Here is a 140,468-nt window from a genome sequence, read left to right as displayed (position 1 = left end):
AGGCAGTGTTTTGACAGGATGAGGCAATGTACAGTGTGTTTGAGAAAGTGTTAGTGTATTATTAATGAATATTGTAATATGATGAAAGTGTTTAATATCAGTATATAATGTTATTTTGTAATAAATTGAGACCGAGAACTTATTCACAGTTCTTACAGTCATGCCTATCTCATCAATAAACATTAGAGAGAGAACTGCCTTTCCTCGACCCTGCTATGAGGGGTGTGATCAGTAAAACAAATCACCTGAGAGACAATTGATGCCCAGTGATGCAGCTATACCCTGCCATTACTTGTTTTCATTGTATGTTGTTTTTCATTTATTTTCTTAGTCATTCTTCATTCATTGCTCATTATCTTAACTCATTTCTCCCAGTCATTACTTTTTTTTTTTTTTTTGCTGTTTCCTGTTTTTTGTTTAATTTCTTCTTCATTCATTATTGATTTTTCATTATCTTTTTAACTCTTAATCTTGATAATTACTTTTAGCCTCTCTCTTCATTCATCACTTGTCATTGCTATATCTACCCATCACCTTTACCTTCCTCTCCATCACTCTTGTCATCACTATTTGTATTTACCCGTCATCTTCTCCATCACTTGTCATCACTATTTGTACGAGAGTCATCAGTTGTGCCCTTAATGATACTGAAATTCATCACTGACCTGTGGGCTTTTTTATTTGGGATTGCGTGAAGACCAGCCATCCTTGGTGCTCACTGGGATGGGCTGTGTTAGGTTAGGTTAAGTTAGTTGAGGTGTGGTTAGGTTTTGTTTTGTTTGATTTGGTTAGATATGATTTCGGTGAGTTTATTTAGGTTTGTTCAGTTTATTTAAGTTAGGTTAGATTTCATTAATTTCTCTAAAGTTAGGTTTGGTAGGTTAGATTTCATTAATTTCTCTAAAGTTAGGTTTGGTTATTTTTGATTAAGAGACTAGATTACATTCTTACATTTGGTCCAGTTCAATAAGTCAGGTTAGATTAGATAAGATTTGATTGAGTAACTTAGCCTAACCTAACCAAACAGAACTGACACATTGCTACACCAATCTAATCTTACATAATTTAACCTGACTCAGCCCAGCACACACCAGTTACCAATCTAACTTTATATAACCTAACCTAGACTTACTATTTTACCATAACCTGACCCAGCCAAGCACACCCCAGAAGAGAAATACTAGGATGGCTAATATCCTCGTGACTCAATATCTTATACACGTACGTTAAAAATGAAAATACTGCAATAAATCATTTCCATGGTTACAAAGAATAGAAGGTTCATTTCATCATTGTTAAGCTACAGAACTACATATTTAAGAGATTCTGGTATAAAAAACATTATTTTAAATTCTGTGGATGATTATAAAAAAAAAAGATTAGCTTGCAGTGAAGGGTAACTTAGCTAAACCAACACTACAAATATAAAAGGTGGTTAATTTTCATGCGAATCTTTATTTCTTTACTCTTTTCCTTCCTTTTCTCTCCTATCGCTCTCATTATCCATCACCTGTCCGGCAATAACGACATAGTGAATCAGGTGAGATGATCCCATGTAATGATAATGTACAGCAGTGTTTTCATGTGTTGGTATTGTATATCTTGCTTGGAGTTTTGTGAATAGATGTTTTTATCTTTTATATCAATATACACTGGTCTCTTATATTCTGTGGTGATTTATTGGTCGTTAAAGTGCTAAAGCGTCTGGGTTTTAAGGGAATACGATGGGAGGAGAGACAGGACGAAAATATGGAAGGACTGAAGGAAAACATGAAACACAAGCAAAATAAATGTATAGATTTTGAGGGGACAGGATGTGAGGAAAGAAGGAAAAAGTGAAAGAAGAATGAAAGAAGAGAAGACAGAAGCAAGATAAATCTGTGATTTTTGTAAGATGAAAAAAAAAAAAAAAACGAGCAAACAGGTAGAAGAAAGAAAAAAAAAGTAATAAAATTGAAGAGAATAAATGTATGAATGTAAGATGAATATTCTGGAAGGATAGAAAACTGGAAGGAGGAAGAAAGAACTGGAAAAAAGAAGAAGGAATAAAAAAAAAGAAATTGAATACTAGATGAAGTAAACATTGTAGCCGCACCGGCTGGGCATCAATTGGCTCTCAGGTGATCTGTTTTACTGATCACACCCATCATCGTAGGGTCGAGGAAAGGCAGTTCTCCCTGACACGTTTATTGATGAGTTAGGCATGACCGTAAGAACTGCGAACAAGTTCTCGGTCTCAATTTCTTACAAAATAATATTATACACGGATATTAAACACTTTCAACATATTACAATATTCATTAACAATACATGCAATTAACTTGGCACTATGACAATCAGTTTTAACTACAAAATTAAAGTATTTACCTCGGTCACCATCCTGCCCGTCTTTGTCTGAGCGCGACTTGGCCATGAGTGATGCCCGCAGGCGACCAGCAGGTTAACCCCACACTACCAACAAGTGAGCATCGGCTTCGGTGCTTAATATAGCATTGAATACTGATAATTACACGTATTACACATTTTCATGCAAATAGAAAACTATTGAACATTTCACTTATAAATGCTGAGGAATAATGACGTGAGGTACATACACTTTACATACAGTAACATGGCTCCCCTAAATTGTGTAACAATTTACCTTAAATTAACATTAGTATGTACCTTAAAACTAGGATTAGCACATAATATGTTTTGTTACAGTGGCTCCTTGGTGGGGATGCTCCAGTCTATTATTATGCATTACCTTCTAACAGCAACACTAGACTATGTATTGGCCTCTCTATGATGGTCCTGTTTGCCTTTATGTGTCTTCCCTTTACTTTAATAGTGCCATCACCCTTTCCTCTGAAGCTGTTCAGAAGCTTGAGGCATACAGCAACTGCCCTCTTTGCTTTAAACCAATCAGAAAAATACTCAAGTCTTTCTAGTATATCTGTGGGCTGTTGTGTACCTACAGCATGGCATACAACTTTCTTCACTTCAGGATCATTTTCATTTATGACCTTGTACTGGGAATGGCTATCCATTTTGCTATGTTGCCAAAGGAATTCTGGGCCATTCCACCAGATCTTGCTATTACACAATTCATCTGCTGTCATGCCTCTAGATGCATGATCTGCTGGGTTATACTGTCTCTACAAATTTCCACTGATCTGGTGAAGTGTGATCTCTTATTGTTTCTACTCTATTTGCAACATATACATGGAATCTCTTTGCTTCATTTGCTATGTAACCAAGGACTACTTTGCTGTCTGTCCAAAATACTTCTTCCACATTATTATACTCAAGTTCTCCCTTCAAGAGTTTATGGATTCTAACTGACACCACTGCTGCTGCTAGTTCTAGTCTGGGAATTGTCATGGTTTTTAGAGGTGTGACACGTGACTTTGCCATTACTAATGCACAATGAATTTGGCCAGTCTTGCTAATTAATTTAATATATGAGCACTGGCCATATCCCTCTTGACAGGCATCTGAAAAGTGAGGGTGTTCAACCTTTTCTACTTCCCCAAAGTCATCAGGTTTGTAGCATCTAGGTACCTTTAACTGATCTAGTTTGTGCAGCTCATCCTTCCATTTTATCCATTTAGGTTTGACATAATCTGGCACCTCATCATCCCAATCAACTGCATCCTTACATAATTCTTGTAAAATTTGCTTTCCAGTCAGTATGAGAGGTGACACTAGACCTAATGGATCATATATAGAGCTCACTGTTGACAGAATGCCTCTCCTGGTGATTGGCTTGTCTTTCAGCTTTATTCTAAATTGAAATGTGTCAGATTCTATGCACCACTCAACTCCCAAAGTTCTTTCTATAGGCAGTGTGTCTTCATTCTTACTAAAATCCAAACTTTTAATTCCATCTGCTCTCTCATGAGAAGAAATTGCAGCTAATACATCTTTGTTGTTTGACAAGAACTTATGAAGGTTAAAACCTGCCTTGTAACATAATTCTTTGCTTTGCTGAATAAAAGTGACAGCTTCATCCATTGTAGCTACTGACTTCAAACCATCATCAACATAAAAGTTGTTTCTTACAAACTTGGCTGCATCAGATCCACACCCGTAGTCATCTGCAGCTTTCTTAAGAGCAAAGTTGGCTACACTTGGAGATGAAGTAACTCCAAACAGGTGAGCTGTCATCCTGTATTCAGCTATCTCATTATTAAGGTCACCATTTTCCCACCAAAGGAATCTTAACATGTTTCTGTGTTCTGGGTTGACCTTCACTTGATGGTACATTGCTTCTATATCACACACAAGTGCAATCCTTTCTTGCCTAAACCTACACAACACTCCAATAAGTTTGTTGGTAAGGTCTGGGCCTTGTAACAGGTGACTGTTTAATGACTGGTTCCTGTAGTTTGCACTACAGTCAAAGACAACTCTCAACTTCTTTGGCTTTCTCGGATGATAGACTCCATGATGTGGAATGTACCAGACCTTACCATCATTCCTAACTAAATCCTTTGTCGGTACAACCTCTGCATAACCTTTTGTAATCATATCATCCATGAACACTGTAATCACCTTCGTGTTGATTATCCTTCTCAAGTTTAGCTCTTAACTTCTTGAGTCTCTGCTCTATGAAGATAAAAGGTTTATGAGTAAGATGAAAGAAGGAGTACATCAGCTGAAGGATGGCCATTATGAGTTGCCCCTTCTTCTTAAAGATGATAACGTCAAGCTTCCAAACAACAAACTATTAGGTACATACGCTTTACATACAGTAACAAACATACTGCATTTATTCCTGAACTAATGATAATCTTTAGCTGGCCATTTATTTATTTCCCTTAATTTGTTTTTGACCTTGATCTCTCTGCAGAGAGAGAGAGAGAGAGAGAGAGAAAGAGAGAGAGAGAGAGAGAGAGAGAGGGAGCCTGTATACAGAGGAGCTAGCAGCCAGGATGAGCCAGGATGAGAAGAATGAATGTAGGGATAAGTGTGGGGAATGATAAAGTATGTGTGCTCCTTTATGCAGATGATGTAGTTGTTAAGAGTGAATCAGCAGATGAGCTTCAAAGTTTGTTGGATGTGGTGGATGGCTATGGTAAAGACTTTGGAGTAAGGTTTAGCAGTGGGAAAAGCAAAGTAATGATTGTGAATAGGTCAGAGGATGAAAGTAATTTGGTATGGAGACTTGGAGAGAATGAGTTGAGACAGGTGCAAGAATACAAGTACTTAGGGATGTGGATGACTCCTAGTGGGTGTGCAAAGGCAAAGAATGAAAAGATAAGTATAGTAAACCAGTGGGTAGGTCGATTGGAAAGCGTGGCAAGGATGAGAGCAAGTATGATGTGTTGAGAGAAGTGTGGAAGAGTGTGACTGTGCCATGTATAATGTATGGTATGGATGTGATTGCATGGAATGAAAGTGAAATTGGTAAATTGGAAGTGGGCCAGAATAGAGTAGCAAGGATGGCACTGAGTGCACTGAGGTGCACAGCAGTTGAAGCCTTGAGAGGTGACATGGGATGGAGCACCTTTAGAGAAAGACTCACAAAAGCCACACTTAGGTACAAGATTAGGCTTGAGAGAATGGATGATGCAAGAGTAGCAAGGAAGGTGTACCTGTGGAATGAAAGTGGAAGCAAATGGAGGAGGAGATGCATAAAAATGACAGACAGGAATGGATTGCAAGTTGTGTGGGCGATAAGAATGGTTGGGGGGAATCAAAATGAGCGTGAATGGGTGGTAACAAGAGGAGGCAGAGTGGGAGCCGAATGGGATGTGAGAAAATGGAAGAATGAGATAGACAAAGAAGTGAAATGTGTGGGACTGAATGAATGGAAGAATGAGATGGAAAGAAAGAAGACCCTGGAATGGTACAAGGGGAAAGAGGCCCCGAGGTATGAAAGGTGGTATGATGGAAGCCTTGGCGGTGATCTTCTCTTCCGAGCGAGGGCACAATGTATGGATGTGAATGCAAGGAGTTACAGGTGGTCTGAGTCCCGCAGCAAAGTGTGCCAGATGTGTGACATGGGAGAGGATGAGACGGTGGAACATGTGGTGCTGGAGTGTGTGAAGTATGCCAGAGACAGGAATGAGATGATGCAAGTGATACTGACTGAGTTAGGACATGACAGGAATGAAAGAGTGAAGACAGGAAAGTAATGGATGGTGTTGTTGCTGGGATTGTGTAGAGAAGCGAATGAAAGGATGATTGAGGTGGTGAAAGAGTTTCTGGAGAGAATGTGGCGTGCCAGATGTATGAACAATTAGGATAGAGGATGCTGTTCGTTTATCTTTTTTTTTTTTTTTTTTTTTCCTTCTACAGGAGTTGCCGATCCAAAGGCCTGGCTCAAGAGTTATCCTGTGCCACATGTACCATCAAGATCAAGATCAAGATATGTACTCTGAAGATCAAGATCAACTGACAAGCTCGACACGCAAGAATCGCGAGATCTACCAAAAATAAAAAATAAATTAAATTAAATTAAAGGACATCAGGAACAGCGATACCAAGGTGAGGTCACCGTGACGGCCAAACAAGAGCAAGAATAAAGTGAGTGGTGAACCTGTAACAGCACAACTTGACAGGACAAACCAGTGAGGTTTTTTTTTCCCTGGAGGTAAGAGGCACGTAAGTCACACATTGACAGTGAACACAGGCTGTGCAAGACATGTCAGTCATACGCTGTTAGTGAACTCAGGCACTACAAGACATGTCAGTTACTTCTTGTTAGTAGACAAAGGTATAGAGAGTTATCTTATTGACTACAAATTACAGGATATAGCATAATTAGGTAATTTTTATAATACGTCCGGGTTTTAGATTACAAAATATTAGGTTTACCTTACGGATGGGGGGTCCAGTTAGGAGGCTACAAAAAGTTAGGTTAGTTTAACTTATGAAGAGGTCCAGTGGGTTAGGGGGAGTATTGGTGGAAACGGCAAATTTACCTAGGTCTGCCCTCACTATTCTTACCCCCATCCCCCAAGTCCTTCAAACTTTTGGAGTGAGGGAAACCAAATTGGTAAATTTTTACTTCATACCCACCCTTCCTTATGCTGATTTTACTTTTTATTTGGTTGGGGCTCATTTCCGTCAGAAATGCATAATTTTCCTGTTCCCTACCTGCCCCTCGACCTACAGGCTAGGATGATTGGGAAACGAAGGATTTCTGGCTGGAGAATGAGGCCGAAATAGAATGAATCAGAAAAACAATCCAGAAAAAAGGAAAATTGTAAAAAAAAAAAAATGTTAAACTTGACCCAGCATTTTTTTTTTTTTTTTTTTCATCTTATGTAGGAGGGACACTGGCCAAGGACAACATAAATCCAATTAAAAAAGACCTAATGAGATGCCAGTCCCTGAATAGGGTCCAAAGAGGTAGTCTAAAATTGAAGGATAAGTGTCTTGAAACCTCCCTCTTGAAGGAGCTCAAGTCATAGAAAGTGGAAATACAAAAGTAGGCAGGGCATTCCAGAGTTTACCAGAGAAAGGGATGAATGATTGAGAATACTGGTTAACTCTTGCATTAGATAGGTGGACAGAATAGGGGTGAGAGAAAGAAGAAAGTATTGTGCAGCAAGGCTATGGGAGGAGGGGAGACATGCATTTAGTAGGATCAGAAGAGCAGTTAGCATGAAAATAATGGTAGAAGATAGCAAGAGATGCAACATTGTGGCGATGAGAAAGTGGCTGAAGACAGCCAGTTAGAGGAGAGGAGTTGATGAGACGAAAAGCTTTTGATTCCACCCTGTCTAGAAGTGCAGTATGAGTGGAACTCCACCAAACATGTGAAGCATACTCCAGACATGGATGGATAAGGCCCCTATACAGAGTATGCAGCTGGGGGGCGTGAGAAAAACTGGCAGAGACGTCTCAGAATGTCTAACTTCACAGAAGCTGTTTTAGCTAGAGATGAGATGTGAAGTTTCCAATTTAAATTATAAGTAAAGGACAGACTGAGAATTTCAGTGTAGAAGAGGGGAACAGTTGAATGTCACTGAAGAAGAGGGTATAGTTGTCTGGAAGGTTGTGTTGAATTGATGGAGGAACTGAGTTTTTGAGGCATTGAACAGTACCAAGTTTACTCTGCCTCAATCAGAAATTTTAGAGAGATCAGAAGTCAGGTGTTCTGTGGCTTACCTGCATAAACTGTTTCCTTCCTGAAGGATTGGATGTCTACGAAAAGATGTGGAAAATTGCAGGGTGGTATCATCATTGTAGGAGTGGATAGGACAAGAAGTTTGGTTTGGAAGATCATTGATGAATAATAGGAAGAGAGTGATGACAGGATATAACCCTGAGGAACACCACTGTTAATAAATTTAGGAGAAGAACAGTGACTGTCTACCACAGCAGCAACAGAACGGTCAGAAAGGAAACTTGAGATGAAGTTACAGAGGGAAGGATAGAAACTGTAGGAGGGTAGTTTGAAAGTCAAAGCTATGTGCCAGACTCTATCAAAAGCTTTTGATATGTCTAAGGCAACAGCAAGTTTCACCAAAATCTCTAAAAGAGGATGACCAAGACTCAGTAAGGAAAACCGAAAGATCACTAGAAGAGTGGCCTTGTCGGAACCCGTACTGACGATCAGATAGAAGGTTGTGAAGTGATAGACGTTTAAGAATCTTCCTGTTGAGGATAGCCTCAAAAACTTTAGATAGACAGGAAATTAAAGCAATAGGACAGTAGTTTGAGGGACAAGAACTGTCACCCTTTTTTTTAGGAATAGGCTGAATGTAGGTAAACTTCCAGTAAGAAGGAATGGTAGATGTTGACAGAGTTGAAAGAGTTTGACTAGGCAGTGTGCAAGCACGGAGGTGCAGTTTCGGAGAACAATAGGAGGGACCCCATCAGATCCATAAGCCTTCCAAGGGTTCAGGCCAGCGAGGGCCTGGAAAATAAAATTGCAAAGAATTTTAATAGTTACCATGAAGTAGTCAGAGGATGGAGGAGAGGGAGGAACAAGTCCTGAATCATCCAAGGTAGAGTTTTTAGCAAAGGTTTGAGCGAAGAGTTCAGCTTTAGAGATAGATGTGATAGCAGTGGTGCCATCTGGTTGAAATAAAGGAGGGAAAGAAGCAAAGTTATTGGAGATGTTTTTGGTTAGGTGCCAGAAGTCACGACGGGAGTTGTTAGATCTTGAAAGATTTTGACACTTTCTATTAATGAAGGAGTTTTTATCTGGTTGGAGAACAGACTTGGCATGGGTCTGAGCAGAAATATAAAGTGCATAAGATTCTGGTGATGGAAGGCTTAAGTACCTTTTGGGGGCCACCTCTCTATCATGCATAGCTGTGTTAAACCAAGGTTTGGAAGGTTTAGGCTGAGAAAAAGAGTGAAGAATGTACACCTCCATGCCAGACACTATCACCTCAGTTATGTGTTTGGCACACAGAGATGGGTCTCTGACACAGAAGCAGTAGTCATTCCAAGGAAAATCAGCAAAATACCTCCTCAGGTCCCCTGAACTAGCAGAGGCAAAACACCAGAGGCACCTCCACTTAAGGAGATCCTGAGGAGGGATTGGAGCAATAGGACAATATACAGATATGAGATTGTGATTGGAGGAGCCCAATGGAGAAGAGAGGGTAGCAGCATAAGCTTTCCTTCTTGCTGGAAGTTTGCCTACATTCAACCTGTTCCCAAAAAGGGTGACTGTTCTAATCCCACAAACTACCGTCCTATTGCTTTAATTTCCTGCCTATCTAAAGTTTTTGAATCTATCCTCAACAGGAAGATTCTTAAACATCTATCACTTCACAACCTTCTATCTGATCGCCAGTATGGGTTCCGTCAAGGCCGCTCTACTGATGATCTTCTGGCTTTCCTTACTGAGTCTTGGTCATCCTCTTTTAGAGATTTTGGTGAAACTTTTGCTGTTGCCTTGGACATATCAAAAGCTTTTGATAGAGTCTGACACAAAGCTTTGATTTCCAAACTACCCTCCTATGGTTTCTATCCTTCTCTCTGTAACTTCATCTCAAGTTTCCTTTCTGACCGTTCTATTGCTACTGTGGTAGACGGTCACTGTTCTTCTCCTAAATCTATTAACAGTGGTGTTCCTCAGGGTTCTGTCCTGTCACCCACTCTCTTCTTATTATTCATTAATGATCTTCTAAACCAAACTTCTTGTCCTATCCACTCCTACGCTGATGATACCACCCTGCAGTTTTCCACGTCTTTTCATAGACGTCCAACCCTTCAGGAGGTAAACATATCACACAGGGAAGCCACAGAATGCTTGACTTCTGATCTTTCTAAAATTTCTGATTGGGGCAGAGCAAACTTGGTATTGTTCAATGCCTCAAAAACTCAATTCCTCCATCTATCAACTCGACACAACCTTCCAGACAACTATCCCCTCTTCTTCAATGACACTCAACTGTCCCCCTCTTCTACACTGAACATCTTTGGTCTGTCCTTTACTTATAATCAGAACTGGAAACTTCACATCTCATCTCTAGCTAAAACAGCTTCTATGAAGTTAGGCATTCTGAGACGTATCTGCCAGTTTTTCTCACCCCTCCCCAGCTGCTAACTTTGTACAAGGGCCTTATCCGTCCATGTATGGAGTATGCTTCACATGTCTGGGGGGGTTCCACTCATACTGCTCTTCTAGACAGGGTGGAATGAAAAGCTTTTTGTCTCATCAACTCCTCTCCTCTAACTGACTGTCTTCAGCCTCTCTCTCACCGCCGCAATGTTGCATATCTAGCTGTCTTCTACCGCTATTTTCATGCTAACTGCTCTTCAGATCTTGCTAACTGCATGCCTCTCCTCCTTCCGCGGCCTTGCTGCACAAGACTTTCTTCTTTCTCTCACCCCTTTTCTGTCCACCTCTCTAACACAAGAGTTAACCAGTATTCTCAATCATTCATCCCTTTCTCTGGTATGCTCTGGAACTCCCTGCCTGCTTCTGTATTTCCACCTTCCTACAACTTGAATTCCTTCAAGAGAGAGGTTTCAAGACGCTTATTCATCAACTTTTGACCACTGCTTTGACCCTTTTATGGGACTGGCATTTCAGTGGACATATTTTTTTTATTTTTTTTATTGGATTTTTGTTGCCCTTGGCCAGTGTCCTTCCTACATCAAAAAATAAAAAAATAAGTATGATTAGAGGTTAAGAAAAGGTCAAGAATGTTGGGCATATCTCCAAGATGGTCAGGAATATGAGTAGGGTGTTGCACCAATTGCCCTAGCTGAAGGCTAGTTCACCAGGATGGTCAGTGAAGGGAGAGGAAAGCCAAAGCTGTTGGTGAACACTGAAGTTTCAAAGAATGAAGATCTCTGCCAAAGGGAAGAGAGTCAGAATTTGCTCCACTTTGGAAGTTAAGTAGTCAAAGAATTTCTTATAGTCAGAGGAGTTAGGTGAGAGGTGAGATAAATTTAGTTTGAGAGTGACTCTATAGTTGTAGCCAGATGGAAAACTTGAAAGATTCAAGAGCGTAGGCATGAGAGAAGGTTAAGTTTGTTGCGCACATAAATGCAACATCCAGCTTTGGATTGAAAATGAGGATAGAGAAAATAGGAGGGAACAGAAAAGGGCCTCAGACACCTGAGTTTCAGTGAGGAAAAGAAGATGAGGTTTAGTAGAGGAGAGGTGGTGTTCTACAGATTGAGAATTAGATCTAAGACTATGAATATTGCAGAAGTTGATGAATAAAAAGTTTAGGGGGGGTGTCAAGACACTTAGGGTTGATACCAGAAGAGCAGTCCGACCTGGGGACATTTCTGGTCTCCTCCCCAGGTGGGAACCCTGAGGCTGGTGTAGGAGTTGCCGTGATAATTCTGAATTTTGAGTGAAAGATGTGTGTAATTAGATGCTTGTGGTTTTGTGTGAAGGAAGAGGGTTGTCTTTAGAGGGCAGGCTGTTACTGCCCCCTTGTGTTGTGAGACACAAAAAGGAAACATTCATTGAGGCCACAGGTGGTTTTAATTAATGATAAGTTCATAGCACCCCCTGATCCAGTGCTTTAGAACTCACTGAGAGTAAGTATTGTTTTGGCAGTTTAGGTTAGGTTGAAGATCAGTAGGTGGCAGCAGCATTGACTGAAGAGATGTGAGCTGAGCAGGTTCACTATCACAGCTCATCCATATGGGCCAAAGAATAATAGAAAAATTCCTAGCTTGAAAACTTTTAGCTTGCAATGGAAAGACTATAGAAGAAATATGTCTTACAAAAGTCACAATTATTAAAAAAAAAAAGGTCAAAGAAAAAGGCAAGTCATTGCTCTCAATAAACTCCAATAATAATGCCAGAATAGACCAAATTTGGACGTTCATGAAAAGTTTAAAGATGGGACGCTATATTTTGAAAACTGAAAGTTTCTAGCTTAACCAAACTTTACCTAACCTAACCAGGGGCTTCAGCCCTCTGGACTCCCCCTATTAAGGACACTAAGCTAACCTAACATACCTTAACCAAGGGATGCTTTGCTCTTCCTGGACCCCTCAAAGATGTTTACTGGAATGATAGCATAATCTAATTCTACTCTAGGAAAGTCTTAACAGCTGGACTGTAATGAATTATCAAAATGAAAATGATACCTAATAATAGTAATGATAAGAAACTGATGAGATACTTTTCATAATTATAGTATAGTACATGTTCTTTTTCACTGCAAGGGTTATGTTGGATGGTATATTTAATGTTGGCTACAAGCCAGGAACAATCCCTAATTACTCACATGCGTTTCAGTAAGTGTTGTTATGAAAATGCTTTAATGAATGAGAATCTGGAACTGTTCAATTAATTCTATAAATTCATCTTTATATTTGCTCTTCTCCCCAAAACCAGTATTCTCAGATTGATACCTTCAGAAAAGGCAGCAGAGAAGAAATTATTCATGTTGAAATAAATCTTTTGAAGGAAAAATTGAAGGATATGAATTAAGTTTGCACAGCCTGCTTTAATGGTTATTGAATTTGATGATTTGCTGATGATTTGCTGCATGAGTGAGTATACTTACATGTAAAAATAAATATTAAACAGCCTGATATTGCTTCTTGTTTATTATGACTACTTTGTGCAGCTAATAGAGGCAAAAGGTTTCAAATTGTGGTTGTGAGGGGAGGGGATACCTTCGTATATCACACTGGTGCCTTGTTGACAAAAAAAAAAAAAAAAATATCATTTGGGTAGATTTCTAGTGGATATCTAAGTATACAGTTTGTCTGGAAAAGTCCAAGAGATCTTGAATTTCTGTCTCCTCAGTTTCCAAGAACATGAAATTTTACTTTGTAGTTTTAGTATTTTGTTAAGTTATTTCTTACAAATAAGTGGCACATTGCAAGTAACTATGTATTGTTTGTGTTTTCAGATGTTTGAGGCAGTGAAGAATATACTGAGTGATTTAGGAGTTGACAGTAGTGGGTTTCTTCTTGTGTCTGGAACAGCCATAACCTCACCTAGCCCTTTGGTGACCCATCTTATGACCACAAGTCTTGCCTGTAACCAGAGAGTGTGTCTTGTCCTTCTGCATAATACTTTTGGGCACTACAGCAATATTGGTAGTAAATTGGGTTTTAATTTGAAGCAGCATCAAGAACAAGGTAATTTAAAAGTTATTGAAGGATTGAAGCTTTTTTGTGAGGTTTTTACAACAGGTGCTTCTGATATTGACAGTCATCCCTTTAGTTTTATTCAAAGGACTCATGAAAACCAGTTATGTAATCTGTACAATCTCATAAAGAAAAATGTATTGCCATGGAAAGAAGCAGGTGAAAAGGTTCAAATTATTGTGGAGAATGTTACCTCTTTTCTAAGTCTGGGAGTCAAAACTGATGAGATTGTTGTTTTTTGTCATTACTGTAGGAGCCTTGTAAAAAATTCCTCAAGCACAGCCTTGGGTTCCTTGGTGATGGTTACAACAGCTGATAAGGATGATGATGCAGCCACTCAGGTGACAGATTCCCTTATGCATACGGCTTCAGCTCATATTTCTCTCAGGGGACTACAGACTGGTTTAGCAAGGGAGGTTCATGGAGACTTGAGACTTAAATATTTTGACACCAGGACCCCCACCCAGTGTTTGCCCATGACCTTACATATGCAGTACAAAATGGAGGAGAAAAATATGAAGTTATTTGCCCCTGGAATGTCTGCAAATGTCTTATGAAATCGTCTGTGTGGAAATATACAGGAAAACCATTCTGAGACGGATCCTGAGCTCAACAGTAGTAGGGATACCGTTATGAAGTTCAGTCAGAATGTAATTTTTACATAAATATGACATACAAAATGTGTGATCTGATTTTATTAAAAAATCCTGTCTATTAAACTTCATTGTATACTATATACATTTTTATTTATTTATTTATTTATTTATTTATTTATTTATTTATTTTCTGCATAAACCTGTTATTTTATGCATGTGAAGTTGTAAAGCATACAGCTACAGAAGAAAGTGTTAAGGAATAGTACAAAGCTCTCAAGGCCAATCTTTTTTAATCATTGATTTAGTATGTTGTTGGACAAAGGGTGTGCCAAAGTACTAAGTTAGTGAGAATTAAGAAATTGAAGCCACAGTGAGGTGAAGTTCCATTTACATATTTATAACAAAAAGATAAATCATTGATAAATGTTACCCAGAGCTTGAAACTTGTCATCATTTTCATTGATCTGCAATTGGAACATAGTCAGAAAGGAATCAGAAAGGTCTTCAAAGGCTATTATTTCTTTAGAAATGCATGAAAAATATCCTCTTTCCATCCTTCATGCTGTTCTAAGGCACAAGTCATGGGAGAGACCACAGTCATTGTGCGGTGTGCATGCCTAAGGCCATCTTTGATAGGTGGCCAATCAGCATTGTCTGCCACCCTCCCACTTCCCTCAAACTCAGGAGTGTTTTAATGAAAGGAATCTAAAGCAGTTACAAGGCAAGAATTGGCCTGGACTCCAAGTTAAGCCTGTCATACACTCTCTCAGCACAGAACTGCCAAATTCATTTTGTTATACATTTTTTTCAAGGTCTGCTGCATCTACTATCCTCCAAAACCTTTGCTGCTCTACACTATTTCTATTCCCTGTTAGATTCTGCACTTTCAACCAAAATTTCATTATGAATATTTTCAGTACACCTATATCCCTCTGTAATTTCCCATATACACTTGAACAGCTCTTATCTTTGCAGACTGGGATAATGATGGCCATTGTCCTGTTTCCTGATACACTTCCTCCTTCACATTTTATTCCAACCATAATTCCATTTGCACCTGCTCCCTTACATTTTATTTATTTATTATTATTATTATTATTATTATTTATTTATTTTTTTTTTTTTTCTTTTTTTTTTTCCTGTTTATGTATCCTCCTCATTACTACTTGTCATTCAGAAGTTTTCTCACCTTCACTCTACATTCATTTTATATAATATATATATATATATATATATATATATATATATATATATATATATATATATATATATATATATATATATATATATATATATATATATATATATATATATATATATATATATATATATTTTTTTTTTTTTTTTTTTTTTTTTTTATTGATCCACCATCAATCCACAGCCTTTCCCTTTTAATCTCATTCCATGTTATGCTCATAGTTATATACTACATTCTTTCATCTATTTCCTTGATATACTTCTTGTTCTTGTCACTAAGTCAGTCTTCATCTACTGCCTTTTTTTTTATTCTTGTCATTGAATCCTCTTTCATTTCTTATTCTCTCTGGCATATTTTTCATTGTGCATTAGTCATTTCCCTTATTGCTCCTTAACTTTGTCCATCTGTCATGAATTCCATATACTCTTTCCCATTTTCATTACCTCTTGTCCAGTAATATTTTCTATTTTATTCTCAAAAAACTTCCTCAGCATTTATGTCTATTCATATTCTCCCATTCATCATGGAGCTCTATCACTTTGTATTCTTCTCACTCATTTATTCCTAAAACTTTCTACCTTAAGTATCCTTTTTCATTTATTCCCCTTGTATAACTTGCATATATTTTTCTGTAGTTTTAATTAGTAGTGTATAACAGTGCAATCCCTCTAACATACCTTTTGCAGCTCTTGCACCCACCACATCTACCTTTAGATTTTGACCCACAGCCATGTAGTAAGTCAATCTTCTTTATATCCATTGTTATACTGGCTACTTTTGCTATAGGAATATAAAGAAATTAAAGTGTTTGTTTGTTTTATTCATCCTCCAAAAAATTAGGCATCAGACATTATCAATAAGCAAAAAATAAATAAATAAATAAGTAAATAAATAAATAAAAAGAATAATGTACTGGCCATAAACAAAGAAATGTCACTTCCTGAAGTGGTCCTCCATGTGCACCCTAAGAGTCTTGCTACATTGCACAGCACTTGATTAATGCCCATTACCACCACTCCTTATATAAATATTCTAGCACCAAATATATATATATATATATATATATATATATATATATATATATATATATATATATATATATATATATATATATATATATATATATGCAGACATGCAGTATCCAACAAAAATAGTTTCCTAGCTATTTTTCTGGCAGTTACTGAAAGAGATGAAATATAAATAATTTCATGCAGTTTTCAGGATTACAGTCCCACTAACATTCAGGAAAGCTTGCAGTGCAGTCTGACAAACCAACTGACTTTTCTGAAATAAAACCCACTCTCATCTTAAGAAAATGATTAGTTTCTTCATCAAGGCAAGATACAGTGCTGGTGTTCGTGGAATTTTGTGTTTCGTGCAATTAGCTATTTCTGTGATGTTATTGTGGTGCTCCACATGTACTTGAGTAGTCTCATGATCTTTCTTCAATCTTCAATAGTCCAAGCTTTGTATTTCCTGTGACATGTGAGGCACTTCATGCACACTGACAGGTTTCTTGGCAGCTCTTTATAATGGCATCTTGAAAATTCTTTTCAGATGTCATTGTATTGTTTGCTTAAAATGCATTTTGGGAAGAGGTCTGCATGCTTAATTATTATATCTTGAAGGTACATTTGTATCTAGCATAACACTTTTGTGAGTTATAAATGACCATGTTAAAGCCCTCCAGATCCCTCCTCCTTTTGGGAGAAATTTTGACTAGCTTCTTAAAAAATATGATTGATCAGCAGGGTTCTGCCTGTATGATTAAAAATAATTTTATTAAAATTTGCTTAAACTAGAATCAAAGCCTTGGGTATACCAAGGCTGCCTGGGGCTTATAATCCATTGCCATGAGTCCTTAACTGTCAGATGTACAATATAGAAATCTCAAGTAAAACTAGTGGTTGTAATGCACATGGTAAATTACTTGATTTAGCTAAAGCTGGATTTTTTTTTTTTTTTTTCAGGATACAATATATTTATTTTTGACATTGCTATTTTAAATCTTCCACAATCGGGCATCAGGTCCAAAACACTCTCCATATGGTTTATCACAGCTGATTCATGTTTCTCAGGATTCCAGATATCACAGTTCATCATCACACTAGTGTCACTTAACTAACTCTGTCACATGCATACCACATCACTTTTTTTTTTTTTTTTATTTAATTCCATTTTTCTCCCTTTCTCCATTCTTCTCTCTATTATTGCCTCAACATCTCTTCTTTCCTCCCCATGTCTCATCTCTGCCTATGGGTCATGCTATGCCACTTTGTTCACCAATTCAATCCTATATTACTTCTTATATTCACATAACAGATCCTCAAAAGCAATTTCTCTCATCAGCTTCCCTATGCTGCACTTTTTCTTATTCACTTCCTTCTTACTCTCCCTACATTCTACCTTTCCATGTCATGTGTTCATTGTACGCCTCTCCATCCTTTTTAACTGCCTTTCTCCTTCAATCACTGAATGAATTTAATGCCACATATTTCTTTTGCACTGACAACTAAATTGTCCTCCACTTATAAATAAATAAAAAAAAAAAAGAAAAAAAAAAAAAATATATATATATATATATATATATATATATATATATATATATATATATATATATATATATATATATATATATATATATATATACACAATTTTTTGCAATCTTAATTCTGATTTTACTATATGCCTCTTCATGCTGTCCTTTACTACATTTAGCAGTTTTTCCTATTTCTCTTGGTTCCTCATTCATGTCACATCCTGTGTAGTAGTAATCATGGATACCACTTGTTCTGCCAGATGTAATTTTCTTGTTTCTATCACTAAAAAATGTGGTTCAATTTTGCTTTTCTAAAATATGCACTCATTTATGTATGTTTCAGAAATATATATATATATATATATATATATATATATATATATATATATATATATATATATATATATATATATATATATATATATATATATATATATATATATATATTTTTTTTTTTTTATAACTCCTTTCTCCAAATTCATTCAAGCTATGCTCTGTTTTTATTCATACCAGAACTCAATATACAAATTACTCCTACACTTCATTCAGACTTAGTATTATTCATCAAGCTTCCTGAATACTCCACCAGCAAAAGTGTCTCTCCTTTGCAGTTTTTTTTTTTTTTTTTTTCAGACCCAAGGCACTATTGTCTTATTACTTCTCAGCATCACTCTCTTACCTCTCTACACATCTCACTCATGACAAAACTATATATTCTCTTATTCTCATCCTTTGAAACATTCATGAATCAACAATTTAAAATTACTAAACCCAAATAAAATTTATCTTGTATTGAGTAAAATGCATAAGCAAGAGTGAGTTGGAGTCACATGTTACAGAAAATTATATGAAACAGCTAGGATTGACCATTGGTGGGAGACCAGCTGATGCCTTGATGTGGAAATGGAAAACCCCAAGTTAAGTTACAGTGCAATAAAAGTGATAACTAATACCATACTAAATTATAGTACAATAATATTGATTGATTTTTTTTTTTTTTTTTTTTTTACATTTCCTAAACATATAAGATAACTTTGCAAACAAAGATTAAAACACAACTTCAGTTCAGTAAAGATAAGATGAGAGAGAGAGAGAGAGAAGGAATGCAATATACAGTACATGCAAACTCTTACATGGTTTCCTTGAAATTATTCTCTCTCTCTCTCTCTCTCTCTCTCTCTCTCTCTCTCTCTCTCTCTCTCTCTCTCTCTCTCTCTCTCTCTCTCTCTCTCTCTCTCATTATTTTTATACCTATGTTTATCTATTGCAGCATATTTTGTGGCATATATGGTCTGTATACACTACTGTACATATCCAAATAACAGAAAAGTTCAAATTAAATGAAGCTAATAAACAATAAGCAATGGTCTGTAATAAGTAAATGATAACATACATGCTGTATATACTTGAATATAGGTCAGTACTTTGAAACCAGTTTTGGACACAAGTGTATGAGATCAACTTCTACATCAAGATTACATTTTAGTGACTGAAATCTATGCTACTGTAACTACCACAATATTGTACACATACTATAACTACCCAGCATCAATATTGCACTGCAGGTTTTTGCCCATTACATTTTTGTCTTTGTTGGAGTCACATACTTTAAAACATTGAAATGAGCAATGTAAATACTGCAACTGATATAAAAAAGAAAAAAAATGTCAGTCTAACATAATATGCTACTGTCACCAACTCAATGTGTCTACACCTCAGATCAACAGACTGGTAGTATTTTGTTACAGTTATAATAATTTCAGGGAAATGCAATCACATACCCCTTCAGGAATAGTGATTATAGTGAAACTGAATACATAAAGTATCATTCATGTATCATTTTTGCTTACAAGTAGTGTTTACAGAATAGGTAATATGTTTTAAAAATCCACATCCCATCCCTGGTATGACACTGTGGATCAAAACCACTGCATGAAAAAAACCTATGTTAAGGTTTTGCAAAAGACTGACTATTACTTGAGTATATACTGTACATACATGTGTGTGTGTGTGTGTGTGTGTGTGTGTGTGTGTGAGAGAGAGAGAGAGAGAGAGAGAGAGAGAGAGAGAGAGAGAGAGAGAGAGAGAGAGAGAGAGAGAGAGAGAGAGAGAGAGAGAGAGACCCATGCTTATATACAAGGTGAAATATATATATGTTATGTTCTTGGGATGTCCACTCTGGCAAACAGTAGACTAATACAAACTTAATCTCTCATGAGATAAGCAGCTGTCATGAAGCAGTATGCTAAGAGACATGATGCTATGTAGAAATTCTATTTTTCATAGATGACTTTTGTGCTCTGGTTAATGATGTTCAGCAATTTTCAGACAACTGCTGAAACTACCCATTTCTTTATTATCATTATGTTTTAGTATATAATCCTCTTTCTGAATATAAGCAAGTGAATTTTGTAGCAATATCCTTATAATAAATTCCTCAATAAGAAGAAACAAGTCTCTTTTAGATAAAAGACATTCTTCTATTAAGTTTTATGTTTTGAAAAGCTGATGTCCCAGTCCTTATTTCATGTTTCTTGGGGTGCACTCAACATCTGCATGTATATCTCATTCTAAGCTAGATTACAGTTATGATTGCTTTGCACTCATTTATACAAGATCTAGTTTTTGGTGCCTTTATAACTCACTATTGAGATTCTGCAGAAAATAACATGCCTTGCAGTCTCAATTAAATTTTCTCCTTTTATTTGATATTTAGCCATGCTTTACCAGTTAATTTCTGCTAAGGTAGCATTTGCTCCATTTCTCAAGGATAAGTCTTTTTCACAACCAGTTCCAGTATTTCTTATTTACATTGTTTTTATTCCAGCTGGCATCTTTTTTCCAATGCATAACTTTTTATTCTGTTCCCTGACTTCTTTTTATTTTTTATTCTTCTGTCTTCTTTTAGTTGGCTGACATCCTCATTTCCATTCTACCATTGATTCTACTTTATTTTGGGGCTATTCCCTCTTCTTACTGATCTTATGTAAAAGTTATACAAATTAATTATATGGTTTCCATAACATAATGCAACACAGGCTTGCATCTAAGTATATATTACTCTTCATTCTGTTTGTGCACTAACATAAACCTTATGACTGGGCAACAATGATGTAAAAAGTCATTAATGAATCACCAGTTTTGTTAATTACCTATTCTTGGAGCATTTTAGTGGTTTCTCTTGCCCACTGTCTCTAATAAATGCTTCTTTATATATATTTTGCTGGTTTTTTACTAAACTAAAACTCAAAGCATACACAATAACTACTCTTATTTCTTCTCATGAAATGCACAGAAAATTAATTAACAGTAAAGCAAAAAAAAAAATTATATATATATATATATATATATATATATATATATATATATATATATATATATATATATATATATATATATATATATATATATATATATATATATATATATATATATAAGAAAATTTTGTATATGCCATCAAATTTTCTTGGCATACTACTTCATGATATATAAACTTAGCACTAAATAGCATCTCAGTATGTAAGATGGTCTTTTTAATCCTCCAAAGAGACAGTCAAGAAACTTGGATTATGTTTTCATATAAAGAAGTACAAAATGAATGTCTTCATATAAGCAAGTGTAAAATGTAACACAAAAATGTAAAATAATAAAGAAGCCAACAAAAAATATGTCAAAATATCACTTTTAGAGGCATTTGATTTTTTTCCCCCTTCAATTTATTGTTTTCTTGACATACACTTTGTATGCAAAGGAAAGAGCCACTTCAAAATTAAAACAATAGATTATTATACTATATTTACTTAATACAGATGTTTCATGTTCCTTTCAAGAACCAGATTTAGTTATTTAATAAAGAAACACATCACTTAAATGTAAAACTGATTTAAAGGAACATCTCTCGGAATGTATCTCATACTAAATTAACATCTTTGTGTGTGTGTGTGTGTGTGTGTGTGTGTGTGTGTGTGTGTGTGTGTGTGTGTGTGTGTGTGTGTGTGTGTGTGTGTGTGTGTGTGTGTGTGTGTGTGTGTGTGTGTGTGCGTGCGTGCGTGAAATTATTCTAGTTATTTATCAAATAGTAAAAACTGTAATCACAGCATACATTTTCTAATATGATGTTGACAGTTGTAGTCACAACACTTGAGAAATGGCACAACATTAAATGAAACTAATTTAGATTAAATTTCTTCTGAACATTATCACTCACCATCAGGCTAATAAGTTAACAGCTGAAAACTGGCCTCCTCAGTTGGTTACAGGGATAAGTCATAATGGCTTACGGCATCTTTTCTCTATTAGATACGGATCTTGAACCAAGCTCCTCTTGGCTATGAGCCAATTACATGAATCCATACACCACTACAACAGATCTGCAAGATGTGAAAGTGTGAAAAAAAATAGTAGAAAAAATCTAGTTACACACTTAACATAGCAGATGATTTAGTGCTTAACTTCCACACACTATGCATATCAAAAATTATATTGCAAACTCTATTCATTACATATAAATTAGCAAAACATTAATTTTAATATGACATATGACTAGTACAAAATTCCCTTAAAAACTCACCAGTTGAAAATAATCGTTCAGATCACCAAATATTTAGGATTATCATTTTGTAGTAAGCATGATCACCAAGGTTATCAATCCATCTAGTTATTTAATATATATATATATATATATATATATATATATATATATATATATATATATATATATATATATATATATATAATAACACTGGATACAATTCCTTACTACACCACTGAAAATTATCTAAATGTTTGCTTGGCTGATCCTAATAAGATATTCTCACAAGGTTGTTCCAGTTAAATTGCTAGTTGAGGTACCATTCTTCTTTGGTAAAAATTACACTTTCAAAATGAACTACATTATTATCCCTTTGCATCAGAACAAGTGTAATTTATATAACACTGAAATGCAATAATATCATGAAACACAGCAACTCCAATTACCATTTCATATAAAAATTAAGTGTAACAACAAGCTACACACTTTGGTCACTACAATTGACTAGCATACCAAGAAATATGACTGCTAGAATATCTAAAGTCTGATCAGGTTATCATCACTGTCATCTCTCCTGAAAATCCTAATAGATTTTGTTTCTCTTAACAAGGTAGAGTTTTCAAATTGGGATTGACGGGCATGACCATACCCACGAATTCCAAACAGTCTACGAGTGGCAGCCACAATATGATTCCCATGCCTTGATTTGATGAGGACTAAACCAGCCACAAGCACCAAACCACACACAACCAAAATATTTCCAATGACTGCAGTTACAGTGGAGTGGGTTGCAATAGTGTTGTCTTTAAGTGAATCTATGGAAGGACTATTCTGTCCTGCAGTACTATTTGATGAAGACGTGCTTGTAGCTGTGTCTTCTGTAGCATAGATACCTTCAATACAAGTTACATTTGTCTTCCAGTTAAAAACAGCTTGACAATCCAGAGATTCCATCAGATTATCAGGAACTGGGACACCAAAACCAGCACTCATGTCACATTCAAAGAGTACAATGGTGGTTTTATGCCCAGAAAGAGATCCAACACACCGACTACCACCAAAATACTTAAGCCTGAGTTGACCATAGTGCCACTCAAGTTCAGACTTGTTGCTCAAACCATAACTATCGCCATCAGAGGAGCAGCTACCTGAATTGTTGCATGCTGGCCCACAAACATTTACAGTGAAAGTTTTGCTTCTAAACTGCACATGATATCCTTCAGGGCGATACAAAGGTTTCAGATCAATGTTTGCTTTGGCTTGATCATATCTGATTTGACATTGTGGACCAGAATCTTCTTCCTTGAACAATATATCACATGCCACTGATGTGCGCCACTCAAACTGGTACTGACAGTCATGTGTCACCTCCTTGAACACTGGCTTTCCCTGTAACATGGTAAATCATCATTAATGTATGTACGTATGTATGTATATATGTATTCATACATACTAGCAATAACAATATTGATATTCTAAGTTAAATAATCAATATATCCAAATCTTTATTTTTATCTATCTTAGAAAACTTAGAAAAATCTTAGAAAAAACTTATCCTGTCTCTTCACGAATGAAAAATACTGTTTTAAGTAAAATAACTACATTTGATTTTGAAAGTTAAAAACTTCCACATGCTCATGTTCTAAAAACTCAAATTATTAATTATTGCTTGTTTGGAACTAAAAGTATTGGTGATAATGATGAATCAATAAAGCAGGAAAAATAATTATCAGACAACCAATGACCTGTTATTGTTATCATGATAATTTATCGTGATAATCCCCACCTATGATATATAATATTATATATATATATATATATATATATATATATATATATATATATATATATATATATATATATATATATATATATATATTAGTTGAACAAGGAGTCTTTAGTTGCATATATATATATATATATATATATATATATATATATATATATATATATATATATATATATATATATATATATATATATATATATATATATATATATATATATATATATATATATCCAGTGGAACCTCGTTTACCAAACACCTCCCTTTTTGAACAAATAAGTTTTCAAACAAAATCCTAAACTCACTATTGCTTCTGTTGTGGTACCATAATTCAGTTCTAAAACAAAGTTACTTGATTTCAAATATTAAGAGACAAAAGCAAAAGCTGCTGTTTATTACTAATTTATAGTTTCTATAAATATTTGCTTCGTTTTTTTATATTTGGAGGAAACACACAGAATATAAGACGGTAATTCAATCTTTGAAATAAGGTAAATGTGATCTCACTGAAAAGCCTCAATGTAAACAAATAGTTTTCAACACTTAGGAGTTATCCCAAGCCACCTGTGGCTCTCTCGATGACCCCAAACTCAATCACTACTACACAACTGCATTTTTCCAGTAGCTTTCCCAGCATCAGTGTTATGATCACCTTCATTTTGGCATTAAGTGGGTTGCTCCTTTCTGTGTCCTTATGTAAGGTTTCCCTCACAAAATCAGTGAGAAAGAATACCTGCATAGTCTGAACAATATCTTCTGATGAGTTCTGTTGAGTTTATTCAATACATCCTTTCTGGATAAATAATTTGTAAGCTGGAGATGTTATGAAGCAGCTGTCTTGGCTGTGGGAGTGTCTGTCATAAGCTGATAAGACAGGGTAAACTGGTGTCTAGGAACAGATTAATCCATTTTACATTGATTTCTATGGGGAAAATGGTTTCGGTTTTTTAACATTTTGGATTTTGAATGGCATTCAGGAACGAATTAAGTTCTAGAACCAAAGTTCCACTGTATATTATACTTTTTACAATTCATTATTCTTCTAATGCAACATAGAGCATTTCTGGATTTTTGTGGTAACTGTGCATGCATGAGATATCAGTGGTATAGTGTGCTTCACAAACACATGCACATGTGCGCACACACACACTCACACACACACACACACACACACACACACACACACACACACACACACACACACACACACACACACACACACACACACACACAAACGCAAAGAAAAAAAATCCTGCCTGAGAGAGAGAGAGAGAGAGAGAGAGAGAGAGAGAGAGAGAGAGAGAGAGAGAGAGAGAGAGAGAGAGAGAGAGAGAGAGAGAGAGAGAGAGAGAGAGAGAGAGAGAGAGAGAGAGAGAGAGAGAGAGAGAATGGGAATGATTGGCAAGAAGGGAGAGATTTGGGAAAGAAAGACTGTTTATCAGATATCTGCAATAAAAAAAAATATAAAAAAAAAAGGTGAAAAACAGAACACAGCCTTCAATGAGCTAGATGAAGTATATACATAATTGTAATGACTAGGAAACAATCTGCATTTTACGTAAAAATCCAATAAATTAAAATATTAATAATCTAGTAATGCTATGGAAATTATATAGGAAGAGGAAAATGGAGTTAGTAAAGTTGTATAAAAGAGGCTTAACATGTACATATAGTGTGGTCACAAAAGATTTGTACAGATGTATATGTGATGCTAAATGTGCAGAAAGTCATGTAAAAATAAAGGGAGTTTAATAAGAAAGGATGTTTGCTGAAAGCAATAAAAAAAAAATAAATAAATAAATAAAAGCAATTAATATAAACAGCAAGTTGTGTAAACTTGCAAAAAAAAAATTATATATATATATATATATATATATATATATATATATATATATATATATATATATATATATATATATATATATATATATATATATATATATATATATATATATAAACAGAAAGAAGTTAGGAGATAGAAAATAACATATGTGATCACAGAACAACAAAGGATAACAGATGAGAAATAAAGGAACAGGTTATAATGCAATATAAAGAGAACATACAAATAGATAAGAGGAACATAACAAGGGAAAGGAAAATGATACTATGAATAAGAAATTAAGAGATAAAAATGATACACAGGGCTATTGATATTTAAACATTACCTACTTTTCCTGAACAATGGCTTCTAAAGTAAAGGTCTATTTTATCTATTCATATAAATGCACTACAATAATTTGGCTGGGTGCCATATCAATTACAGTCAACCAATGCTCAAATTTCATGTTCAACATCCATACATCAAAGGAACACTAAATCTTTGAAAGTATTAATCATACTAACCTTGCCTGCACTTGGGTCACATATGAAGTGTATCATTGAAGAGAGATTGTAGTCTGGTTCAGTAGTACACTTGGCTCCATGTACGTACATAATATTGGCACCTTCATTGTCAGATACTGGTATTATATTGGGGTGGCCAAGGCTGAGAGGATTATTTCCTTGTAGACCTGGCTTGGAAAGGCACACAGCAGATCCTGGCCGACAGTTAAGACCAACAATGGGATTCAATGGTCTACATACATTAAGGTAAAATTTTTCCTTGGGATTTTCTGGGTTGACAGTCTCATAATTGTCAACTGACTTGATGAGTGGAGAGAGATCAATGCGGTGGGTCCAGGTATCCACAAAGCATGATATCCTCTTTTCACAAGCCAATTCAGTGTACCAAGTAATGAAGTATATACAGGAGTATTTATCATCAAAGACAAGCACAGGGCCTTCAGTCACATTTTCAGCACCACACACAAAAGTGATAATGGTGGAGCGATTTATAATACCATGGCATTGCTCTCCCCCCGTGTAGTGGAGAGAGAGGTGTCCAGGTAGGTAGTAAAGATTAGCATTTGCCTGACCAGCATTAACATCCTTGCTACAGATGCCAACACCTTCTCCTGGGCATTCTGGATTATTTAAAGCTCCACAGATATTCAGAGTCATGGTGACATTCTGGTTCTTGATTTCATAATCAGTTTCTCGTTTTAAAGAACTGAGATTAAAAACATAACCACTGGGGCTTGTGACAGCACAGTCTTTTCCAACCAGAGGCATAGTATTATTCTTCATGGACACTGGGCAAGCTGCTGCACTTTTGATCTCAAAATAATAAGTACAGTTTTCTTCACTAATCAACTGTGGGATAGGGTAGGTTTCATCTTTGTCACATTTTAATTCAATGAGAGTTTGGTAAGACCGTTCATGCCCCACACATTGGTCACCTCTTGCATATCTTATCATGAGTCTTCCATCTTCAAGATAGAGTCCACTTTGCACCTCTCCAATATTTACAGAATTGTTATGGTAAGTACGGTCTACAATACATGCCCCTGCTCTGTACGCACACCTGCTGCCTTTTTGATGCACCACAGACCTGCATACATTTAGTATAAACTTTTTATCATCTGCTGTATAGTATTCAAGGTTTGAGGAAGACGAAGACAATTCTTGAAGGTTGTACATCGTCCCATCTGCAGTGTATAATGTGCAGTCAACCACATGGAAAGAAGGACAGGCATACTTTGTTTTCCAGAAAAAGACATTTGAACATCCATTTTGTCTGAAATGCTTGGGACCATCTCTGCCACTTACTTCATGGTCACAGAGAAAAATTATCTGTGAGGATCTAGTGTTGTTAGCCTGGCAGCCACTTGTTCCATTTGTGTACTTTATAATTAAGGTTCCATCATTGAAGGTTACTTGAGATGTAGAAAGTCCTGCATTTATCTGTTGACCATTACTGATTTGGCATACTCCTGATGTACCATTCTGACCATCACAGGAGGACACTAGTGGACCACACAAATTGATAAAAAACTCATCCCCCTCACCAGTCACTCTGTAATCTTTGTGAATATTTCTTAATGGGTTGAGGTCATAAACATTACCATAAAGAGGATCTTCAACTCGGCAATCACTCCCTATGTTTAAGTGGCGTGGACATGCCACTGGGGTCAGCCAATCAAAAACATGCTCACAAGTTTCAGTTTCTTTCACTAGGACTGGACCATGTTCATCAGGGCTACAAATCAGGTTGATTCTGGTGGAATAGCTATGCTGGCCTCCCTTACAAGGTTCACCTCCTGTAAGAGAATGATAATATATAAATTAATACATTTAATAATTACATTTAATTAATTATAATTAATTATAACATAAATTAATACAATAAGTACATTAAAGCATATCACTGCCTATGCAACCTAGGTTTAAACAAACAGTTATATGGTAAACAGATACTTCCAATATAACTGTGTATGTGATTTAAAAAAAAATATTCTTATTTGTTTTAGCATCAGACATTGTAAATGATCTTGCTGTTTTAGTTTATTCATGTCCTAATTGAAAGCAGCAGCATCCCTGCTCTACTGGTGTCCTTTACTTTATTCATGATGATGCTAAAATTATTTACCACCTTCAAATGCTAACAGTGTCTATATCTTGGAAACCAAGGAATGTAAGTGACCTATACCAAACTTCAATGTGTCTGTCAGTGAAAGGCATTTCAACCATATGTGAAATTAAGCACATTTCACACTGGCCCAGTTAACTGGATTTGGCATCAGATGGCAAGATGATGTTCACATGCAGGTCTCTGAAACTAAGAATCCCAGAGGGCCATGCAGCATGAACTAAAAAGTTGCGTGATGTGATGTAAGCTATGATACTGTGTCCAACTCATCTAAAAAGAGACAATTTCATAAACCTCAAACCAATTTCTTGACACCATCATTTAAAAAAAAAAAAAAAAATCCTAAGAAAATTCTGCATCACATAAGCATAAATATACAAATAAACAAATACAGTTGAACCTCAGTTACCTAACGATTACATTTTCAAACAAATTTTTTTTTTTAACAAAATTCTGAACTCATTATTGCTTTGGTTGTGGTACCATAATTTGGTTCTAGAACAAAGTTACTTGATTTCAAATATTAAAAGACATAGCAAAAGCTGGTGTTTATTACTAATTTATCATTTCTAAAAATATCTACTTTGTTTTAATACATTTAAAGGAGAGACACAGAGTGTAATACATTAATTCAATCTGTGAAATATGGTAAATGTGATCCCGTTGAAAAGCCACGACATAAACAAACAGTTTTCGGCACTCAGGAGTAATCCTGAGCTGCCTGTGGCTCTCTCAATGATCCCCAATGCCATCACTATTGCACAACTGTATTTTTCTAGTAGCTTTTCCCAGCAACAAGATGTCTGTAATGATCGCCTTCACTTTGGCGGTGAGTGACTTGCTCCTCTCTGTGTCCCTCTGTAAATCTTCCCTCACAAGATCAGTCTAAAGAGTATCTTCTGATATCACTAAGTCCATTCAAGACATCCTTTCCAGATAAATAGTTTGAGCTGGAAATGATGTGAAGCAGCCATCTTGGCTGTGTGAGCCTGTTATAGGCCACTTAAACAGTGTACACTTGTGTCTGGAAATGGATTAATCCATTTTACATTGATTCCTATGGGGAAAATAGTTTCGGTTTCTGAACATTTCAGATTCTGAACAGCATTCAGGAAAGAATTAAGTTTGAGAAGTGAGTTTCCACTGCATATGAAAATGAGACATATAAAGTGGTGCATAAAACATTTTTCACATTTATTTCTCTTCAACTTCTTAGTGGACAGCTATTTATAATTGCAGTAGGGTACACAACAATGCATGGTCATTATGATGTACAACTGCAATAACACACTGAAACTTTAATAAATATTTAATTGGAATAACAAACCAAAAATGACAAACTCATCACTAGTACGAGCACTGAAATTTTAATGAAAATTTAATCAGAATAACAAACTAAAACTCACCAGCTGTACAAGCTGCTGCTCACCTATCCACCACCTGTCCCTTCCTCACCTTTTTTTCCTTTCCTCTCCCTTCTTTCATCTTGTTTCAAACCTCCCTCCCTATCACCTCCCCTCCCCTTATTTGTCAGAGAGACTAATTTGTCAGAGAGACTTATTTGTCAGATTTCTCTCTCTCTCTCTCTCTCTCTCTCTCTCTCTCTCTCTCTCTCTCTCTCTCTCTCTCTCTCTCTCTCTCTCTCTCATTCATTTTATGTAGTAATTTTCACTTCATCCTTCCTCACTCTCATATATGTAATTCCATTTTCATTCTCAATCAGTTTCACTCTATTTAGTAATCCTTAGGATTGTTCTTATTTTCTGAGAGAGAGAGAGAGAGAGAGAGAGAGAGAGAGAGAGAGAGAGAGAGAGAGAGAGAGAGAGAGAGAGAGAGAGAGAGAGAGAGAGAGAGAGAGAGAGAGAGAGAGAGAGAGAGAGAGAGAGAGAGAATTTTATTAGTAGTAATTAGTAATAATATTTGGGCTTAATGTACTATTGCTTCAACTACTGACCTATAGGCCTAGGCTTACAGGCCTAGGCATCTGTACTATGGCCACATTAGACACACAGTGATTATTATTATTTATTATGTTTTTCATTTATTTATTTATTTTACTTTATTTATTTATTTTTTTTTTATTTTTTTTTTTTCAAGAAAAAAGTGTGTAATGCGCCAGCAAATACGGTATTTTTTTCCCATAGGTTCTTCAGTCACCAGAATGCACATTTGCCATAACAAATGCTACACTGGAACAAATCATATTTGTTGTCATGTACCTTACTGTACTGTATATAACATCTTAAAGCATGGTTCCTGAATATATATATTTTTCTGATCCCGTTGGTATAGGATACATCTTGATGTGAAAATATCTAGTGGGTACAAAATGTGAAGGTGTCAATCTGCCACAGCATTACTTTGTTTACCTATAACCTCCACCCCTACAGTAATATACATAAATGCTAGTAGCAATTCCCATTTCTTGGTTAAATACGTGTAATAAGCTTGTTTCCATTACTTTAAAAGCACTACATTCTACCACTTAGTGATAGTCTTTATAACACAATTTTTTATCCACTACATGGATTGTGATGGTGGAAAACTGAAAGAAGAAATAAAGGCTGTATCCTGCAAAAAAAAAAAAAAAAAAAAGTTCCAGCTGTGCTTTCCTGCTATCCATCCTGAGGTGTTCAATTCAAATTTTCATATCACTAAAAGATAAAAACAGTTCAACACTGACTATAATATATATTATTGTGCAATAATAATACACCGCTAACCTCCTTACCATTATACATGATAGTGATGGAGTCTTCTTCAACGTTGATTGTTGGTTCAGAGTTCAGAAGGCCTAGATTATAAGCAGAATGTTCACTTATTCCAGCCATGCATGCCCCAATAAGGCCTGGAGGACATGTGAAATGTCTACCTGGATTCACTGGTCCGCATATGTTGAGGTAGTACAAAATCTCCTGTGAAAAGTTAAGTCATTGTCAGGATTATGACACTCCTCTACCTGCAAATTAATACATTGTCAGGTCAACAATACTAAAAAATATTTTGTGCTGGAAACAATTAGAAACACATTTTTTTTGGTTTATGGTTTGCCTATTGTTAGTTATGGTACAGTTAAAACCTGAAAGTAGTCAAAACAGGTTTAGACTAGTCAGAACCGAAGTACAATGTACTATGCATAACTAATTGCACCTAAGGAAGTTGGAAAAAACCTGCAATGTCAATAATAAAACAAAATAAATAAATAAAAAAAAAGGCTAATTTTAGATGAACTTTTCAGTCAAAACCAGCTACAGTAAAAGTTTTGTGTGACAACATATTTAATAAAAAGAAAAAAGAAAAAAAAAAAACTAAATTTTGCAAAAAATATACTGTACACTGACAGGATTCTATACTTTATCAAAACTAATAATTACTCCTTTACTATATATGCCAATAAGACAGAATAAATTTAACCTATTGGTTGAGTCACATTTCCAGCTTAGAAAAAATGGTCTAAAAATTACTCATGCTAAGCAAAAATGTTAAGCAGAAAAAACAGTAAATTGCATAATTTATTTTTGCATGGCATACTGTTGTGACTTTTTAAGAACATCAGAACATAAGAAATAAGGGAAGCTGTAAGAAGCGACCAGGCTTACACGTGGTAGTCCATGTATGAAATATACCTACCTATTTCCACCTATTATCCCCATCCATAAACCCATCTAATCTTCTCTTACAGCTCCCTAATCTTCTAGCAATAACAACAACTGAGTCCATTCCATTCATCTACTACTCTATTTGAGAACCAATTTCTTCCTATCTCCTTCCTAAACCTAAATTTTTCAAGCCTGATTTTGTTATTTCTTGTTCTATCCTGGTTGCTGATCCTAAGAATTTTGCTTACATCCCCCTTGTTATAACCCTTATACCACTTAAAGACTTCTATCAGGTCCCCTCTTAACCTACGTCTCTCTAAAGAATGTAAATCTGACAGCTTCAATCTCGCCTTGTAAGGAATACTCCTCATCCCCTGTATCCTTTTAGTCATTCTTCTCTGTACTGATTCTAATAGACCTATATCTTCCCTGTAATGTGGGGACCAGAACTGCACAGTGTAGTCTAGATGAGGTCTGACCAGTGCCAAGTATTTTGAATAATTTAACAACATATTTCTTGCAATGGCACATGTTGGTCACACAATGTTTTGTACAGTGACATCTAAAGAAACCTTGACCTGTTCCCACATTTGACAAAGCAGGAGCACCTCTTAGCAATAATTTTTTGCCTTCAGCAACATCAGTCAAGGTCAAGAATGACTGATTAAAGACATCAAACTCAGACTGACTACAATTTCATGAGAACACCATCTCTAGGTCATAATTTATACATTTCATCCTCACCTCTACTACTATTTCTTGTACTTTTTCTACACTATACCCAAATGTATTAATTATATGATTAAGATACTGCAAACCTTATCAGGTGGACAAGATAATCATAATTTATGACCAGCTATAGTGGGATGCAGATATGAAGATACTTTAGCTGGGGCAGGTACCCCAGCTACAATGCTACCCTACCAGGTAGCATTGTCGCTTCCACCCCAACCAAAGAACAGTGGCCTGAGTTCCACAAGGGTCCCTTGGTGACCTTGACCATGGAGACGGAATAGCACACTGTTGCCACATGTTGTGGATTCATTTCCATACATCAATTAGTGTTACTATCACAAAATTTGATACATTTACAATATTTTATAGCCTTGTTTTATCATATACAAATATCTGAAGACTATTAAAAATGCCAACTAGCCAACATATGACATACTGTAGACTTGTTTGGGGTTCAAGTGACATGCTGCTGCATAGGGAATTTCTACACTTGCCCCATCTAAAGTATCTTAATATTTGTATCTCACTATAGAAGTAATATATACATTAGTTTCATAAAGTGTGACACACACTAACTATTAGAGCACCTAGTTTTCACTGGTGTCTGACAGATAAATACTAGAACACCTAATTTTCTCAGACAAAACAGTTGCTGAAACCAGTTTTTACTGAAGTTTTTAGATAAAACTAGGTATAAAATTACTCCAGGCCTTTAGTTTGTATTTTATCCAGCCTCCTTTGGTTCAACTAGTTCTGCCTAAGTAATACTGCATAATTGTTAAGTACCATAAATGTGACTTCTGTTTATGACTAAATTAAGCCAATTCTGACTAATTTCAAGCTTTAACTGCAACATGTAAGTGGTTCTACATGTCCAAGTAAGGCAAATCAACATGCAAACAAGTAGAATTTTCAAGACTTTTTAATTGTACTTTTATATTTACCATCACACCAACACCATAATGTTTTCAGTACCACTTTAAGATGAGCAGGTCTAATTTCACAAACACTGTCTCTTCCAAGGTTGCCTTCTTCTAATCTAGAAAGCTGTATAAAACTTCTTTTTGTAAGTGATGGGTTTCCTGAGAGTCCACTCCAGGTCATAAAAATTATGTCCAATGAATGAGAGAGAGCCAAGAACTCAAGAACTAAGAAAACAGAGAGAGAGAGAGAGAGAGAGAGAGAGATAATTACCAAATTCATGAGCTACCTATTAGACAGGTTAAAAGTGCTTTTACTTGGCTTGCCCATGTCTTTCATTCCCACTTTGCTACAGCCTGTGGGACAACTTTTTCTGATAGTTCTGTCTCTTACTGTCTTTTTTATTTTATTATTTTTTTCTATTTGCACAAACAAAAAATTAAAAAATAAAATAAGATAAAATAAATAAAAAAAATAGTGGAAAAAATTAAATCTCTGGCAGACTGGTGCTGGAAATTAGGCAAGTAGGTCATGCCACTTTTTACATATTTACTTCCTACTACTATCAGCCCTAACATGTTCATTACAAAACCTTATTCCAAACATTTTTTTAAATCTTTTTACTCATTTAGAGATCTCAGTCAGGTTGTTCCACATAATGTCTTTCAAAGAGAATGCTGAGTGAGGAGCTACTCACACAGCTGTACCTGTATAATAATAGTTTATTTCTTGATGCCTTTATTTTCTGTCATTCTTCCTTCAATTGACTTTCTTGATGCCTTTATTTATATCATCCTTCAGTTGAATTTATTTATTTTTATATTTATTTTATTTTATTTTATTTGTATTTATTTATTTATTTATTTTTTTTTTTAATGTAGGAGGGGCATCAGCCAAGGACAACAAAAATCCAATAAAAAAAAAAAACAGTGATGCCAGTTCCCAAACAGGGTCTGAAGCCAAAAATGACCAAGACTCAGAAAGGAAACCCAGAAGACCACCAGTAGAGCAGCCTTGACAGAAACCTTATTGGCAGTCAAATGGAAGTTTGTGAAGTGATAGATGTTTAATAATCTTCCTGTTGAGGAAGGCTTCAAAAACTTTAGATAGGTAGGAAATTACAGCAATAGGATGGTAGCTTGAGGGATTAGAACAATCATCCTTTTTAGGAACAGGCTGAATGTAGGCAAACTTCCAGCAAGAAGGAAAGGTAGATGTTGACATAAAAGAGTTGAAAGAGTTTGACTTGGCTAGATGCAAGCACAGAGGCACAGTTTCGGAGAATAATAGGAGGGACCCTATCAGGTCCATAAGCCTTCCAAGAGTTTAGGCCAGCAAGGTCATGGAAAACATCATTGTGAAGAATTTTAGAAGGTATCATGAAGTAGTCACAGAATTTTTTTTTTTTTTTATGTAGGAAGGACACTGGCCAAGGGTAACAAAAAAAAAAAAAAAAAAAAAAAAAAAAAAAAAAAAAAACACTGAAATGCCAGTCCCATAAAAGGGTCAAAGCAGTAGTCAAAAATTGATGAATAAGTGTCTTGAAACCTCCCTCTTGAAGGAATTCAAGTCATAGGAAGGTGGAAATACAGAAGCAGGCAGGGAGTTCCAGAGTTTACCAGAGAAAGAGATGAATGATTGAGAATACTGGTTAGCTCTTGTGTTAGAGAGGTGGACAGAATAGGGGTGAGAGAAAGAAGAAAGTCTTGTGCAGCGAGGCCGCGGGAGGAGGGGAGGCATGCAGTTAGCAAGATCAGAAGAGCAGTGAGCATGAAAATAGTGGTAGAAGACAGCTAGAGATGCAACATTACGGCAGCGAGAGAGAGGCTGAAGACAGTCAGTTAGAGGAGAGGAGTTGATGAGACGAAAAGCTTTTGATTCCACCCTGTCTAGAAGAGCAGCATGAGTGGAACACCCCCAGACATGTGAAGCATACTCCATACATGGACAGATAAGGCCCTTGTACAGAGTTAGCAGCTGGGGGGGTGAGAAAAACTGGCAGAGACGTCTCAGAACGCCTAACTTCATAGAAGCTGTTTTAGCTAGAGATGAGATGTGAAGTTTCCAGTTCTGATTATAAGTAAAGGACAGACCAAGGATGTTCAGTGTAGAAGAGGGGGACAGTTGAGTGTCATTAAGGAAGAGGGGATAGTTGTCTGGAAGGTTGTGTCGAGTTGATAGATGGAGGAATTGAGTTTTTGAGACATTGAACAATACCAAGTTTGCTCTACCCCAATCAGAAATTTTAGAAAGATCAGAAGTCAAGCGTTCTGTGGCTTCCCTGTGTGAAATGTTTACCTCCTGAAGGGTTGGACATCTATGAAAAGACGTGGAAAAGTGTAGGGTGGTATCAGCGTAGGAGTGGATAGGACAAGAAGTTTGGTTTAGAAGATCATTAATGAATAATAAGAAGAGAGTGGGTAACAGGACAGAACCCTGAGGAATACCACTGTTAATAGATTTAGGAGAAGAACAGTGACCGTCTACCACAGCAGCAATAGAACGGTCAGAAAGGAAACTTGAGATGAAGTTACAGAGAAGGATAGAAACCGTAGGAGGGTAGTTTGGAAATCAAAGCTTTGTGCCAGACTCTATCAAAGGCTTTTGATATGTCCAAGGCAACAGCAAAAGTTTCACCAAAATCTCTAAAAGAGGATGACCAAGACTCAGTAAGGAAAGCCAGAAGATCACCAGTAGAGCGGCCTTGATGGAACCCATGCTGGCAATCAGATAGAAGGTTGTGAAGTGATAGACGTTTAAGAATCTTCCTGTTGAGGATAGATTCAAAAACTTTAGATAGGCAGGAAATTAAAGCAATAGGATGGTAGTTTGAGGGATTAGAACGGTCACCCTTTTTAGGAACAGGTTGAATGCAAGCAAACTTCCAGCAAGAAGGAAAAGTAGATGCTGACAGACAGAGCTGAAAGAGTTTGACTAGGCAAGGTGCAAGCACGGAGGCACAGTTTCGGAGAACAATAGGAGGGACCCCATCAGGTCCATAAGCCTTCCAAGGGTTTAGGCCAGTGAGGGCATGGAAAATATCATTGCGAAGAATTTTAATAGGTGACATGAAATAGTCAGAGGGTGGAGGAGAGGGAGGAACAAGCCCAGAATCATCCAAGGTAGAGTATTTAGCAAAGGTCTGAGCGAAGAGTTCAGCTTTAGAAATAGATGTGATAGCAGTAGTTCCATCTGGTTGAAATAGAGGAGAGAAAGAAGAAGAAGCAAAGTTATTGGAGATACTTTTGGCTAGATGCCAGAAGTCATGAGGGGAGTTAGATCTTGAAAGGTTTTGATACTTTCTGTTAATGAAGGAGTTTTTGGCTAGTTGGAGAAAAGACTTGGCATGGTTCCGGGCAGAAATATAAAGTGCATGAGATTCTGGTGATGGAAGGCTTAAGTACCTTTTGTGGGCCACCTCTCTATCATGTATAGCATGAGAACAAGCTGTGTTAAACCAAGGTTTAGAAGGTTTAGGACAAGAAAAAGAGTGAGGAATGTACGCCTCCATGCCAGACACTATCACCTCTGTTATGCACTCAGCACACAAAGACGTGTCTCTGACACAGAAGCAGTAGTCATTCCAAGGAAAATCAGCAAAATAACTCCTCAGGTCCCACCAACTAGCAGAGGCAAAACGCCAGAGGCACCTTCGCTTAGGGGGATCCTGAGGAGGGATTGGAGCGATAGGACAAGATAAAGATATGAGATTGTGATCGGAGGAACCCAACGGAGAAGAAAAGGTGACAGCATAAGCAGAAGGATTAGAGGTCAGGAAAAGGTCAAGAATGTTGGGCGTATCTCCAAGACGGTCAGGAATACGAGTAGGGTGTTGCACCAATTGCTCTAGGTCGTGGAGGATAGCAAAGTTGTAGGCTAGTTCACCAGGATGGTCAGTGAAGGGAGAGGAAAGCCAAAGCTGGTGGTGAACATTGAAGTCTCCATGAATTGAGATCTCTGCAAAAGGGAAGGGGGTCAGAATGTGATCCACTTTGGAAGTTAAGTAGTCAAAGAATTTCTTATAGTCAGAGGAGTTAAGTGAGAGGTATACAGCACAGATAAATTTAGTTTGAGAGTGACTCTGTAGTCGTAGCCAGATGGTGGAAAACTCGGAAGATTCAAGAGCGTGGGCATGAGAGCAGGTTAAGTCATTGTGCACATAAATGCAGCATCCAGCTTTGGATCGAAAATGAGGATAGAGAAAGTAGGAGGGAACAGAAAAGGGGCTACTGTCAATTACCTCAGACACCTGAGTTTCAGTGAGGAAAAGAAGATGAGGTTTAGAAGAGGAGAGGTGGTGTTCTACAGATTGAAAATTAGATCTTAGACAGCGAATGTTGCAGAAGTTAACGAAGAAAAAGTTGAGGAGGGTGTCAAGACACTTAGGGTCGTCGACAGAAAGGCAGTCCGACCTGGGGACATTTATGGTTCCCTCCCCAGATGGGGACTCCGAGGCTGGTGTAGGAGTCGCCATGATGATTTTAAATTTTTTTGAGTGAAGGGTGTGTGTGTTTTTAGGTGCTTGTAGTTTTGTGTGGAGGAAGAGAGTTGTCTTTAGAGGGCAGGCTGTGACTGCCCCCTTGTGTTGTGAGACACATGGGGAAACGTTCAGTGAGGTCACAGTTGGGTTTAATGGTAAGTTCACAGTACCCCCTGTACAGTGCATTAGACTTCACTGGGAGTAATTATCGTTTTGGCAGGTGTCTCCTGCCTCCTCCTGCATGGAGGAGAAGGAGGAACAATCCCTGAATCGTCCAAGATAGAGTTTTTAGCAAAGGTTTGAGTGAAGAGTTCAGCTTTAGGAATAGATATGATAGCAGTGATGCTATCTGAATGAAATAAAGGTGGGAAAGAAGGAGCAAAGTTATTGGAGATATTTTTGGCTAGATGCCAGAAGTCATGAAGGAAATTAGATCTAGAAAGATTTTGACACTTTCTATTAATGAAGGTGTCTTTTGGCTAGTTGGAGAACAGACTTGGCATGGCCCCAGGCAGAAATATAAAGTAGATGAGATTCTGGCTCAAGTATCTTTTGTGGGACACCTCTCTATCATGTACTCGTATAGCTCGAGAACAGGCTGTATTAAACCAAGATTTGGAAGGTTTAGGTTGAGAAAAAGTGAGGAATGTACACCTCCAGACACTATCACCTCTTTTATGCGCTCAGCACACAGAGATGGGTCTCTGACACAGAAGCAGTAGTCATTCCAAGGAAAATCAGCATAATACCTCCTCAGGTCCCCCCAACTAGCAGAGGCAAAATGCCGGAGGCACCTCCGCTTACGGGGTTCCTGAGGAGGGACTGGAGCGATAGGGCAAGGTACAGATATGAGATTGTGATCAGAGGAACCTAACGGAGAAGAGAGGGTAACAGAGTAAGCAGAAGGATCACAGGTTCGGAAAAGGTCAAGAATGTTGGGCATATCTCCAAGACAGTCAGGGATACGAGTAGGGTGTTGCACCAATTACTTTAGGTCGTGGAGGATAGCAAAGCTGAAGGCTAGTTCACCAGGATGGTCAGTGAAGGGAGAGAAAAACCAAAGCTGGTGGTGAACATTGAAGTCTCAAAGAATGGAGATCTCCACAAAAGGGAAGGAAGTCAGAATGTGCTCCACTTTGGAAGTTAAGTACTCAAAGAATTTCTTACAGTCTGAGGAATTAGGTGAGAGGTATACAGCACAGATAAATTTAGTTTGAGAGTGACTACGTAGTCGTAACCAGATGGTGGAAAACTCAGAAGATATAAGAGCGTGGGCACGAGAGCAGATTAACTCATTGTGCACATAAATGCAACATCCAGCTTTGGATTGAAAATTAGGATAAAGTAGGAGGGAACAGAAAAGGAGCTACTGTCATTTGCCTTAGACACAAAAAGGGGCTATTGTCATTTGCCTCAAACACCTGTGTTTCAGTGAAGAAAAGATGAGGTTTAGTAGAGGTGGGGTGGTGTTCTACAGATTGAAAATTAGATCTAAGACCGTGAATGTTGCAGAAGTTAATGAAGAAAAAATTGAGGGGGCATGTCAAGACATTTAGGGTTGATACCAGAAGAGCAGTTCGACTTGGGAAAATTTGTGGTCCCCTCCCCAGATGGGGACTCCAAGGCTGGTGTAGGAGTCGCTATGATAATTTTGAATTTTGAGTGACGAGTGTGTGTGTGTGTGTGTGTGTGTGTGTGTGTGTGTGTGTGTGTGTGTGTGTGTGTGTGTGTGTGTGTGTGTGTGTGTGTGTGTGTGTGTGTGTAATAATAATAATGATAATAATAATAAACGGTTTATTCTTTAGGCAGTCAACAAACTGAAAATGTACATTGGGGGTGGGGAAATACTTGACATTAATCCTAAAGGTAAGTCAAATCTAGAAGAGACTATTGATTGATGGCTCGCACCATGGTGGGAATCGCACTGAGTCTGTACCGGTCCGTACGTGGCGCCTTTAGGGGCGTTATCTTATTGTGGTGTCTGGTGGTACGGGTAGGGCGAGGCGCGTCAGGCGTGTGTGTGTGTGTGTGTAATTAGTTGCTTGTAGTTTTGTGTGAAGGAAGAGTGTTGATATATGGCCATTCTATAAGAGACTAAATCTGTATGAAGTACTCAAGATACAGCTAAATATAGTGGGTGGTGGAGATAATTCATGATTTATGAATGTCCAATTTATGAGTTTTCCAGATAGTAAATGAACCAAGTAATATCAGGATGTTTCCACCTGTATCACCTCAAACTAAGGCATAACCATAAGACACTCAGTACACTGATCTGGAAACTCTAAAAAATCTGAGCTTCAGACAAAAGGCATTATGTTGCAAATCAAACCTAGGTCTCTGAGCATGAAAGCCCATCAAGTTACTGATCAAGTAATAGGTACACCCACTCCTTGAACAGGCTTAAGCCTCCTCTCAGATCAGCTGTTTGGAATATGCCAAGTCTCTCCTCTCCCATTTAATCAGGCATTGGTAGCATAACTGGTTCAAGTGGTAACCACATAGTAGAGGGTACCACACCACTGCCTAACCACATTGCCTCAAACTAGGATGTTCCCATTTGTACTGGCTCAAACTAGGGTATAACCACAACACACTCAGTACACTGAAATACTGAGCAATTGATCTAGAAGTTCAAATAAACATGAGCTTCTGGGGAAGGATGCTTTATCATGGGACCAAATCCAGGACTTCAAGCACAGAAGCCCAACATATTACCGATTGGACAATGAGTGCATGCACTCCTTGAGTGGGACTGTGGAACTTCCATGTTTGGGTTAATACACAAAGAAAATACTTTTGTCCTTTGTCCTCATTTATTAATGAAAAATGTGGATTTAAAAACAAGAATCTCAAAATGATTCATCAAAAATATATTGAAAATACATGAAATGTAAAAAAGTCCTAAATCTATTACTAATGCAGCTAATCTTTCATCTTCCTTCCCCTCCCATCCTCAATTGCCCATTCAGCTGCTGCCTGCTCACCACCCACATGCTGCCAGTTCACAAGAGGCACTCAAAGCAGATAATCTTTCCAATAGCAGTTCCTCATAAAGCAGTTAAATTGTGTGTATATGGTAATGAATACTCACTGTACAACACATGTTTGGGAGTTTTGTTTTGGGGTCACGCATGGTTATGTTACAGTGACACGATCTGTCTTGCGCTGCATCGTAAATTCAAAGTCCATGCTGATGATGGTCAAATGGAGGGATACAATGTAATGTGTGTGTGTGTGTGTGTGTGTTGGTTTCTAATATGGAATGGCACATGCTCTCTTGTATCTCTTTCATTCAGCCAATGAGAGCTGTCCTTTTTATGATGTATTAGAACTTCATTAAATGTCATTTGCTTCCAGTCAATACATCAATTATTTTCAACAAATCACCATGTGTATATATAGCAACCACAGTAGTCAACCAGTAAACCACAAGAGTAACCAGTGTCACAAAGGCAGCCAAGTGCAGTGGACATAAATTTAAATACCAGGATTTTATTTTGCAGCTCCATAAGCAAAATAACATGGCCATACATTTCTTAAAGATCATACAGTATTTTGCTAAAATCAAATGAGTGCTGAACACCCAAGTGCAATGGAAGAGGTTGACCAACCACACCCCAGGCCTTCCACTTCCTATTAAAGTATATGGTAAGGTTAGGTTACATTACTGCCCTTAAGGAAGGGACCCCACCAGTTAGATTCAGTTAGCATTTTTAAGGAGGGGTCCAGGGAGGGGCAAAGCACCCATGGTTAGGTTAGGTTAGTGTCTTTATGTGTGGGTAAAACCCCCCATTTAAGTTAGGTTAGGTATTATTTTAGGAGACAACCATAATGCTCTACACATTTATGAGTATTGTTTTTTTTTCTTACCTTTATGGATAATGAGGAACTTACTTTATTGAGGTTTTCATTGTAGATTAATAGTTTCCATGATATAGGGAATTTTTGTTAGGTGATGTGCATAGGTTAGGTTAGGTTAGGTTAGGTTAGGTCAGGTTAGATTAGGACAGGTTAAGTTAGGTCAGGTCAGGTTTGATCAGGTCTGGTCAGGTTAGATCAGATCAGGTCAGGATTGGTTTCTTTTAAGCTATCATCTCCATTCAAGTATCCTAAAATTACCATTTTTGTGTTCCCCACCCATAAGCCCCACTTCCTGACAAGTCCCCAGGATCAGGTGAGGCAAAGCCTCCCAGTTACGTTAGGTTACATTAATGTCCTTAAGGGAGCTCCAGGATGGTAAAGCCCCCTGGTTAGGTTAGTATCCTTAAGAGAGATCCAGCAGGGCAATAGTGTCCATGGGGGGGGATGAAGCTCCCTAGTTACATTAGGTTAGGTTAACTTTTGTTAAGCTAGAAAGTTTCCCAGTTTTCAAAATATGGCATCTCACCTTTTGACTTTTCATGAATATCCAAATTTGGCATAATTTGGCTTCCCCACCCTAAAATCCCATTTTCCCACTAGGTCCTCAACCTTGTTGAGGGATAGAAAAGGAGGAAACAATAGGATGTATTATGTTAAACTGCAATTTTGCTATTTAGGGTTCCATAGCATGGGATAGGAGAATGAAGCCCCCTCAATTAGCAAGATTAATGGCTTCAAAAGGTTAGGATAGCATAGCAGAGGGTATGGCCTTGTTGAGTAATTTTTAGGAATTCTCCAATAAATTATGTGTGTCTCCTTAGACTTTTGTGTTTCCAAAATTTTACCTATTTTGATCTGCCCCACCCTAAAAAAAATAAATAAATAAATAAAAAAAAAATACCACCAAGTCCCCACGCTTGCTTGTCCTGGAACGGTAACAGAATACATAAGGAGCTTCATAAGATTTACTTTACCAAATTCATCTAATTCATAATCTGTATTGTATTGTAGCTATGTTATTTCCAAAATATGTTTTTTAACTAAAACCCACCTGGCCATCACTGGTTGACCGAAGCACCTCCCAGTTATCTTGCTGCCTGTGAAGAGGTCGCAGGTCATACACATTGCCAACATGGTCCTTTAGTACACAGCTTGGGTTAGCAGATGGAGGGCATACTGCAGATGTTTGTGCACCAAAGGATACAGTTGTGTCATTCTGTGACATATAGTTGACTTCAGTCTTGGCAGTACTAAGGTCACACATAAATATAACTTCCACATTCTTTCCCTGATCAGATGCTTGGTAGGTCAGAATAAGGGTCTCATGTTCTCCCCACATGACATTCATGTTTTGTGTGGTGGCCATGACTTCAGGACTTCTGCCCTCAGGGTGGTGACACACAGCTACATCTTTCCTATTGCAAGAGCCATTCATAACAGGACCACAGATGTTGATCTCATACTCTGCATTGGGTTGAACAGAGGATGCGGAGTAAAATTTTTCAGCACGCAAAGTCTGTAAGTGTAATTTGTGGTGAGAGGAGGGAAATTGTATGGAGCATTGTGTGTCAGTGACCACATCCAAGCGGCGGGGGCAAGCAGACCTCGTCATCCAAGCAATGAGGATCTGGCACCTGGTGAGGCTCATAAGTACAGGCCCAGTCTCTTCCTCAGGTGTCTGGGTACATATAAAGTTGATGAAGGTACGATATATATTTCCTCCTTCAGGGCATGAATCCCCACCACCCATCACATATTCCACCAATTGTCCATGAAGACTTAAGCCATCAGAGGTCACCCGCCCAGCGTTAGGCACAGTGACTTCCACGTTGTTTTCACTAGATACTTTAGCGATACATGCACCAGTATCATTACCGGAGCAGCCTCTCGGAACATTTCTGAGTGGATGGCACACACTTAGGTAAATCACCGTGTCATTGCCAGTAGCGTTAGTCATTTTCACCTGCCAGTGGTCCACGGCGGACAGACTGCTTAAGTCGTATTCCTGTTGTTCATACACCAATGTGCACGGTAAGCCATGGCTCAACGCGGTGAATATCACTACAGCAAGGAAAGAAGTGCCAAGCAACAACCTTAGCCGGGCCATATCTGCGGGAGTTTAAACAAGGAATGAGTCCGAGTGACGAGGCTGGCGGGATGAGGAAGAACTTGTCACATGACTATTAGTCAGCGCCCTTATCATTTTGTTAAAATTAATTGTGATTTCATACTAGATCATAAACCTTTAATAACAACTTATTTAATAAATATAGAAGATATACTTGTAGCGTCAATGCGAAATATTTCCCTCAAAACACTAAGTCTTATGCGTGTTTATTTTTGTGTTCATGTCAACGGGTTACCAGTTATTTAACTTTGGTAAATGAAAAGATTTTTTTTTACATGTATAATTAGATTACACATACAGTCTAACTGCAAAATTACAATAAAGAAAAACTTATTGTGTTTCCCCTTTCACAATCCATTATGGTCATTATCAGAAATACGTATAAAGTATAAAAGCAGACCATGTGTTCCAGTTATTAAACATTCAATAATATTTCATGAATTTTGTGAAAAATGTAAATTTTGTATTGTCGAAATGTTCAATGTTGCGTGGATTCAAAAGTTTGTATTAATATAATTAAAGAAAATTTGAAAATAAATAAATAGACAAAAAAAAAGAGCTTGTCTCAGTCGTACACACACACACACACACATACAGGAAATTAGAGACTATCATCCTTGCACATCAGTAGCAGTTTACCACATAATATGTACATCATTATGTACCCCGTTTTCTTCGAAGGTAATAATAGTGTTAGCCATATACCTCCATGGTCGCATAATTTTCTGTTTTATGTGTATGTATCTAAAAAGTAATTATCCCCTTCCCTTGTCTCTCGTGAGGTATTTAGTTGTTCAAGAGGATCTCTGTAGGGCGATAATATTTTTTATCACCCTCACCGCTGATGGCGAGACCTATCATTGCGTCCCTTGACCGCCCATATGTAGGGATGGTTACGCCACAGCCTTCACAAGTATAAAAGTTTCACGAAGCAAAACCGTCAGTGAGCTGTGAGGTCACTTTCCTATACTTTTCTGACCGCGATTTCATCTTTCCCTCTCCCTCACTAGCGGCGCACAACTCCGTATCTGCGTCAAGGCAACCACACTGCCGCCGGCAATGACGTGAATGAAATACTTGTAACGCTGGCGCCTTACTGTTTTGCTGAAAAAAGTATGTATATTTACACATGATGAACTGTATTTCCGAGGTCACAGCAGCCATCGCTACGCCCTTGAGTGAAGAGTGTGATTGGCTGAGGGAGTAGGTGCGTCCTCAATCTTGAATGCTGATTGGCTGATGGTTGCACGTGCAAATCTTGTTTCTTTATACTGTTTTATTCTGTTAGTGTTTTGTATTAAATACCAAATGTGCCTTGCAAGTATAAATAGATGCATAAATGTGTTGTTTGATATTTATAAAACAAAGACCAATGAAAATTGAAATGTCATACTACTATACCGTCTAGGAAAATTATATATACATATATATAAAAGAACAAGTTACCACAGTAACTAGATGCGTGGTTTATCAGGCCAGTTTTAACAGTCGGAGACAGTATGATGCACGTGATATGCTATAACAAGTATATTGGGAAGGTCGTTATCAATTATTCCTGAACTCGCATTCGTCAGCTGTTGGGGAATCTCGGTGTCCTCATCTAAACTTCTCTGCATCTTAGCATTTGTACATAGCATGTATGTTCACGGATAATTGTTCATAATATTAGTTGTTGATGCGAGTGCTGGGTGTGGATGTGGTGTAAGTGAATGGTACTGTTGCCTGGTGGGTGTAGTAGTGCACCAGACAAGACAAGGTCACAATTGGGCAGCCTGGCGGGTGCCTCCAAGTCTCACTCATTCCACACTGATAACGGACCCAGGTAACATCTCGGACATCGTCTTGTGGCATTATTCACCGTCACAGGTGTGGAATGTGTAATCGTAATCACTTCAGTCTGTAAGGCCTCTAGTCACAGAAAAGAGTAATTTGTACGAGTGATGCTTGATTAATCTATCAATTCATGTGAGCATCTCAGATGAGTTATCCAGATGAGTTGACCCACAGAGAGCTATAAGATAGATTTGACTGGTGTCGTGTGGTACAAATCCATTATTTTATTGAGATTGCTGCCTGGAGGATTAACATTTTGTTCAGCCTGATGAAACAATTTATGAATAATAATTACTCAATGTTAAGTATTGATTCATATGTTTGTCCAAGAAAATAAGTAATTCCATGTGCTGTGCCTCTTTCCATTGATGGCAGTTATCATACGAATTACACCATGATATAAATGGATTAACATGACCAGGTGGCCAATCACTAAGAGGTACAGCAATGTGGTTGTGCATGTGTAGTGTTCCCCTTGCATACTCCATATAAATATTGATAAATCTGAAAGCAAGATAAACCTATCCATGAGAGACCTTCATCAGGCCACACAGAGGACAGATGATGGTGAATCGGGCATCAGCTCCCAAGATCATTTTGTGGCTTAGTACTCCTGGTCATGACATAACCTGCTTCCTCCAATCAAGTCATTCTCCAGTGTTTCAGTTTCCTTAATACCATGAACACGTGATTTAATTTTCTTCAAGGTCAAGCTTCTTGGGAGAAAATGTGGGGCAATCCCTACCCACAGAAATATAGACATTGTACCTTATATAATTTGATTTTATCTATATCATCTTATCTATATGCCACTCAAATACCACTATTAGATCTCTGCTTAATCTTTGTCTCTCTAACAAATGTATCCCATATACAGTATCTTTTTTGCTATCCTCTAATAACTCTAACAGACCTCTATCACTTTTGCAATGGCACAGCATAGTCAAGATGAGGTTTGACTAATACTAAATATAACTTCAATATCACTTTGATACTTCTTTGCTGTGAGTAATTAAGTCCTTTTTAGGATTGTTAAACATAGGTGTTGACTTTATACATTTACTGATAAGTGCAAAATGAGAAAAGTCATGGTAGTGGGTGGTGTAGCATCCTGGTTGTAAGTCCTGGTCATTGCTGTGTGGCAGTCAGAGGTGTGGTAAGGTGAGTGTGTGTGAGGTCTGCTGCCAGCCCCACATTTTTTCCTGCTCCACAAAAGATGTCCAGCCATCTACAGGTTAATATCATGAGTGAATGCTAAGTTATATCCAATTCACTTGCCTCTTTTCCCTCCAAAGTCATTTGCCTGCATTGATTACATTAATATTATGACAATTGATTATATATATATATATATATATATATATATATATATATATATATATATATATATATATATATATATATATATATATATATATATATATATATATATATATATATATATATATACCAAGAAATGTTTTGTAAAAGTTATATATGTATATGGAGCAGTCAAGTAAAGTGACAAATATGTTGTATATAGTGGCTAACACTAATTGCAACTCTTAAATCCTTATTGTCCTTTGCTCTTATCATAGCCTCATTCTTTATTGTGTACCTGTTATATAAATTTTCTCTACTTATACTAAATACATTGGATTTGATAATATTCAATTGCATTTGTCATTGTTTGCCCATTCACTCATCTTAGCTAGTGTGGTTGCTCAGGAATCTGATCTGTCTTCATGTCAGGAAATTTTTGAATGTAGCTGTTAATTTTGTTGTCCAGCTAATCTGTTAATATATGTTGAAATTAATAGTGGTCCTAAAACTGATTGTCATGGCATTCCACTAATTATATGTTCCCACTTTGATTTAGACCCATTGGTTGTTACTCTGTTTGTCAGTTATATTCATATTTATAAGACACCTAACTGCTTATCAATGAGTAAGTAAAGAAACATGTTACACTGAAGAGTATATCTTGGAGAGTTGGCACACAGGCACTTGAAATTTCCACTTAATACAGGGATACTTAAAGTAACACCATCTACTGATTCAGAGGTCCTGTGCATAAATTTTTTCAGCATAGTGAAATGTTATACATTACTAACTAGCTATGCTTTGACTGTACCCAGAATCACTCTCCAGTAAACCTTATGTCTCATTTCATCATGCACAATAATCATCAAACATAGTATGCTTGAAGATAGTTTTCATACGCACACAACACAACACAACACATACCTGCCGCATGTGTCCTCCGACTGGCCTCAGCTATCACCTAGACACTCATGGAACACCCTAAATCAACAGTCATAAATGTTGCCTGACATGGCAGTAAGTGTGAGGTGCATCTTGAATGAAATATTATCCCATATAAATATGTATTATGTAGAGTAAGAAATAGTGTTACAGATATAATAATCTTTCACTTCAGATGTGTCACAATATACCTAGATGTAAAGATATACACAAATGTATTGCACCATCCTTTGATCACATTTCAGCAGACACTATCCACTGTCAACCCATAAATACAATGGATCTCCACCTTCATATTTTTACATTATGTCTCACTAGGGAATATTTATTTATCTGAAAATATTCCTAGCATTCAACAGCAGTACTTTCTATTGATTCCTCCCCCTTTCACACACTTCGTTATTCCCCACCTTTACCTTACCATCCTATATATATTTGTCTATCCCTACTTTTCAGATTATTTCTATCTGCCCTTTAATCTACCTACACACACCTAACATAAAAATCTGTATCCTTTCCTGCATCCATTTATCTCTCTTTCTTCATTTACTTCTTGTAAATATCAGATCCTTATCCATCTTTTCTGAGATTAATTAATGCATAAAATCTGAATATATTTTATATTTTCCTCAGAATTCACTTGAGAAAGTAGTAACAATGAGCGAGCAACGAGCAGCCAGGTGGTACTTCGGAGGTATGGCTTCCTGTGGGGCTGCATGCTTCACTCACCCTCTCGACCTCCTCAAGGTTTGTCTTCAATAGTGTGTGCATTCAGGAATGGATTTGGAACATTTGCTTAGTAATTTTACCATTCACAGCTAATCCGCAAGGTAGATTTGATGTAGAACCTCAGGGTCTAGTAATCAGGCCAGCTGAGGATCATTTATATTGTAGTTAGCTATTTCCTTAGTGGTATTCTTCACATTCCTTGTCTTAACTGCTCATAAGAGACAATTCTATTTTGCTGCTTTGTAGATGACACTACAACTTCATACATTTTAGCACATCATGGGGAAAAATGAAAGCAGTTGCTTGAAGAAGATGGAAGATTAATGTCTTGTTCAGTCTAACTACTTATGTATTCTTCTTTTAACCTCAAAATTTGAGTCTTTTTCTTGAGGCAAATTCTCCAGCCATATTAGAAAGAGAAATATACTGTCAGCTAGCATACTGCACAATGGTAGAGAATAAACCCATGGTAGTACTCCTCTTCTCATCACTGTGTGGAGAGTTACCTTTGCAGGGAGATTCATCTTTACTTGTAACCATATTGTCACTACTGATTTTCTTTTTTTCTTTCCTTATAAACAGCTGGCAATGCAGAGGCAGCTCAATATTTTGTCTGTTTATTTATTTACTTATTTATTTATTTATTTATTTATTTATTTATTTATTTATTTATTTATTTATTCTTTCTTTCTTTCTTTCTTTCTTTCTTTCTTTCTTTCTTTCTTTCTTTCTTTCTTTCTTTATATTTATTTTATTTGCTAATACTCCACATATAGCTGTGCATATGTTTTTTGGAGTTGTGCACCATTCACACAATCTGATCCCCAGTACTGAATCTTTGCTATCAGACCTTTTAACAGAATCACATTATTTCAGCATCTTGGTTTAACTTTCTTGAGTCCCTTAACAGATAAATGGGTTAGTAATCCTTTAAGAAGTTCAGATTATTTCAAGCACCATTATGACAAAGAAAGCTAAAAGTTAATTACAATGTTGGACTCACTCCATCTCAGGCACATTGTAACTGCTTGTGTATTTTTACAAAGGAGTAAGTGTCTCTCATTATCAGAATACAAGGACACAATGAGCTTTGTTCTACATTCTTCAACTGGTTTCATGCCTTGATAGACTTGTGTAACTTTTTTAATCAGTCCCTTAATTATGAATGAATCTTCTTAATTTGAAAGTGGCAAAGTTTTAAACTATTTTGTATGGAGTTTTAGTTTAGTTATAAGCCTGATTGCTGCCAGTCAGATGAAGGTGCACTGACTGCAAACCAGTGAGATAAAGGTTGTGCTGACTACTAAAACTAGGATAAAGGCTGTACTGACTGCTAACAACAGGATAAAGGTTGTACTAACTCTAACATAAAGGTTGCACTGACTGCTAACAACAGGATAAAGGTTGTACTAACTGCTAACAACAGGATAAAGGTTGTACTAACTCTAACATAAAGGTTGCACTGACTACTAACAACAGGATAAAGGTTGTACTGACTGCTAACAACAGAATAAAGGTTGTACTGTCTGCTAACAACAGGATAAAGGTTGTACTGACTGCTAACAACAGGATAAAGGTTGTACTGACTGCTAACATCAGGATAAAGGTTGTACTGACTCTAATATAAAGGTAAAGGTTGTACTGACTTTAACTTAAAGATAAAGGGTGCACTGGCAGCTGACATAAGTATAAGGGACCAGAAGGCATGACAGAGACATTCAGTATGTATACTGTTGTCCATATATGTATGCATATGTTTGTCAGTCTCTTCATGATCAAGAGCTATGGAACAGACTGAAGAAGGAGAAAATCTCAGAATATCACCCCCCCCAAAAAAAAAAAAAAAAAAAAAAAGAAAAAGAAAAAGAAAAATATTTGAAGATCAATTTAGTTCTTGAGGTTTCTTGATACTCCACTCTTAGAAGGTCTGTGAAGTAAAAAATAAGGAAGAAAACAGATTAAGTAAACCTATCCCTAGGTCTGCTAGTGAAAAGGATATATTAAAGATACTGATCAACTTTTGCTTTAGAAAAAGCTGACATAAAAATGATGAAAATGTAAGGGATAAAAATATGTGTATTGGGAACTCTGAAACAGGATTATTCCATTAGTAAGTTCAGATCAGTGACCATGAAAAGAGAAGTAGCATTATGACCAACTGCAAGAAAAAAAGATATATATCTTTTGTTGAAGAAGAGAGTGATGAGGTGAATGGCCATCAGCCCTGTCCTCTTCAGAAAAGCTACATGAACAGCGTTCCCTCACATGGGAGATATAATAATGCATACATGCATTTATATGGTACAAACCTGTCCTTTATAAGGAAAAGTGACTATAGAAAGGGGGAAAAAAATGGCGATAGGACAATGGGTAAAATTTACTGGAGATGTGGTGGTTACTTTGAGTAGGGCCACTCCAGCTAAATAAATTCATATTCTCTCAAAGTTTACTCCTAATCAGTTTCTCAGTGCTTGAAAATACAAGACAGATGGTGAACACCTGTAAACTATTTTGAGGTCTGGAGAATGAAATATTTGGAATGGGATTGACTTGTGTTGTGTCTGAAGAAAAGCTATGCAGTATTGAGGAAAATGCATCTACAGGGTGTAACATGAGTTTCTGCAGATATTGCTAGAGGTGAAAGTACAGGTTGTACTTTCATGTATAAAGTGTATTATTCATAGTAGCTAAGACTTGAAGTGTTTAAGAAAATGGGAAAGGTGTTATGGAGAGAGGCTGAAAAAGTTTAAGTTGTGAAAAACAAGCTTAGTGGTGAATCATTCAGAGTGGAATCCACATTGTAAATCTGGTGGAAGATTAGAAAATGTTTTTGGATCTTCCTGTTAAGAACAGATTCAAAAAGCTTTAAAAGGATAGCAAATCAAAGTTATATGATAGTAGCTTGAAGAACTATTTGAGTTCCCCTTTTTAGGGTACTTGTCAATGGCTGTATTGAAGCAGTGAACACAGGATCCTCTGTTCAAGTCCTACATTTATGCTTCATTTGTCATTGGGAAGTCTTAAATAACAGTTGTGTGAACCTTACGTCTTTCTTTGATTGAAACTTCAGGTAAATGGAGTACTGGAAATACCATGATCATTCACAACATACTAGATAAACATGTGTGCCCACACCAGCAGTGGGTGGAGCTGATCACCAGTATCCCACACAAGGAGCTTTAAGGTACACAAAGCTCTTAACATTAAAAAAATTAATAATAATGATAAATGTGTATATTTTTTCAAATTGCAGCTAGAGACAGACTTGGAAGTTCAAAGGCAGAGAACACCAGGCAGTATGTGAGCACGAAACCACAGTTCTTATGCAGAATAGGGTGGATTTTGCCAGAACTATAAGCCCTTCAAAGTTCAAGGCCAGAGAGGGCATAGAAAACACCATCAGGAAGAATTCTTTTAGCAAGTCCAATGAAGTCCATTAAGTCAGAGAGGTGGAGGTGAGTTTGGGAAATACCTAGAATTCCCAACATCCCAAATTAAAGGGAAGTTGCCACTCTTCACCAGATTATTTAATTAGAGGCATGTAGAGCTGGTCAACTAAACTTCTTTCTTTTTTATGTGATCCTTGTATCAGTGTAACTAAAGAAAATACTTACATCACTTGCTCATTAAAAGGCAGAGAGGCTGTGTAATACTTAAAAAAAAAAATAATAATAAAATAAATAATAATAATAATAATTAAGTAAATAAAAAAAAATAATGGTCTGCACAGAACAGCATTTCTGCCCTAGCATCTTTACCTTTTTCCAGCACTGGTAACCTTTATTCGTCACCCTTTTCACATACTTATACAATAATGCCTTTATTATGATTTTTTTTTTTTTTTTTTTTTTTTTTTTTTTTTTTTTTTTGAGGATAGTTGATTGTGCCTTACAGTCTTGTCCCCATGTGATTTTGACTAAACAGTATATTTATACTGTATTCACAAATACTGCATTGTACATTATCTACATCACTTTCCAAACATTTTTGAACCAAAGATATAACAAGATATTTGTATATATATATATATATATATATATATATATATATATATATATATATATATATATATATATATATATATATATATATATATATGGTATGTAATTAATTATATTAGTTTAGAACATCTTTAATAATTATTGGTAGAAATATAAAATTTCAAGAGATGGCTGGGTTTGGTGGTTTGTGAGTTGTCTACTTTGATAGTGTTAGACCACCTTCAGCCTTTCAAGATTGAGAGTGAAAAAAGTGCACAGATGTACAACTCCATGCCAGAAACTATCAGTTAAAGAGTTAGATTTATAGAAATAAAAAAAAAAATAATGTAGTAAAAATAAGAATGAGGTACCAAGTGCTCTAGGACACTGAAAATAGCAAAGCTGAAAGTTTGCTCATTAAGATGGATGTTAAAGTAGGATTACCTTTGAAGCAGAGATTTTTTGTAGAAGAAACATTAAATAAATAGAAATACCCAAACTTAAAGAAAGAAGAGAGATTGGGAAAATTAATAAATATTGTGGAAAGAACATAAAGATTACATATTATTATGAAGACAAAGAGGCTGGATGTATGATAGAACTTCAGAAAATTAGAGGAAGGGAGATGTTCAAATTACATGAAAAGAACTCCTTCCCACACAGACATACACTAGAAGTGATACAGACAAGGAGTATATATCAAAGAGAGAGAGAGAGAGAGAGAGAGAGAGAGAAAAGACAAATGTAGATATGGAGACAGGACCACATGCCCTGCATGCTGCATCTTAACAAATACACACACACACAGACTCTCTGTCTCTCTCTCTCTCTCTCTCTCTCTCTCTCTCTCTCTCTCTCTCTCTCTCTCTCTCTCTCTCTCTCTCTCTCTCTCTCTCTCTCTCTCTCTCTCTCTCTCTCTCTCTCTCTCTCTCTCTCTCTCTAAGAATATAAACTACTCAGGCAATAGAATGTGATGACCCTAATGGCCTAATGCCCACCACACTATATGTAGTTTCTGGTCAGTCAACTGAAAAGCAAGACAAGGCACAAAGCATAGAATATGTATCTCTGTATTACTTACGTGTCATAGGAGGTGACAAGAAGGAATTATATGTAAGGAATTGGGGTCCTCCTCTGCCTAATTGTTTTTTGTTTAGATATTCTGACAAGGTGGTTGAGGCTCACCAAAATAATTTTGGCATGATCAGTAACTTGTCAGATTTGCATGTTTATCTTGAGTGGCCATGTCAGTCTGGTGATGTCCTTTCGTGGTCATTTTATCCTACCTTCAGATCAATTTCTTAATGTTTTCATGATGCTCCATAGGAAAGCATAATTGTGGTGGAGGTGATGATGGAAATGGAAATGAAGGTGTTCCCAGTATAAGGGAAACAGAAACTTTAGAAATATATCTGAATAAAGAGAAAAGCATTGTAGTGTTAAGGACAGTCAAGGATGACCAAAAATCACTCAAGCTTTGGTGATCATGTCAGGCAACTATTTGGTGTAGTAATCTGACATTCGGTGCCGTTTGACATGCCTTTCCTGGCATGTGCAACTTGCCTTCATATCAATTTCATAGTGGTTTTGTGATGCTCCAAAAGGGGCATGACATATGTAAATAGTTACAGAAGAAGCATAGCCATTCATGGCTTGCAACATTTTCTAAACAGGGCAGTTAGGTACCAAATAGAACAAATACTGTGTAAGTGAACTCCTTCAAAAGCAACATGAACTTACATCATTATCATCACCTTGAATGTGGAAGTATCTATATAAGATCTGTATTATCTTAGGTCAAGGGGCAAAAAACATCTTACTTTTTGGGGGGTTCTAATTTTGTCCTTCAAAGTGTGCCTCATATGTTTCCACACACTTAACCTATAGCTCCTTTTGTTGCTGGAAACATTTTTTGAAGTGGGATCTTCAACATAGAGAATAGCTAGGTACTGCAAGGAGTCATGTCTTGAGAGTAGGGAGCTTGAAAACTTGAAAATTTGGTACTTGGCCAAAGATGTTGTGTCAGATGAGAAGAATGTACCAAGACCAGGCCTGTATGAATTGGTCATGACAATGCCCTGGTCAATTTGAAGTGGGATCTTCAACATAGAGTCAATTTGAAATGGGATCTTCAACATAGAGAATAGCTAGGTACTGCAAGGAGTCATGTCATGAAGTGGGATCTTCAACATAAGAGTCAATTTGAAGCGGGATCTTCAACATAGAGAATAGCTAGGTACTGCAAGGAGTCATGTCTTGAGAGTAGGGAGCTTGAAAAACTTGAAAATTTGGTACTTGGCCAAAGATGTTGTGTCAGATGAGAAGAATGTACCAAGACCAGGCCTTTAGGAATTGGTAATGACAATGCCCTGGTCAATTCTTCACATTGAATCCAGAATTTCTTTGCCAAACAACAATTTTCTTTGGTTTGCCAACCTCCCTACTCTGCAGATATGACTCCTTGTGATAAATGCCTCTTCCCAAAACTCAAGATGCCACTGAAAGAGTCCTGATTGAGAGTTAAGAAGTTACCATGCAGAACACAATGGTACTCCTGGTATCCATTCCAGAATTGGACTTCATAAAATTTTTCAAGTAATGTAAGAATCAGTGGGATGAGAGCGTGAAGTCATAAGGGACACACTTTGAAAGTCATTAGAGCCACAAACCCCAGAAAGTAAGCCAGTCTTTGTCCCTTGCCACTACACTAGAACTTTTGCTGCTTTCAGCACACGTATCTCTCAAATAAGAAAATTCCAGTACGTATTCAAAGTGTACCACCATTAAGTTGATGCTTCAATCTGTAGTAGTTACTGGTACCATCCACTATTTATGAGAAGCAAAAAGTAAAGAAAAATAAAACACCTACATTAAGCCAACTCTGAACCAACTTAATTCTATGCTGGAGTTCAGTTAAATTAATATGGGAGACATGGTGAAGTCATAAATTGCATGTATTTTGATCCTACAGTTTCATATCCTACACCACTGTCTAGTGTCTGTCAAACTCCTATCTTACAATAAAATACCTGCATTTCACATGTGTGTACCAACACATGGTGAAGAGCATTCTTTGGCAGCTATGTTACAAGTATGAATCATCAATGGAAAATGTTTATGTAAATTTTTCTTCTTGTTTATGTAATTTTTTTCTCACTTTCTTTAGACTTTTAGTAAAAAAAAGCACCAATTTATAAAAGATACCACTATTTAATCTCAAATCATGGCTGTCATAGAAATCTCCATGATTCCATTTGTGTGTGTCTGTTATAAGATGAAAAATATTTGGGCAGTGTACATGTAGTTGACTGTCTGACATCTTCACAATCAGATGTGGCTTGTGGGTCAGGAGTTTTGTATTTTTAACAACACTCCTTAATGTTTTTTCCCATTTGTCTTGACAACTTTCTTTTCTCTTTTTTTTTTTTTTCAGAATTTGTATTTCATCTTCATGTTAAGGTCATGTTATATACTGTTCTTTATGATGTTTTACTAACCTGCCTCCTCATTAAAGCAATATGCACAAATTGTTGGCATGGAAGATAAAGGTAAAAATACTAAGACTATCCCTGTACTTTTTATATTTGTCCCATTGCTTGAATACTTTGCATCCTACAGTTTTAGATTCTTTTGTAATGCCATGATAGTGATAAATTACAAGATGCTAATGCTTAATATCCTTATTAAAAAATGCATGCCAGTCAGTAAGAGCACAACAAAAGATATTATAAGATACTACTCCTGGTAAGAGTTTTATTCTTGCTGGGAAGACTGATTCATGAGGGTGGCAGGTCCATTTGGGGAGTCATTCATTACCACCAAGAGTCATTTAGTGGTCACACATCTGGTTGGTGTGACTTGGCTGTTTTTTTTGTCAAGCTCCTCACAAAATTCATTAGGGGAAACTGCTTGATGGTTACTGATCATACATGTTCCAGTGAATCATGATCATTTATACCTGCTGATTTTTATTTCTCTGCCACATTAGCATATTAATGGATATTATCAGAGATGCCTTTAGCATATTAATAGATATTATGAGAGATGCCTTTAACATCAAAGAGGGTCCAGTCCTCCTACATCATTTTATGTCTAAGAAGTTGGTCATCTGTCTCCATGTTATCAGCATTTTTAGTTCTGAAAAGTCCATACAGCATTAACTGAAAACCAACCATATATTCTAGCAATTAAAAGTCATTATGGCTTAGACTTAATCAAACTCTCTTTCCCAGGTCCACCTTCAGACACAGCAAGTGGCCCGGCTCAGTGGTGGACAGATGGCACTGGAAATAGTGAAAAAGCAAGGCTTCCTGGCCCTCTATAATGGTCTGTCTGCTTCTCTCTTGCGACAAATTACTTACTCCACCACACGCTTTGCTATCTATGAGGTAAAGTGGATTTTTCTACTTATATTTCTATAAATTGTAAATCTTGAAATTTCAATGCACACTTCATGATGTAATCATTCATATTTCATGAAGTTTTATATGTTCATTTTATAACTAATTATTCTTTTGTTCTTAACAACATAATCTTGTGATTTCATGCATATTTTTTGTGTGTCTTTAATCTGAGTGCTATAGATCTTGTAATTTTTCACGCACCAACTGTACAGCTGATGCTGTTGATGAAATAAGTTATTGTGGTATTATGGAAACTTCAATTACATTTTTTTTTTTTTTCTCCAGTTAAATCATGACCATTACTCTCTGTGAAATAAGTATTTATTATTCCACGGTGGTTTCAGGTGTTCTTACAGTGATATCATTTATTTCTGAAATCATCATTTACCTCAAACACTTAAACACGTATTCTGTGATAAGATTCAGAACCTTTTAGATGGAAAATATGAGTAATGTTTTTCTTGGAGCCAATTATATGAAACCATATTGTAGGTTGTACATATGTATTGTAGGTACATATGATTCCGTATTTATTTTGTTTATGCCAGTGACATCTATAAAATAGAGATGCTTTGATAAATGTACAATTCAAGCATATATCAATACTTTATGATATACTGAATTATACTGTACTTGTGAAGTGTGTGTGTGTGTGTCCTGGACAGCTCAGCTCCAATTGATTTAGTAAAATGCAAGAGTTTTTAAAATATTTGGTGAAATGTCCAATTTTTATACATTTATAATAAATCATCTGTACATAAAGATGCTACAATGTTTTGCCTGGTATGGTTCCTGTAAAGGGTGCTAACAGTATATCAGATACTTTATGATAAAATTATTCATATAATGATTTCCCATTTCCTTACACACATCCTGTTGCACTTTAGTTTTTGTCGGACATTTGATCATTTGAAATGGATTTATTATTTATTTATCTATATTTTATTTTTTTCATAATTCATGTAAGTATACAAGTATTTTCATAGAGACTGATGTATCATGCTTACCTATGTAAAAAGTACCTATGTATTTACATATACATGAATAAGAGAACATGAAGAAATTTTGAAAGATTCTATGGAGAGCTTGAAGCAAATATTTATGAAGAGCAAAAGAGAGACATTACTTGTAGATTTTAATTATTGTAGATTAAGATGGCATATATTCAAAGGCAAAGGAGATGAATATAACTTGGAAAGAAATTGTCAAAAATGGCAATAAAATGTATAACCATTTTATCATTTAAGGTTTTACCACTAATGTAGAGTTGAGTGCACTCTTGAATTTACAGCAAGTGAACATAATATAGATTTCTATCTGTTCAGCAGGAAAGTTTAGTCTAATTTAGTGGTGCTTTCTCTAATTAAAAATTTATTCAGCCTTTTCTTAAACAATCTGTCGTGCTCATATTTACTACATGGTTGCTAAGCCTGATGTACCTGCTGGACAGTGCTGAATGAGGAAGAAGCTCTTTAGGTCCTGTCAAGAGAAGATTATTCAAAATGTGGCAAGTAAGAAGAGTTTATTTATAAGCATTTGATGTGTTGTGTTTATGTTCCTTTTAAGGTAAAATTGATGACTGCTGTCAAGACAGTGTTAGACTATATCAGTTAATAAACGTTCACATTACCACAATATATAGACATACAGCTTGCACTAAGAAGACTTTTTCATTCAAATGCACAGAACTTTCTCTCCACACAGCTTCTAGGGCTAACCAGATAATTTGCACAATGTAATATATATATATATATATATATATATATATATATATATATATATATATATATATATATATATATATATATATATTGTTTAGCTTTATCTCTTACAATTTATGCTTGCTTGATGGCATGAAAAAAAAAAGCTCAATGAATTTAGCCAATATATCACCTATTTACTGACAGCTGATGTTCCAGCACCTTAAATTTGCACAAAATTACAAGAGGAGCCTTGAAATTCACATGAATGCCAAACTAGTTTTCAAGGCAGCTACAGATATTACTGTTGTTAGCAATAATAGTCTCTCTCTCTCTCTCTCTCTCTCTCTCTCTCTCTCTCTCTCTCTCTCTCTCTCTCTCTCTCTCTCTCTCTCTCTCTCTCTCTCTCTCTCTCTCTCTCTCTCTCTCTCTCTCTCTCTCTCTCTCTCTCTCTCTCTCTCTCTCTATATATATATATATATATATATATATATATATATATATATATATATACAGTTAGCGCGGACCGTAGTGCAAACTTTAGAAAAAACTCAATTTCATTTATTAAAAAAATCCAAAAAATAAAATAAAAACCTACACTTCAAAATTACTTGGGGATCGGGAAGCCCTTGGCCTTAATGACCTGTTTAAGTCTGTTTGGGACTGAATCGGCCAAATTCTGACAGTGGGAAGCAGGTATTTCATCCCAAACCTTCTGAATGGCTAATTCAAGCTTAGGAATAGTTGATGTGTCCTCCTGACGAAGGCGTGCCTTCATGATGCCCCACAAGTTTTCAATGGGGGAAATATCGGGTGACTGACCAGGCCAATCCCTTATATACTCAACTTCACAATCATGGAGCCATTTTTTTGCCGCCTTAGAGGTGTGGCAAGGGGCGCCGTCCTGCTGCAGGATCTCACATCCGGTTTTTGCAAAACACTCTCCCAAATTCTCCTGCAGAAGTTTAATATAGCGCTCTGAGTTGACAGTCTGGCCCTTAGGGAGTATTGCAAGGTTTCCCAAACCACCATAGCCAAAGGCACCCCAAACCATGAGATAGGGTGGGTGTTTAACACTTGTCACCGTCAGGCGTGGGTCACATGCTGACGCAGCAGGAGACTTCCACACCTTCTTTCCCTTGCTCTCGCTGATACAAAAGATCGCCTCATCAGTCCAAAGTACCATTCTCCAGGCTGTAATGTCCCAGTCTTTGTATTCTTTGGCAAATTTGACGCGTCGAGCCCTTTGTCGGGCAGTGACCAAGGGCTTAACACGTGCTTTAACTTTCGAGTAATTTAAGCGCTTCTGAATATTTTCTTGAATTGTCCTAATAGAGACTCCTCCAAGAAGTTTAGGGTTCTTTTCCTTCAATTCCTTTGCAGTAATAGAAGGTTGGAGGTCCAATTGACGCTTTACAAGCCTTAAAGCCTTTGGAGATATAGCAAGGGCCTTGCCCCCAGCATGTTTGTGGGTGGGCACAAAATCACCCTTGCCACCCACACACCATTTATTAAGGAGTCTGGACACAGTTGATTCTGTCAATCCAACTAAATGGGCTATTTCTCGATTATTTTTACCTACTTTGTGGAGTTCAACAACTCTCACGACATCATCATGCTTTGTACGGTTTCCAGGCATCATGCAAAGAGCATAGCACGCCCAAAAGGACAGCAAAAATAATGGTAAAAGCTAAAGAAATTCTGAGACAAAGCCAGGAAAAACGAACTCTCCGCTGGCCAGTAACACACTGAGACCGAGAAACGTGACGCGCGGCGGGTAGGAGTGTTGGGGAAGGATGCCGGTTAGTCACTTTCTCCCGGCTTGATTTTGGTTACACAGAATCATATGGTTCCCCAAAACGCGGATCGTAGTGCAAACTCAAAAAGTTTGCACTACGGTCCGCGCTAACTGTATATATATATATATATTAACTTTGTCTATAACCTGGCAATTTTGTTGGAGGAACATTACATGTTATTTGAAAGATATGTGCTCTACAAACAGCACACATGGAAAAGCCGATTATTTTAAATGAACATGTAAAAATAATAACAATCGTATAAGTTGTTATAGCATAATGCTGCTTCCAGCTGCCACCACCTTGTTAGCCCTTGTCGTGATCCTCCTTCCACTCTCCCATCACTCCCCCTGGCACTCACAAAGGACCTCAATGCCACATCACACCCAGCACACTCAAAATGTCTCCATGTGTACTTGAGTGGGGAGTGAGCATTGAGGAAGTGATGACACATAAACCTCAGAGTGGAAGGAAAAAAAAGGAGCTAAAGATGAGGCAGACAGGGCTGTGGAGGCAGTGCCATATAGTAACCATTCACTCACAGCCTCTAATCAACACCTCACAGAAAATTGTACAGTCTCATGTATCAGATAATGATAATTGTAAGTGAAGATGAAGTAATGTTGGTAATATGGCCAGCACAGCCAATACATTTGATCTCAGTCTTTCATAGGAGAAAAGTTATGGTGGAGGGAGTATAATGGCTTCCTTACTGGTAGAAGGGCAGAGAGCATCAGTGCTGAGTGGAAGTAGCATCTACAAACACTCACTTTACAAACATAGTCCACCAAAGAAACAACTATTAGCTCATCCCTGTAATATCTGTTATCTGATATTGACTGCAGTGTCATCAGCATGGCAGTCAAGTAACAGACTAAGATCTTAGTGTATGATGAACTGATAAAAATTTGGAGAGCATTTACTTAGGAAGGAAATTATTTGTCTCAATCAGAATGTTAAACCAAATGTGGACCTCATTGGCTGTGAGGGACAGTTGCTGGATCAGGGATTTGAAGCACTTTTTGAGTCACTTGTGTGCAGTAGCTGTTATGGAAATGTTGGATCTTTGTTGTACTTAGAAGAAAAAATGTAGGATTGATTGAAAAATGTATCTGCTTGAGCACAGTGGGAGTGTGGATGGGAATGTGCCAAGAAGTAGACTACAGCAAATTTGAGACAGTTTGACCGTAAGAGGAAAATAGATGACAGAGTGCATAGATGAGGACATAAAATGAAAGAAAGACTAAAGAGAAGGTGAATGAATGGAGTGAAAAAATAATTGAGTAATGTAATAGTAGATGGATAGAAGTTTAGCAGATGATGGGATAGTGAAGTAAGGGAATTTGATCCATAGTTATAAGTGTATTTATCATTTGTGAATATTATTGCTCCGTGAAGCATCAAACAAGGCTATGCTGTCAGTGTCCACAGAACAGTCTTCAGCAATGACAATAAATAATCTGTTGGTATCAGTATCAGATTATTACTCCTGTACATTGTTTTATTACTCCTCATTACTCAAGCCTCTGTATCTGATAACTCCTCATTCACCAACCTCTTTTTTTATTTCCTATGACACATTTTTCATCATCTCTACTTATAAATGCTTTAAATATACACATCATTGTTCTTGGAATCTTGGAATCTTAAAGATGAAGTTTGATGATGTCATATGTACAAAATTATTGTTAACCTGACTATAGAGTATATACAGTATCTCAAATATGTCATGAGATGCTCTGTCTACATTTCCACAGGTTATGAAGCAGCAGATGGCAGATGCTTCCAATAATGTACCATTCTACAAGCGAGTGCTAATGGCAGGGTTTGCTGGGGCATGTGGTGGGTTTGTAGGTACACCAGGAGATATGATCAATGTCCGAATGCAGAATGACATCAAGCTTCCTGCAGACCAAAAAAGAAAGTAAGTTTTCTTTTCTCATTTCATATCATTTGTATATTTATGGAAACAGACTGAAGTAATTAATTAGAAGAATGCTTCTTGATGAAGTAATTGCATGTCATGTGTGAAAGAAAGTGAATAGTGAATAAGGAATAGAAAACCTTAACAAGTATTTTTTTGGCAGCTACAAACACGCACTGGATGGTGTAATGAGAGTAGTGAGAGAAGAAGGAGTGCCCAGGCTCTTCCGTGGTGCTTCTACAGCTACCTTCAGGGCAGTGCTGATGACCATTGGCCAGCTGTCCTTCTATGACCAAATCAAGGGATTCCTGCTGACCACTCCATATTTCAGTGATAATCTCATCTGCCACTTTACCTGCTCTTTGGCTGCTGTGAGTCATATCACCTTGCGCACACACACACACACACACACACACTCTCTCTCTCTCTCTCCAACTGACGTCAAAAAAGATAACAAACATTGTGCGATCACAGGATTAGAGATTGTAACATCATAGAAATCTGAAGAGATATATCACCAAGAACACAAGGCTTCTTTTCTTCCTATTCCTTCATCATTAGGTGAGAATTACATTGTTTCTCTCTTCATAATGTTCAAGGTCTGTTGAGCAACTTTCTTTACTCATCCAAGCCTCACTTTATGCCCTGGAATAGACATCTCACCACCATCTTTGAATGTTTTTATTCACTGGTACACAATTCTCTTTCCACCTCCAGTAATAATAATTGTTTCTTTTACTGTTTTTCCTCCTTTTTACAAGGCAACTGCAGATGCCATTTTATCACTAGTAATGGGCATTTTAGTAGCCTTTAGCACAGCAGTAACTTGCAGATGTCATCTCAGGAATGCATGCACAAAAGAATTTCCATGTCATTCAGCTGTCAAATTGTCAAATTAATAATAAAATCATTAATGTGTGAGAGTACCCAAGGCCACTGTCAGTCTTGTGTTGCCAGGTCAGAAATCATTAGTGTTTGCTTTCCCATGCAACCAGATGAAACTAATTGAATGGCATGCAGACACAGAGACCAACAGAGGATTTTGACATCTTTTGTGGCACTGACTGTATACATACATACATACATATATAAGCTTATTTACATATATAATTGACAACTTCAGTTGCCAGTTCCTGAATGTGTTCATTGATTTTGGAACACTATCATTTGTATTTCATTACTAAAGCAAAGACATCTTTTCAATTACTAATAAGTTATTTTACATTGGAACTTGTGTGCCGCAGGGAGCCATTGCCACAACCATGACCCAGCCTGTAGATGTGATCAAGACACGTGCTATGAATGCAGGCCCAGGAGAGTTTAGGGTAAGTAACACAAACTTTAACAGTATTGTGACCAGTTATGTGAAATCTGAAAGTGTACAAAATTTTCATGTGCTAAAAAAGATACGACTCAAAATCATAACCAAAAAATTTATACTAGAGCCTTTCCATCTGCACTTTGCAAATTCTAACAAATGTACCAGAATAAGGAGTACTCTTGACTACCAGCTGTTTATATTAGGTTATCAATTGGACACTGCCTTCTGGCATGTAGTATGCCAGCAATCTTTAAAAAGATTTAATGAAAAAGTGCATAATTCCTTAATGCATTTTAATCTTAACTATTTCCTAAAGAAATTAATTTGGTTATTATTATGTATGCCAGAAAAAAATGAGATTAAGGCAAACACAACCTATGCACTAGCTTTTAAATAAAAATTCCTAAGACATTCAGGAAAGCTTTCAAATTATCATGAGAGTAATTCAGAAAATAAGGTCTTATACTGTGATGTGTGAAGCCTTACCCAGCTAAGCACATTCCTATTTTTGTTTTTTCTGTCAGTCTATATATATATATATATATATATATATATATATATATATATATATATATATATATATATATATATATATATATATATATATATATATATATGATGCATCCTGCATTAAAAGGGTTGCTCATGCCAAAATAAAGAAGTGAGAAAAAATGTGCTCAGAGTTTGGTGAACTTCCAACAATCATAACTTTATTATTATATATGCTATGACAATGAACTTGGTCTCAAAATGACTGGTGGACAATCAAAATTATGATGGCCTGAAAAAATGTTTGAGATCATGATATTCATTACTTAATTTTTGCATATGCTTTGCAAATTGTCTTATGGATTCAGAAGTTCACAGAAGTTTGAGTGCATTTTTTTCTCTGCATACTGCATACAATAATGATAATTTGTGAATAATAGAACATAAAAACACAAAATAACAATATTAACAATAGCATAAAGTAGAAAAATGGTGAAGAGACTGGGCAGTGGCTTAAAGCCTCTCATCCAGTTACTAATACACAGCAGAAAAGCTGGGAGCATCCTTTCTGTCTCAACAAAGACACCAAAACAAAAGGAACAAATTCTGAATTTTCCACATTAAAACAGCAACTCATCCCGGATGGGCAGCCCTTTTAACATGAATATTACTCTGCAGTGTGTCACCCCTGCATTGATGGTCAACTAAACATAAATTATTATCTCCTTGTTTAGATTTTCATCCTTAATGATGGGACACTCATTCACCCCTAGGCAAAAGTTAAGACCTTAATAAATAGAGTGCTATACACAGGTTTCTTGGTTTTAGGCAGGGTGGTGTAAGTGGCCCTTCTAATGTGTGGTGCCTCATATATATATATATATATATATATATATATATATATATATATATATATATATATATATATATATATATATATATATATATATATATATATATATATATATATATATATATATATATATATATATATATATATATATATATATATTCTCTCTCTCTCTCTCTCTCTCTCTCTCTCTCTCTCTCTCTCTCTCTCTCTCTCTCTCTCTCTCTCTCTCTCTCTCTCTCTCTATACACACAGTGAGTATACTGTTAAAAAGTGGGATTAAATGAGGAAAAGAAATTCAAAGTTCACAGGAATTCATATACAGTATAGCATTACTGCTTAAATACAATGTATTTGTTTGTACTTTAATGTATGTAGTATTTTTCAAGTACTTTGGGTCAAAGTACAAATACAATCAATTTTTTTTTAAATCCATGTAGTACAAGTGCTTATACATGAGAATTTGTACTTAAGTCAAAGGACAAATAGAAGCACATGTATTGGGACCCAACCCTGCCTGCAATCATATTAATGAATCTCAATGTTAATTTTGATTTTACCTAATTTATGCATGGTAATTTTGTAATTTGAGCTTGATGAAAATTATATATATATATATATATATATATATATATATATATATATATATATATATATATATATATATATATATATATATATATATATATATATATGTATATATGTATATATATGTATATATGTATATATATATATATATATATATATATATATATATATATATATATATATATATATATATATATATATATATATATATTTTTTTTTTTTTTTTTTTTTTTTTTTTTAAGAATTAGATTTAACAATAAGAGCTAATAACTAAAACTTGGAGCTATGGAGTAGTAACAAATAACAGTAGGACCCCTACTTAAGTATGTTCAGGTTATTTGTCTTCCCACTTATGCTAGCACCAAAATATTCACGTGATGATTAGCAGTTTGTTTGAAATTGCTCTATTCTGGGGAGGAACTCAGTTATGCTTGTGTGCTTTGCTCCATATGAGCTTGGTGGAGGTTGTGTGATGGTAATAGTGTATGGAGGTATTGGTGTTAGGTGTTATGATAATGATAAAATGTAGTGGTGGTTGTGTTGAGTGTTGTGATTGCAACATCAGGATGGTGATATTGGTGGTGAAGTGCTATCAGTGCTCAGAAAAGAGATGATAAATATAATTGAATTTGATAAGAATAGATTTATATGCTAAAAACAATTCTTTGCTTAGCTTCTGAATTGCTAGTTTTTTTTATTTTATTTCATGAACAACCATTTCCTCTTTGTATATTTTAGTAATTTAATACTGCGGTAGTGATGGTCATATAGAATTTAATAGTTGTTGTGAATTAATTGTCATTTAGATTTTTTTAAATTAATGCTACATATTTATTTATGTACTGTCTTTGATTATGGTTGAATCATATAATAAAATGACAACATTTTTATTGTTATGAATTTTAAAGTGTGAGGTTTGTTTAGTTAGATAGTTTATAAATAATTCAAGTATCACTTGCTAATTTATCCTCTTAACTCATGACCAGATACTGTGAGAATTCAGGTTCAAATCTGGTCTCTTAGCAGTAGCATATTAACATCATATTCACATTTGTGTGCTGCATTTGCAGGGGCTCTGGCACATCATTACATACACTGCCAAGATGGGACCTGGTGGTTTCTTTAAGGTGAGTCATATTTCTGTGTATAGGTAAGTGGTGTTTACAAATATTCCTGATAAATCTACTGTAATTTTGTCCTGAAACCATTATAACTGAATTCTTCTTTCAACAGGGATATGTTCCAGCTTTTGTCCGTCTTGGACCACACACAATCATCACTTTCATATTCTTTGAACAGCTGCGGAAAAACTTTGGGATATTAAAACAGCCTGCTGCATAGAGATGAGGACATTCTTAGATAAAAGTAAAGTAAAATATTTACTTTTTTTATTGTCATATTTCAATATCAATGCCTTAGTTGAAGCATTTTTCCTTTTAAGGGGCTAAAAAATTTCAATAAAATAATTCACAGTCCCTCACCTTCGTGCTTCCAATTCCAGGTCCAAGTAGAGTATTGCTCTGTGTTGTCAATAGAAAGTGTTTAGCACATGTGGAAGACTTACTTCATAAGACTTGTATGTGAAGGTATTGAATTTCCTTATTAGAATTTTGACCTCAGGAATTGTTTGAAGGGATGCAAAGTGTTCTTACAAACAATCATATAAGCATATTTTTAAAATGTTAAGTTGTCTTGTGATCATAATGATTTAAAAAATAAAGAAAGTGATAACAGATATGTGACACAACCATAGATATAGAGAGAGGATGATGACATATTTCTTTTAATTGTTTTTACTTTTTCTATCCTGGAAGGAAGTGTTCATTAACACACACGGACACACACACACACACACATACATGATAAGATGGACTGATGGCACGCAAGGATGTTAACAACTTTCTTGACAAATCATAGCATCATTTGAAATATGAACTATGCAGTTTGTTGGTGATTCCTTCCTGTGATTCTATCTCAGCATTTTTAAGTAAAAATCTGGTATGAGTTTTATGAAGATTTGAATACCAAGCTTTCTCATACATATTGAAAGGTGACTCATGGTGTAAATATCTTTGCTACTCCTGGTTGACCCTTTAAATGAAATATCTCATTTAAACAGAAAAGAATGGATTTAGTTACTTGAAACAAATAATGATATGACAAAGTATGTAGATTTCCCCCCAGATATGACAGAAATATATTCAGGAAAGTTAGACAAAGAATATAATTAAGAAGGAGAGAATGTGTATGTTGCAATAAGGGCTCTCAGAGTGGAGCCAACACTTGTGATAAGTTATACAATGTATTCATATCATAATTGACCATAAGCGAAGTAGGTAATGGACTTTATATAGACAGACATTTCAGATTATCCCTGGAAAGGTGCCCTCCACCTAATGCCACCCCTGCATCAGACCCTAAGGTTCACATCCATATCTCAACACATGCATCCTTTGATGAGAAGTTATGAGGCAATAAAATCATAATGCATCAAAACTAATTTAAATTTTCTATTAAGTCAAATGGAATTGGACTACTTAAGATGTTTTGTGTTTCAGACAAATCTAATTGTTGGTGTTCATTCTTTCATTGTTAATTTTTGGCAGAATTTTCATCTTAGCATGTTAAATCTAATTTTCTTGTTTGTTGCTCTTGAGATATCGTACAGTATCAAGACTTCTTATAAGTAGTATCTACTCATAATTGCATGGAGGTTCACAGTAAAGGGTTGTCATAGTTTACAAGTATGAGAGTGCTAGCTTGCACTGCCATAATGTATAATGTGCTGTGATGATGAATATCCTCTTATCATGAAAATGTAAATGTGATCTCAGAATGAGTTAAATTATATCTTGGTGCAATCAGTGCTTAGAAAAGAGATGATAAATAAATGAATTTAATAAGAATAGATTTACATGCTATAATAATTCTTTGCCTAGCTTTTTTTTTTTTTTTTTTTTTTTTTTTTTTTCAGCAACAATTTCCATTTTGTATATTTTAGTAATTTAATATTGTACAGCATTATTATGCTTCAGTTTGTTCATGGCTATAAAGAAAATGTGGAAGGACTGAGTGCAGGGATGATATTTGATGTTTGACATTGTTGACTATCTCATTGCAATAGTAATATTATGGATGTTGATATTTAACGATATTAAGTGGGGTTAGGTTTAATTGGAAATGTCCTTAGCATTTTGCCACTAGGAGATTGTTTTGTATGGCAATTATGAGAATGCATGTGACAATTAAGAAAGAGTATTAGACTTAATAAGGGAAAGTTCCTCTTTTATAAGAATCTGCAGGACTTTGCTGAGAAACTGTAATCATATTAATTCAAAACATAAGAAAATTTAATGGGTAAAAGAGTTTTTATCTTTAAATTACTATAATATAGTTTATCAAAGATTTGCTTCTGAAGGAAAGTTGTAGATAGGCTTGTGCTTGATTGGACATGGTCTACATAGTATTAGAGTTTGCAGTTTCAGCTTGAATTATACAAATCAGCAATATACACTATACAATCAACATATGAAATACAGTTGTCATCATCAGGATATTAGTTCATATCATGAGTTCTGTGCTGTGATATAGAGTAAAACCTCATTAGCTCATGCTTCAATAATGTGCTGTTCAAGATAACTTCTAGAAGCTCATAAGGAAAAGGTAACTCATAAAAACTTTATTCATTTGGGCAGATTTGTAAAGATGTGACAAATGTATGTGGCTCATAAAAACAACTCCATTGAGGACTTATCAGTTGGGCATTCAGTTTACTTGCTGCTATGCCAAATACTCACAGGTTAGCTTCCTGTCAGTAGCTCTGCCATTCACCACCACCAATCAGTTGTTCATGTACAAGGTAATGCACAGTTTTTACAGGTATCAGTTATTTTCCCCTACAGTTATAACTTTTCTTGGAAGCTCATATGCTGTATCCCATTTATAAAAGCTTAAAAGTTTCCCAGTATAAAACATACTTATGACAGCTTTAATAAGCTTTGCAAACTTACATTTTGTGCTTGTCTTAATTAATGGTCCTCCTGAGGAAATAAAGACTTGCTTGACTAGTTGGAATGGACATTTCTACTATAAAAGCGTAAGGGATATTAAGGACACCAAAGATTATTTTTGGCTACTAATGAAATAATGGAAACTTTAATGTGATGTGTCCAGAACTATTTAATTGAGCATATGTGCTGCACTGTATTACATTAGAAGACGTTAAGGTAAGTGACCAAAAGGCCACCTGCATCCTGCCAAGTGCCTTCTACAAGCTTGAATGTACTTCTCTGCTATACGGAAATGAGTTCTATTAGTTTTCAATTTCTAAATGTAGTGTACTTGTAAAAATGCTAACTTGGAGAGGCTTGGAACTCAATTAGCATGAGCTAATGAGGGTTTACTATACAGTGGCCTCCAGAGTTGTGCACCATTCAGGATCCACAAAAAGTCATTTCTGCACTGAACCCAGAATCCCATCCTCAGCATCTGCAGTTCACTCAGTAGTAGTGCCATATACAAAGAAAATCACTTATGATTAACTCATAATGTTTTCATCATAGAAGATTGTGTGAGATACACTGGGTACCCAATAATTGTTTTTCCAGACATTGTGTGTTCACAGGTATTTTTAGTTACTGTTGTTACCATGATTGTTATATATATTTTTTTTATTATTATTTTTCATTTAAAAAAAAAGATTTGTTTATTTATGAAGTGGCATACCTCAGGAGATCGTATGTGTTGTCAGAAAGGGAGATGAAGGAAGCTTAAGGCCACCCAGTGGTGACGTTGCACTTTTATTTTTCCATATTGTCTCTTATTTATTTACTTGAACATATCACATGTCCACCTCATGACAATGTTTTGGAGTACAACAATTAAAGTAAGAGATTGTACTGTACATCACTGATTAGGCTTATTAAGCATATTGTTTACTCTAGTACACCATTATAGTGTACTATGGTTCAGACAAATATCTCCTAATATAATATAATGTACCTTACTGCTTTGTGGTTGAAATAATTCTTTGAAGAGCATGGAAAAAAAAAAAAAACATTTGTCACAAGTGTCAAAATGAGCAAACATTCTAACTTGTTGAAATGTCACATGAGTTCTGTTATTGGAGTTCAGCAATTCTACATCAGAAGAGCAAACACTGAACTCAACAAGATTCCCATAGTAATTTTCACATCAGTATATTATGTACTCTCCTTCAGATATTTATAATTTCTGGTCATCGGTCACTGTCATTTTTGTTAGTAAAATTACTTATTGAGAATTAAAAGCTTAAATCAGCCCAATGCTTCTTCTCAGTAAAATATAGTTGACTTCCTTCTTTTTACCTATTTCAATTCATATGAAAATAATGAAGGAATCAATATTTGGCATCAGCATAAAATAAATAAATGTATATATACTGCAGGGCTTAGGCCCCTGGCTTTCTTAATGAAATCAGATGTTATTTATAATTATATGGTATAGTTGAAAATATGTTTAATTGGCAAGTGATGAGCCCTGTATGAGGCTGAGTTGTCCCTATGCCAAGTTGTGCCTTAACTTATCACTTCCACCTCAGAAGACACTGGGAAGAATTTGTGGTTTTTAAGGGAAAATACAGTACTAAATTTTATATGATGCTCAGCATAGTATTATTATTTTGCCTGTGTTGTTCTAGTAGTTGGCTTAAACACAGATAAGACATCACAATGGAGATAAAAGGAAGGTACCTAAAGTGATGAAATTTAATGTTGAAAGCAATGTAAAGCCCTTTGTAATATTCCTTAGAAAGTTATTGTAGCTGCTATCCATGAAATGTATAAATAATGTAAATACAACAAGAATATATACAGAGGATTATTATTAACCTGTGAAACTTGTTATTGAGCAGTGGTTCCAGTTCTAGGGATATCATTTTATATTTTTGCACAAGAGGAGGGCAACATTCTCACTACCATTACACACAATAAGCATGCTTTATTTTGCAGACTAATATAAAACAGGTATAACATGTAATTCTACTTAGTGTTGACATTACAGTAGCAATACCAATAAAGCAAAATTTCTCCACAAATATTGAGTCGTTTACAGCTACAATTTGATAATTACCATTCACCTATTGTTTGTATGTGGGGTGAAGCAAGCGTGGATGATTTGGTGATAACTTGTGGCTTGACTGTTATCAGAATAACATGGTATGTACTATTTGAGGGTCCTGACACAAGTTCAGCCCTGTGCAAGGATGCCTGTCATAGCTGAGATTTATCCTGTCTTCAGATGGATTTCTCAGTGTCTCCATGAAGTGTCCAAGATGGATATGACACTGGTGTCAAGCAGAAAAAATACTGGTTCAGTTTCAGTTTCTGCTTGTAAGCTATAATAATTTTGGAAGGAATCAACCTGTTCTGGTTGGAGAGACTGAAACACCAGAAAACTTATCTGTTCAAGTGCCAAGACAATCAAGGCTGACCAAAAATCCCCTAGGCAACCAAAAAATCCCTACACAAGGTGATTGCTTATGATGTGATTGGTCACAGAATAACATGCAACTAGACTGTATTGATATGAGTTCAGTCCCAAGTAAAAGTGCCTCTCAAGGCAAATCTAACTTAGTCTAGTTCAGTTTCACATTATTTCCATGATGCTTCAAGGCCAGACATCACACAAGATTTTTAAGTAAGGTTAACCTGCAGAAGGTGCAGTAATAGGACAGTCAAGATTGATGAAAATCCACTCCAGTTTTGGTGAACAGTGATCATCTTTGCATGATTGATAAAGGTGTTGGACTGACTGGTTCAGTTCCCTTTAAAGTATTCATGACCAATTTATTCAACTTTCAGATCTATTTCCCAGTGTTTCCATAATGATCCAAGGTAGGGCATCACAAATGTAAGGAGCAGTAGATAGTGGAAGAAACTGTACACATAAATGGCATGCCTGTTAAGTGAGTGCATGGACCATTTGAACTTTTGAGGGAAGACAGAATGTCTCTGTATGGAGAAGAATGAACAGATATGTAGAGCTAGAGTGGAAGGTGAAAATGTGGGAAAATGTGACAGGCAAAGTAATGAAGCATGTGGGACTAAATGAATGGGAGAATGAAGACAGAGATGGTACAAAGAAAAGAGGACCTAGTGTATGTAAAATGGTGTGCAGGGACCTCTTCCAATCCTGTGCATAGTGTATGGATACAAATGCGAGGAATTATAAGTCAAACAACTGGTCCAGTGGCATGCCAACAGATGTTAATATGGGGATGAACAATGAGCATGCTGTCAGTGTGAGCAGTCATGGTTATTCTGTGAACTTTGTTAACTGTGCCATAGTTTTTGTGACTACATTCACTGGGTCATTTGCATTTTTTTTCATGGATTGTAAACCAGAGATGAGAAGAGATATCAAATTATGCATCAAACCCAGCAAATCTACATCAGAGACCTTCAACATGATGCAGCATGTGACTGGAAATGAAACGGTGAATTGTGAGGCCTTTAAGGTAACACATACACTTCAAGAACGGCAGAGCATCACTGAAAAATTATATTCTTTGAGCTTAAACTCAAAAAAAAAAAATGTGGAAACATTTCAGCAACATTTGCATAATGATTATTGGAGATGTACTTGCTATCATCGTCAATGCGTCAAGTGAGACGGTGGAGGAAGACAATCTTCATGTCTAATTTGAACATGCATATTGTTTTACAGTTTGTGTCTGGAAGTACAAGGATGGTTTTCCACAAGTTTATTCATTGTGTCCTTCATGACTCAACCTTCATGTCAAGGACCAGCATTGGTGATGAAACTTGGATATACAGGCAAAGCTGCAGCTTCAGAAGCACAATCAATATTTTGACACCATGAAGGAAATTAAGCGTGATCCTCAGATGTTTGATATATTTTGCGAACAAGAGTTAAAAAGGCACTTAAGCAGTGGGAATGGCACTAATAATAGGGCTATATCACTATTCAAGGAAGCCATTTCAAATCTCAAGGGGACTATTTTAAAAGGGATGATGCTCAAACTTAAATTAGATTAGTGCTTTCTTGTAAGTAGATCTACTTGTATTAACTCTTTTTATACCACTTCGAATACCAGATGTGACGTAAGAGAGAATGAAACTGAAATATATAATAATGAGACGTGAAATATATAACAAACAAAACATAAATGTTGCAAGTAATTCTGATTGGATTGGGATGTAATATAAACGAAACTCTTGAGAAAACAGGGATAGAAATCATTGGTACGAACTAGGTTTGATGAAACCTCATGGATTGAGTGAGTCAGTCTCAAAGATTCAGCAGAGGTCTTTTGAAACTTTGTGGATTTCGGTGTTACTTGCTCTCAAACTAAATAGAAACAGTGTTTGATTCAAAATGCACCTTTGGATCAAGTTTGCAGAAGCATTATTGGTGTCTCCTTGTGTGTCTCACGTGCGGAATTACTGTTTAAATGTTCCATTAGCAGTATCAGCCAGGTATCTGGTATTGTTGTCTGAAGTCATATATTTAGTATTCATGCATTATGTAGATGCTTTAAGTATGTAAATTGCAATTGTGTCACTTTACAAAGCAGTGAGGATAGCTCTTGTCAAAGACAAAAGCCACGCATTTCCCACATCGCCTCTCAAAAACAAAAATAAAAATATCATCAAGGTATTAGCCATATAGACTGAGTTTCTATGCATTTTTGCATTAGGCATAATTTCTCCTTTCTATCATATCTAAATAGATTCGAAACTTTTTTCCACACTTGAAGGATTCTGTTAGTGGGATTTCCGATAGGCTTAGACGCCTCTGGGAAAAAAAAAAAAAAAGAAAGTTATAAAGAATCATTAGAATAATGGTGTTGATGAGTGAGAGAGCAACTCAAAGTGTACAACTAATGGTTGGAGAGAATGTGGTGAGCCAGCTGTTGAGATTGGAGAGTCAAAGGATTGATTGACACTTTTTTTTTTTTTTTTCGTGTTTTCCATTATGGGAGCTATTTTTAACGCTTATGATAGATTAGAGCCAATCCAAGAGCAGGATCGCAGCGCCCTGCGGAGCAGCGGCTGCAACACAACACGCGGCGGCGGCGGGGAGGGGGATCCATGTGGAGACAATTCTCTTCTTGTGTGTGGCGTGGAGCCTCTTGTCAGTGGCAGATCTGCGTCAAGAAGACCGGAGTATACTGTGTCCTCGGCGTCCAGTCTGATGTGCTCTGTCAGCAGCAGCAGGCGGTCTCCTTAAGCTTTACCGCTACCCAGTGCAAAAGTTTTAAGAAGTCCAAACAGAAACTTTACGATCTTATATTAACAATGCCAAAGAAGGTTAGCAAAGTAGTCACTTGTAACAATTAGGGTTGCAGACAGATACTCATATGTACTTCTTGTGTCGTTTTTTGGTAAAGAGTATTTTAACTTATTTTTATGTAATTTCAAGAAATGCAGTCGCTGTACGAGGGTCTCTTGGGGCGTCAGTCCCCAGCTAGAATATTGCGTCAGGTTACGTCATTAAATGTTTGGCTGCTTTCAGGGTTAATTCTACCAGATCATTATGCAATAACTTATGACAACTCAGCTATTAGCTATTCAGAAATTGTACTGTTGTGAAGAATGAAACTTACAAAAAAAAAAAAAAACTAGATTATCAGTAGCAACTATGGCATGTCCAGCCTCAAATAACTACTGTTTGTGGAGGAATTATCCACTTCGATATACACAATCTCAGTCTTACACAACACTAACTAACCTAACAAAATCTCTGAACTTACCTTCAGAGCAACCATATGGACACTCGTGGAAATGGGAGTGGTTCTCTAACCATTTCATGATCTCTCAGTTGTGTACTTGTATCATTAAATGTGACTGGCGTTGAGAGCTTACTGCTGGGAGCTCTGAAGCCAGAGGACTTCATGATTCTATGCGTGTGTAGCTGTCAGTAGCCCACCAGGGGATTGCATAAAGACCACTCACAGGTGGGAGGATATAATTTTCTGTGGGTGTGGGTGGCTCGTCTCTGGCGGGAGGCAGCTCACAGAATATTATAAGCCTCATACTTGTGTGTCTGTTTTCCCAGCTGTGCCCCCCAAGCACATGGTTATACAATTCTTTCCCAGTTAGTGGGCTTTACTCAGAGTCTGTTGAGCATTTGTTTATTCCTTTCTCTGTGTTCAGGTAAAAATGGAGTGGCAACTTTACCATTGTTAATTGTTGCACGAGGCCAGAAGGACCATGTAAATGCGCATAGGTTATGTTTTTCTGAAATTCCTGTCATCATACTACAGTACGGCAATTTGTAGATGGTTATATGGATGTTCAGCAATTGTGTTTGGTTAGGAGATTAATGGGTGGGGGGAGTCAGATTGTTATCTGGCAGCTAGATTTCTATTTGACAGCAGTGATGTGGCATCAAGAAATTTTCTAAAAAAGAAAATAAATAAATAAAAAAAATCTAAGGACACCCTATACAATATTCCATTATTTTAATGACTCATTTGACCCTTAAAATCTATTTTTTATTTCAGTTAGAGGTTGATTACATTCTTGACTTGTGGGCATAGTGTTTGATTTTATGGATTTTTTATTTTTGTTCTGGAAACATAATTGCAGGTCCTGAAGACCACTATGAGAACTTTTGTATGTAGAAGCCCAGTTCTCTTTGATGTGTCAAGAAAACAATATTTATTCTGGCATGTTTTTATTGTAAATTACCATATCTTATTGTCCTTGTCCCAAAAAAATTATTCTTACAGATTTCCAGACTTGCTGGAGATAAGGATTTGTTAGACTAGTTATGTAGAGGGAAAGTGTCTTATTTAGATCCAATGTATTGTGGTGCAGTTTAGATTTACCTTACTGAGAAATGGAAAAGATATGATACATCTTTTAAATGGGTAATTGGAGAGAAGGCCAGAATTAAACTCACATTTACTGTTTAATCTTTTGTGTCCACATGTCAAGGAAGTTTAGTAGTAAAAATAATGAAATTAATTAATTTATTATTATTATTATTATTATTATTATTATTATTATTATTATTATTATTATTATTGTTGCTATTATTATTATTATTATTATTATTATTATTATTATTATTATTATTGTTGTTGTTGTTGTTGTTATTGCTATTATTATTATTATACATTTGTTATACATGTATTAGCAGATTTTTTGGTAAAGAAGCTGCAAATATCTTCCAGAAAAATGTGAAAAGCTCAAAAAGAGGAATCATACTAGATAAGTAAAATAGTCTGAGAAATTAATATGAATGAATTAAAGGCAGATATAGGAAATTAAATTCTTGTAGGATCAAAATAGTGAATTTACAGTAAAATACATACGAGTAGATGCTGAAGACAACAAGTAATATCAAGATGTTTGGCTACACTCAGGTGGACTTGAAAGGGCTCCAAGAGCAACGACTGGCACGGAAAAAGAAAATCCGCAAGTACCCTCCCTCTACTGTGTACCTGCAGGTTTTGGGATCAGGAGCACCTGGTGCTCCCAAAGCACTCTACGTCTTCACAGAACATGCCAAGTAATATGTACATTCTCTCTCTCTCTCTCTCTCTCTCTCTCTCTCTCTCTCTCTCTCTCTCTCTCTCTCTCTCTCTCTCTCTCTCTCTCTCTCTCTCTCTCTCTCTCTCTCTCTCTCTCTCTCTCTCTCTGTATGTATGAAGGAGTTATGAGAAACATAGTGAATGGGGAGAGGGATGGGAATGGGGATGTGGAGGGAGAGGGGGAGAAGGCAGGCCCAAGATTCACGCCTAAGGCTCCTCTAGCTACTGACAGCTGCAATGAAAAAAAAAGATGACAGGTGTTGCTTTTTGTTAGAAATATAGGTTAGAAAGCTGCTTCATCAAGTAGGGAGCCATCTGTACATATATAGACCTTATTTATCAATATAATATAAAACAAAATTTTTATTGTAAAATATTTTTTGAGGAAAAAAAAAACCTACTTATGATGTTTTGATGGATTTTTAATGCCAACCCTGCTGATGATAATGCAAAAGGGGTATATGAAAATGGACTTTCAAGTGCAAAAGTTGTATATGAAAATGGACTTTCAGTTCAATGTTTTACTTATATATAGGTGGATATTTTGAAGCATCTTCCAAGTAGACTTTGATCAAGTAACAGCATGTATTCATATTATGTATCAGCTTACCTTTGTGTGTTTTTGATGCCTTAGGTACCTCTTCAACTGTGGGGAAGGCACACAGAGACTGGCACATGAGCACAAAGTGAAGCTAAGCACCATGGAACATATACTTATAACACACAAATCTTGGGAGAATGTTGGGGGTCTGCCTGGAATGCTGCTCACTTTACAGGACACTGGAGTGCCTTTTATTACTCTGCATGGGCCACCAGGCATTGTAAGTTTAATGTAATTTATAAAGTGCTTTTCTTACTTGATTACTATTTATTCAGATGGTGTGAAATGTTTTTGTAATATTTAGATACATTAAAATTGAAGGCAGTGATCCAAACAAAATTCATAGTTGCTGTCATGAAGTTTATATTTTTACCTTTATTTGTTTTCTCTGAGTTCTTAGTCTAGCACTGAACTTTATGGAAACTCATTTCTAGATGTTCATGACAAAACTCAGCTATTTAATTATTTCTGTCTTTAAACTTTGGACAATGAAACTAAATCATTTTAATGTGATGTGTTAGGTGACAGCTTTGCACTTATTCAATGTTGAACAACTACAGAGGTGTAAAACACTCCTGTCATTCTATGATGCTTTTCACAGCTATCATTACATTTAGACAACCTTATAATTTGTAACATCCATGTTTCGTCTTGTAACTGTAACTTACTTTTACCAGGCATCTCTTTACTATGACACTCGGCATTTCCTGAGATTCAAGGACATCAGTATTCATTACAATCACTATGAAGGTAATTCAGGACCAAGCACTGACCCACTCATCATTCAAGCTGTTCCTCTCTGGGCTAAGATGGAAGAAACAATTAGTGGTGATCCCTCTGAAAAGTTGGAATCATTTCAGGAAACTAATGATGAAGGTGAGTTTACCGAAGGACAGGAGATGTATCCTATAGGTCAGCTTTTGCCTTTGTCTTTGATTTGGAGTCTTTTTAAGGATGAGCACATTTGTTTCTCTTTCACAGGTCTGGTAGACTTTATCTGTCCTCAAGACAGAGTACAAGTAATGTCATGATGAGGACCTGAGGTGTATCTCATTGGCTAATATGATGTGCTAATCTGTTAATTTGTAGGGACTATTGCATGCTGCATTACATGAATTAGTGTTCTTTCCTGCTTTGAATGAAATTGCTCTATATTTCTTAAATAATTGAGCACAAGATGAAAATGCTTTTTTTAAACAGGTGAAGATCTGTATGCACATGAGAAGTCTCTGCCCAAAAAGAGGTCAAGCCCAGTGGAGGAAAGCTTCAACAATCCAACAGTCAAGCGACAGAGGCAAGGAGAAAGCATATCCTGTAAGAATCTCAGTGTAGCTTACATCTGCCGTCCACCACCTAAGGTATGTTTAAGAAAGTAATGCTGTCATGAGAGGAAACAAAATTAAGGTTTTTATTTTTCAAAGTTTATTGACTAAAGGTCAGAAAGTTGCTTCAGCCTCTTGTGTAGAGTGGTGTGGTGTGGATTGATCCTTTGTAAAATGTGGGGGAATAGTTTTGAATGTATCTTTGTAGATACCTTTTCTCATTTATCTCCTTTTTTAAAGAGATTGTCAACCAGGTACTACTATATAGAGATATCATTACTATTTACTCAGCAGGATATAGTATAGAGCCACTAGAGATATCATTGCCTATTTAACCAGCAGGATATAGTATAGAGCCTCTACTCATATACCACACACAGAAGGGCAAAGTTGTAAGACTTCTGCTGCACTAAAACCGCACATGGACATGCAGGAGGACAGGATTGTTAGCTTTCCATTCTTGCCAGAATGTAACTCTTCAGTACATGTTCTGTACCTATTCTCTCTTATTGTGAGTGACAATTGACATGACTGGGAAATACAACAAATGCTTTGTGATTTGTACTGTAATAATAACAAAATAACTAAATGCAATACAATGAAAGTGTATCTACAACCTCATTAACTTACTTCCTACTTATTTATTGAATATTATTTGTGTTTAATGACTTCTAAGAGACAGTCTGGGAGGGAGTCTGCAAGGTTCCTTACAGTTTCCACCAGTATACCATTCCAAGCCTGATGAAGTGCCACCTCTAATTATTCTATGGTGGATGTGTCCTCTCTCAATTTGCTCTTAATGATGGCCCAGAGATTCTCAGTGGGTGATATATGTGGAATGCATGGTGGCCAGTCAGGTATCATGTCAACCTCACTTTCTCTGAGCTATTCCTTGACAGCGTGTGGTATAGCATGGGGCACCATCCTGCTGAGACACCTCAGTGCTGGTCACTGCAAAGCAGGTGATCAACTTGTCACCTAAAAGATGTAGGTACATTTCCTTTGTGATTGACTGACCCTTGGGGAAGACATGTACTTTTGCCATTCCACTGTAGAAAAATTGCCCCCATACACCATAATGGAAGGAGGATGCTCGATAGTCATTGTAGTGTATTTGGAGTCACAGGGATCAGACCCCTTTTGGCACCACACCCTCAGGCCTTTTGTGTCACTCACATGAAATGGATTAATTAATCCATAAGACTTCATGAGCTGTTCAAGGGGCATATTTGCGAGTCTTCTTCCTCTGGGCCTCTGACACAAAAAACTTACTTTGGACTTTCATTTTATGATATTTCAGTTTGCTTTAGATGGTTTTCTAAATAGTTCTTACAGTGACTCCCTGGAAAAGGCTGGCATTCTTTTCCTTAATTTGTCTTGCTGTAATACCAGGGCTTTTCAGTAATTCATGCCTAATAAGTGTGAAATTTCTTTTAAAAATCTTGGAGGGCATTCCTCCACCATATTTGTGTGGGGAATCTCATACTCTGTCTGTCTTAAAGTTTGCCACAGTATGGTGGTACTGTGTGTGATTTTACACCCATTTTGACACTAATTTTATGGCTGTCTAGTCCCAATTTGTGACATGGAATCCCTCTTACAATGTTATCATGGCTTGTGTATACTTTTGACATCTTAGAGTATTTACACTAGCAATTTTTGTTAATGGCTACAATGTTGCGCACATGGATTGTGGAGAGGGAGGTCAAGCAATTACACAGAATCCCCCTGGGTGCAAAATTGAAACTGACTGTTATTGCTGATCAAAGTTTAAGTGACATCTTGCCTAAGTTGCAAGTTAGTATTTTTTCCTCTGCTGGCATCCAGTGGCAGCAGGAAGAGTTATAAGTTGTGTGTGTGTGTGTGTGTGTGTGTGTGTGTGTGTGTGTTCACCTGCACATGCTCATGCTGTTCTGTCTCTATTGACTAATGTTATCTAATATGGCCATAAGTTCATGAATTATCCTTGTGCCAATAACATTCTCTTCCTGTCCATTCCAAGTTTTTGTTGTTCTATGGGGAAAACTGTTTTCCTTGTTATCTCTTCTGCACATTTTCCCATTCATTTTCTTTCCATATTCTCTTGTACCTCATATCCTTTCTCATTAGATTTCAACTTCAATAGGAAGAGTATAATGAGCAATGAAACCATCAGCGTCCTTACTTTGGATGTTTCAGCACAGTGTGTCATTTTCATTGGCTTTAAATACAAGAAAAATAATAAAGAAAAAAAAAAGTAAAACAGATGACAGCACATTATCAAGTTTTGAGCTGAGAGACTTTATATCTTCCAGACTGTCTCTTAGAAGTCATTAAACACAAAGAATATCCATTTAGTTATTTTGTTATTACAGTACAAGTCACGTAGCACTTGTTGTATTTCCCGCAGTCATGACTTTATATACAAAAATTTAAGAACATGTAGATCAAAACTATTACAACTGTATAACATTTCAAAATTACTTGCAAGTATATTAACTAAAGACTTATAAGCCTCAGACTGTTCCCTCACAGTTGAGTAGGTGTGAGTTTCAAAGGGCAACCTCTTCTGCTGGATGGATTGAAGTGCTCATCCACTTGTATGTTGAAAGCTTGGGTGGTGCTACCACTATACCAGCACCAACTAGATCATATGGATTTATAAGCAGTTGGCAAGGAAAGGTCTAATACCAGTTGGTCTCTGAAGAAAGAACAGTGAAAGCATTACTAAAAAAAATTCTGAGTGAAACTTTGTAGTCAAGCAGATCAGGTTGCCAGTATCAAACCAGTACAGTTTAGTTTCCCACACACTGTGGCATTTTCTTCATAGTTTGAGTGCATGAAATACTTGATTTGTGGTTTCATGGGTGGACAATGGAATGATAATGGATAAAAAATTTGCAAAGCAAATGAGATATACAATTTCTTACAAAGCATAATTAAATTCATTATGATGTGCATAGTAAATCTTTAATGAATAAATATATTTCTCCTTTTCTACTTGTAGAAAATTTGATGATACTTCTGTATCTTGGAGTATTGCTTGTGTCATGCACAATATAATACCTATAAATTTTTGTAACCAATGTATCTCTTAATTCAATCTTTAAATACATTTCTAATCCATAGATGAAACCATAAAGTATTTCATTACAGAGTCTAGCCCACAGAGGAAAGATTTATGAGGTGCTCAGAATAGAAAAGTGAACTTGCCATCAAAAGAAAACAGGAGTTTACATAGATATCATAAGCATGCTCATTTCTTCTATGATTGATGGTAAGTTCACCTCTTTTGAAGTGAGAATGAGTAGATAAAGAGGTTGAGTCAAATCTGGGTTCTCTGGTCCCAGCATGGGTGGACAGCTTTTACTTGCATATTTTCTTAGAACTTACTTTTGACAGGTTTGTGTGTTCTATTCTTGATGCTTTATATTATGTAGGTGAACTCAAAAATGGTCTGTATGAAATACTCTACCTTATATCAACCAGTTAAATATTATTATCTATGCACTGTTCTCATGAACCCAGAAGAATATTTTACATACACACAGTGCATGTTCTTTAATTAAGAAACATGTCTCTTATCTGATAAAAAAATTTGAGATTGGAAAATTTATTCTTTTATTGAAGGTCCAGACCTGAAAAAAAAAAAAAAAACTCAAATTTTGGAGATAAAAATTTTCCTACCAAAATGGTAATTTTAAAACATGAAAAATAGAAGAAAAATATTGATATAAAAAGTTTATATTGGTCAATATATGTATATATATATATATATATTTTTTAATATATAAATTTAGTTTGGAAGTGAAATTGGTTAAAGTTAGATGTTAGTGTTTATGTACCATTCCTATAAGCTCAAAATAATATTTTACATATGCATAATGTAATGTCTGTTCTTAAAGTAAAGAATATATCTCTGTTATCAGATAAAAATTCTGAGATTGAAAATTGTACTATATATGGGCCAGGCATTACTCAGTCTGCTGTCATTTCATCACCCTTAGAGAGGGAGTGAAAGTTTAACACTTTGCTTTCCATAGGCAGGTGCTCTTAGATTGGAGCTGTGTGTGAAAGCAGGTGTCCCACCAGGACCCCAGCTTGGTGAGCTGAAGAAAGGTAATGACATCACCTTGGCAGATGGCAGAATAGTAAAAGCAGCAGATGTCACAGATCCAGATGATCCTGGACCTGTATTCATAGGTATGTCTTTAAAATCAGGTTCAGCAAACCTTACAAATGTAAGGTTATTTGTTAATCAAGGTATACTTTTCAAATTTACTTTTAGATTGGCAGTGTGGCAGTATTTCATCAGTTTTTGAGCAAGCCTCCTTCCTTTCTACGGTTGTTCCTGTTATGAGTACAGCAGCAGCTTTTTCAGTATGACAAAGAATTGTCTTTGATCTAATATTCTTGCACTTGCCAAGTCCTTCATCAGCTTAGTCATAACCATATATTTTTACCTTGTGATCAGCTTAGTGAGACCCATTTTACAGCCCCTGAAGAAATGCCATCAACTTAGCTAGAGGGGAGCATGAGATAACTTTATAACCTTTCACCATCCCTAGGTGGCACATACTATCACCTTTTAAATTTGGCACAAGAAAGATAGAGTTGCCAGATGAAGGTATTTTTGCCATATTAATAGTCTACCAGATTGATGAACCAAATTGAAACGAGTCAATTTCTTTTGCAGTGTTGATAAATACAAGTGTCTTTTCCTGAACAGTTGTTGAAGCACCCTCTGAAGCTTATCTAGACAGCCTGCTTGAGAGTCCAGCATTCACCCAGCATCAGTGTTCTGGAGGCTTGGATGAGGACTTAGCCGAGGTAGTTGTCCACTTCACACCTCCAGAAGTTGTGGCTAATCCTCGTTATCAAGAATGGATGGCCCGGTTTTCTCCTTCCACAAGCCATGTCATACTCAATGATGCAAATTCCTGTATGGGTTCAGAGGCTGTCCACAGAATACAGTATAAACTAAATCTCCTGAATGACAACCTTTTCCCACTTCTGGGAGATAATGGGATTCCCAAAAAGGAAGCATGCAGTGAAGGCAATACAGAAGAAAGTAACAATAGTGATTGCAAGAAAACCTCAACCAACAACAGTAAAGACACATTACAAGCCCCAGAAAAATTTGCCAATTTCCAAATTAGTGGTGTTGGTCCAACTGTACAGGCAGCTACACTGCTCAACTATCACATAAGACCCAAGAAAAGATTTGACAGGTAAGTTCACAGGATGAATTTCTTATGAAACTGTATTCATACTAAAAAGAAGCCATAATTTAAACACTAAATTTCAGAAAATATATTGATTAGAGCAGCTTCATTATAGCCAGCAAACCACTTTGATATTTCATGAATGTTATGTTGTGCATACATTATATAATACATATGTATATATTATATGCAATTTGTAGTTGGACAAAATGAAACTCTGCAACTAAGTATAATCAGTATAACAAAGAGCTTTAAATATGCTCCGCTGCAATTAGAACAACTTTTCTTCATTAATTTTTGCAACATTCGCAGCATTAAATCTAATTTTCAGTCTGTAGAACACCACCTCTTCTCTACTAAGCCTTATCTTTTCCTCACTGTGACACAGGTGTCTAAGGCAACTTCTCTGTTCCCTTCCTCCCTCCCTCTTACTCCTACTCTTCTATGATAACAGTGACCTAACTTGCTCTCATGCCCATGCACTTGCATCTTCTGAATTTTCTACCATTTAGCTAGGACTACAGAGTCACTCTCAAGCTAAATATATCTGTGCTGTATACCTCTTCCCTTTTGCTGAGATCTCCATTCTTGGAGCCATCAGTGTTCACCACCAGTTTTGGTTTTCATCTCCCTTCACTGACCAACCTAGTGAATTAGCTTTCGGTTTTGCTATCCTCCACAACCTAGAGCAACTGATGCAACACCCTGCTCATATTCTTGACTATCATGGAGATACACCCAACATACTTGTCCTTTTCTTAACCTCTAAGCCTTCTGCTCATGCTGTCACTTCATCTTCTCCATTGGGCTCCTCCGATCACAATTTCACATCAGTATCTTGTCCTATTGCTCCAGTCCCTCCAGGATTTCCCAAATCGGAGTTGCCTCTGGTGTTTTGCCTCTGCTAATTTGGCAGACTTGAGGAGGTATTATTCTGATTTTCCTCAGAATGACTATTGCTTCCATGTGCTTCTGTGTGCTGAACTCATAACAGAAGTGATGGTGTCTAGCATGGAGGCATACATTTCTCATTCTCTTACCCTAAACCTTCCAAACCTTGGTCTAACACAGTCTATTCTCATGCTATACATGATAGAGAGGTGGTCAACAAAGGGTACTTCAGCCTTCCATCACCTGGATCTCATGCACTTTATATTTTAGCCAATCAAAAACTCTTTCATCAATAGAAAATATCAGAATCTGTTTAGATCTAACTCCCCTCATGACTTCTGGCACCTAGTCAAAAATATCTCTTTAAGAACTTTACTTCTTCATCTTTTCCTCCTTTATTTCATCTCGTCTATCTCTAAAACTAAACTCTTCACTCAAACCTTTGCTAAAAACTCTACCTTGGATGTTTCAGGACTTGTTCCTCCCTCTCCACCCTTTGACTTCTACATGCTACCCATTTAAGATCCTTTGCTTCTTTCAGATCCAATGTGCTTCAGTTATGTCCAGACACATACATACAAGAATGTTATGAAGGGGAGAAGTTTGAGTCTGCTTTTCTTAATGTAAAGGAAAAGCTTCAGTCTCATTATTCAGATCAGGCAGTAAATGCTGGCTCACTGGATTACCCCTATGTAACTTTCCTGGGGACAGGATCTTGTATCCCAAACAAAACACGGAATACATCAGGCATCCTCCTGGAGTTAAGGTATGCTGAAGTTGAAATATTATTTTATTGTTTAGTGGATGAGAAACTTCACTGAAAGACACAAGTCTTCAAAGTCTCTCTTCAAATTTAGTGCATCTGTTAGTTTTCATGTATTAAAGTGAGATGACAGTTATCAGTAAAAGATAAAATACTGAAGTTTGTTGAATAAGCTGTGGATGGAGCTGCTCATGAAACAGAAGTTGCCAATCCAGGTTAGTCTTTTAAAATGAATGTTCTGAAAGGTGTGTAGTGAATTAGTCTTCTGACAGACCATGGGATGTTAGTTGTGGAGGATTTTAGTAAGTGAAAATTTAAAAAAAGGTTAAATTTAAGCCATTTTAAAGAAAAGTGTGATAGTCACTAAGAAATAAGGTTTAAGTAAGATCTGGCAACTGAATTAAAATTTAAGTTTCTTTCAAGTTTTGGAGATTCATTATAAAGAGTTACATAGGTGTCTTTAATATACAATCACAGTACTGCAACCAAAAACAAAACTGCCATTCAAAAAAGTGATGCTTATGAAAGTGAATCAGTAAATTTCAAAATGAGTTGATATTTTATCTTTTTCTACAACACCCAAAGTTGGTCCAAACAGTCATCAATGCAAGTAAGACCGTTCATATTGCAAACCATGAAAGTTATACCTGATATTTGTAATGTATCTCCATATGTTTAGAAAGATTGTTTTGGGAATTAACATTTCTTACAGTCATGATAAAGCACTATTGATGGACTGTGGAGAAGGGACTTATGGCCAGTTGGTACGGCTCTTGGGGTGTACTGAATGTGAAGCACTGCTACGAAGGCTGGTGGCAGTATATGTGAGCCACCTTCATGCTGACCACCACATTGGCCTCATTCGTCTTCTATTGGCTAGAAGAAGAGCCTTTAATGCAACTGGAATATCAGATGTAAGTAAGCAACTCACAAAATAATAAGCATTCAGCAAATAAGTTATACATGTTTGTGGAACTGATGCTCATCACTTAACAGGAGGAGTCAGTTTAAATCTGATGTGATGTGTAGCTGACCTTTAAGGTGGCATCACACAGGGAAAATGTCTCCCAACATGGCTGTTTTTGTAGGTGGTTGGACAAAATAAGCAGCAAACAACATCTTGTTGCTCATTTTCTGTTGTCGGAGGAAATGGAAAATGGTTGTGCTGCTGGACATGTTGGGAATATTCAGAGTCAAATGACTGTCATGTTACAAGCTATAAATGGAATTCAAATATAAACTATTGTCAACTCCAAAACTATTGTCAACTACAAAACTACAAAAAAAAATTGAAGTACTTGTGCAATTGTGTGATTGTGATTTGATTGTGAGGTGCGTGAAATTATGTATAGCACTTGACAGCTACAGCTGGTGAGATAAACAGTGTGTTGTGATGGAGTCCCGCACTAAGTTTTGCTGAAATGTGAAAGCTTGGCACAAATTAATTGATCTATAGTGGATCCAGACTTATTCGGTACTCCGAGTGTTGGCTGTATATGCCCGTGCTGTTGCTGACCATGGCCAGTAGAGAGAAAATGCTGCACAGCCAATATGAGTTGCAAAAGATTTACAGTGCTGTTTTTCTACCATCAAATCAAAAGCCATTCAAAAAACTATGCAGTTGTATATAATAGCATATAATTTTGGAATGATAAAGGCAAAATGAAGTTGCTGAAGAGGTGCTGTGTTGGGGTTTGTTGTTGGAATTATGAGGTGTCAACACAATGGTCCAATCCCTGTGTGACGCAATATCACCAGTGACAACAGCCAACATGTTTGGAGAAATTTTCCTTGTGTGACGCTGCCTTTAGGATGAAAATATAATGGTTTCAGAATTAGAAAGAATGAAAGGAATATACACGCACCCCCAAAAAAATACTTAGCATCTTGTCATCATGGATGTGAAAAGGATTTGTTCCAGAGCTGGAATAGTTGGTATGCTTGATAGCAATGATGTTCTTTAAAGCTATGCTGCCAGAATATGACTCATTTCATTGTATTAATCACTTATGTTAGGATAAATTGAACCGAAAGACCTGCCTCAGACCTCCAGGGAGAGTTGTTTAAAAAATGTTCATATATTTTGGAATGCTTGGTGCTCACAGAGTTTGATGAATTTTTGGGGAGTGTACAGTTCAAGATTAGAGGATAAAAGATTCAAAGAAAGGCTAAGAAAGAGATAGAGAAATGTTATGAGAACTTTACACCTTCACTCCATCCTTGTGTCTAAGTTGCATACATCATTGTTGTTTTTATTAAGCTCTATTAACAAAGTGTGTTCCTTATTTCCATACTCACTGCCACATTTTTCATTTTATGTCTTAAGCATCCTTCCTCATAAAGCTTTCTCTTATATTTTTCTCTCCATCCTCCCTGTTTGCTTGGTCTCAAACCAAGACATTTCAGTGAATTAAATTTGGCATTGGCTGTTAGGAACTCTTACACTTTTTACTTGTTTTTAGCTCTTGAAGAGAGAGACAGACAGACAGACATACACAGACAAACAGAGAGAGAGAGAGAGAGAGAGAGAGAGAGAGAGAGAGAGAGAGAGAGAGAGAGAGAGAGAGAGAGAAGGGGGTGGGTTGTATATAATAGGAGAAATGCCTTTTCAACTTAATTATTACATATTATACATACAATGTTTTAAATATATGGGACAATTATTTCCTTCCTCCTGTTGGCAGGCTCCCAAGCTGCTGCTTCTTGCTCCTAGCAGAATCATGGCATACCTTACCTCCTATCATGAAAACTTTGAGCCCATTCTTGAAGACTTTATCATTATTTGGAATCAAAATCTTTTATATAATGACTTCACACTGGGCAAGGAAGACTACAGGAAATTGTGCTCCCAGCTAGATATGAAGGACATTCGCATGACATATGTAGTCCATTGCCCCAATTCATTTGGTGTTGCTTGGACTCATGCTAATGGCTGGAAGATTGTGTATTCTGGAGACACAATGCCATGCAAAGGACTTGTAGACATAGGTAAGTCATTACATTCTATTACACTAGTGGTCACCAGTCATGTTCTATACTTTTCCCATAAGTTGATGGTTCAAGTCAATAATCTTTTTATATTATTTTACAGACATCTTTTGTGATTTAGATTGATGAGTAGTTACCTCCATGGATTTTCTGTTCCCTATTTTCCCCTCAATTAAACTTTTAAAGTTTTCAATAAGATCACTATTATCACTTGTCATTATGAGAAAATTAACATTAAAATAAGCAAAATGTAATCTTGGTCTTTGACAATTTTTTGGTTGGAAGATGATGTATGACAAATTTTTATTTTGTGCAGTCTAGTCTATTTTCATCTATAATAATGTTTTGTTGCTCTGTTCTCAGGACAGGACTGTGATATTCTGATTCATGAGGCCACCATGGAGGATGAGCTAGAAGAGGATGCCAGAATAAAGACTCACTGTACCACTTCTCAAGCAATACAGGTTCCCATGTCCTTCCATATTTTCAGAATACATGCTGTTTAGTCTTGAAATTCAGCTGCCACTCAACTCAGACTTCTCCATTTTGTGACTGATTTAGGTGTTACATCTTGGAAAAATACTAATCTGGCCAGTTTTATATTGCACAGTAACTAGTTGTTTGAAAAATTTAAACATATTTTGAAGGCCAACTAGTACAGCCTTTGCGACAGTATGCCTGCCACCATTGGTCAGTGAATCAGTGATTTTATTATATATAGATATATTTTTTTTCTTTTACTTATTTTTTATTTTATTTATTTGAATTTATTTATTAATTCCTTTAATTAAATCTCTCTTTCTCTCTTTTACACAGATATAACTTGAACTTAGATCTCAGCCTTTTAAGTAATGGTTTAGAAACTAGCTTATTCTGGATAATAAGGGGCCATGCACAAGTAATCATTATACACAGAAATATGAGTATCTTTAGCAAAATTTGAATTTCACACCAATGTGGTATTTATTCTGTCTATATACCAGGCTAGCAATCCCACATGGGATGGCCCAGACATACTCATACATACATCATCTTGTGGACCACCCTACTACACCCTAGCTTAGGCATAGCACAACTGGCCTCATACTTCCACAGCAATGCTCAACACCATACAATGGTTCACTCATGCCCCTTCATAATAAGACTGTTCCCTATTCCATACCTACTCCAATCATTAGACCACAGTAAATGCATGGTATTTCCTATGGAGTGCATTTATTGAATTGCTAAAATGATCTTTGTTCTCTCAGGTTGGCAAAGATATGAATGCACAGCACATGCTCCTGACTCATTTCTCTCAGCGGTATGCCAAGGTACCATTGATGGATGATCTTCCAGCTCAAGTTGGAATTGCATTTGATAACATGAAAGTGAGTGCTCTTTTATGGTTAATGGAACCAGTTGTATTTTCATGTATCTTGAACTTAGGATACATTAACAAAGCTTATATCCACCAAACATGTACTTAACATGAAATTTGAAATGTGAGTACAAAGTGGGCACATCATGGGCAATGTGAAGAAAATTACATACTCCTTCATCATTTTTCATAAAAATTCATAAACCATGGCATACTAGTAACACTGTACTTTCTTTGAGCAAAATAAACAGACAAAAAACAAACATTTTGTAACCACATGGTGTTCACATGCACTGTTATGAATCATTGGCAGAGAGTCAATTTGTAGAAGTTGTCACATTCTTCCATTATTCCTTAAACCATGTGGCACATCATTTGCTGAGTAACAAATTATATACCATCACAGTAAGGTAAGGACATAAGGATGCATGAGTAAACTATATTATAAACTCAAAGTATGATATTTTTCTTTTTAGAATTTGTACTAACAGTTTAACTCATATGGCATAAGGCAGCTTCTATCTTTGTGATCTTGCATGTGTTGAACATTTTTGTATTAATGTATTACATCTAAAAAGAAAAAAAAAGAAAATAAATAAAAAATAAATAAATATGAAAATCCTATTTACTAAGAAATAAAAGAACCAGTTTTTATATATTTCATAACTGTTAAACTGTATTTAAAGCTGACAGGAGAACCCTGGTTATCCATTATTTAATTATCTGGAATGCTCATGCAACTGCCTTTATTACAAAATAATTAACATTGTTATGCGTACAATCTTGCCCACTGTTTACTTTCCCTTGTCATCATTTATGCCATGGTTAATTGTTTTCTCATCTTCAGATATCTGAAACAGTGAACATGAAGTCAGCAAGGCATAACTGAATTGTATCAGTTCTATAACTGTAACTATCAGTTATATACCAAGCTACAGCTCTAAAGAAAAATAAGTCATCATGATTTTATTGAAGAAACCATGGGTTATACTGCCCAATATTGGGAATAGCTGTTATTCATCCGATGAATTAGAATATAAAGGAACAAATGAAGCATACAAGGCAGGAAGAGCAATGCCCCAACACTAATGTAGAATTATTTTTTATTAACTTATACAGCCAGTTATATAACAATCAACATTTATAAAGACCTCAACATTGTATATGTTATATATATATATATATATATATATATATATATATATATATATATATATATATATATATATATATATATATATATATATATATATATATATATATATATATATATATATATATATATATATATATATATATATATATATATATACAGCAATGACACTCCTCTCCATCATATTGAGGAAGCATCCAAAATGAGACATGGATACATGTACCTAGTTTGTTTACAATTGGTAACCCTAAAGATAACTTGCAAAGGAGAGCACAAAATATGTGATTTTTATACCTTAGTTTAATCAACTAAAAAATTCATTAGGCCATGCTTATCCACATTGGTGCTGGATAACTTGATTACTCTGTATTAATTATTAATATACAATAAATGCTTTTCCTATTTTTAATATATATATATATATATATATATATATATATATATATATATATATATATATATATATATATATATATATATATATATATTTCATAATTTTCTTTCTCAGGTGTGTTTCAGAGACTTGCCAACCTTGCACTTGTTGTATGATGTGTTGGTGGCCATGTTTTCTGAGAACTATGACGAAATGTTGGAGAAGACTGCCAAGAAACGTTTAGCTCGGCAGAGGCTGGAAACGGCCATGAGCAACATTACCACTAACAGTATAACCTCTGAAGAAACAACTGTGAAAGAAATCAATGTATAGTCTTAAGATTACTTTGTTAATCAAAGATACATGTATATATGGGTTTAGGAAGGGGGATAAAAACCCAGGGAGGAGTTAGGATTCTTTTAATCTCTAACGTTTCGGCTGAATAGCCATCCTCAGAGAGACTGATTTACATGAGTGAAAACACACTATTTATAACAACGTACAAAATTTTCTCATTTGACATTCGTATAGAGTATTGCCATCCTGGCGTGTATCTCACCTAATTTTATTTTCCTAGTCAGGTGGCATTATCCGCCTACGTGACGAGCCTTTACTGGGGATTTTCCTTGTACCTGACCTGAGGGCCAATCTGGCGGAATTACCCGCCCACCTGATTAAACCTTCTCTGTGGTTAATGACTTCCCTAGTTGTTATGAGGGCTGCCTCTAGCTTTTCTCATTCTTTTCTTCAATCCAACTTTAATTTCTTTAGCCTCTTCCCATTTTGGTAGGTGTTTACATTTTTTTCTGTTTTTTTTTTTTCTACTCCCTTGTATTGCACATAGAAAAATGTAAACACCTACCAAAATGGGAAGAGGCTAAAGAAATTAAAGTTGGATTGAAGAAAAGAATGAGAAAAGCTATAGAGGCAGCCCTCATAACAACTAGGGAAGTCATTAACCACAGAGAAGGTTTAATCAGGTGGGCGGGTAATTCTGCCAGATTGGCCCTCAGGTCAGGTACAAGGAAAATCCCCAGTAAAGGCTCGTCACGTAGGCGGATAATGCCACCTGACTAGGAAAATAAAATTAGGTGAGATACACGCCAGGATGGCAATACTCTATACGAATGTCAAATGAGAAAATTTTGTACGTTGTTATAAATAGTGTGTTTTCACTCATGTAAATCAGTCTCTCTGAGGATGGCTATTCAGCCGAAACGTTAGAGATTAAAAGAATCCTAACTCCTCCCTGGGTTTTTATCCCCCTTCCTAAACCCAACTACTTGTCAACATGAACAATTCACATGTATATATGTATGTACTTTCAACCCTTCCTCAACATGACAGTCAGATTCATGGGCTCATTATGTATGACAAATTTCATACTCAAAGTGTTGTTAAGCTTAAAAAGGAAAATGAAGATTAGGTCCCCAGGTACAGGGTGCCAATTGAGTTTCTGCAGATATTGCTAGGGGTGAAAGTACAGATTATTCTAAGTAAAAAATGTTCTATGCACATAAGCATTTTGAGGCTTTGTTTAGCTTTGGTATGAAATTCAAGTGTGGGCGGGCAATAGATACAATAGGTTGGGTGGTCATCCATGGCAGGATGTATTGGCTTGTGATGTCCAATGCTGAAATTGCGAATGATTCAATCATGATTTCTTCATGTTTTAGAGCATTTCAGTATCCTATAATGAGATGAGTAGTGGCAATGGAGAGGATGATTTGCTGATAAACATTACACAAGGATAGTGTGGCTGTAATTAACGACAAAAGAAATAATGTGACAGCACCATGCCTTTCTGGGCAGGAAGGGAGAAGGAGCAAGGCTTGCATCAAATCAACTGATTGCTTGTCATTTGCTTGCAATTTCCTGCCGAGACAGTGAATATGTGTAGAATGTATTGCACAATTTTGAGAGAAAACTAGCAGCAATACAACACATTTACAGTAATGTGGAGTATGTGGACATTGTATCTTTCCGCTATGGTTTCCTGCCTGGGCCGACTGTTTGTATCTGTTGCCCGACCTAATTTGAATTTCATGCCACAGCTAAACAAAGCCTCAAAATGCATACAGGGAATCCTTGGTTTACAATGGTTTCAACCTCTGCCATTTCATGGTTATAACACTGGCAGTGCTTGCCCCTGTACATTCCCCTTTGTTGATTCTTGTTACTGTTTTATTCATAATGTTTTTTTTATTTTTTATTTATTTATTTATTTTATTTATTTTTTTTTAGATAAATTTAGATAGATAAAGTACATAGTTATGTTTTTATGCCCTAGACAGTACTATAGCATTAGCATAGGTGAGTGACATACTGGTGATTACTTTGCCTGGTTCTGAGCCACTTCGAACTCCATCGTAACTTGAGAACACCCTGTATATGCAAAGAACATTTTTGACGTAGAACAACCTTTACTTTCACCTCAAGCAATATCTACAGAAACTCATGTTATGCCATCTATTCTTGTCCACATTATTTCCAGGTTCTATATATTTAATATAAGAGACTTTCAAGGATATAATTTAGATGTGAGCTGTACATCTGAAAACATGCTTTGTATCTATCCAGCCAACTTTTTGCAAGGATGGAAATACCCTCTATTTTTCCAGCCAAGCTCAGCACCTTTGCCATCATTAGAAGACTGAGGAACTGTCAGCATTAAATAAAAATGGGTGAAATAAGTACAGGACAGCATGAAGCAAGCAACACTAGCATGATACAGTAACATGTAAAGTTGGCTTCTTAAGCATGTCAACATGTACTTGCCACTTAGACAAGTCCACATGCTGGCTGGCATGGTGAATGTGGTTATCCTAAAGGCGATGTCACACTACCACTTTTTCCGTCATTTTTCTGAAAATCGTCAATATTGTGGCTGCGGCCTGTCACACACAAACGGTGTTTCATGTGAAACTTTCCGTCGGCACAGACCAAGGAGTGTAAATAAACATGGAGTCCACGTTGCGGCAAAGATACGCTGCTCTGAAACTAATACTGTGTATTGTGAGACAGTATTGGAGGGCACAGCTGACTGTTGTAAGCCGCTCTTTTCAGGCTTTTCTTCATATAAGATTCATCCTTGTGGTCCCAGAGGCACTTATGGTACCTTATGCTTTCCACAAGAAACTCCTCTGAAAGGCGTGTCCAGCTTGGATGTGGTTTTCCTTCCATGACGAAGCGTAGAGGTGGTAATAACGCTCTGTGAGACAGGTTGAAGCCACGCAGAAAGTCTCGGTCTTGGTCTTGGAAATGTAAACAAAGGCGGAAATTTGCAGGTGGAAGCGATCCTGGTCGTCTGACAAATTCATGCGAAAAGTTCATGCAGAACGATGAAAAATCGACGGAAATCGCATTAATCGACGGAAAAAGTGCTAGTGTGACACAGCCTTAAGAGAGCTCTTGCTCACTTGTGTTGGCAGTTCATGCAGATGGGAAATCCTGTCACACTCATACTGGATGAAGTTTTGAATGTCACTGATTCATATAATCAGGATTTCTTACCTGATTCATGTTCAGCAAGGGTTTATAATATATTTATATGAGACCAGGCAGACATACCCTTTGTAACTTCCACATTAAACTTTAAAAAAAACAAGTTCTTTCATAACCTTTGCTAGAACACAAGTTTTATATAAATTATTCATCTATCAAAATTCTTCCAAAGGCAGCAACCAAGACAAGGCACTCTTATCCAGAGTACAAAGTGAAAAGACCACCAACACAATGTGTCAGTGAGGAAATCCACTGCCTCATGACTAAAAAATTGTCAAGCCTTCAGATCAATTTCTCATTTAAAACAACCTAGAAAAATTACACAAAGAAATATCCACTCAGTATTAAGAAACAGTGTGATGGTCCTCTTAACAGAATGCCAAAATTCATAGACATTGTTTTAGTGAGAGACGAGATGTAAAGTTTCCAGTTTAGATTTTTAGTAAAGGACAAAGCAAGGATGTTCAGTGTAGAACAGAACAGTTGAGTGTCACTGAAGATGAGTTATGTAAGTGACATGCAGAACAGATGAATTTAATTTGAGAATGACTTAAGGTGAAGCCAGATGTAAGACATGCAGTGTAGCATAAGAAGGAAAATTATTATTTTCCATGAACAGTCTGCGACCATTCTCTCGTGTGGATCTTCCGCTGTGTCAGCTGTATGCCACTTCCACATCACTCTGCAAGCTGTATCATGCCCACAATCCCTTGCCTGTGTTTGCGTGTGTGTCCTCAGCCACATAATGTGTGTGTGTGTGTGTGTGTGAGAGACTGCTTCTTGGTGTAGGGAGTTGGTCCTTGTGGTGACCTACAAGTCCCTAGATAATTGTATCCTGTTCTCTGGTCATGAAATATACATCTGTGTTGTGCATGTTAATGTTTGCATGTCCTTGTCTTGCATTCCACTACCACTACTATACCGAACTGAGTTGCGCCTGATTATCGGGTGAGTGACTGTGAGTTGACTGGTCAGCTATGGGCAGCAGTGTAGGTGGTGGATCCACAACACTATAAAGGCGGGTGGGGGGGGGATTCACACCAGCTGCAATAATATACTATCAATATGATGCCACGAGCCAACGGTGGTGATGCTTGTGACGTGAGCATTCATACCACAAGTAATACTATGTTATACTATGCACCTTTTCTTCCAGGGGCAGCAGTGCAGTGTTAAATGGCAACATGCCCATGTTACCCAGAGTGACTCATAAGTCAGTCAGGACACATGTACGTCAGCCGAGCTATGTTTGAAAAAAAAAAAAAAAAAAAAACGCTAGGCTGATGACAGGCAAGCTACATGAGCGACAATCGCACACATAATAACAGTACCATTGCCTCCGGTGTGAATATCCTTATTTAAAAAGTACTGTAGCGACTGGAAGCCACGTGGCTTTGCATCACATATATCGCATAGCTAGCGAACTAGCATAGCATCGCAGCCGGTGTGAACTCATCTCATTCCTTGATTTTTTTTTTTTTACTTAAATAATGATCTCTCAGCCAGAGTTGCGCTCTTCCCAATTTTTTTTTTTTTTTTACGGTGCGTATGTTGGTCTTGGCTCTGGCAGTTTTGCTTTAAAAATAGTAGTAGTAGTAGTAGTAGTAGTAGTAGTAGTAGTAGTAGTAGTAGTAGTAGTAATAGAAATAGTAGTAGTAGTAGTAGTAGTAGTAGTAGTAGTAGTAGTAATAGAAATAGTAGTAGTAGCATATTACCAGCAGCAGCAGTAGTAATAGAAGAGGTGAAGAAGGAAGAGGAGAAGGAAATATAGGAGCTGTAGATAAATAACCACGGTAGCTAAATAAATAAAATTGGATACACCATGGATTCGTTTTTCACTTTTCAGTCTTTCAAAATGAACAAAAAAGTCTCCGTGTGATCTCTCTCTCTCTCTCTCTCTCTCTCTCTCTCTCTCTCTCTCTCTCTCTCTCTCTCTCTCTCTCTCTCTCTCTCTCTCTCTCTCCGCCATAATGTAATGAATACAAAATTTAATAATGTCACTGAATCAGCAAATATTTCAAAATGTGAATAAGATACGTGTATATATAGAATGAAAACCACGAATAGAATTTTGCGTATAATATAATTGCTCATCATTTGTTTTCCATTATGTTAATTTTCGAGTTTTCTCTCCTTATTTACTATTACTATTATTATTATTATTATTATTATTATTATTATTATTATTATTACTATTATTATTATTATTATTATTATTATTATTATTATTATTATTATTATTATTATTATTATTATTATCATTATTATTATTATATTTACGGTTATTATTATTATCATCATTATTATTATTATTATTATTATTATTATTATTATTATTATTATTATTATTACTATTATTATCATTATTATTATAATAATTATTATTATTATTATTATTATTATTATTATTATTATCATTATTATAATAATTATTATTATTATTATTATTATTATTTATTATTATAATCTATTATTATTATTATTATTATTATTATTATTATTATTATTATTATTATTATTATTATTATTATTATTATCATTATTATTACTATTATTATTACTATTATTATTGTTATTTCAGCTTTGGACATGTGCATGTTTGTATTTTTTTTTTTTTTTGGCGGTTGTGTATACCTACATTACTCGATTATGTAAACAAATTTGTAAAAACACAGTATATATTTGTGTAGGCTTAAAAAACGCATCACCATTATTATGTTAAAGATTCATTAGTATGACTCACTATTATTATTTATTTATTTTTTCTATGAGAATTCCTGTACAGACTTTGATGTGCTTTGAATTAATAACATTCGTTTATTTCTTGCATCATCATGGTATGGCAGGCTTTCTATGTAGTAATGGGAGTGTGTGGCACCAATTGTTCATAGTGGATGGTGGCACCGTGGCACCACCTGACGCCTCGCCGCGCACCACAACAACATTCCTCAGCGAGCGGCAGTGAGTGCGGCACCTCCTCGCTCCTCCCCATGACGGACTTCATCAAATATAAGTAAGGCCGTCAGCCCATTCCCACCGTCACACGCCCACACCAAACACATTTACCTTCCCCCACGGATATCCACAGACATCATTCACTTAGTGGCTTTAATCAGCGGTGTGATGACCTTATATTTACAGTCGTGACAGGGTTATCTATTGTTATCTGCCCTGTCACAAGTCTCAGGTGACAGAGGCCTGGCTGTGATTCGTCTCACTTGAGCCAAGGAAGGCAGCATAAATTGACACATCAGGCTCATTAAATACACGTGGGTAAAACTTTTGTAATCTTGAGGAGCTACGTCATTGGTTTACTGATAGATTAAACTCCACACTGAATTTTCACCAAAACAACTATTGGTGCAGTGTCGGTCAGTTTCAGATTGTTAAAATTCTTCTCTCTTATTCAGATATAAAATTCACATGCTAACCTTTTTAATACGTTCTGTTGAATTATCAGAAAATATTTGATTTATTTATCCTTACCACTAGGCAAAACCTCTTGTATGACAGCACTGTGTAACTGTTCTTTTCAAACAATTTTATGATTGTATTTTGGGAAACCATATCTTGTAAATTTCTAGACTAATTCTTTCTGAGGTTTTCATTAACCCTGGATTGGTTGACCTGTGCCATATAAAATCATGTACTGCATAGTTTTTAGTTTCGTGCTCATTGTATCCACCGAAAAGGATAATTTTCACCTTTTATTGTTTACTCCTCAGTCTGTTACTTACTTGTGGAGGGGATGTACCTTTATTTATGGGTATGGTGAGTTTCTGTGTATCCAGTTGGCACAGCTCGATAATCCAGGTTTCAGGATGTGAAAAAAAAAAAAAAGTTTTGCAAGATGACTTGATGCACAGTTTATGAGTGTTTCAGTCAAATATGATGATATACATAGTAAATATGACCCATATTATGCTAAATATACTACTATATATTATTTTCCTCTTCCTTTATTATAGATAGTAGTCGTAATCCAGAAATGTTTGAGACTCATCCCTGAAGAGGAATTATGAGAACAAAGCTGTTTTAGTGCACACTCATCTTGGTACAATCTTTTACAGGTAGAGAAACAAAATTTTGTAAAATAAAATAAAAGGGCTATTCAGGCTGCATGTTACCTGAAGATGCATGTACAAAATCATCCATATCTATTTATTTCAGGCACCCTGATTTCTGTGCAGCCCAGGATTGGCAGGCATCAAGTGTATCTTCTAGTTTAGTGTAGTTTTATTTATTTATTTATTTATTTATTTATTTATTTATTTATTTATTTATTTATTTTTTGCTGAATTTCACAGATTTTGGTTTGAGGAACAGAAGATCTCAATAGTGTTTTTGTCTTTCAGTATTTATTTTCACTTATCTCCAAGTCAGGGTTAGTTTTATTTAATTACAATAATGGAATTGGAATCTAGAAGCCTTATTTTTCTGCCACAGTACCATTTGGAATGAATGAAGTATGTTTTCTTGTTTTATTTTTATTTTTTTCCTACTGCGATTCCAATTGGCACACATCAATGAAAGTTGATACAGATTCACAGGTTGACCAGTCTACGGTTAATTAATCTCTGTAAACTTGTTTTGCCAAAGCTGTACAGAAAATTTTTTTTTTTTACCACAGTGAGCATTTAGTCCATTGTGGTAAAATATATCCTAAGGCAATTTTGCTGTTATACTCACTAGTCATAATCATAATGATGTCATGCATCAACTGTGTATATGTGCATCACACATTACATAACTATCTCTTCCTACACTGAAATTTAAAATAGAATTAATGTCTTAATGTGAGAATTCAGTACCCATCTTGATCCTTATGTGTTTATTAACCTAACTAACTACCTAGCATGGGGGTGCATTCACCTTGATTCCTACCACAGTTAATCTAACCAAGCAAATATCTTTGGTGTGGTCAGCAGAAGAGCTGGATTACACATTCAGTGGGTGGACTGGATTGCACAGTCATCAGTCAGCTGCTGTTGGGATTATCAGTATGGTGAATGCAGGAAATTATCTTGGAATCTGACAGTCATTATTGTCTGATGTATAAGGCATTGTACTCTGTCCTCACAGTTGGGGCTTCTGATTCCTGATGACAGTTTCTTGTGGCAAATTTATTCTAGTTTCAGAATAATTTCTCTGCTTCCATGAAGTCCCCAAGGAGGGGAGGGGGCATTATACAAATGTATCTATTGTTGCAAGGTCAAGATTTATCTTTTCCTTCAGCATTTAGGTGAATGAAATGCCACCTGTATCTATTGGCCATAAAAGGCTGTTAGTGAAGAAATGAAAATGTCCAAATTATGTTTACCACTGATGCTGCTGTGTTGTGCAAGTTTCATCTGATTATTTGATTATCTTATCTTGAATACTCAAATTTAGGTGTTATTGATTACAGTTTCAGGTATTCTTTTCCAGTTATTTATAATTTTTTACACAAAATAGTTTTTTTGCTTGTATTTTGTCACATGTTTCATACAAGATGTGTAGTTTAGTTGTTCCATTCCCTTTAGTTGGGTTGAGTTCCTCAATTATTGCCTCATTTGAGATTTTTAGAAAAGTATCACTGTACATTATCTTTGTAAGGTGTAAATTACATTTATGTGCAGTGTATGTTTATTAACTGTTTACTGCATATTTCTTTTAGGGACTCCTTTGTGTTATTTATGTGGCCAACTGTGGTGTGCCATTTTCAACATTTGGTGACCTTGATGGATGAAACACTTCATAGCTTTCATAGCTTAAGGATTCCAGACAAGTGATGGTGGGTGTAATAGTTCTTGATGTATTGCCACTCTTCCCTGACCTCAGGGCAGCAGAAGGGAAGTGGTGTTGATTGTTTTTTATAAGCATCACTTCACTGCTGCAATGCATTTTAGAAACTGTGTCTGGAAACACCTTGAAGATAGGATTGATTTTACATTCAATTGCTTTTGATGTGCACTATGAAGGAAAGGTTAACTTTATTTCAGCAGGGTACTTCTATTACCATCAGATAATATTGTAGTTTTGTGTTTATCTGGTATTCAGGAATAAAATTTTGTCTTTAAAGAGTATCAGGTATTTGGTCTCCTTATATGATGCACCAGATTAGAAAACCTGTGTGTCTTTGGGTTTAACCCTCATTAATTTTTGTAACTAGATTAGAAATTGCATCAGTAATTCAGACATAGCATACTCCCAAAGGATGCTAAATATCTGCTATTATAAATCTTGAAGAGATAATTTGCTCTGCATTAAACATGTGTTCACTTCCAGGAAAGACACTGAGTTGAATATGCCAAGAATCTCTTTCATTGTGACATTTATTTTTTCTAGCAGGCATGTGTTTAGGATTATCTATTCCAGGCTCACAGCTAACTTATCAACTAACAACCATTGAAAAGAAAAAAATATTATCTGAAATTTTATAATATGCAAATGCAATAGGAGACTATACTTTTAACTGATGTATAGAGTTACCATTATTAAAAAGAAAAAATTCTCATGGTGATTTTCAGGCAAAAAATGTACGATGTTATTGGAGTATTTAGGAGAATAAGCTGTGATCAGGCAATTCAAGAGAAACCTTGTTATATGTGTAATATTACACCCTGAACTGCTTACTCTGGAAATTCCTTTTCCCACATGCATTATTTATTTGTTCATTTATTTATTTACTTACATATTTTGTTTTATTTTTTATTATGTAGAACATTGATTTAGCTATGCTGTATTGTATGCTTGGATCTGCTATGCTTTTCTTTAACTTTCTTGCCAGGTAATTATTTTTAGCTTCATTTCAGAAGTAATAAACATTGCTTCAATTTGGCAGGTTTATGGGTGCATTCTTGTTGTCAAATAAATATAATAAAGATAAATAAGCATTTTTTTCTTATTGTGAAAGGCATAAAGAAGCAGATTGCTGCTCTGTTCAACATCACAAACCAATTTAATCATAATGGAAAATACTGTCATGCCCACTAAAATCAACCATGATAATCTGCTCAGATGCAAATATCAGCAGTTCATGTTAACCTTTGTCTTCCTCAGGAATTGGTATCGTATGGAAGGTGCTGATGATAAGGACCACTTCCGAGACCTGGAATTAATCAGAGAGAGGTAAATAGTATTCATTTGGGGTCATGGAATACATATATTTGTCTTTCATAATTAGTTATCTGTTCTGCTATAGAGTTTAAGATAGTTATTATGGTCTAAGCAATGTTTTCAGATGGACTGGTGCTTCTTCCATCAGGTTCTAGGTGAAGGGGAGGAGTTTAGATCAAGAAGTCCATGTAAACTTATCTCACATATGATCACAACCTTGTAAGACTAAGATACTCAAGCCCCAGCAGAACAGTTGTCATTCTTAAGAAATATTTGGAGATGGAAAAGTACAAGTTTCTTTGAACATAAGTACGAATGTATAAAAAATGTTGTGTGTCATTTCATGTATTTTTATCTTAATGCTATAATTATGCATAAGAAAACTAATGCAGAGATAGCTAGCTATATATTTATGTATATGTTGATATATTAATTATCAGTTACTTAAAGAATGACATCTGTGGTTGTTCAGGAAACTAGTTTGGTAATCTTTCTTATAATTTTCTCGGAATCACGGTTTTGCCAGGCCATCAGTTACTAGTAAACTGGAGGTGCATCTGACATATGTACTATGTTGAATATTGGGACATGTAATGATGTTAATCTTCACCAGATGCAGCGCCAGAAACAAAAACCGAGGAAGAAATGGAGAGGAGGCTGGGGGAACAAGACCCATGCCAGTTTGTGTCATAAAAGGTCACACTAATGATGTCACAAGTGTTGATTTTTCTGGCCGATCACTCCTTGCAACAGGCTCATTGTGAGTATTTTACAACTGCCTTATGTTCAGTAATGAAATTCCCATCATTCTGCTATTTTTATATATTTAAAATACATATATTTGTCCTCCACTTGAAATTGGTGTCACATATCATTACTTTGTTCCATAGAGACAAAAGTGTGCGGGTGTACAAGTGGCAGATTGGAGACAAGTTTGTTGAAGTGAGCTATTCTCCTCTCCTGGGACACACATATGGTGTTAATTCTGTCAACTTTTCTCCATTTGGCTCAAAGTTGGCATCTGCTTCTATTGATGGGTCCACTATTATCTGGGATGTAAAGGTAAGGAAGGATGTTGTGAAGTTTTATTTTGCAGTCATTCAGGTATTGGTATGCTGATGTAAAATGCAGAATGAATTTTCTCTTAATTCACATATTCGTAATTATATTTCTACCAATTCTTAATATCACAAGACTCATTTCTAGCTAATGAACCTCTTTTATTATATTTTCAAGTGTGACACAAGCCAGTAAACTTTTTATATATCTTGTATGTTCAAGACAGACTTTTTTTTCACATGTGCAAGGAGACAACCATATTTCAGTGATAAGTCAGTAATGAGAACAGTATCTCTTTCTTGTCTGAATTGCCAGGAAAGATCCAATTGCAATGTCAGAGTATGTAGAGGTTATTTTGTACTTGATGCATTTGTTGCTGGAACATTATGTCCAATATCTTGCCCTCAAGTGCTTTGTGGCCTTACTCTATGTATGGGCCAGTAGCACTGAATGTAACAAAGAGAATTGTTATTGATGAGATAGTTTGGAAAACTACAATGTAACACTTATTTATGAACTCTGACCTGACCTAGGCCATTGATTTATATAACATGTTGTATTTGCATATATCATTGGGACTTGCAAAGAGCTTTATAATAGTGATATAAAAATGAGTGAAAGCTATAATATGAGGATAATCTGTGATCTATGACATGACATAGATGTTCATTAATCTATGTCACTGACCTCTCATTTGCACATATGATTGGGGCTCAAAAAAAAAAAAAAAAAAAAAATTATTGCAAAGTGAATGATCTTTAGCTTCATGAACTGCTATCGACCAATGCTTGCCCATGTAGTTATAAAACTCGGCTTTTGAAAACAGTGATGTTATTTCCACACTGGAAAAAATATGGATATATGCTGTAAAAATCATAAACCTTTTGCCTTAACAATTACTAGTTTCAGACAGGGGGGTCACTGTTTCTCTTGCTCTGTCTCATGAATTATGATATTTTGCTGATAAATTTTGATAAAACTGGAATTCCTGAACTTGAAATAGCCTGATACTCTTTGAATCTCAAAGTGGATTAACACACAAACCCATAAAATTCTGTCTAGTTTTGAGTGTAGTTTATTGAGGCAAACTTGAAGTTTGAAGATTGTGGATGGGTCCTGTTTTCTCTTTCACTGCTTTGTGAATTATAGTATTTTGCAGGTAACTTCTGACATACTGTAATTGGAATTTCTAAATTTGAAATAGCCTCTGACACTCTTTGAACCTTAAACATGGTTTGCACATAAAAGAAACCCTAAAGTTCTTACCAGTTTTGAGTCAGCTAAAGAGATATAGACAGGCATAATGTTTTGTGTTATTTTATGTAGGTAAATTAAATCAGTCTTGTATGTTAGTTTTATGCTCTTGAGCATGTTGCATAATACCAACATTATAAGCTATAGTTGTTTAATATGTTTGTCTTTAGAGCTTATGTTTGGTACATCATTGTATACAATGTCCTAAATGAAGCTCTTCTGCTTGTCTGATTAGAGTGGTGAGCGATTGTGCTCCCTGCTACCTGCTAGTGAGGCTGCTGTTAGGGTCTGTGCCTTCTCTCCCAACTCTGCCTTGCTGGCGACTGGTGGGGATGATGACATGGCAGGGATCTGGGATGTTTCTACGCTTTCACTTCTCAGGTGTGTTTCTTTTTATTGATAGATCTAATGTAGGACCTCATTTACTTATCTTGTCTCTATCACTTATTTTTCTAAATACTTATATGTACCTGAGTGAAAGAAGTGTTAATTTGGGGGAGGGGCATGAACCAATAAGGAGTATTAGAATAGGGAGAGTTGGAGCGCTTTGGTGATATTCACAGTTGGAGGAAGTCTTCAAAGAGTAGATAGATCCTATATATGAGGGCATCAGGACCTTAGGGGTTCAAATGCTTTTTTTTTTTTTTTTTTTTTTTTTTTTTTTTTTTTTTTTTTTGAGAAAACTGCATCCAAAGTTTATCAACAATAACACCACATATAAGAAAGACATCAGTTTCAACTAAATTTTAGACAAAAGCCCTGCTCTTCAGAATTTTTTTTTACCCAAAATAGAAAAATCACAGGGTACATATGCACACTAGCACATAAAATGTAACACCCCTTTAAGTTTGTGTATGTTTTTTGCATGATCTGGGATTTAAACCTTAATAAAGTGTTTTATCTGAAGTAAATAATTAAGTTTTTAACACCTTCCTGGTATCACAACAACAAAAGAATGTAATATAATAATAATAATAATAATAATAATAATAATAATAATAATAATAATAATAATAATAATAATATAGTAAGCTACATGAAGGAAACTTATCATATACTCATAGTATTGAAAAAAAAATTAGGAGAAAATACTAGTATTGGTACTACAATACGTTAGTTACTTAAAAGATAGCAACAAATTGAAGGATGAATGAATGCTATGTTAGAGGAAGTCATTAAAATAATGAGTTAGTAATGATGGTATGGCAAAGAATTAAAAGGTGGTACTGGTTAGTCAGAGGAAAAGATTGGGTATGAATGAGGTTTGGGCAGGACTGGGGGTGGAAGTGTGAGGAAGGGTAGTAAGCAGCGTGATGATTGGCCCAGGGTGACACGTTTCTTATGAAGAAAAACGCTGATTGGGTGAGAGATGGTTATGCGCTGGGCATCGCATGCTCCCACTGGCTGGCTCCCTCTCACTGGACCTGAGCCCACCTGGTCCTGAATGAACGCGGCACTTGGCTCAACCACCACACACAACACCTGGATCTGAAGTTAATAAGTCGTGACTTCACTTGCTACTACAGGACTTTCAACCATATGGAAGCTGGAAAAGCTAGACAGAGGAAGAGTTGCCAACTTTTTTTATATGGTGACACTTGAGCCCCTATGGTCCTGATTTACTCATATACAGCAGAATGTTTTGTGAGAAATGTTACACTCTTAATGATTTAATGTGTCACATGTTTTTTTTTTTTTTTTTTTTTTTTAGGAAAAGTTCAGTACTTTTAGTTATGATGCAATTACGATAGATTATCAGTAGTGCACCACCATGGTTCATTAAAAGTGCTGAAATATAGTCTTTGGCTTCAAAATCACTGGTTTAAAAATTTATTTTAATATTACTGTATACTGTGAATATCCTTGGATGCCAGATTAAAGCACAACAGGATTCAGTCATGAAAAGACATTAGAAACAGGGTCAAGATTATTGTCCGAAAGATACTGTCCTGGATGAATAATCTTCTGGAGTCTCTGACTCAAAATGTTCCTAAAGCATTTGACTAGATTGTGAAGTTGGTTATGTTTGCATGATAAGATGGAAAAGACCCAGATTTTTAATTTTTTTTATGAATTATGAAACTATGTACAAAAAGCTGGAGGTTAACAAGAATTTATGATAAAAAAATCAGACAAAAAATTTGTGTTTCTTTTGTTTGATTGATTTTGTATTACAAATTATTGCAAAAATTTTTCAGGAATGAACATAGCCCTGAAAACTGTTTATTGAGGTGAGTTTTTCTTCTTTCCATCATTTCCAAATATGGACCAATAAGAGCTTAATTATGCTCATGGTTGTTATTTTGTTACTCACCTATGCAAAATGTAGATGCTTTCTTGTAGGTCATGAGTAAAGCATTGCACAACTGCATGTGTATTTCATCACTGATAATGAACCACAACTTTGGTGAATTGGTTGATATTTGCACAATTGTCTAGACTCTGGGAATTGGTACATTGTCATGGTTCGCTGCACTTATGACTCAGATAACATTATAGACCAAAGTTCCTTCATGCAGCCAACTACAGTATGGCTGTATCACATCACATGCATAAGAAAGAAAAAAAATAAAAAATAAAATTGTTGGTGGCATTTGCACAGGAAGGGGATGGGAACCAGAAGAGAAAAAAGGGAATTTTTTAATACCATAAAATTTTGAGATCTTCATGCAGGAAACTTTTGGATTGCATTTTTAGTGAAAGGCATAACATGAATTACCATAATTCTTTGCAAGTTGTGTCAGGATTCGTATGGCACCAGCACTGCTTTACTTGTATTTCCACTGACTGGAGTATTTCATTTTTTTGTGGAAGAGTTCATGCATTACTGGAACTCTTCCACTTTCCACAATGGGGAATACATTCAGAATATAACTAATGGTAACAATTTCTGGGCAGGTTTAAGTTGTGATAAAGTATTAAGCATACTTATTATTTTCACATTTATTACATTATTCCTTATTATTATTTCCTCTTCTTTTCATTTCTCCATAATTATTTTTTAGCTTGTATTCTCTTATGATTTAATGTTGTATCACATCATTTTATTCCATGTTTTGCCTTTTTGTTTCTTCCAGAATCATTAAACTTGGGATATATTTGCCAACTTTGTCACTGTATATGCTTATTAACACTGTATTTTTTTTTATTCATATTAATTACTGTCATTATTTCAGACCAATAGATATGTAATTGAGAACTTTCTTTACAAAATCTTTAAGCTGATGTTTTCCACATACGATATTGCTTTTCTGACCATTCTGATTAGCTCCTGAAAGTGATCATAGTTGGTGAATTCCTGATTAGTGAAACTAGTATTATATGAAGAAATCAAAGTTAGAGGCCCATGAATGATGTCTTTGTTGCAAGCTGATGCTCTTGGATCATTCATGCTTTACCAAGATGAAGTATTTATTATATATAGCATTTGCAATGCTTTGTTATTTTGTTAATTCCACTTGTAGTATTTTTGTTGTATTTGTTGTGAGTTCTTTTATCTCAGTCAAGGCTTCATTTCTTTCATCTTAACTCTTTCACTGCTATTTGGCACCTCTTTCTTTCATTATTAACTGCTCTGAGACATCTTTTCTTGTTCTACAGCCACTTCCAAACATTACATTGGCCAGAAATTGAAAAATCTATTCTGCTTAATCCCCTTCATTCTTGTAGATGTTTATAAAGATTGCATACATCACTTCTAGGGCTATGAATAGGTTTATATCGTAGTGAAAGCGTTAATGTATCTCTTCTACATACTTTCATAAGACATTATTTCCCAACACAGTGCTTACCATCCCCACATATATTCATGCATGCACTTTGTCTGGTACCTTACATAGTTCCTTGCTTTCTATTTCTTGGACAACAACTTGTATTAATTGATTTGGAAATGGCATCTATCTGTGGGCCACCAATTTACATTCTATGTGTTCTCTTTCATTTTAATTTTTATAGACAGGGTCCCTCCTTTTTGTGTTATCATCTGATCATTTCAAATCTCATCCTCAAATCTAGTGTCTTCTACCTGATCATTATTGCTTTGGTGTCACTGGACTAGGGTATTTTCTGCCTTCTTTTGATTGTTGATTAACATTGTTGACATTTCTTTAATGACTTCTCACTTCTTTGAATGTCCTTTTGTGCTGATCTGTAGAGACAAGCAGTAGATCCTATCACAGCTATTCTGAGGTGTTGCTCCCCAGCTCTCCCAGACACTGTCCCAGCCCTCCATTTCTTGAAGGGAGTGCTTATATGTATGAATGTCTTCCTTTGATAGCAACATGGTATAATATGCATATGTCTGCATTTCTATCTTGAAGTAAAGAAGATTTATTGGTGTTTCCTTTATTCCACGCAGACGTATGTGTGGAGACGAGTCAACTGTAACAAGTTTAAGCTTCACCCCAGATAGTTGTTATCTAGCTACTGGAAGCAGCGGAGGCGAACTGCGAGTGTGGGATGCTCGCTATGGCCATTCTGTGCCTCTTGCAGTCAAGGCAGAAGCTCATGATTTAGGTGTCTCCTCAATTCACTTTAGTCCATCTATTGGAAAAGAAAGTAAGTGCTTGAAATGAGTGAAAGTTTTGGCATATATGGAATTGTGAGGAAGTAAGTACATGATATCCCTGTGGCTGTTTAAATTATACATGAAATTCCCCTTAGGTTCAGATGATGAAGATTCAGTTATGTGATGATCCTATTTCTATTGTAAATTTGAACTTTTGTGAACACACCTTTTTTTTCTTCCTCATATAATTCCAGACACTGGTACCCTAGGAAAACAGTACCTGTTGGCATCAGGAGGACAAGACACAGAACTGCATTTATGGGTTGTGGAGATAGGAAGCCAAGTATTGGGTGGGGACAGCACACCCTCCATCACTCTTCACCACAGTCTGCAGGGCCACTGTGCACCAATCATGTCAGTACGATTCAGTGCTAATGGATCATTTCTGGCATCTGCTTCAGGAGATAAGACTGTCAGGCTTTGGGATCCTGTAAGTTTATACGTTTGTATTTTTAAGCAAAATATACTCTTGTTCTAATTTCTGGTAGTATATATATATGCAGCTGCAGTTACTGTTGAATACATGGTACTAAACTTTGAAAGATGACTAAAAATAAAATATTGGATAACAAACACTAAATTTTATGAAGATTGAAAGTATTAAGTTATTGAGAAAATCCAAATAAGTTCCAGAATTCCTCAGATTGATACATTTTCAACTCAAAGATTGGTTTATGTAAAATAACATAGAATTATATAGTATATGTGTTAGAAATTATAACAAAATAATAAGAAAAGAACACCAGCTTTAATTCCACATGTTGGCTGACAAAGAAACAGATAATAGAGACAAGACAGATGACTAGAACTGGTTAAGGTGCATGAGCTTGAATAGATAGAGACTCTTTTAGTACAGGCTATAAATAAAGTAGATTACACTTAACAGCTATTTAAACAACTTCATCAAAGATTTTTGGATTTTTCTTTAAATTTTCAGATAAAACAAATCCCTCTGGGTGTTTTGGAGGGTCACAAGCGATATGTCACCTCATGTGCCTTCAGTGATGATGGGGTACTGGTTGCTGCTGGGAGTGGGGACCGAGTGGTTAATGTGTGGCGGGTAGATGGAGCCACCACTGGTGGTCAAAGCTCCACTTCAACAACTGATACAGTGAGAAAGCTGCATGTCAGGTTTCCCTCACACAGACTTCGAGAAAATACAAGGGTAAGATTTCTCCTTAATAGAAGTTGCTGCATTGGAACATTTATATGAAGTGGTAAAGCTAAACAATCCTTAAATTATATTAATTGAAAATAGTTGTAATGGTTTTCTACTTTTTAAATGTGTTACAAGAAATGTTGGGAAAGTAAAGTTACACCACTGATTTGCTGCCAACTAAATATGTAGTGTACCTCCTTCAGTCGTGAAAGAATTATGAAAGAAATTAACTGTTGGTGGACATTTGGCCATTTTTTGTATTGAAAAACATTTTGCATTAAATATTGCACATAAATAAGACAACATTGTAAGTGAAATGCAAAGGAAAGTATCTATGTATCATCTTTGACAGAAACATTAAATTGTAAATAATTATTTTTTGTGTATTAAAGTACTATACATTGAATTTATCTTGAATGTTGTAGGAAAAGCTGCTATGTGTTACATAAGTTCAATTTTTCAGGTTATTGACTGGAATTGTGAGGATGTGTGTGAGTGGTTGGTTGAACAAGGACTAGCAGAATACTCTCACAATTTTCGATCTCATGTGATTGATGGACGTGAATTGCTCTCCGTTACAGATGATGTTCTTGAGAATAAACTTGGTGTAGGTAAGTATGTAATTTACCTCTGAATCTTGACAGTTTCGTAGGTAAGTATGTGATTTACCTCTGAATCTTGACAGTTTCATTGTTTTCATATTCATTTACTTTTAATCCTATTTCTTATGCTCTATAATGTGTGAAACACATTGCAGGAAAATGTAAAGTACTACCTGCTTGAAAAGTGTTCCTGGATTGACATTGTATTAAATTGAACTCCTACAGTATGCTTCTTTCTTTCTTTTTTTTCTATAGTTTCTTCTTTTATTATAGTCCTTCATTATCTTTTTTTTAGATACTATTTTACGCATATATGGAGAAGATCTACTGTAGTGATCTGTTTTCTTTCTCTTATAGTTTAAATCTTGACTTTGTGAACAAGAATTAATAAAGGCTAGAATAATACAGTTACATTCCTTTTTGTACAGATGCTCTTGGACATCGAAACAAAATTCTGCGTCTAATTCATAGGTGTCAAGAGAGCCAAACAAAAAAAGAAGCTTCTAATGAACCTCCCTCTGAGTTCCTGTGCCCTATCACACAAGAGCTGATATGTGATCCAGTTCTTTGTGCAGGTAAGTCAAGCAGTCTGGGTTTAAAGGCAATAAATCTTTGACCTGTGCATGGTAGATTATTTTATAAGTAGGTACTTTTTATAAGATTGTTTAGCTCATGTTTCAGACGCAAAAATTGCATATGTGATCGAGTCAAGCAAATCTAGGTAAATAATAATAGACTGGATGTACACAGTATCCCATATCAAGCTTTATTTTCAGTTTTCACAAGTTTTATTTCAGTATATATATTTTTTTCCTAATAGAAGTTTTGTTACAGTGTCTTAGTAACACATAGAGACTGAATACAATGAATGTTGTTCATATTGATTGTTAGGAATGAAAAGAATTATTAATATTTGTAAAGGAATTTTAAAATTTTTGAAAAGTGGAAGTTGAAAATAAATATGAATGAAAAGTGAGATAATGATTTTTAAGAGGGGAAAGCATGATCAAAGAATTATGAAATTTACAAAGAGTAAAAGCAGAATGCAAGAAGCAAGCAGCAGTGAACATAAGAACATAAGAAATAAGGGAAGCTGCAAGAAGCTTACTTGTGGCAGTCCCTGTATGAAATATACCTACCTATTTCCATCTATTATCCCCATCCATAAACCTGTCTAATCTTCTCTTAAAGCTCTCTAACATCCTAGCACTAACAGCGTGATTACTGAGTCCGTTCCACTCATCTACCACTCTATTTGTGAACCAATTTTTTCCCATCTTCTTCCTAAACCTAAATTTTTCAAGCCTGAACCCGTTATTTCTTGTTCTACCCTGGTTGCTGATCCTAAGAATTTTGCTTACATCCCCCTTGTTATAACCCTTATACCACTTAAAGACTTCTATCAGGTCCCCTCTTAACCTATGTCTCTCTAAAGAATGTAAATTTAACAACTTCAGTCTCGCCTCGTAAGGAATACTCCTCATCCGCTGTATCCTTTTAGTCATTCTCCTCTGTACTGATTCTAATAGACCTATATCTTTCCTGTAATGTGGGGACCAGAACTGCACAGCATTGTCTAGATGAGGTGTGACCAGCGCCAAGTATAACTTTAATATTACTTCCGGCCTTTTACTTTTAACACTCCTAGAAATGAATCCTAGTACCCTATTTACCCTGTTCCTGACCTCTATGCATTGTTTTCCTAGACAGAGTTCCGAGCTAACTATAACTCCTAAATCTTTCTCGTACTCTGTATCTACCATAGTTTGGTTGTTTAATGTGTACCTACTGTGTGGGTTTCCTCTACCTACGCTAAGTACTTTTCATTTATTGATATTAAATTGCATTGTGAATTACATTGTGAAATTGCAGTGTGAAATTTACAAAAGCAGTTCTTGAGGTTTTGTTCCCCAAGTTAAGGATAAAACACCTGTTTGGTGTGTTGTATGCAGATTTACTGCTGACTGCAAAGAGTGAGTGTGAAACATAAGCTATGCTCAGAAGTTTTAGTGAGGGCATTGAATCTAAGGACCTTAGATCCTTATTTTGTACACATAGGACCTTAGAGATCATAATTTCATGTGAAGGTTGCAGCTCTACACTAATGAAGTGCATGGCCATATGTAATCTGCAGAAAGCTTGTGGGTTTTAATTCTGTTCTGTATAATCTTTCTAACATGTCAGTGCACAAAAAAATGTAGTGGTATTAAAGGTAGACTGCATAATACTCAAGAATTTTAATGCATGAAATATTGGATGAGAGGTGGGAAAGATAATATGATTTTTTTTTTTCGTAAGAGGGACACTGGCCAAGGGCAACAAATATCCAATAAGAAAAAAAAATCCACTGAGATGTCAGTCCCAGAAAAGGGTCCAAAGCAGTAGTAAAAAAATTGAAAGATAAGTGTCTTGAAGGAATTCATGTCATAGGAAGATGGAAATACAGAAGCAGGCAGGGAGTTCTAGAGTTTACCAGAGAAAGGAATGAATGATTGAGAATACTGGTTATCTCTTGTATTAGAGAAGTGGACAGAATAGGGGTGAGGGAGAGAAGAAAGTCTTTGTACAGTGGGACGTGGGAGGAGGGGAGGCATGTAAATGCAACATTGTGGCGATGAGAGAGAGGCTGAAGACAGTCAGTTAGAGGGGAAGAGTTGATGAGACAAAAAGCTTTTGGTTCCACCCTGTCTAGAAGAGCTGTATGAGTGGAACCCCCCCAGACATGTGAAGCATACTCCATACATGGACCGATAAGGCCCCCTGTACAGAGTTAGTAGCTGGGGGGTTGAGAAAAACTGGCAGAGACGTATCAGAATGCTTAACTTCACAAAAGCTATTTTAGCTAGAGATGAGATGTGAAGTTTCCAGTTCACATTATAAGTAAAGGACAGACTGAGGATGTTCAGTGTAGAAGATGGGGATAGTTGAGTGTCATTGAGGAAGAGGGGATAGTTGTCTGGAAGGTTGTGTTGAGTTGATAGATGGAAGAATTGAGTTTTTGAGGCTTTGAACAATACCAAGTTTGCTCTGCCCCAATCAGAAATTTTAGAAAGATCAGAAGTCAAGCGTTCTGTGGCTTCCCTGCGTGAAATGTTTATTTCCTGAAGAGTTGGATGACTGTAAGAAGACATGGAAAAGTGCAGGGTGGTATCATCAACGTAGGAGTAGATAGGACAAGAAGTTTGGTTTAGAAGGTCATTGATGAATAATTAGAAGAGAGTGGGTGACAGGAAAGAACCCTGAGGAACACCACTGTTTAATAGATTTAGGAGAAGAACAGTGACTGTCTACCACAGCAGTAATAGAACGGTCAGAAAGGAGACTTGAGGTAAAGTCATAGAGAGAAGAATAGAAGCCATAGAAGGGTAGTTTGGAAATCAAAGCTTTGTGCCAAACTCTATCAAAAGCTTTTGATATATCCAAGGCAACAGCAAAAGTTTCACCAAAATCTCTAAAAGAGGATGACCTACACCAGCCTCGGAGTCCCCATCTGGGGAGGGGACCATAAATGTCCCCAGGTCGGACTGCCTTTCTGTCAACGGCCCTAAGTGTCTTGACACCCCCCCTCAACTTTTTCTTCATTAACTTCTGCATCATTCGCAGTCTAAGATCTAATTTTCAATCTGTAGAACACCACCTCTCCTCTTCTAAACCTCATCTTCTTTTCCTCATTGAAACTCAGGTGTCTGAGGTAACTGACAGTTGCCCCTTTTCTGTTCCCTCCTACTTTCTCTGTCCTCATTTTCGATCCAAAGCCGGATGCTGTGTTTATGTGCACAGTGACTTAACTTGCTCTCGTGCCCACGCTCTTGAATCTTCCGAGATTTCCACCATCTGGCTACGACTACAGAGTCACTCTCAAACTAAATTTATCTGTGCTGTATACCTCTCACCTAACTCCTCTGACTATAAGAAATTCTTTGACTACTTAACTTCCAAAGTGAGCACATTCTGACCCTCTTCCCTTTTGCAGAGATCTCCATTCTTGGAGACTTCAATGTTCACCACCAGCTTTGGCTTTCCTCTCCCTTCACTGACCATCCTGGTGAACTAGCCTACAACTTTGCTATCCTCCACGACCTAGAGCAATTGGTGCAACACCCTACTCATATTCCTGACCGTCTTGGAGATACACCCAACATTCTTGACCTTTTCCTGACCTCTAATCCCTCTGCTTATGCTGTCACCCTTTCTTCTTCGTTGGGCTCCTCTGATCACAATTTCATATCTGTATCTTGTCCTATTGCTCCAATCCCTCCTCAGGATCCCCCTAAGTGAAGGTGCCTCTGGCATTTTGCCTCTGGGGAGGTATTTTGCTGATTTTCCTTGGAATGACTACTGCTTCTGGGTCAGAGACCCGTCTTTGTGTGCAGAGCGCATAACAGAGGTGATAGTGTTTGGCATGGAGGCATACATTCCTCACTCATTTTCTTGTCCTAAACCTTCTAAACCTTGGTTTAACACAGCTTGTTCTCATGCTATACATGATAGAGAGGTGGCCCACAAAAGGTACTTAAGCCTTCCATCACCAGAATCTCATGCACTTTATATTTCTGCCCGGAACCATGCCAAGTCTGTTCTCCAACTAGCCAAAAACTCCTTCATTAACAGAAAGTATCAAAACCTTTCAAGATCTAACTCCCCTTGTGACCTTCTGGCATCTAGCCAAAACTATCTCCAATAACTTTGCTTCCTCTTCTTTCCCTCCTCTGTTTCAACCAAATGGCACCACTGCTATCACATCTATTTCTAAAGCTGAACTCTTTGCTCAGACCTTTGCTAAATACTCTACCTTGGATGATTCTGGGCTTGTTCCTCACTCTCCTCCACCCTCTGACTACTTCATGCCACCTATTAAAATTCTTCGCAATGATGTTTTCCATGCCCTCACTGGCCTAAACCCTCGGAAGGCTTATGGACCTGATGGGGTCCCTCCTATTGTTCTCCGAAACTGTGCCTCCGTGCTTGCACCTTGCCTAGTCAAACTCTTTCAGCTCTGTTTGTCAACATCTACCTTTCCTTCTTGCTGGAAGTTTGCCTACATTCAACCTGTTCCTAAAAAGGGTGACCGTTCTAATCCCTCAAACTACCGTCCTATTGCTTTAATTTCCTGCCTATCTAAAGTTTTTAAATCTATCCTCAACAGGAAGATTCTTAAACATCTATCACTTCACAACCTTCTATCTGATTGCCAGTATGGGTTCTGTCAAGTCTGCTCTACTGGTGATCTTCTGGCTTTCCTTGCTGAGTCTTGGTCATCCTCTTTTAGAGATTTTGGTGAAACTTTTTCTGTTGCTTTGGACATATCAAAAGCTTTTGATTGAGTCTGGCACAAAGCTTTGATTTCCAAACTACCCTCCTACAGCTTCTATCCTTCTTCCTGTAACTTCATCTCAAGTTTCCTTTCTGACCGTTCTATTGCTGCTGTGGTAGACGGTCACTATTCTTCTTCTAAATCTATTAACAGTGGTGTTCCTCAGGGTTCTGTCCTGTCACCCACTCTCTTGTTATTATTCATTAATGATCTTCTAAACCAAACTTCTTGTCCTATCCACTCCTACGCTGATGATACCACCCTGCACTTTTCCACATCTTTTCATAGACGTCCAACCCTTCAGGAGGTAAACATTTCATGCAAGGAAGCCACAAAATGCTTGACTTCTGATCTTTCTAAAATTTCTGATTGGGGCAGAGCAAACTTGGTATTGTTCAATGCCTCAAAAACTCAATTCCTCCATCTGTCAACTCGACACAACCTTCCAGACAACTATCCCCTTTTCTTCAATGACACTCAACTGTCACCCTCTTCTACACTGAACATCCTTGGTCTGTCCTTTACTTATAATCTGAACTGGAAACTTCACATCTCATCTCTAGCTAAAACAGCTTCTATGAAGTTAGGCATTCTGAGACGTCTCCACCAGCTGCTAACTCTGTACAAGGGCCTTATCTGTCCATATCACATGTCTGGGGGTCCACTCATACTGCTCTTCTAGACAGGGTGTAATCAAAAGCTTTTCGTCTCATCAACTCCTCTCTTCTAACTGACTGTCTTCAGCCTCTCTCTCACCGCTGCAATGTTGCATCTCTTGCTGTCTTCTACAGCTATTTTCATGCTAACTGCTCTTCTGATCTTGCTAACTGCATGCCTCCCCTCCTCCCATGGTCTCGCTGCACAAGACTTTCTTCTTTCTCTCACCCCTATTCTGTCCACCACTCTAATGCAAGAGTTAACCAGTATTCTCAATCATTCATCCCTTTCTCTGGTAAACTCTGGAACTCCCTGCCTGCCTCTGTATTTCCACCTTCCTATGACTTGAATTCCTTCAAGAGGGAGGTTTCAAGACACTTATTCATCAATTTTTGACCATTGCTTTGACCCTTTTATGGGACTGGCATTTTAGTGGGCATTTTTTTTATTGGATTTTTGTTGCCCTTGGCCAGTGTCCTTCCTACATAAAAAAATAAAAAAACAGTAAGGAAAGCCAGATCACCAGTAGAGTGGCATTGATGGAACCCATACTGGCTATCAGATAGGAGGTTGTGAAGTGATAGATGTTCAAGAATCTTCCTGTTGAGGATAGATTCAAAAACTTTAGATAGGCAGGAAATTAAAGCAATAGGATGGTAGTTTCAGGGACTAGAATGGTCATCCTTTTTAGGAACATGCTGAATGTAGGCAAACTTCCAGCAAGAAGGAAAGGTAGATGTTGACAGACAGAGTTGAAAGAGTTTGACTAGGCTAGGTGTAAGCATGGAGGCACAGTTTTGGAGAACAATAGGAGGGACTCCATCAGGTCCATAAGCCTTCCAAGGATTTAGACCAGCGAGGACATGGAAAACATCAATGTGAAGAATTTTGATAGGTAGCATAAAGTAGTAGTAGATTTGCTTAGGAGTCTTTTGTATGTATTTGTGAGTTCACACTTACAAACTCACACATTCAAGGGTTTTCCCTTTTAGCACAAAGCTAGCCATAGAGGGATTTTTTTTACCACTCCAGACATTTCCATTCCATCTATGGTCTGACACAATTTATCCCTTTTATTTAAAATATAAAAAATTTTATCTTTGAACAAAACACAGTTGATCAAAACTTTATATATATGTAATTTTATATTTATTTTAGACTAAAGTTATTTAAGGTTTTACTAATACACATTCATATATTTAATAACTATTAACAAGATTATTTTATTTTGCTAAGATGGCTTCACGTATGAGCGAGTTGCTATGGAGGCATGGCTGGCTAGTGGTAAGCGCACCAGTCCAATGACCAATGAGAAGCTGGCTCACCTTGTTCTCACACCCAACCGAACATTACGCACACTCATACAGAAGTATAGGGAGGACAACATTTGACCCACGGGATGCTGCAGTGGCTGGATTGTCCCTCCTAGTGCCATAATATCTATTAAAATCAAAGGAATGTATCAAGGAAGACAAATCGTGATCATTATGACAATTTTTTTATTTTTATTGTTAAATAGAGAGCAAAATATTCTTCAATGTCTTATATTTGTGGTGTAAGTATGCTGTTTTTAAGCAGTTATCAGAACTAATGACTGAAAGATTTTATACTGGTTTTCATGAATAATGATACATTATCCTGAAAATTATATGCAGCTCACCTCAAAGCTTTATTGTATCAGGTTATTGTAATGGCTACTATGGATTTCTCTCCATACAGCTTGCCATCTTCCAAACAAATGGTGTGTATAAGACCTGAAAAATTATTTAGCAGGTGTTTTTCCCAATAAGAATTTACAGGTCACAAGTGCCAGTGTAAGTTATATAATGTGCCCAGGTCTTGTGCATAGTGGATTTCTTAGGTAAACTTTAAATTTAAAAAATAAATAAACAGGTAAATGAATGAATCCAGGTGAATAAATTAATTATTTAATATATATATATATATATATATATATATATATATATATATATATATATATATATATATATATATATATATATATATATAATTGAGGTCATTAATTCCATACTCGTATATGACTACTTTTCATGAAAACAGATTTTGCAGTACTGTTTTTTATCTTCCTTGTTATCAACTCAATTTACAAAAGTTTTCAGTCACAAAGTAAAGTTGAGAACAAGAGTGCTGTCTTGCTTGGGATAGAAAATTTAACAAGAAATTGATTTTAATGTTTTTATGCTCTTTGCTCATATTGCATCAATATATTTACTTCTACCTTCTTTATTTTCCTGTATCTTTAGATTTATATATTTTTCTAGTTTGACTTGTCAAGCTTACCATATCATAATATAGGAAAGTCTAATTAAAATTTTCAGTTATTTGTTCATAAGCATGAGCATCTGCAGGACTTTTTAAGGACTTGTTGACCATCATTCACTCTTAGGGAAAGTTAAGATTGAATAATAGTATTCATTTCAACTCCTCAAATTTCTTCTTTTTATTCCTATATATTAATTCTATGCTGGTTTTTATTATAATTTATTTATCTAAAGTGTCTTCTCATTCTCCTTAATTTTTCATTCTTTTCTGTCTTAATGCTCTTCTTTTGTATTCCCATTCCTTTATTTTAATACAGTAGAAGTTTGATATAGCACATAGTTTTGCTTTTGATATTTCAAATATAATCATACAAATAAGTACTTAATTTGGTATTGATTATGAATCACTTTTTTTCTAGTTTATTAATATTGTTGAGGAGTGTTGATGTGAGGGGAGACTATTGCAATACTAACTGATTGCCAGGTCTATGCTGATCCAGAACATACTTCTGTATAGACAGAACACAAGGACTGCCATCCACCATCTGGCAGAATGTTTGTCATCCAACACTCAAAAATATGGGTGTGCACACCACCTAACTTGACAAACAACATAGGTACAGGTGTGGTCCAAAGTGTTTGGTGCTTTCCCTAAATCTAACTCTCTGACCTGCTAAGAATATGTCAGCTGTCAGGGTTTTGTAAGGAGATAGTTAGCAGATCAGAGGACTTAAGATTGAGGAAAACACTGAACACTGTGTGAAAGTGCAACAGGTTACTTGGCTGGTGACAGCAAGTGTACTGTGCCCCAAATAATAGTCACGTTTGCCTATGAGTTGTCATATTTTCAACACATGACTGGCATATATGCTCCATGTTCATAATAAGTATAACATTTGATTTATAAAAGCTCTGTGCTATAATTCCAGAAAACAATTTTGTGCACTAGAGTGGCTGTACCTCCGGAAGTAAATTTGAGCCGAAAGACCAGACAGAATGAAGATAAGCCAATCTGGCAAAGTCTAATTCATACTGAAAATTACACATCTTGTAGTCTTATGTGATATTGGTTGTTACGTGTTATATATATATTTTTTTACATCCTTAAATGTTGGTGTGAATTAGGTTATGATCTTGCCTTCATTTTGTTAGTTTTATTCAGCCTGTGATATCTCTGAACACTCTTCACTTTGGTTATTGAATTAAGAAAAAAATAGCAGGTCAGTTTTATTATATGATATTGCTGATTTTCATTTGGCATTTTGAACTGTTTAAATTTTGCATGATTTTTCTTTAATTACATATGACATATTGAATGTCTAGTCAAGGTTAGAAAAATGATAATGTTCTGCTTAAGGTTATATATGTATTTCCTAAATTTGTTACACTCCTTTTTCAGGTTCAGCTTGATAGAAATATTTTAGTACAAATTATTACCTATTATTTTTGTAACAGTAAAAGAGGCCATCAGTACATGGCATTCTGACTTTGTATAATGTCATGTACCATCCAGGAAAATGCAGGAGTTTATCAATATATGCAAACAGTGTTATATGTATATTTTCCGACTGACAATGTAGTTTCAGTGCAAAATTTGCTCTAACTAACATGAAAACTTAAGAAGATATGGAAGCAATAGACAATGAAGAAATATAACAGCATATATGTGCATTCAACATTGCTATGCCGAATATCTTTTGCACACAGCTAATGAAAGGCCATTGACATTGGCTGGAAAATTGACACTAAATTCTGATAAAATCTAGTGCAAATTGAAACATCAGATTCTAGTGCTCAACCATGGCCCATGTTTGCAGTTAAAAGTAGATCACATTGGATACATTATAAGTAATAGAGTGTTTCCCTTCCTGAAGAGGCTCATTGGTTCATGGACAAAAAAAATACTGACATATAAAAATAAATAGATAAAAAATATGTAGCATTAGAATGACACAAGAGTGAAAAATCCTCAGCAACTTTGCAGATTATAAATGTTGTAATGTACATTTGTAATCATGTACATAATAACAAAACATAAAGTTATCTCCTGTTTTACACACAATAAAAACTTGATACATTACAAGACTATAGGTACTGAGAAAAGTCTTTATGGCTTTAAACAAATTTCCTTGAGATAGATAAATTTAACAGAATTTTGTTACAAACCAGTTTTTGTTTTCTGCACAGTAATCCAGGAGGTTAAAAAATCTTGTACATGTCTGTGCATAGCCTTTCATCTCCTGTGTAAGGGATTTGAATGCTTAGTGCTACTAATGTTCATTTTGTTTTATTATGGCGTAGACAGTGAGGAACATTTAAAAGCATGAAATTGTCAATGAAAAGTTTAATTCATAGTCTGTTGAGCCCCATATTTTTGTCATGTATTGTTACTGCATAAAGGCTAAAAGTGGCTGTAATATTCAAGTACATTGTATATTTGTAAAAGTGTTATAAGATGCATAATGTACATGATAGTTATATTTATTTTATTCATTTACTTACAAATAAATCTTGTTCAAGATCACTCTTTAGGGTCAAATATTTCAGAGATTGGCTGAGTTTCAAAATACAAAATGTCATTTTAATAGTGATTATGTTTTGTGGTATATGACATGTGGCAGTGAAGGGGACATTACTTGGCAGAGTCACTTTGCAAAAAATGTCAAAAGTTTCTTGATATCATACATACCTGTCTCATAGTTGGCAAGATTATTTGTCTGGAACAATATATATATATATATATATATATATATATATATATATATATATATATATATATATATATATATATATATATATATATATATATATATATATATATATATATATATATATATATATATATATACATATACATATACATATATATATATATATATATATATATATATATATATATATATATATATATATATATATATATATATATATATATATATATATATATATATATATATATATATATATATATATATATATATATATATATATATATATATATATATATATATATATATATATATACAAGGGGATGGGAGGAGAGTAGTTGGCAGTAAGAAAAAATATGAAATAATAACATAATAAAAAAAGCATTCTGCCAGACTTGCTAGATTTTCTTTGTCTTCACTATTGTTACTAACAAATAAATAACTGACAATCAGTCATGCAGGTTCCATGCCTCATTCAATTTGTTCAGTGTATGTAATTCTATGAAGTGTTTACATTTGTACTGTGTTGTAAGTAAAGTGTATTTTTTATTTATTTATTTATTTTTATTTAGAGCAGGTGGTAGTGATGGGACATTTGTGCCCAGGGAGAAATTCCCCTTATGATGAAAATTTTATTATTGCATACACTATAACTTATCAAATGTATGATGATGAGAGTGTCTTTTAGAGATAAATGCAAAAATTAATGACAAGTTATGCATCATAAAGATTTTGTTTAAGTTAAATATATATTACTACTTGTTTTAGTGAACAGGGAAGGTTAAGTTTTATACAAAATGAGTATGCATCAGGAAAGGTCAGATTACTTCATTTATATCACTGGCCTTTTGTATCCATGGCTGATGATATACATGTGGGTTACACAAGTGACATTACAGTCTGGTATCTGGTATGGCTTATCACCAGACAATATATATATCCGTCCATATGTGTGTTAGCATCTAAGGAAAACCATTTATTCATTATGTAAATTATATAGAATTTGGTGATTACTTAGAGTTGGCAGTTCATTTACTACGAATTCATATCAGCTGCTGCTCAAGCCATTAAATGAAACTGCATATATTTGAATTAATGCAAGGAAGTTGATACACAAGCACAAAACCCAAAGGTAATGCCATCCCAAGGTCCCCATAATGTGTGCCTTGTCAAGAGTTTTTTTTTCATAAATGCCATGGCCATGAGGATTGAAATCTGATTTAAAATTGATGAATTTTAATTTTTAAAATACTCAAATACCACCTTGAGCAAAGACCTGATTGAGGATAAAATGCATCTGTCATTGTATGCTGCCAGATGCCTACATGCATTGAAAGACACACAAACTCCCACAAGCGAGATGTGTCCTCTGTAACCTATCTCTGCCCAGGGATTAGGAGTGCTTTGTATCATCCAAAATCAGTTGAGTAGTTGTTTTGAAACACATGTTCCTGCAGCGTTTACTTAGCATCCCTGTTGGGAAATACATTTATTGTTAACTTTGTGGCTATAGAACACAAGAGCTTTGTCAGGTGACATTGAAAGTACTGATGATCTGCAACTCCAGCCACCTCTGAGTGAGGGTTTTAGTTTATTTTTACCCAAAAGCCAGGTATCAGTAAAAGTATTTCTTTACAATTTTTTTTAGATGGTCTAGATAACTTCAAATTGTGATTAAAACCATTTTTATTAATCTAATATTTTCTATGCTATTACAATCCAATGGTCAAAAAAGTTTGAAATAATTTTCTGTGAAAGATAAAAGGTGTTGCCTGTTTATCAACTTCCTCATGCTGCTTCATGTGTCTGTATTTACCTAGCTGTATTTACCTTCCTGTAATTTGCAGGGCATGAGCTACACTTGCATCTTTTCTCTATATCTACATTTATCCAGTCTTTCTTCAAGTTTGCTGATTTTCTTATTTAGTTTACTCTGAGCTTCTACATTTCTGTGAAGAAATCTACTTTTCTTTGTTATTCAAGCATCTCCCTCCTTACAGTTTTTTTTGTAGCATGTCTTCTAATATATCAGCATTCTCTTCTTTTCCTCAATAACAACCTTTCATTATCTGTTTTTCCTATCATATTTAACTGTCTTTAAATTGCTATATAGTATCCTTTTTCTGTATTGCTGGTAGATATATTCATCTAAGCCTTTCTTCATAAATTTATTCATTTAGACAGTAAAAATTATGGTCACCATTCTCTATATCTTCTCCAGTTTTCTTTCCATACTTCCTCTCATGTGGGAATCACACAGTTACAGCATATTCATTTTTTGTTCAGGTCATTGTAGTAATGCTAGCTCTCTCTCTCTCTCTCTCTCTCTCTCTCTCTCTCTCTCTCTCTCTCTCTCTCTCTCTCTCTCTCTCTCTCTCTCTCTCTCTCTCTCTCTCTCTCTCTCTCTCTCTCTCTCTCTCTCTCTCTCTCTCTCTCTCTCTCTCTCTCTCTCTCTCTCTCTCTCTCTCTCTCTCTCTCTCTCTCTCTCTCTCTCTCTCTCTCTCTCTCTCTCTCTCTCTCTCTCTCTCTCTCTCTCTCTCTCTCTCTCTCTCTCTCTCTCTCCTGTGTATGTAATGTAAAAATGCAAGCCATGTATGCTTCCTTGATGGTTACTGGTTGAAAAAGGATTACTACTATGCTAATGAACTTTGAAATTTAAGAATGTGGCTTGATTCACACTGCACCATTTTTAAATTTCTGTTTCCAACATGTTTTCTTGATAACTTGCAGCTGGAACCATTTTGTGCCACACATTGAGTTGCAATGCTGTAAAGTTGTATAATCTGAATTCTTTGTATAGGAGAGTCAAACCACAAAAATATCTTAGAGTTCCTGTCAAATACCTAAATATTTTTTAGGAGTGGAAATTATCAGTTATATTTTAGGCATGATTCATAATTTTCCTCAGGATTACTCTTTGTAGAATAGTAGAATTGGGAATAGTTACTTACTTGCCTGAAGTATCTGATCTGTCTAGTACCTTATGATTTTCTTTCCCCCATAATAAGTATTTCTCCCAAAAGGGTGTACAACAGTGCTGTCCATCTTTGCCCTTCCTCGTTCAGTTTTCTTGCTCAAAGCCTTTTTGTCTTTCTTTTAAATGCCATTTTACTTACAGTTGGTGTGTTCATTGTAACTACCAGACTGTATAAATAACTCATCCCTGCCTAACTTATCCTTCCTTTACATGTGTCCAAAACCAGGTAGAATGGTTTAATTTATTCAATCACATCTCTTACATGGCAGACATACAGCACCACACTTTCCACAAAACATTTTCTGGGTGTGCTTATTGGTAGCATCATGACCAGTAAGGCTTATCAGGGATGCATTGCTAGTGTGTAGTGAAAGTCACAGATAATCATTGAGAAAAAAAATTAGCAATATGCCAATATTTTTTTTAGGAAGGACAAGCCAGCCCACTTAGACCTTCATGCAATGTGTGGGGGTATCTATGGACAGGGACTTATGTGACCATCTAGTGCAGTGGGGTACTCATAATACAATGTATTTAACTTAAGACCAGTGCTCTATCTGACGAAAAAAAAAAATAACAATAATTTTTTCGTTTTGCTTATGACAGCTAACTTGGCATACAACCAAATCATCACTTGAGTTAGTACAAAATATATGATATTTTTGTGATTTCACTGGTACATTTGCTAATGGTAAACATTGTGTTATGCATTGTAGAGTAAAAAAAAAAAACAGTCTTTATATGCATTTTACTTCATCTTTTAAGTGACAACATTTTGGAAGAATACTTTAAGTTTTGAAAAATAAGTCTTGCTATCTGACCACTTTTGCTTCTAATGGCAATTTTGGAACAGGTTAAGGTTATAAGCTGAGTATACCAGTGTAGTGTTTTTATTAGATTATATTTAATTACATTTATTAACATTTTTATTCTGTTATTATTGTTAATATTATTACTATTATTATTATTATTATTATTATTATTATTATTATTATTATTATTATTATTATTATTATTATTATTATCATTATTATTATTATTGTTATTATATTTTATTTTATTTATTTATTTATTTATTTATTTATTTATTTATTTATTTTATTTATTTATTTATTTTTTTGAGGAGCTAGTTATTTACAATGAGTAGTAGTGGGGACTGTAGATGCATATAAACAATAGTTTTTATTTTCTCTTGCCTTCTGTGGACTGCCATTTTCAGCATCTAATTCCAAAGAAAATTCAACATTGACTACAATAAGAATGTAATGTTGTATCAAACACATCCATATAAATGTAATTTGCAACTACTTTGGACAAATTTAAACCATCTTTATTATATCATAATATTCCTCAATACCTAAATATTTATTCTGCAAGTAAGTATAAGTAGCATAACAAATAATGATTTTTAGATAGTTTGAGTTGTCTTAAAACACAATATTATTGCAGGTCCTTTGTTATACTGCTATATAAGATTTGCACAAAACAATCATTCCTGGACAGGAGCCTGTTCTCACCCTAAAGTAGACCATGTGTAAAATTTTATGGACACCAACACTTTACCCAAATAAACATATTCACAGAGTAAATTAAAAATGAGAAAATTCCTAACATCAGAACGATACAAAAGTAAAACTTTTTTTGCTAGCATAAACATTAATAATATTGAATGAATGAGATATCTACAATTACAATAAGAGGAGCACTTAAGGAAGAATGAAAGAAAGCATGTGATAGGATTGAAATGAGAACTTTATGGAATGATGTTTTACACAGAGGCAAGCTCACTTGTTCACACTGAGATTTGCTGCATTTCATAACCATGAGTCTTGGTGATTTATGAAAGAGTTTCTTTGCCCACTTTTCTTGAGAAAATATTCAGCCATTTATCCTTTATGATTATACCTAAAGTTTCTAAGAATTTTTTTTTTCTCTCACTCTTCCCAATATTTTGAGAAGTGGTGTATTACCTCAAACTGAGGCATTCTGAATCCAGGATCCAAGCATAAAAGCCTGCCATGTTACCAATCAAGTAGTAATTGCACCATGTTTTAAGACATGGCTTTCTTCTTTGTTTTGGATCATTACATGACTTTCCTCCTCTTCTTAGATCAAATGCTCGGGTTTTGTCAAGTCTCCCCTTTCCACAGAATTAGACACTGATGGCGTAATTAGTTAAAGTGGGTCCCTGATGCCTCAGTCCCAGGGAATATCACATTTCTGCCTACCACTGTTTTACCTCAAATCAGGTTGTCCCACTTGTATTGCCTCCAGCTAGGCACAAACAGAACATATTCAGTATGTTGAAATACTGAGCAATTGATCTGGAAGCTCAAATAAATCTGAACTTTGGGAGTAAGGTACCATGTCAGGAAATGAACCCGGGATCTGAAGGTCCAGCACATTACCAGTGGCGTAATTAATGGAGCCTGTACTCAGGTTGGATTTGGATGCTTCTTTGTTTGAGTCATTATAGTAAATGTATCATTGATTTTTATAAGTTGAAACTAAATCTCTTAGAGGAAATAAGTTACAGAATATTAAGAAAAGTCACCAAAAACAACTTAAATAAAATTGTTCACCACAGGAAACACACAGTCAGCAGTGTAATCACTTGTTTTTTGTAGCTGGTTAGTTGTGTGCATTCCTGAATTTTGTATATCTGTAAAAGGTTACAGTCTAAGTTATTGATTTTGCATTTTAAGAATTTGCTATAGATATCAAATGGTAATCTGCATCCATGTAAGGGAATGATATTAAATTTTCTGGCATTTTTTTCTATTTCTATACTTCACATCAAAGATGGACAGGCACTCAGACTGTAGAATTCCTCTCAGTTTGTCAGATGTTAATGCATATGATTGCAATGTTACTCAGAAAAATGAAAGAAATATTAATTTTTATAGAACAATGTCTTTTTAGTTTTTTTATGAAGGCATATACAAATAATTTTAAAATAAAGGTGTCTAAATCTTATGAGTGTGCATTGCTATGTAGAAAGCCATGGTATAGCTGATCAGAATAACAATAATTTGTTTTATATATGTAACTAAATTAATTGCTTCAGATTTTTTTCCTCCAAATGTAAGAGATAAAGAAAATGTGAAAGTTTCTGTCCTTCCCCCACCAGATATCCCACACACATAAAAATATGAATATGTAGACAGGACACACCAATGTAGCTCAGACCTTGCATGCTACAACTAAGTAAGTACACACAGCAGTTATTTCTTATTTTTCATTTGTATATATCTCTATCAGTCGTCAGATTTGCTTCAGCAAGTATGCACATATATTACGCAAGTAAACAAGATGTTTACATCCAATCTTTAGATTACACAAAAAAGTTATGTATTCAGAACTTGCATAATTAAGTACTTTAGATAAACTTTTGATTTGATCTTATATGCCATTGGAATGAAACTATTTGTCAAATATGTCAAAGGTATAATAGTCAGGATGTTCCCTTTGCATATGCATTTATTTTTAGAATAACAGTGCAGGCATATTACAATTTGTGAATGGCTTACATTCTTTTTAAATTTTGTTTGGTCAGGACACCAATAGTGCACCATCCTGGTCTTCTAGAAGCAGTATCAGCAGCTCATTATGATGAAAAGTTATCTTATAAACATTGAGCAATTTCATATTATGGAAGTAAAACTCAAAGAGAAGCAATTGTGCACTTGATTGAAATAGAGAGCTGCATGGTTGTGAGGAATCACTGGCATGATAGGGTATTAACACTGGCTTGTTGTGCTGTTACATCATGTATCACAAAGCATGTCAGTGATGTGCATAATTGAAAATGCTCTGAATGTTAGTGATTGACTGGTGGATCAGGCTGGATGGGAAGCGGCAACACAGAGTGTTTGAGGATGAGGAAAAAATAAAGAATCAGAAGCAGCAGTTTTAGGTATCTGTTTTTTCTACTTCATGATTTTAAGAAAAAAAAAAAAAAAAAAAGAAAAAAAAAAAAAAAAAAAAAAAAAAAAAAAAAAAAAAATATATATATATATATATATATATATATATATATATATATATATATATATATATATATATATATATATATATATATATATATATATATATATATATATATATATATATATATATATTTTCAATTTTTTATTCATGGATTTGAATTCTGGATTTGTAAATGATAAGAAAGAATAGAACAATTTTATTTGTTTGAATGTTCTTGAAAAATGTATGTATACATTTATGTATACATTTTTTGCATTGTAACCATGGATTGTATAGCAAGACAACATACGCTTGATGTTCCTTTAACAGAACTTCCAGTGAACAGAAATCTGTTATATATACAGAACCATGTTTAGTGATTATCAGAATAAGCCAATAATTTAGGAACTGCTTACAATTAACTTGACACAAGATCAAGACTTTCCTTTCACATGTTTAGATCTTCCAGTCGTTTCTCTAGGACTCCCAGAGACATCTTTTTTACACCATCGTCATAATCATTAGTTGTAATTCCACTGAAAGACAATGGCCTCTGCAACTTTCTTCAGTCAAATGAGTCAGCTGCCAGTCTAACTCAGGCCACTCCAACAAAATTTCTTATATAATTTCCTTATCTTCTTCATTGACTGTCTTGTCTTTCACCATACCAGAGCTGCCATTCTGATACTCTAATTATATGTCTATTATATGTGTGGGATGTAACATCTACCCATATCCACTTTTTTTTCTTCTGACTGTTCTGCTTTAAAATCCACTTATTTCTTTGTTATACCAAATATTATCCTTTACATTTTCCTTTTGGCACTTCCAAGGTTTTTGGTCTAAGACTTTTTAAAGACTCATTTCTTGGTCTTTATGTTGGAACTGGAAAAATTATAAATCTTTTGTGAAACTTAGAGTTTACTTTTTATAAAACTTTTTCCACCAATGGCACTCCATCCAATCACAGTTATTTTGATAGGTTATTTTCTTGATTTATTCAGGATTTGTTTTTTACTTTTTGTCCTAAAGAAATATGTTCATGAATGCATTGTTACTTTGCCCTTGAGTTTAATTTCATTCATGTAAATACAGAGCATCATGTTTTCTTCATATCTAGTTTTCTCTGTAACTGCAAAATTATGTCATTCATTTATAGATTCACTTATCAAAACAGTATCATCATATCTGAGATTATTCAAGTATACTTTGTTCAAACTTATATCCTGCCTTTTCCTATTCAAAGTTCTCATTAGATTTTCTCTAATACCACAGTGAATAGTTAAAAAAAAAAAATGTCTTGTGTGACTCCTTTCTTTATTGGTATCTTCTTACTGACCTTATGTATTGCTTTATAGTTAGTTATACAGTTCCTCTTGCTGATGTCTTTTAATGCTTTCACACATTTTCTCAACACCTCATTTCCTCAGTGCTTTAATAACTGCTTTCATAACTACTGAGTCAGGGCCTATGAAAGCCATGCATAATAAGGGATGTACCATGCTCCTAAGAATGCGAGTGATGAGCTGGTAGTGCTACCCTACCTTCAGCCTCATCATGTGGAATAAGGTGGCTAGTTCCTATTTTCTGCTGCCTTTAACCTTCCTAGTCAGCAATTACTTAAGGCTGGATAGTGATGCCAGATCATTGTCTCTGTTCTTAGCAGGATGAGCTGCATCTTGATTAGCAACGTGAGTGTGGTGGTTAGTTGTTGTTGAGTGACCACTCTGCTTTTGGGATCTAGATTCACAAATTTTTTTTATGGAGAGTAATTCATTTGTAAATTGTGATTTGTCTGTAATTATTGTTTCATTGTTTTTATTAGTATTATCACTATTATTATCATTATTATTTAATTATTATTATTATCATTATTTCATGATTTTTTTATTTCTGTTATTTCATTTCTCTTTTTCTTCATATTATTATTATTATTATTATTATTATTATTATTATTATTATTATTATTATTATTACATAAGATAGAACAAAATGAATGCAAAAAATGTGGTGTGAAGTAAGATTCAACGTTCCCTTCCAGAAGTACTTTCCTGAGTAAGGAAGTCCTGCTCTAGAGTGAGGCAGCAAAACCTTAATCTCTTGTGTTCATCAGAATATTACAAAGAATGATAAAAAAAAAAAAAAAAATTCTTGCTATTTGTTCAATCAATCAGTACTATTTTGTGAATAATTGACACATTTACTTTTCATTATGTCTAATGACATGAATTTTGTGTAGATTTTAAAAAAATTTTATAACTAGTGCTTCATAATCTAAAATAGGTAAGCTTGTACAGTATATATAAAAAAAACTCATGGTGTTATCATAAAATTGCATACATCTGAGGTAGTGGTACAAATCATCCATAAAACTGTACATTTAAAATAAGATGTACCATTCTTGCTCAAGCTTCAAATGCTGAAAACTGTATGGAAATTATTGAGATAGGTAGTGTGTTTTGCACTTTTTAATACACGATATGTTTGTTTCAATTAAATATCTGCTCTATTTTGTGGTAATATTTTCTTCTTCCTTAAGTCACATTTCTTAAAATGTGTGTATTTTTATCTTGTATTTACATTATTATAGTATATTGGACCTAAAGTACGTTCATATGATCCAGACTCCATGTATTATTAAAGTAGTGACTGACTTCTGACTGCTCTTGATTAGATCAGTTGACCAGAATTATGCTCATGAATGTTTGGATTAAATGTTCTTGTAGTGATGCCTACTGCTGATAATGTAACAATTGTAGGTGTATTTGGTATGCTTGGAAGAAATGCAGATAGAGAAAATGGAAAATAGATATACACTGAACAGGAGTTGGTGATTGGAAATGCATTGTTTAAAAAAGGATATTTACATGTGTACTTGGGTGGAACAAATAGATGGAAGGGTTGCCTATGAAGCAAAAGTTAATCATGTAGTTATGCTGAGAAATGTAACAGGAAGAGTATTGTATGAGAACATTGAGAGAAGGTAGAAGTATGCCTGACCACTACCTGAAGGAGGGAAATTTGAAAGAAGTTTAAGGAGAAGGATAGCAAGATGAGTTTAGTATAACAGAAGTTTTGAATGTGAGAGTTAAGCAAAAGAGAAAGTGATGGAGTATCAGGTAAAGTTAGAAGATAATAGGATCCAGTAAAATCTTAAAGTTTATGGTAATGTGAAGAATGACAGCTGTTCAATAGAGTGGTGTGGTGGAATATACAGGAGAGGTTTTTGATATTAGTTTGGGTGGTAGAGTGAGGATACAATGCCTTTAGCTGAAGAGATGAAATTGAATGCACATAAGATAGAATAAGAATGAATGTAGATAAGATGTCTACAAAACATATGTGGAGTAACAGGTATGGATAAAGCTGCATCTGTAAATCTTCCATCATAACTTTAAGAAATAGAAAAAAATGGCATGAGTGAGGGGTTCCTTACCTCTGGATAAAATGTATAGGAAAAGAATACAAAACAATAGCATGTAGAAGATATTGATACTCACCTCTGGAAATAACCAGGCACTACCACACCATTGCAAGTGTTATACAAATGATACTGCATTTTGTATTTTCTAGGAATTTTATTAATAATTTATATATAGGAGCTCTGAACCATGTCATAAACTAAAAATCACCAAGGAAAATCCTAATTGCAACATTTCCTGCAATATACAAATGTTTACATTTCAAAATGCAAATTTCATAAATACACTATTGCACTTCTTTGATAAATTAAACATGTTCTCAAGGCAAAATTTTCTTGAGTATCAATTGGTCAACATATCATATAAACTAATGTATCAAGGAAAAACAAAACTGAAACCATAAATGCTTTCACCACAACTTCTAAGTAGTATTTACACAATATTTCTGAGATTTACTACTTTCTGTTAAAAAATGGGATAGTTTATCATGATGTACGAAGGCTACATCAGTTATACTGTTGAGCCCTAATGCAAAGAAACATGGATATGCTTGTACACCTGAAGTTAGTTCTAGGGAATGTGTAAGTGTGTGTGTGTGTGTGTGTGTGTGTGTGTGTGTGTTGAAAGATGAGGGGGCACTTGTCTTGGCTTTCCCTATTGTGGGGATGTCAGCCTGGTACATAAATAAAAGACAATTGTTACTAAAAATTGAAGACAGTAGAGAAAAAAAACATGTTATCACTATCTTCAACTTATAATATTCCACTGTAGGACAAAAGGTTTAGGGGTGTTCATGACACATCTCTGCCACACTGGCTTAGGGTATCTTGGAAGGTGATTTACAGTGTGAAGTAGTCAAAACCTAAATTGCCACTGCATATTCTTGGATTCAAACCCAGGGCCTCTTGGCAGTGAATTCAGCGCACTAGCCCCTATACCACAAGGTTGACAGGTGAAAATAGTTCAACACTATCAGAACATGAATCTTAAAAACTATCAGTCCTTGCTTATTATGACAGCTTTGTTCCTCAGCCTGTCATGCACAACAATTTTAATATCCGGTAAAGTACCTCTGATCCAGACTTGCAGTCCAATGAGCCAGACTTATGTAAGCTGTCTTATGTAAGCTGAAATCATGTTTGGATGTTGTAAAGATGATTCATGCACTTATGAATCTGTTATGTTGGGCAAATTTAAAAAATATTTAATCCAGGCAAATTTAAAAAATATTTAATCCATTCATGTCACTGAGGGTTTCATGAGTGGTGAATTCATGTTCACTAAGGGTTGAAAGTTGGGATATTTTAACCGGAAGCATGATTAATTACTAAAAGGATGCAATGAAGGAGAGGTCAATAGTTTAGGTTATGAACAACACAGATAAAATGACTGCAGCTCACTATGACAGTCCTTTAAACAAAATAAAGGTTAAATTAGAACCTATCCAATTAGAGAATAATAATAGAAATTATTTAATGCAAAATATGAAACATCAAGCTTCCAAATATCAGTATTCTAATGACTTTTCTGATATTAATGCTTGAATACCACCTCTGTTACATCTCCGTGTAATGTGACAGTTCGAAGAGCATCTTCGTCATGTATTTCCAGCAGGGCTCTTGTTCCATCATTGAAAGTGAAGGACAGGCCACCATCTATGACTAGAGAAGCATCAAAGCACCGAGACCTTACACCTATTGATTTGGCCACTCCCCGAGGTTTAATGCACTCACTACGCAAAGGTGACGACACTAGCTGATCTCGAATGGTGTACACCATCCTGGGTGCCTCTGCAAAACAGTAACAATGTATGAAATTGCAAGGAACCATTTGATTGTATTTTTTTTCATCAGTATAGGATCTGATTTAAAATCATGTAATTTAATAATTTACCTGGGCTGGTAATCAGCATTTGGTTAAATATTTCAGTGATTTTGCTTACAAATTTTTCATCTGTGTCTCTTATCTTGTAACCAGTTTCTTCTTTTACAATTGTTAATATTTCTTCCATATTCTGCTCAGTGAGTTTGTTCACATTGTATGTCCAGGAAGTTGAGCCAGTTCCTGAAATGAAATACCTTCTTACTTAAAAGTATGTGATTATCTTAAAATCAAGCAGTTAGCAATAATGAATATAATATATATATATATATATATATATATATATATATATATATATATATATATATATATATATATATATATATATATATATATATATAATATATATATATATAAAAGGATAAATAAAATCTGGGACTGGAGAAAGAAATGTGGGATGGAATTTAATGTGAAAAAAATGTCATGTAATGAAAATGGGATAAAATGAAGAGACCAAAATGGGACATAAAATATAGGAAATGAAGAAATAATAAGAGTACAAGAAGAGAAAGATCTGGGAGTGATAACACAGGATAGTCAACAGTTGAAGGAGCATGTAGAAAAGATATTCAGAGATACATATAAAATGGTGAGAAATACTGGAAGAGCATTCCACTACATGGATAAAGAAAGATATGATGTGAAAGATATGACCACTATGATTAGACCAAAGTTTGGAATACGCTGAATCAGTGTGGTCTCTCCACAAGAAACATGCAAAAAAACTAGAAAGGAAACAAAGGATGGCAATGAAGATGCTTCTAGAACTGGAAGAAGTAACATATGAAGACAGGTTAAAGGAAATGAATCTGCCAATATTGGAACAAAGAGGAATACTAATTTATAAATTGTGGAATAGAGTGGAATAAATAGATGAGGAGAAGCTGCTGCTAAGAGAAGTAGGAAACACCAGTTACACATGAACACACACACACACACACACACACACACACACACACACACACACACACACACACACACACACACACACACACACGCAAAAAAAAAAAAAAAAAAAAAAAAAAAAAAAAAAAGCTTGAGTAACAAAGAAATATAGTTTCCCACAGAGAAATACAGAAGTCTGGAACAAGTTTAGTGAGGAGGTAGTATTTGCAAAAAAGTGTGCACAACTTTAGGGAAAAACTGGACAAGTGTAGATATGTAGATGGAACTGCACGAATGTAGCTCAGGCCCGGTAAAATTACAACTAGGTAAACACACACACACACACACACACACACACACACACACACACACACACACACACACACACACACACACACACACACACACACACACACACACACAGCACTGAAAGAATACTAAAGATTGGGATTGCCATCTCTATAATAACAGTGGTAGGAATATTTAAGGTTTGTCAGAAATGCTTATAAAGAAGGGAACAATGGACTCTATTCTGGTGCATGCTCCTTAGAACTCACTTGAAAAATATCCATGGCTAACTAACTAACTAACTAGCTAACTCTCTCTCTCTCTCTCTCTCTCTCTCTCTCTCTCTCTCTCTCTCTTATTAGTAGTAGTACAGACATGCTGGAAAAGAATGGAGCCGAGAGACATAAATTAATTATCGTCTTACATGAAGCAGGTTTTTTCACAAAACAAAACAGTTTTGCAAATCTTATAAAATGATATACATCTGAACTCCCTCACAAAGGCCATCACTAATAAGATAGGTCATATACTACTGTCATTGTTCAACATAGGATAAACTCTTATGGAAATTTCAAATATTATGTGTATGAGGGTGAAGAATACAGCAATGGACTAAACAATACAAGGTTGGCTAGCAGTCATCCACTACTGGTGTGACAAACATAAACTTTAAATATATAAAAGTAAAGATACAAGCTGCTTGGTGAAATGTCATTCAGACGAACTCAACAAGTCCCTCTTATAGCAATGCAACTAGTGTTATATGCTTTTTTTTCAAGGTGATCCCAAAAGAATGATCTCATCATTGCAAACTATCAAGAAGTCAAAACATGAGGAGTGCTGCAGTAGAATATTTGTTTCACTGAAAATATTATGAATTGTTTAACAGGAACTTAAATCACAAATGTGGTCATCATAGTTCCTAGCAACTTAATTTTTTATACAGTGAAATGCCTACAGTAACAATAAATTTTCATTGGTTAATGCTGATGTAAACTTAATATATTCAAACATACCTGTACTGGCAATGAGTCCAGAACACTTCTGCTTGATGGGACTCATGCTGTCCATACTCAGTTCCAGGTAAGACACTCTGGCAGACACGCACTCTCCTATAAACACCTGTAATTAAATGGCATTTTCACTCATAAAGATCTTGTTACTGACACAATCCATGATAGAATGAAAAGTATCTTGGAACACAATATTTGAACTAGATTGACTTTCAATCCTCTCATTCTGTTTAAGATCAAGATTAGCTGTTTACAACATATGCAATCAGACAGATATATGAAGTCTAATACTGACTTGATATAGTACTCGTGTCATTCCTAAAAGTTGTAATTTTTAACAAAAAATCTTGCAATGCAACACAGTTAAAAATATCCAGGGAGTCTTTAATGTTGCCAAGTGTTTCTAGCACAGTCCTATGAGTTATAAGCCTCTCATCAACGAGTTAAAAAAAATAAAATAATAAAATAAATAAATAAATAATAATAATAATAAAAATAAATAAAATAAATAAATAATAAATAAATAAATAAATAAATAAATAAATAAATAAATAAATAAATAAACAGCCATTTCTGTTCATCTTTGACATCCATCCACAATATCACCATACAAGGAAAATGCATATACCTTGTGTGTTGCATTAACTGAGTTATAAAACACTTACAGTGATAAATATAAATGATAATAAAGGTGTGATAGATAGTGGACATCATCTTCCTCACTATGTATGTGTCACTGTAAGCTCTGATCCTTATTTTGACTAAAGACTCACTCACAAGGATAGCTTTGGGCCTATGTAGTTTGTGACTAATGTAGATTGAGCTGATTTGGGAATGTTGAGAGGACAGAGAAGAGTAATGGAATGAAAAGTGAGCTGGAACATAGTTTTAGAGGTAGACACGTGAAAAGTCTAGAATGAAGTGGGCCAGAGACCTCAATCTGTACTGGTAGGCTGGTAGAGACTATGCAACTTGGCAAGCCACCATTAGGTGAATACATGAGTGACATAAGCAGTATACCTTCAAAAAGATGATGATATTGATAAAAGTGTAAAGGCTATCAATATATGGGCTGTATTACAATCCCTAACTCTATAAACAATATTCCTATAAAACACACAAAGATGTTGCCAGATGTTTGCAATATTTATTTTGAAAAAAGTAATGTGCTATATCCAATAAACTTCCTTCTCCAGGTTACTTCCTCTCTTAAAGTGTAAGTATGTTAGGTACATGTACATGCAATTATGAAATAGCTTGTGAAAAAGTATAAAACAAATTTAACTTCCTTCAGATCACTGCTTCAACTCACTTCTTCAAATACTAGGCATTACCCTTTCTTAGTGATGGGCATCAAATTATATTAGAAATTGTTTTTAGCATTATCTCATCCTTTATTGTTTATGAAAACAAGATGTGCACAAATGAATCATAGTGGAATATCATAACAATGACTCACTTCATTTAGAGCCAAGACCGGAAGGACTCTTCGGGCCATACCCGTCTCGCTGCAGGGAGGCATATCTTCTTGAACATTCCGCAACTGAGGCTCCATGTCCAGGTACCTGCATATCACCTGAATCAAATCTAAGGTTTTATACTTTGTCTAAGATTAAGTTCATGAAACTTTGTCCATTTAGAGGAATTTGGATTCTATAAGGCTATGCATTCTGAAATTTACTTTACTAGTTTCCTATTGAGGCATACCATGAATAGTGATTTTCATCAGTCACAGTAATTTTCATATGTTCATTACTTGCCTGTACCACACCTTCCCATCACTCATCATAAAATAACAAAAATGAATGGACTTCCTCTTTCACTGTGTCTAGACATCCATTCCTTGTGCCAAAGCTTCCTCTATTTTTTTCAACAATATTCCACAAAAGAACTATGTTAGCAGCAGCAGCATCCATGCATACCCTTTCTCTGACAGTTCTGATGACACTGAGTGGGCAGAGTAGCATGTGTTTGTGCAACAGCTCATGCCACATAATGTGGATGCTCATCCCCCCAACACCCTCATTTTCCCACTCCATGAAGTGTGGCACGAGTCCCAGTGTGGATGGGACTTTATTGACCTGAATACTTGATTAGGCCAGATGAAGAACCTCCAAACAAGGCTTTCAAGGCTGTCTCACTGACCCTCTATTCTCATCTGCCTTCCACTCCTTGTTATGTACAACTACTCTTTCTTGCTCCACAAACATTCTTCATGCAGATTGTAATTCTACACTGCTTATCATTGTTAATGTAGCCACACACATGACATCATCAAAATACCATCAAATTCCTAAGTTTCTAAATTCAATTTTGGAAAGGATCTGGCTTTAAAGTAAGACAAGAATATATGGAGGAGAGAGAGAGAGAGAGAGAGAGAGAGAGAGAGAGAGAGAGAGAGAGAGAGAGAGAGAGAGAGAGAGAGAGAGAGAGAGAGAGAGAGAGAGAGAGAGAGAGAGAGAGAGAGAGAGAGAGAGAGAACTAGTCATGCACATGTTTTTTATTGTGCACAACAACAACAGCAGCAATCTCTAACTGTAAGCTTTTCTGCCCTGAATTTAAACTCATTTGCAGCCTACTTTTAGTGGGACAAAGAAAATGATTATAATGATAATGATAATAATGATAGTGATGATGATATTGATAACTATAATATAAGTAGTACAGATTTATTATTATATTGCAAGGAACAAAATATCTGGACCTATGGAATCAAATACCTGGTAAACAGACATGCTTCTACATAGTAAGTTGTACCCATATACTGCATATTTCAAGTTTATTTGCATGTACAAAGTTACTGATATTTCTTACAAACTCACAAAATCCCACATACCTATACTCATGATACTGCAACTGCTGATTGTGAAGTTCCACTGGTGGTTTGAAGATATCATCTCCAATAAGTGTGACCCGAATTCTCCTCCGAAATGTCCAACGGAATTTTCCCTAATGAAAATAAACACCAATTACATTCCCTCATAATTCTACATGGCATGATGTGATATATATGTATGGTAAAGCAAACAGTAACTTAACAATCTTGAAAAAACATAAAACAGAACTGATGAACGGTATATTATAATTCTGATAATTCAAGATGAGATGAAATAATAACAATGAGTAATATATAGCCATTGTCATCATTATACTCACTTTCAACAGTTTGTCAACTGCTTCTTGAACTTCAACAGAATATTTCTGAGGTAGGCATAACTGTCCCTTTGATCTTGTTGGATCTGAATTAAATCCAATGAGGGGCTTGTTTCTGTCTAAGATTCTGGAGGCTGCAAGTAGGAATGTCCCATCACCCCCAGTGGTCACAATGGCATCAGCCCATTCAATGTTGGGATCAGTGTAGTCAAATCGATATACTACTCTTGTCTCAATGCCAGCA

General features: G+C 35.7%; 5 protein-coding genes and 1 long non-coding RNA gene across 19 annotated transcripts in view; 4 read left to right on the top strand and 2 right to left on the bottom strand.

Annotated features, from left to right (window-relative positions):
• Window positions 1-6,473, top strand: part of LOC135090840 (uncharacterized) — a 16,573-nt gene extending 10,100 nt beyond the window's left edge. The window contains exon 2 of the long non-coding RNA XR_010262140.1: window positions 6,286-6,473. This is a non-coding gene — a long non-coding RNA (uncharacterized LOC135090840). The remainder of the gene's footprint in view (window positions 1-6,285) is intronic.
• Window positions 6,474-19,007: 12,534 nt separating this feature from the next.
• Window positions 19,008-44,445, bottom strand: LOC135090803 (cation-independent mannose-6-phosphate receptor-like). Of its 2 annotated transcripts, none has more exons than XM_063987880.1 (5): window positions 43,299-44,442; window positions 31,380-31,563; window positions 26,524-28,319; window positions 23,540-23,780; window positions 19,008-22,230 (listed from the first exon to the last, which is right to left on the bottom strand). In XM_063987880.1, exons 1-5 carry the CDS (start codon window positions 44,352-44,354, stop codon window positions 22,220-22,222), a joined length of 3,288 nt encoding a protein of 1,095 aa, XP_063843950.1. In that variant the 5' UTR covers window positions 44,355-44,442; the 3' UTR covers window positions 19,008-22,219. The 2 variants fall into 2 exon arrangements, with proteins under 2 accessions (XP_063843950.1, XP_063843942.1); XM_063987872.1 differs by having other exon boundaries at window positions 21,789-22,230; window positions 22,431-23,780; window positions 43,299-44,445.
• Window positions 44,446-45,032: 587 nt separating this feature from the next.
• LOC135090818 (mitochondrial dicarboxylate carrier-like) lies at window positions 45,033-72,084 on the top strand. Of its 6 annotated transcripts, none has more exons than XM_063987898.1 (8): window positions 45,033-45,056; window positions 49,086-49,199; window positions 57,394-57,549; window positions 62,821-62,987; window positions 63,151-63,358; window positions 64,232-64,312; window positions 67,306-67,362; window positions 67,469-72,084. In XM_063987898.1, the coding sequence occupies exons 2-8, from the start codon at window positions 49,110-49,112 to the stop codon at window positions 67,574-67,576; spliced, it is 867 nt and encodes a 288-aa protein (XP_063843968.1). In that variant the 5' UTR covers window positions 45,033-45,056; window positions 49,086-49,109; the 3' UTR covers window positions 67,577-72,084. The 6 variants fall into 6 exon arrangements, with proteins under 6 accessions (XP_063843968.1, XP_063843975.1, XP_063843962.1 ...); XM_063987905.1 differs by lacking the exon at window positions 45,033-45,056 and adding an exon at window positions 45,312-45,488; XM_063987892.1 differs by lacking the exon at window positions 45,033-45,056 and adding an exon at window positions 45,857-46,012.
• Window positions 72,085-75,090: 3,006 nt separating this feature from the next.
• Window positions 75,091-96,809, top strand: LOC135090788 (ribonuclease Z, mitochondrial-like). 2 transcript variants are annotated; one of them, XM_063987862.1, is made up of 13 exons: window positions 75,091-75,137; window positions 77,610-77,755; window positions 78,412-78,598; window positions 79,056-79,254; window positions 79,579-79,736; window positions 83,723-83,882; window positions 84,409-84,910; window positions 86,337-86,561; window positions 87,271-87,472; window positions 89,243-89,546; window positions 89,910-90,010; window positions 90,797-90,916; window positions 92,568-96,809. In XM_063987862.1, exons 1-13 carry the CDS (start codon window positions 75,120-75,122, stop codon window positions 92,763-92,765), a joined length of 2,520 nt encoding a protein of 839 aa, XP_063843932.1. In that variant the 5' UTR covers window positions 75,091-75,119; the 3' UTR covers window positions 92,766-96,809. The 2 variants fall into 2 exon arrangements, with proteins under 2 accessions (XP_063843932.1, XP_063843928.1); XM_063987858.1 differs by lacking the exon at window positions 75,091-75,137 and adding an exon at window positions 75,267-75,546.
• A 1,983-nt stretch (window positions 96,810-98,792) lies between these two features.
• Window positions 98,793-120,161, top strand: LOC135090758 (WD repeat, SAM and U-box domain-containing protein 1-like). Of its 6 annotated transcripts, XM_063987835.1 has the most exons (14): window positions 98,825-98,949; window positions 99,905-100,006; window positions 101,593-101,709; window positions 102,978-103,046; window positions 103,648-103,794; window positions 103,925-104,096; window positions 105,583-105,728; window positions 107,546-107,578; window positions 109,705-109,904; window positions 110,109-110,344; window positions 110,852-111,079; window positions 111,537-111,684; window positions 112,104-112,250; window positions 118,883-120,161. In XM_063987835.1, exons 4-14 carry the CDS (start codon window positions 102,991-102,993, stop codon window positions 119,035-119,037), a joined length of 1,668 nt encoding a protein of 555 aa, XP_063843905.1. In that variant the 5' UTR covers window positions 98,825-98,949; window positions 99,905-100,006; window positions 101,593-101,709; window positions 102,978-102,990; the 3' UTR covers window positions 119,038-120,161. The 6 variants fall into 6 exon arrangements, with proteins under 6 accessions (XP_063843888.1, XP_063843896.1, XP_063843912.1 ...); XM_063987842.1 differs by lacking the exon at window positions 99,905-100,006 and having other exon boundaries at window positions 98,822-98,949; XM_063987846.1 differs by lacking the exon at window positions 101,593-101,709.
• Window positions 120,162-133,140: 12,979 nt separating this feature from the next.
• Window positions 133,141-140,468, bottom strand: part of LOC135090748 (NAD kinase 2, mitochondrial-like) — an 11,734-nt gene continuing 4,406 nt past the window's right edge. Inside the window, exons 3-8 of one of the 2 annotated variants that reach the window (XM_063987799.1) lie at window positions 140,228-140,468; window positions 139,908-140,020; window positions 138,531-138,636; window positions 137,075-137,180; window positions 134,898-135,068; window positions 133,141-134,794 (exon numbers count right to left, since the gene is read on the bottom strand). The exon at window positions 140,228-140,468 is cut by the window's right edge and continues 35 nt beyond it. In XM_063987799.1, the coding sequence (XP_063843869.1) occupies window positions 134,538-134,794; window positions 134,898-135,068; window positions 137,075-137,180; window positions 138,531-138,636; window positions 139,908-140,020; window positions 140,228-140,468 (994 nt within the window). In that variant the 3' untranslated portion in view covers window positions 133,141-134,537. The remainder of the gene's footprint in view (window positions 134,795-134,897; window positions 135,069-137,074; window positions 137,181-138,530; window positions 138,637-139,907; window positions 140,021-140,227) is intronic. The other variant, XM_063987808.1, reaches the window with a different exon arrangement.

The sequence above is a fragment of the Scylla paramamosain genome, chromosome 3, assembly GCF_035594125.1.
Source record: "Scylla paramamosain isolate STU-SP2022 chromosome 3, ASM3559412v1, whole genome shotgun sequence".
Taxonomy (NCBI): domain Eukaryota; kingdom Metazoa; phylum Arthropoda; class Malacostraca; order Decapoda; family Portunidae; genus Scylla; species Scylla paramamosain.
This window is presented reverse-complemented; position numbering and strand designations above follow the sequence as displayed.

Coding starts and splice junctions, on each gene's coding strand:
- LOC135090803 (XM_063987872.1), bottom strand. CDS start 44,354: ATGGCCCGGCTAAGGTTGTTGCTTGGCACTTCTTTCCTTGCTGTAGTG. Junction 31,564..43,298: donor GGTCAACCAGTGATGGCCAG/GTGGGTTTTAGT, acceptor AACTTTTCACAG/GAGATTTTGTACTACCTCAA. Junction 23,781..26,523: donor GTGACCCAAGTGCAGGCAAG/GTTAGTATGATT, acceptor ACCATGTTACAG/GGAAAGCCAGTGTTCAAGGA.
- LOC135090758 (XM_063987818.1), top strand. CDS start 98,831: ATGGTGGCACCGTGGCACCACCTGACGCCTCGCCGCGCACCACAACAA. Junction 98,950..102,977: donor ACGGACTTCATCAAATATAA/GTAAGGCCGTCA, acceptor TGTCTTCCTCAG/GAATTGGTATCGTATGGAAG. Junction 112,251..118,882: donor TGATCCAGTTCTTTGTGCAG/GTAAGTCAAGCA, acceptor TATTTTGCTAAG/ATGGCTTCACGTATGAGCGA.
- LOC135090818 (XM_063987898.1), top strand. CDS start 49,110: ATGAGCGAGCAACGAGCAGCCAGGTGGTACTTCGGAGGTATGGCTTCC. Junction 64,313..67,305: donor CAGGCCCAGGAGAGTTTAGG/GTAAGTAACACA, acceptor CTGCATTTGCAG/GGGCTCTGGCACATCATTAC. Junction 67,363..67,468: donor GACCTGGTGGTTTCTTTAAG/GTGAGTCATATT, acceptor TTCTTTCAACAG/GGATATGTTCCAGCTTTTGT.
- LOC135090788 (XM_063987858.1), top strand. CDS start 75,328: ATGTGGAGACAATTCTCTTCTTGTGTGTGGCGTGGAGCCTCTTGTCAG. Junction 89,547..89,909: donor CAAAGGACTTGTAGACATAG/GTAAGTCATTAC, acceptor CTCTGTTCTCAG/GACAGGACTGTGATATTCTG. Junction 90,917..92,567: donor TTGCATTTGATAACATGAAA/GTGAGTGCTCTT, acceptor TTTCTTTCTCAG/GTGTGTTTCAGAGACTTGCC.